General features: G+C 45.1%; 3 protein-coding genes across 4 annotated transcripts; 1 reads left to right on the plus strand and 2 right to left on the minus strand.

The window, feature by feature from the left end:
- Window positions 1–3,953: 3,953 nt before the first annotated feature.
- ECPAS (Ecm29 proteasome adaptor and scaffold) lies at window positions 3,954–94,867 on the minus strand. 2 transcript variants are annotated; one of them, XM_074953513.1, is made up of 49 exons: window positions 94,743–94,867; window positions 82,107–82,237; window positions 75,037–75,153; window positions 71,076–71,194; window positions 69,607–69,756; window positions 66,203–66,374; window positions 65,460–65,599; window positions 63,550–63,631; window positions 63,167–63,286; window positions 62,899–62,984; window positions 62,546–62,624; window positions 59,740–59,789; window positions 59,096–59,162; window positions 58,881–59,003; window positions 56,890–56,993; window positions 55,956–56,079; window positions 52,654–52,734; window positions 51,683–51,914; window positions 50,756–50,847; window positions 47,979–48,113; window positions 46,047–46,212; window positions 45,395–45,567; window positions 44,610–44,711; window positions 42,800–42,923; window positions 41,550–41,695; window positions 40,341–40,395; window positions 39,588–39,702; window positions 38,432–38,497; window positions 37,995–38,112; window positions 35,722–35,889; window positions 34,539–34,618; window positions 32,350–32,455; window positions 31,179–31,226; window positions 30,229–30,350; window positions 27,756–27,906; window positions 27,042–27,107; window positions 24,733–24,822; window positions 24,435–24,501; window positions 23,376–23,467; window positions 23,205–23,271; window positions 22,711–22,902; window positions 15,199–15,407; window positions 14,341–14,384; window positions 13,184–13,376; window positions 12,258–12,399; window positions 11,429–11,534; window positions 11,152–11,240; window positions 7,845–7,916; window positions 3,954–6,804 (listed from the first exon to the last, which is right to left on the minus strand). In XM_074953513.1, the coding sequence occupies exons 1-49, from the start codon at window positions 94,762–94,764 to the stop codon at window positions 6,665–6,667; spliced, it is 5,535 nt and encodes a 1,844-aa protein (XP_074809614.1). In that variant the 5' UTR covers window positions 94,765–94,867; the 3' UTR covers window positions 3,954–6,664. The 2 variants fall into 2 exon arrangements, with proteins under 2 accessions (XP_074809614.1, XP_074809613.1); XM_074953512.1 differs by lacking the exon at window positions 94,743–94,867 and adding an exon at window positions 94,203–94,340.
- A 19,124-nt stretch (window positions 94,868–113,991) lies between these two features.
- Window positions 113,992–128,137, minus strand: DNAJC25 (DnaJ heat shock protein family (Hsp40) member C25). Its single transcript, XM_074952114.1, has 4 exons — window positions 127,808–128,137; window positions 120,160–120,312; window positions 116,928–117,398; window positions 113,992–114,873 (listed from the first exon to the last, which is right to left on the minus strand). The coding sequence occupies exons 1-4, from the start codon at window positions 128,129–128,131 to the stop codon at window positions 114,751–114,753; spliced, it is 1,071 nt and encodes a 356-aa protein (XP_074808215.1). The 5' UTR covers window positions 128,132–128,137; the 3' UTR covers window positions 113,992–114,750.
- Window positions 128,138–133,868: 5,731 nt separating this feature from the next.
- On the plus strand, window positions 133,869–143,044 carry GNG10 (G protein subunit gamma 10). Its single transcript, XM_074952116.1, has 3 exons — window positions 133,869–134,069; window positions 139,233–139,364; window positions 142,054–143,044. Exons 1-2 carry the CDS (start codon window positions 133,989–133,991, stop codon window positions 139,356–139,358), a joined length of 207 nt encoding a protein of 68 aa, XP_074808217.1. The 5' UTR covers window positions 133,869–133,988; the 3' UTR covers window positions 139,359–139,364; window positions 142,054–143,044.
- The last annotated feature ends 1,135 nt before the right edge of the window (window positions 143,045–144,179 follow it).

A 144,179-nucleotide genomic window follows, 5' to 3' on the forward strand; every position in this document is an offset into this window, starting at 1 on the left:
AAGAGGTGTTCCCTCCATCAAAACTTACCTGGAGCTTTGCCAGGGAGGCATAAGACCTTGTGGCACCTTAGAGACTAACATTCATTTGATCATAAGTACTCCTGTTCTTTTTGTGGATACAGACTAACACGGCTGCTACTCTGAAATCTGGTTTTCTTCTAAGTCCCTTAAAGTTGTTTCTGGAGCTTTTTGTGTATAGATGCTGGATCTGGAAAGGAGATCAGTAGATTTGTTCCCTTGCAGTGGACAAATTCTCTTGTTACCTCAGAAACAGAACAGCAAAAAACCAGATGCTTCATTGTATCAGTCCCAGCAGTGATTCCTTTTAATTGGATATGCTGTCAATGCATCTTCAACAGTGCAGTACCTAGCTGGAACAAGTTTTGAACTTTTTTCATTTGCTCTTCCTGAAATCCCAGTCCACCTCTTGTTGGGCCCTAATCTGGTTTTCCAATAGTTCCATTTTACTGATCATTGTGCTTAGTGAGTGGAGTTTTAGAAATCCATTGTGGCTCGGGTGGGGAAAAACAATGCAAGTCTGCCTATGATTTGCTTCCTTGTCATAGTAGCTGTCTCAGCTCATAACAGTGTGTCCTAGTTGACTGTCTGGAACACCTATGGGCAAAGGGTACTTCCAGCGGCAATTTGGCTGTGCGTTTACCAAGTTACTGATGGAACTTAGTCATCTCGTATTATGACCTGAAAAATGATCTGTTCCTCAATGAGTAGCTCCCAGTTACATGCATATAGAAAAGGACCCTCACCTGCATCTATTAGGCCTGTTTCTGGCCAGGTCAGTGTGCACTAGCTCAGTTCTACAGCAGGGCCTTCTTAATTTTTTTTTGTATGGTACAAACCATTGCTATCCTCATCTCCCTTAAACCAATCCTTCATTTGCTGTAATACAGATTTCCTCCCACTCTTTAATGCTTTTGATGTTAGGTGCAGTGTGGAGGGTAACAAGTAAGGGATACAGAGTTCTCACTGAAAGGAATGGTTTGTAATGCTTAAAGAGCTAGAACTAGAAGTTGATTGACATTGCCATGCTAGTAGACGGGGGTGATCTTTGTTCAAACGAAGCAGGTGCTGGTATCATTGAAGACAATAAGCAGCCCCCTGGAGCGAGTAATTCTGCGTGAGCTGACACAGTAAAAAGACCTGTCATCTTGTTTCTTTGAAAGTTAGAAATCTGAGAACCAGCTACCAAGCAGCAATTTAGGTGCTGTGATACTTCACATTGCAACACCTAACGTTTTAGGAACCTAGGAAAGCACAGGAACAACGCTGTGATCCACGTAGCTGCGTCAATGGACAAGGTTCCCTATACAGTGAACTGTGACAGAGAGGTGCCTTAGAACGCAGGGAGCTGCCAAAGCTACCTCATGTGAGATGCTGATGATGGGGTGTGTCCTAAATCAATCCAGGTTGCAGGAAGTTGTCTAGCTCTGTTTAGTGAGCCACAACCCACCCTCTGAAATCAGGTCGATGAGGTGCTGCTGCTGCTGTTGGCTTGAGTTTTAGCCCAGGGGTTAGAGCACTTGCTGGAGATGTGGGAGACCCAGGTTCAATTCCCCCTTCTCTGCCAAAGTGGGAGAACGTATTTGAAGAGGTGGCTCTCACCTTACAGCAGCGTGGGCCAACCCCTGAGCTATGGGACGATTGGATGTAGAGCTCCCTCACCCTCTCCTGTTGAAGCAGTGTCATTCTGGGTCCCTTTTTAAGACAGACTGAACTAAATACCAGTTCAGTTTGCCATGTTGGTTTTTCAAGCAGTATAGCCCTTTAGAACTTGTCACACACAAACTGTATGTTACTGTAATGAGTGATATAATTACTAGGGCTGTCAAGCGATTAAAAAAATTTATTGCAATTAATCAAGTGATTAAATCATGATTAATTGCACTATTAAACCATAATACAATTTATTAAAATATTTTTGATATTTTCTATGTTTTCAAATATTGATTTCAATTAAATACAGAACACAAAGTGTAATCAAAAATAAAGTGAGCACTGTAAATGTATTTACTGTAAAAAAACAAGATAGTTAAAGTACTGTAGTGCAATCTCTTTATTGTGAAAGTTGAACTTGAAAATGTAGAATTATGTACAAAAAACCTTGCATTTAAAAATAATACAATGTAAAATTTTATAGCCTGCAAGTCCAATCAGTCCTACTTCTTGTTCAGTCACTCAGACAAACAAGTTTGTTCACATTTGCAGGAGATAATGCTGCCTGCTTCTTGTTTACAGTGTCACCTGAAAGTGAGAACAGGCATTCACATGGCACTGTTGTAGCTGGCGTCGCAAGATATTTATGTGCCAGATGCACTAAAGATTCATATGTCCATTCATGCTTCAACCACTGTTCCAGGAGACATGCGCCCATGCTGATGATGAAAATGAACATGCGTCAGTCTGCACTGCTTTGGATCATTATCTGAGTCATGCCACCAGGAGAAGGTTGATTTTCCTTTTTGGTGGTTCAGGTTCTGTAGTTTCCACATCAGAGTGTTTAAAGACTCCCAAAAGCATGCGCCACACTTCATCCCTCTCAGATTTTGGAAGGCGCTTCAGATTCTTAAACTGTGAGTCGAGTGCTGTCGCTATCTTTAGAAATCTCACACTGCTACCTTCTTTGTGTTTTGTCAACTCTGCAGTGAAAGTGTTCTTAAAATGAACATGTGGTAGGTCATCATCCAAGACTGCTAAAACAGGAAATATATGGCAGAGCAGGGGACATACAATTTTCCCCCAAGGAGTTCAGTCAGAAATTCAATTAACACATTTTTTTTTTTTTAAATGAGTGTCATCAGCATGGAAGCATGTCAGGGGCCTATGAATGTTTATCATCTCTGGCATGTAAATACCTTGCAATGCTAGCTACAAAAGTGCCATGCAAATACCTGGTCTAATGTTCAGGTGACATTGTAAACAAGAAGCCGGCAGCATTATCTCCAGTCAATGTAAACAAATGTATTTGTCTCAGCGAATGGCTGAACATGAAGTAGGACTGAGTGGACTTGTAGGCTCTGAAGTTTTACATTGTTTTGTTTTTGAGTGCAGTTATGTAACAAAAAAAATCTACATTTGTAAGTTGCACTTTCACGATAAAGAGATTGTACCACAGTACCTGTATGAGGTGAATAGAAAAATACTATTTCTTATTTTTACTGTGCAAATATTTGTAAGCAAAAATACATGCTGATTTTAGTTACAACACAGAATACAATACATATGAAAATGTAGAACAGCCAACATATTTAATAAATTTCGATCAGTAGTCTTATTTAACTGCAATGGTGATTAATCAGGATTCATTTTTTTTGAGTAATTGTGAGTTAACTGTGATTGACAGCCCTAATCATTACTGCAACACCACACTTAGTGTGCATGTAGGTATTGATATAGCTTATTTGTACAAGGTGCAGTTGTGTGTGCAGTGTACTTTATTTCAGAAGAAAAAAAAAAACCCCCCAACATGGCCTTAGTGAACTCTTGCTATTCCTTATGGTTTCTGCACTTTACCAAAGCTCGGGCAGTGAGCTGCCCAGCATTGTACACTGGGAGGGTTTCCTGTGCACTTTGGTGGCTTTGATAAATAGCTCAAAAAGGTAAGACACTGCTTATTATGTAACTTTCAGCCTCACAGCCCAGTCCTGCCTTTGCTGACATTCATGCAACTCTGCTGACCCCAGCAGGCCAGAAATGGCCATCAGTGCAGTCTATACTAACTGGCAGTAACCCAGCTCGAGGGGGTAGCTGAAAGATGAGACAGTGGCTTCAACTGCTCCGTTGGGTTGGGGATGGAGCAAGGACACCAGTCATATATGACTCATGCATAACATTAATGCCAGCTTTGAAGGTTGGAAAGTGCTGGATAGTTGAAATTTTGACACAGCAATAGGGAAAAAATTACCAGTTGCTTCCAAGAACAGGTCATGCACCTTTATTTAATGTTACCTTTTTGGTAAGTGGGAGGGTTTTCTTTCAATCAGTCCATTTACATACGTCAACATCCAAGTACCGATCGCAATGAATTCGATGGAGACCTTGCAACATTAGAAAACTTTTCTTAATATACATCCATTTAAGCAAGAGCTTGCAGGTTAGAACGAGTGCTAGTGTCAGCCTTGCCTACCTCACTCTTGGTATACAAAGCAGCATTGCAGCAGCACAAGAAATGCCCACCTTGGGCAAAGTACAGTGTGGTTTACATAGTGCAATCACTTTCAGAGGAAAAACTCTAGGAAGGCCACATCTGTCTGTCTGTTTTTTTTTCCTGTCAAGTTTATAAATGAAAAGGGGGGTGGACCTCAGACCTTGGTTTAAATTCGTATCAACTTCTGTGCAGGTAGGTTCTGTGTATAGGCACATGCTTTAGAAGAATTCTGAATCTGTACTTTTGATCATTAAAAACATATTGCTTTATGAGTCAGAGATTCAAATACTCCATCTCCAGCTTCCCAATAATCCTGGCCCCAGCTGTCAATAGAATTTCTAGAACCTGTTCTTCTATGAACTATGCACCCCTAGCAGAATATGGCAGCTAGCCCAGTTGCTCTACCTATAGCTACATAACAATCTTAGGTACTGCCTCACAATACACGTCCCTGCTGAAATCAAGAGACTGCGAGTGCTTGGTTTACCGTAACCGTCTGTTACTTTGAACTATATGAAAAAGAACAAGTCAGACAAACAACGGTGACGGCAAAGCAACAAGGGGAATTCTCATTCCTACAAAAATGAGCTCTTGTGAAAAGATTTCATGGAAGGCCAGTTGTTTAAATGGTACCATCTTATGCAAGTGATTTGCCCAATAAGCTTTTAAAATTTACAGATGTAAACAAACAGCAGCTCCCTGCCACTAAGTCGTAGATCAAATGTTTTAGCACCAGCTCCGAGGGATTGCCTAGTGTGTGCTAATACAAGATGCGGTAGCGCTGGCTGAGGTCTCAGATACAGAAGTGCCATAAGAGGCTTACCCCACCGTTGGCTGAAATTTTCTGATCAGATGAGTATGGACTGCACTGCCCCTTCCCCTAGGTACCACATCAGACTATTAAGCTAATACAGTAGCAAAACCATTGAACGTGAACTAGCACAGACCTGAGGGAAAGGCAGGTACTGAACACTCAATCCTGACTGTGCCAGCAACCCGGAGCAATGACTGTTGGCAAGGTTATTTGCAAGATTCTCTCCCCCTGTAGGTTAAGTCAGAAAGGGATGGGAAGGAGTCCTTAAGAAAACAACAAGACTTTCTCTGCTGAAATCCATGGCTGTGAGGTTGCCAACACTCATGATTTTATTTCATAATCAGCACCGCGGTGCCCTACCCACGCTAAGGTTACAAGGGTCATTTTACATTTCTAAAGCCTGTCGTCACAGCATCCAGATTTCCGCCTTTTGTCTGAGAAGAGAAAGAGCGGGGACAGGGTAGCGTGGCCATTTAATCAAATAGAATTTTTACTCCATGTTAATGCAGATATGGTCTTTCTTATTAAGTGCAAATTAAAAGTATTTTCTAGAAACCAGTGTGAGCTGGCGACTGATAGATTATTCAGTTTGTTACAAACATTGAGAAGTCTACATTGTTACAGCTTTCCAAAGCAAGAACAGAGTTACAAACATGAAAAAAAAAAAAAAAAACAACCTACTACTATAAAAATTTCCACCATGGCAAACTGAACACTCTGGAAAAACATTTTCTAGAAAAAGTTTGGGGGTGGGGAGAGTGTCATTTTTTGCTGCAGTTAAGGAGTGTCATGCAAAACAACTTTGAGAAGAGCAGTGTTCCCTACCTGTCCTGCCTTACAGATCCAAACCACCTCAGCCCCAGACAGCTCATTAAAGTGCTCTTTCACGTGCATACTTTTGGAGAAAATCATTGTTGTTTAAAATGTGGGAGGCAGAGATCCATTAGCTGTGAAGGGGGGCATGGATTTGCTAAATCCACTCTGAAGTCAGAGATGGAGGAAATAAGTCAACAATATTCTGCCTTTCACATTTCACAAAGGGTGGGAGCGTGTGCCAGGGAGGACCAGACTGGGCTAGCCGTGAGATGGGAATTCTGGGATGAAATTTTGCCCTCAGTGAAGTCAACGGGGGTTCAACCCTTGTTAATGGAGGCAGGATTTCAACCCTTGTTAATACAAATATTAGTTGCCCCCGATCTCCTGGAGAGACTTAAAGAATCACTATTTGGGCACCAAGTATTAAACCTCCACATGCAAGGTACGGTGAAAAGAAAATAAGCGTTTAAACTTTCCAGAGCTGTTGGTTCTTCAGCTACCTTCAACAATTCTTTATAGGGGCATTTGGGATCCAGAGTAAATTAAGTTACATCCTTTGCCTATTTTAAGAATCAGATGCTTCTTGCCCTTAATACTTCTTTTAGGTTACACACCTATAAGTCTTTTAGGGCACATCATTAGAGGTATTTACTGATCCAACTATTTTTTTCCACAACTTAAAAGTTGTTTACTAACCAGCTGCTTAAAACAGTAAAAATACAGTTAATGGGGAACAGAATTTAAGGCATTTTTTTATTTTGGCCAAGGAATGATGCATGCTACAGATTAATCTTCATTTCCCCACTTGGTTTTCAGATCACACTGCACTTGTTTTTGTTTTACATGGCACTTTGCTGTTGGTGTTTTACAATTTAGTCAAGGTTTTCAAGTGTTTTCTTCAAAAAAGATGCTTTCTCTTGCAGCTCAGGTCTGCTGTCCAATACCATGGTAGTAAGGGAGCCAATGAGGAGCTCTCTGCTTTCCAGCGGCAGGCTGTCCCATTGTTTAGACTCTGCGTGGATAAAAGGAGACAAGCAGCTGCATTTTCAAATGAATACCCAAATGATGCAAAGTAACTAGGCCCCCGGACATCGTAAAACAGGAACCGCTTCGAGTTCTACGCATGATCCAAATCGCTATTCAGGGAGGAGATCCTGCAGGATTATCAACCATATGGGGAAAGTTCAGCCTGCCTTACACAGATGCAAGTCCCATGGACTTCAACAGGAGCTGTGCCCTCCAAGGCCTGGCTAAATGTGGTTCACAGGGCTCAGCATGAGGGAAAGAAGGGCTTGGGGGGCATTTCTCTCTCACTTCATGGTTGCTCCAGGTGAATCACGGAGAAGCCAGAAGAGCAGCAGGAAAAAGGAATACACAGCCCTCTTCCACTAAAGGAGACACATGGAGCTAGAGCAGGAACCTAAAGGCTCAACAGGAGAAAGTTCACTAAATAAAGAGCAACTGCAGCCATGTAGGAACACACCTGTTTAGGCCTTAAAGGGGATGGAACCCCAAACTGAGAGGCTAAATTCAGCACAGGTGTTACAAGAAGAGGAGAAGCACTTCCTGCACAGCAAAGCCTCCTCCAGCCCTCCAGGGGGCAGGCAGCATTTCCACCAATGCCAGCCATGGAGCAGCACAGAAGGGACAGAGCACAATGCAAAATCTGGCACCTTGAGTCTGAGACAGAGCTGGAGAAAGAACCTCAAAATCCTGACTCCCAGGCCTGTGCTTTCTCCACCTAACTCTCCGTCTTGAAGGGTTCTCACACCAAGGGGGGCATACCTAGGATTCATCCACAGCTTCTCCAACCATAACTCAGAATTTCTCCCTCCCACTTTTCCCGCCTCCACCCCATGTCAGTGCTGCGCGGTCCTTCCAGGTGAGAAGGGCTACATGCAGCAGGTCGACGTTGCTCCTAAATCACCCAGCAGAGTAAATGCAGAGCAAGAAAAGGCATCGCCTTCTCCGCCCTTCCAGGCCTTGGGGCCACACGCTGAGCTGGATCTCAGACTCGGATCTTCCGCATGATAAGCAGACAAAGAACCTCACCTTTAAGTCTGGTGAGCAGCAGTTCTATCACAGACAACGCTTCTGTTCTGATGGAGGTGTAGCTCCTATTTTCTATGGAGAAAGAATGCAGCCAACTTTCAAAGCTGAGTATACATCAGTGGCACAAATACAGCTTTAGCCATTTGTTGCCACAAAGTACTTTAGCTTTTGTAGCTCCGAACACTTCTGTCCATCATATGGCCAGCTCAGAAATCCCCACGGATAGTCAGGTGTATTAACAGCAGAGAGTCTGCAAATACACAGACTCCCCCACCATGTTAGAAAAGCATCATGCATCGCCTTCTGGTACAGTGCCCACAGTGCAACCATTCCACATGTTAAAGAGCAATTGGAGGCTAACAAACGCCGGTGAAATTTTAATACAGTCATATTCCTACATCGGAGCCCTTGAGAAACAACTCGTTATGTAGAGGAGTCTCCTTTCAATAAACTTGTGGCTTGGTAATGCTTAAAATAACCATCCGGGTATTTCCTAAATCAATAGGGTATTAGGTTATATGGGCTTTCACCCAACGTCACCAGAGACCAAGTTGTTTTCCTGTGACCATAACTCGCACAAGCACTTCCATGGTCCTCAGCCCCTGGGGTGACATCCTTATCCCCACACTGGCCCCTTTGAGCCACATAAAAGGACGGAAGTGGCATAAAGGGGCCCTAAGAGCCCTATATCTGCCCAGGGGTCGATTCCCCAACACAGACACTGCAGACAGCCTTAGGGCGCCTTCCGTGGCCATGGGGTTGGGTGCAGGAGAGGCGTGTTGGGAGCATAGCAGGACTGGGAGGGCACAAACATGGCCTCTCTTAAAAGGTGCACCACAGACTCGCATCTCTGGTTTCTTTTTGCAGCCCATCATCTCCCACCATTCTGAGAGGTCTGGGAAGGGGCTGCTCCCCTTCACTCTGCAGGTCCTGGAGGTGCTTCACGGCTGGCCATGCCCCCTCCTCCCACTTGCTGCCAGATCTCCTACCTCTGCAGCAGTGAAGTGACAGTTCATTTGCGCCAATCTCTTTATTGTTTCCTGCCCTTTCCGGGCAGCAGTGGGCCTTTTCTCTGATCTCAAGCCTCCCTCCTTCTTCCTTGGTGGGGGTCTGTGCAGCTCCAGCCCCTGGAGCCTCCACTGCAATGCCTTTCTGCTGAGCTCCTTTGCCCCCTTACTGGCATGGCACAGCAGCTGCATGAAGGCCAGGGGAGATCCAAACAGTGCTCTGCCCATGAGGGAGCCTTCCCAGGATCAGCAGAGGGTGAATTATGCCCAGCCTCCTCCCATGCAACCAACCCTAGCGCCCGCATGGGCGTGAGGCTCTGAGTCAGACAGACAAGCTAGGATCCCTCCCCACGACTCCACCCCGAGAAGCCTGACCAGGAGACCCAGGGCAGAACAGGGAGAGGCTCTTAGGAGGACTTCATCCAGATGACCCAGGGATAAATCTGGGAATGGGCCTTGAGCACCCTCAGGGCTTATATCCAGCCTTCCCGCCACCCCCAGTTCGAGTCAGAAAACGGTGATAATGAGATCCCATCTCCTGCTCAAGAAGAATGGGATCCTGAAGGAGCACACAGCTAGGGAGAAATTTCTCCGGGCTCTGCACAAAGCAAGCCACGTCTGGGTTGCACTCTGGTCACCATCTCCAGCAAATCTCGCCAGAAAGTCAAAAAAGTCCACAAGGAATAAAAAGTGGGAGGAAAAAGAACAAAATAATCCAGAAGAGACACCTCCAAGTCAGCCTATTCCTCCTCTGCCGAGGAAGGAGAGCTTCCGGGCTCCAAATCTGCGCAAGACTTGGGAAAAAATGCAAAAATTTTTTTTCCCTCTGAGAAGTTTGAGGCCATGTGCAAAAAGGTTGTGGCCACAGTCCAGATCAAACTTCAGCAGGCTTCCGAGGATGAGCCTAAAAGCAAATACCTTCCCTCCAAATCCTCCCCCGAGGCAGCAAGTCCCCTGCGCTCCTTCTTCAAAGACATAATCAGGGACAAGTCTGACACAGGTTAAATGTAGCAGCGATCACGACCTTTGGTTCTATTAGCTGCAAGAACCAGAGAATGCTCTCACTGAAGCCCAAAAGACCAATGCCACAGAAACCTCCCTAGCTAGGGACATGGTTATTCCTTAAGAAGGGGAATTGTTCCCTAAGGACCTAACGGACAGGAGAGTGGAAGCCATGATTTTTAGTGCTTGATTTTTAAGCTTAACTTCATAACTTTAACATGAAAAATCCCAAACTGAATAAACACAGTGGATTTATGGCTTATTACAACAATCTATAACCCACTAAACTATCCTACCCTCTAGCTTCTTCCCTGCCCCCTTATGACCGGAGAAGTGTGTTAATGGGCCACTTTTCCTTGAATCGTCCCTTGAAATATGTATTAACTCCTGCTAAACAATCTGTTCCGCCTTGTATTTAGCTGTGATATTTCCCAGACCCGAAAAAGAGCTCCGTGTAAGCTCGAATGCTTGTCTCTCGCCAACAGAAGTTGGTCCAATAAAAGATCTTACCTCATCCACCTTGGCTCTCTAATATCCTGGGACCAACGTGGCTAAAACAACACTGCATATGACTTTTTATACAGCTTTGAAATGACTCATCTGATGGCCAGCACACATTGCTCTGCAGCTTTGAACTGCCTCCAGAAACTGCAGAGTGCAGAGGAGCAACCCAGACATATTAGAATTATGGGAGACGCTGCTAGCAGAAAGGAAATTCTTGGGTAAGAAAATTTCCATCCTAGACAATGATCATGGATATATAGGGCCAAAATAGTCTGTGGTACAACTCCATTGACTTTGAGGGGACTACACCAGAGATAAATATGGGCTGTTGTTTCAGGTGTGAACTTGACCAAGCTATAAAAAGTCTGAATGAAGAGACTGGGAAAATTATGTTTCATTCAGTTCTCCAGTCCTACGTGACTCATCTTCTGCAAGGAGAACTCTTAAGGGGGAAGTTATGGATTTGTAGAAAGTACAGTCCTGGAAGGAGCCACACAGCAATCTACCACCTCCAAAATCAAGGTATTTACTATTGGAGAGGAAGGGGTGTGCCTGCTCTAAAGGAGTCTGACACTTCTGGTCAAAGCGTCCTGGGCAATACTGTCTTCAACAGCCAACCCAAGGGAGGGAGATTAAAGGGAACTCAAGGTTGTGGGCGATAACGTTATAGATTACACTTCACTGAACGTGTCCCAAGAGAGAGAGGTTCAAATACATCCACCAGCCAGCTCCCAGAAGACAAGCATTTAAACAAGCTGTTCATCACCAGCCACCTGCTGGGAAAATATATTTACCTAATGAGTGTGTGATAGATGAGCAGGTTTCCAACAGGATTTCTGTCAAAGCCTCGGGGTCTGAGTGCGCCTCTTCAAAAAGCATTAACCTAGCAAATTTAAAAGCAGTGTGAGACTCATTGTGCCGAAGGAAACAAGCCACTCTACAGATCTGCTTGGCTGACTCTGAGGAATCATTACAGCCAACGTAATAGTGCATTTGTCACAATTTCATGAAAAGGACGAAATGCCTGAGTGAAGGCAGGAAATAAAAGTGAAGTACAAGCAGGAAAATTACCCTTGAAAATAGGCGTTCATGGCCTGTAGCACTCCAAGCTGCACTTTCCACGTACTGAGTTTCAGACGCTCACACATTAATTTGCACACCTCTTGCCAATAGCAGCCTGAAAACAACAAATTAGGGTGGCATTACATTAATAAGGGGAAGGCAGATGTGTACTTTCCCTACTTCACACTAATATCGCTGTCTATGCCCATGCTCCAAATTAGATCAGTCACTGCAAGGAGCTCAAAACATCCTCCTCCCACAAAGGACCCTGAAACCCTGGTTGATCCTGATGGGGCAACACTTCCATACATGGAGGCCTAATCACAGGCAACCAAATCCACATTCTGTCATCTCAGTAAAAAGGGGCCTGATCATTCAGAGATGCTGAGCCCCTGAAGTTCCTGTTGACATGAGTGGAAACAGTGGGTGCTCAGCATCTGGGAAAACCAGACCACTTATTTAGGTGTCTTGCTTCAGACACCCCCAGTTAGGAAACATTGGCCTACACGTCCCATCACATCACTCTACACCTTCGAAACAGCCTGGTATATGGCACTGAGTGCACTTGTAAGGACTCTTCAGGGGTTGGCCTGGGCAAAGACAGACTGTGCAGTGTACATTTGTTGGAGTGCAAAAGACAGAGCATCTTCCCCAGTTACTGTAAATTACTGCCAGGATTGCAGCAACCGACCCCACTGCTCAAGCAAATGGCTCTTGAAAGCCCTGGACAGTCCTCCGCATCCCTCAGCGTGCTTTCTGGTTGAGTCCCTTTTTAAAGCAAATACTCTTTGATCCACACACTGCCAGCTTTGCTCATTATTTGTCTGATCCAACTTACGCTGCGTCTCCAGATTCCTAGGCCAGGCCTTGCCCAAACTCTCAAAGGCACAGAGCAGAGATTCCATCTGAAGCTCCTTTTCTTTTTCGTTTTCGTCATCATCATTCTTTGGTGAACCGGCTCCTACGCTCTCATGAGAATTCTGGAGAGGTACCAGTAACGGGGGGAAGGATATTATGCTTTGTTTATTCCACAGGACGCTTTCCTAACAAACAGCCCTTGTATCTAGTCATTATATAATCCACCCACACCACACAGTTAGAGAACCTCAATTCACTGACGTTCTGTTGCCATCAGGAAAAGCTACAGAAATGTTACTAATTTCTATGCTGTCTTTCATCCGGAAGGACCCCAAAGCGCTTTAACAACACAGGGCCGAATTTTCACAGGGGCAGCATGTTTGTAGTTCCCATTGACTTCAGCCCAACCTGCAGATGCTCAGCACTTGAAAAAAATCACACTCTTCAGGATTCAGATGGGGGGGCTGCAACCAGCAGACATCGCACTGCGCAATTGTGGGTTTGGAGGAGAAATGCTATGAAAACACAGTGGGCAAATCCCTGTGGTTTGAGACAGTGTCATAGGATCTTTAGTTTCCAGCAGAGCAGCCAGGGACTTGGGTTTTAATGTTTTTCTGGAGAAGCACCGCACCACACGCCGGAAACCACACACAACTCCAGTTTAGCCCCTCATCCTTCCAGTGAAACTAAGTCTAGACAAATCAAAAAAGTGGGGACAAGGAAAACCTTGTGAGATTACAAGTGGGAGACGTTCACACCTGTACTGGACCAGTCTGAATGGGGAGAGCTTTTCAAACCATCAGCCCTGAGGAGAAAAAGAGCCCCATGGACATGACTTCACCCGGGCAGGCCTACCACCGCCAGCTGGTTTTAAAAACGAAGTAAATCAAAAAGCTGAAGCGTCACCTTCTTTATCATCGGAAAGACGATGTCCGCCAGCTCCTGGAACCGGTCTTCCTTTGTCGCTTTCAGCACGTCTGCCGTACATCTGAGAGCTACCATCTTGTACTTGAGGTTCTCTTTGCGACACTCTTTCAGGACAGCCTGGACAACATCATTGACGCTGGGCTGATTAGGCACAGACATCTGCAACTCTGCACTGAAACACCAGAAGCACATGGAAGGTCAAACACAAGTTACACCCCTCTGAGGCTGTTTGTTAAGTAAGCAGCTCCGACACCTTGAACCCAGGACCCCACACCCTTTACTGCCACAATTCACAGACTTTCCATCCTTTTTATTTTAATACAGGTTAAATAAAATGGGTTATTCCAAACACACAGAGTCTTACTGGTGCCAGTGAAGAGCTCAGAGCCTGACTGGGCCCTTTTCTAGGCCTAAGGGGCATGGCTGGTTCACAGTGCTCTAGACAAGATCTTCCGGCCATCCCCAAAAACATCCAGTAATTTGCCTGGAGAAGATGCAGCCCTTGGAGGTGCGTTCTAATGGCACTCTCCTCTGGGAAGTTTTTCTTGGAAGAGGGAGGAGTTCCTTGTCATTTGGTGGAGTCTAGGGCATTTGCAAATGGGAAAAATGCTGTCCAGGAGAATCTCAATGAACGAAAGTAAGCCTGTTAGCTCCAGAGTGTGCAAATCTCCATCAGAGGCAGGGAAATCCTTCTCCCAGCATTCACCAGCGTACATACACGCACCTTCCGTTCTAAGGGCAATGTTTCACTCTCTGTGGCTTCATTCGCTCTCCCTTCCTTCCCATAAGTACATTTCTGTACCTGAGCTCTTCCTCAGTCTTGCAGTATCTGTTCCTTCTTCTTCCTCACACTTTTCCCACTTCCTCTGTTCTTCCTCCTCACACTTTCAATACAACCCTCATGTCATTTCCTCCTCCATCCCCCATCCCTCTGTCTTTCCCACCCCTGTAATCCACTCGCCCATCCATTCACCACCGTCACCATCCCACTTCTCCCATCCTGTCCCTACATCCACTGAGGAGCTCTGCTGCCAACTCCGGCTTCTGCCCAACAGCCCCAGCCCGAGATCAGAGGGGAGAGGAGATAAAGGGTCTATGTCCAGGGGGAGATTAGGGTGGCATCCAGTTCCGGTTACCTGCATGCAGAGACAACGCTGGCGATCGCTTTCAGCAGCTCCTCCTGTGAGCATTAAAACAAAAGTGAGATGTGCTCATGAGAACAACTTCATGGTGAGACAGTGCTTTCCTCCTGCACGGTTTTCACTGGTATCCCTAACTCTGTGGCTCAGACTCAGATGCTGGAGAAGCATCCAAATGCCACTCACCTCTACAAGGGGCACATTCTTTCCATCACGCCACTATAAACTGCACTGTTTTAATCTCATCCTCCCCACTCACTCATTCTTCCCGCGGAAAACTAGCTGACTAGATGCCTACATTCCAAAAACATGACACAGCCGGGTTCTCACTCACACTGTCCTGGCTGCGAAACTGGGCCTTAAAGTGTGTCTAAATGCGTGCTGCCAGAGGAATAGAAAGTAGTCTGAAGAACCAGATTCTCATTTACATGAAGGTTTTTTTGTTTTGTTTTTTTTAACTCCATGTGCTTACGTATGCTACTTGGTGCACTTATTTCCATTACCGACTGGGCATAGCCAGAGTTTTCCCATTTCCACCACCTGTAGTTACTCTGGTTCCATGCCTTGTCATTTAAAAACATGCACAAGTCCCACTCGCTCTAAATCAAACAGGAACAAAGCAGTTTGGGTATCTGATCTATTAAACAGCCACATGCTCAGGCCAGAAAACCTCAGTGCCCCTCTTTGTATCATAGGAACACACAGGACAGGAAGGGTCCATCAACCAAAGCAAGATACATTTGGAATAACACTCCCTACAGGGATGGGAATGTTTATGGCTCGCTATGTTCCATTTCTGGGCTAAGGGACTGAACACCTGAGCCTCTCTCAATCCACTTGGCCCCACTTGTTTACCTTTCCTGTCCACGTTCTTCCAGACAGACCTTGCAACAATGCACCAACCACCATTCCCAGATGGGGCGGCACCAGGGAACCAGTTTGTTTGGCAATAGATGCCATGGCAGCCGCTCCCTGGGCTTTCATCTTCCAAGACGGGGACTGCAGAGCCTTCTGGGTAATGGCGATCAACTCCTGCATATACAACCTAATGCCACCATAAGTGCCTGTGTATCAAACACAGAGAAAAGCTGTAATTTTAGGACATCAAAGGGAAAAAAAGCTGATCCTCAAGCAGTAAAAGGATTCTCCTCTTCTGGCTGTGAGCTGAGTCACCACAGTAACCTCCAGATGACTCATCGTAGGGCCAAGTAACTGGGAGTCATTCCAGCTCCTCCTCACCATGTTTGCTAAATCCTTCAGAACTGATTTAAGAGGGTCTTTAATACACAATTGAACAGGAGAGCCAATCCCCATCCCTTGATCTTGTGAGGACTGGGGTATTTCTCTTGTCAATTTCCAGGGACATTTTATTTTACTTCAAAAACCATATCCCTTACTAAATTTGATGGCTGCAGTTCCTCAGGTCCTGGGGAAGAGGTCTGCAACAGTAACCTACTGACTGGTTGGGACTTTTGAAACCAGATCACTAAACAGCAGAGAAAGAGCACGCAAGTCACTCACAAGGGGCAAATTACACAGCTGCATCGTCCTTCATCCCAGGACATAAAGCTGTTGAAACTGGTATCCAGAGCCCTCCTATTGGGTAACACCCACTCTTTGGAGTTAATACTATGAGCACCACCTACTAGACCCCAAACCAAAAGAGATCTCCAATTTCAATCAGGCTAGCACAGGCACTGGGCATCAGCCTTAATACCGCTCCCTACATCAGTACCTGCAGAGAGAGCAAATTTCATTCCATGAAGCTTTTGAATGCTGGGGCTGAGATTTTCAAAAATATCTAAGGTATCCCCCATTACAATAGCATCCAGCGCCTCACAACCTGTAATTCATGTATATCCATCACGTGTTGTCCCCACTTTGCATATGGGAAACTGAGGCACAAAGAGGCTAAGTGACTTGCCCAAGGTCACACAGGTTTTGTGTGGGAGAGCAGGGAACTAAACAGGCGTCTCCCAGACCCGAGGCTACAGCTGTAATCATTGGGTCATCCTTCTTGATAAAAAGGCGGCCAAAAGATAGTAGCCTACACCCTGATTTAAGCACCTAAATAAGCGGATTTTTTTTTTTTTTTTTTTTTTTTTTTTTTTACAAGCATTGGCACCTAGCAACTCCCGCTGAAGCCATCTTGTCACCCAACCCTCCCTACGATATCTGGAAAGTTCAAAAGGTGGGCAGGGTCTCTGGTAGGAAAGGAAGGTTTGGTTGGTTTGGTTTTAAAATAAAAAAAAACTAAATTAAAAAAGCATAGTTAGGGTGAGCAGCAAGTCCTATTAAAAACTGGTCCCTAAAGATACAATATTAGTGTTTTCATGTGTTTGATATCAATAGGTTAAAAATAACCCTGCAAATTTTCCCACACTTTTCAAAAATTTTCTGCAGAAAAGACAGTTACCTTTTTCCAAAACTGGTGTTCTTAGAGATGTGTTGCTGATGTCCATTCCACATGAGGTGTGTGTGCTTGCCATGTACACTGGTGCCGGAAGTTTTTCCCTCAGTGGTATCCGCGGTGGACGGCTCTGGCACCCCCTGGAACGGCGCACACATGCCGTGGTATAAGGGGCGCCGCCAGCTCCCCCAACTCTCAGTTCCTTCTTGCCGGAAACTCCAACAGTGGGAAAAGAGGGCGGGTTGTGGAATGGACACGAGCAACACATCTCGAAGAACACCAGTTACAGAAAACGTAACTGTCTTTTCTTCTTCGAGTGCTTGCTCAGGTCCATTCCACGTTAGGCGACTCCCAAGCAGTGCAAACAGAGGCACCGGGTAGGACGAGTAGATTGCAACACAGCCCTGCCGAACCAAGCGTCGTCCCTGGCCTGCTGAGTGATGGCATAATGCGCCGTGAACGTGTGAACCAAGGACCACATCACAGCCCTGGAAACGTCCTGGATGGGAACGTGTGCCAGGAAGGCTGCTGAGGACGCCTGAGCTCTGGTCAAGTGGGTCCTCACAATCAGCAGCAGCAGTGGGACCTGTGCCAGCTCGTAACAGTCTGGATGCAAGAGGTGATCCAGCTGGAAATCCTCTGCGAGGACACCAGAAGGCCCTTTACCCTGTCCGCTGTCGTGATGAAGAGCTGCGTCAACCTGCGGAAAAGCTTGGTACGCTCCAGGTAAAACGCCAGGGAACGTCTGATGTCCAGGGCGTGCAGCCTCCTTTTCTCGCTAACAGTGTGTGGCTTGGGATAAAACACAGGGAGGAAGATGTCTGCCTTCCATGTTAATCAGGACACCACCTTTGGCAGAAAGGCTGGATGGGGTTGCAGTTGGACTTTGTCCTTGTAGGATACCGTATATGGTGGCTCCAATATCAGGGTTTTAAGCTCTGACACTTGCCTCGTGGATGTTATGGCCACAAGGAATGCGTCCTTCCATGACTGGTGGGAGAGGGAGCAGGAGCCGATAGGTTCAAAGGGCTGGCCCATGAGCCTAGAAAGAACCAAGTTAAGGTTCCACTGTGGGACAGGCGCCCGCGTCGGTGGGAAGAGTCTCTCGAGGCCTCTCAGGAATTGGACAGACATGTCTTGTGAGAACACCATCTGACACTGGATCAGCGGATGAAAAGCGGAGATAGCAGCAAGATGCACCCTGATGGAAGAGAGGGCCAGCCCCTGGTTCTTAAAATGGAGCAGGTAATCTAAGACAGATTGTAAGAAGGAGCACGACGGAGAGATGCTACGCTCAGACGCCCAGTGGGAGAACCTCATCCACTTAGCCGGGTAGGTTGCTCTAGAGGAAGACTTCCTGCTTTCCAGGAGGACGCGCTGGACCACGTTAGAGCAGGTCCACTCCTCCGAGTTCAACCACGCAACATCCACGCTGTGAGGTGGAGGGGGGCGAGGTTGGGGTGAAGGAGATGCCCGTGATCCTGGGACAGCAGATCTGGTCAGTCGGGAAGGGGCCAGGGAGTGGCCACCGCCAGGTCCAACAGTGTGCCGAACCAATGTTGGCCACGCTGGGGTGACCATGACGACTTCGGCCTTGTCTCTCTTGACCTTTGACAGGACTCTGCTGATGAGTGGGATTGGAGGGAACGCATACATCAGTTTCCTCCGACCATGACAGGAGGAAGATGTCGGAGAGGGGGCACTTGCCCAGGCCCTGCAGGGAACAGAAGAGATGACATTTCCTGTTCTGTCTGGTGGCGAACAGGTCCACTCGGGGAGTTCCCCACCTCTGGAAGAGTGTCTGGGCTACCTCTGGATCAAGCAACCACTCATGGTGAAAGAAAAGACCCGCTGAGGCAATCTGCCAGCGTGTTCCTGACACTGGGGAGGTGACAGGATTCCAGGTGGATCGTGTGGTCGATGCAGAAATCCCACAATCTGAGAGCCTCTTGGCAGAGCGCCGAAGAGCGTGCTCCCCCCTGCCTGTTGATGTACAACATCAAGGCTGTACTGTCCATCAACACTCTCACCACCTTGCCCGCCAGATGCGGTAGAAAGACTCCGCAGGCCAAGTGTACTGCTCTGAGCTCTTTGACGATTATATGCAACGTCCTCTGGGGACCACATGCCCTGGATCTGGAGGCCACCAAGATGCACTCCCCAGCCGAAGTCCAAGGCGTCCGATATCAACTCAATTATGTGACAAGGGTTGTCAAATGGAACTCCTTCCAGGACCGCCCTGGGGTTACTTCACCATTGTAGTGAGGTAAGTATTGTCAGTGGGATGGTAATGACCTTTTCGAAGTGATCTCTAGACTGAGAATAGACCGTTGCCAGTCACTGCCGCATCCGGAGCCTGGCATGGGGGACAACGTATGTGCACGCTGCCATGTGGCCCAACCAGCTCAGGCAAACCCTGGCCGTGGTCAGGGGAACGCGGAGACTCCCACGATGAGGTTCACCGACGCTTGGAACCTCTCCTGCGGCAGGAACACTCTGGCACAGATAGAGTTGAGCACCGCTCCAATGAATTCTATCCTCTGCACCGGAACTAACATCGGCTTTTTGTCGTTTACCAGCAGGCCCAGGGATCGGCACGCGGCCTGCAGCACCGCAACATCCCTTTGGACTTGGGACTTTGAGTGGCCTTTGACGAGCCAGTCGTTGAGGTACAGGTAGATCTGGACACCTCAACGTCTGAGGTAAGCGGCTATTACCAACATGCACTTGGAGAACACCCTCGGTGCTGACGCGAGACTGAATGGGAGGAGTGCGTACTGATAGTGGTCGGGTCCCACTGTGAAACGTAGGAAGCTTCTGTGACCTCGAAAGATCGCTATGTGGAAATATGCGTCCTTCAATTTGAGGGCGGCATACCAGTCTCACAGATCCAGGGACAGGATGATTGAGGCCAGGGACACCAAGCGGAACTTCAGAGTCTTCAAGTATTTGTTGAGGTTTTGCAGGTTCAGGATGGGCCACAGACCACCCTTGGCCTTCGGGATTAAAAAGTACCGGGAATAGAACCCTTTGTTCCTGTACTCGTGAGGAACCTTTTCCACTGCACCCAACTGCGGCAACCCTTCTACCTCCCGTGCAAGAAGACTCTTGTGAGAGGTGTCCCTGAAGAGGGATGGGGAAGGGGGGCTAGAAAGAAACTGGAGGATATAACCCTGTACCACAGTATTGAGGATCCAGCAGTTCGAAGTTATAGAGGTCCATGTGGGGAGGAAAAAAAGAAAAGGCGATTGGAGAACAGCAGGAAAGACAGATCTGGGCTATAGTCTGGTAGGTCGCCCTCGGACGCACCCTCAAAATGCCCACTTGCCCCCCTGCTTATTGCGGGTCGAGCCCAATTGGGCAAAGGGGGGAGGTGGGTGGCTCGGGCAGCACTTGTAGCCCCTGCTCTTTTTGTGGGGTGGTTCCTGCCGGGGTGGGCTCCCTTGACCCTGAGATGGCTGTGGTTTGAGCCACTTACGGGCTGGACCAGGGACGTACAGCCCTGGAGTTTTCAGGGTGGTGCTTTCGGTCCATGCAGCTTTGGTCCATCTGCTCTGCAAACAGGGCCTGGCCGTCGAAGGGGAGGTCCTGCATCAACTGCTGAGCCTCAGTCAACAGACCTGAGGAGCAGCCAGGATGCCCTCTGCATGGAGATGGCAGAGGCCATAGTGCAAGCCATGGAGTCCGCTGCATCCGAAGCTGCCTGGAGGGCTGCCCTGGCCACAGCCATGCCCTCCTCGAGGATCACCCGGAATTCCTTCCTGGGCCCTTCGGGCAGCGAGACCTTGAATTTGGCCATGGCCTGCCACATGTTGTAGTCGCAGCGGCTAAGGAGGGCTTGGTGGTTGGCCACTCTCAACTGAAGACTGGAAGACGAATCAAGTTTTCGCACAAACAGACCCAGTCTCTTCAAGTCTTTATTCTTGGGCATAGCCCTGGGTTGACCCTGCCTCTCCCTCTGGTTAACTGCCTCAACTACGACGGAGTTTGTGGCTGGGTGAGTATAGAGATACTCGTGGCCTTTAGCTGGCACAAAATATTTGTGCTCAGCTCTTTTTGAAATGAGTGCCAGGGAGGAGGGGGTTTGCCATAGGGTATTAATAATTTTCAATACCTCCTCATGTGGGGTAAAGCCACCCTGGCAGCAGTGTGCCCTCTAATTTTTCCCACCCATGTGCGGAATGAATTTTGTTATGTGCACCAATGTGGAGGCGATGTGTGACACTCTGGCTGGGAGTGTGCGCTCTAGGGTGGGGCTGGGGATGAGAAGCTCGGGGCTGGGATGCAGGGTGAAGATGGGGGGGTGAGGGTTCTGGCTGGGGGTGGGGTGTGGCCGGGAATGAGGGGTTTGGGGTACAGGACTTCCCCCAACTCTTTCTCCCCACAGCAGCACCTGGGCTGTGGGGCCTGGGGGAGAGGCGCTTCTCCCCAGTCCTGGCAGGTCAGGGGACAGCCCCGAACCGAGCCACCCCGCTCAACCAATCGGTCACGTGATCGGTGCCAAGGCATTGGAGACATGAAGGGTCAGTCTTGACTGTCACGCCACGGAGTGCGTGCCTCTGAAGGTCTGTGCCAGGTCACTGGCAAGCTACGCCTTGAATCCTGCTGTCGGTGCCCAGGCTCCGGAGACCGAAGAGGGCTTCTCTGAGCCTGCCTCCCTACTTCCGAGGCATGATGGCTCCGTGCGGGCGAGTGCTGGCGGGATGTCTCCCACGATGGGGAGTGGAGCCGCTGAGGCGGGGACATGCAGAATGGTCCCAAAGTCGGTTTAGCCCTGGGCTTGGGTACTGCCAGAGCCAGTGTGGGCGGCACCGGTAGCGTCAGGATCTCCTGCGCTGCCTGCAGGTCCTTGGGCGTCGACGGGACTTCGAGTTGACAAAGGCCCTCATCACTGTCTGGTGTGGCAGGCATAGTACGGGATGGGCTAGACCGCTCGAATGGAGCTGGGGACTGACTCCCTGATGGAGGCGTTGAGCTGCCCAGCATGAGTCTTGGCTCTCCTCTGGCCCTCTCCTTTCCCTTACGGGAAGTGGGAGATGTTTCCCTCACGATCCTCTTGGGCTTCTTGGCCGGGGACAGGGATCGGTGCCAGCTTGTAGATGGCACCAGCGGGGCGCTCCGCACCAACGCTGCAGTTCTTGGGGCTAAGTCAGACCTGTGCTCCGGTGCCAAGGTCAGCACCGACTCCATCAGGAGTGTCCTGAGATGGATGTCTCTCCCCTTTTTTGTTCAGGGTTTAAATGATTTACAGATGCGACACTTGTTGCTTATGTGTCTTTCACCTAGACACCTTAAACAATTACCATGTGGGTCGCTGATGGGCATAGGCTGCTTACAATGATCGCATGGCTTAAAGCCTGGGGACCGGGGCAGGGACCAGGGCATGCCCCGGCCCTAGGCTGAGTCCTGTCTGGGACCAACTAACTAACTAGAACTAACACTGGGGTAACCAGACAGCAAGTGTGAAAAATTGGGACGGGGGTAGGGGGTAATAGGAGCCGATATAAGAAAAAGACCCAAAAATGGGGACTGTCCCTATAAAATCGGGTCACCCTAACTAACACTAAGGCTAACTATTAACTATATACAACTGTTTTACAGGAAAAAACGTTCGTGAGACACACTGAACAAAGCGAAAAGCTAACCAAAGCAGCAGACATTTCAGCACCATCACTGGTGGCAAGAAGGAACTGAGGATGGGGGGAGCATACCGCGGCATGTGCTCACCGCTCCAGGGGGCACCAGAGCTGGTCCACTACGGATACCACGGAGGGAAAAACTTCTGGCACTGGTGCATGTGGCGAGCACACACACACCTAACATGGAATGGACATGAGCAGGTACTTGAATTAGAATTAAAGGTTAAATTTTTCGCATATTTTATGGATGATGTTTCCTCTAGATTCCCAGCAACCCCAGCAATAAGCAAGTGTCTACCGATCTCCCGGTCAACTTACCAGGTACATTTTCCTGCCACACTTCGGTCCACAGATTAGAATCATCCTTCTCTCCTTTCTCTTCATCTGGGACCTCATGCATGCCCAGAAATGCCAGAGGCAAGACCTGTTTGGCATGGTTCTTCAACACATCCGGGCTGTAGCGCCCGATGGCATGAACAGTTAAAGCACAGCCTATCCTATAGATCGGTTCTGAAGGACAAGGGGAGAAAACAATGACACAGTTTGGTCATTTGGAGCCAGAGACTTCTCTCCCTCGCTGGTGAGAATCCAGAGTGACTCCCCGGAAGCAGGGGAGGGAGTCACACGGGTGTATAGGAGAGGAGCAGCATTATGTTTTCCATTAGTTATTCGTCTAGTAAATTTACACATTAGTGCACTGCATGAATGGGGATGAAAAATACTAGAACACGCCTTGACCAGCATCTCCCACACCCAGGAGCTGGTTCCCTGCATCGTATGGTAAGCCTGAAATACCACCAAAAACCACATACCTTCCTTCTCCATGTACCAGCTGTTGAGCTTCTGCAGTAGTTTCTCAGTGCTACTATCCCGGGAGGTCTTTAAAAAAAGTCAGAGAGACACTCAAATCATTTAAATACACGTAACCATCCCCCTCCCCAAAAAAACAATATAATAAATACAATTAAAAGACACCAGCTCACCCGAACTAGATGCCCCATAGCAAATGCAAAAGACTTCTGCACCACGCTGTTGCGATCAGTCAGCCCACTGAGTAAAGCACTCATGAGTTTGCCTGTTTGAAAAGAGACAGGATTGATTCTGCTAACGCAAACTTGGACTTGTACTGCTATGGGTTAGAGTGCCTGTATTTTATTACATCATTTCTGTTTCTGCATCAGTCACCTTCTTTGGTTTGTTAATTATGCATGAAAAAGTGTCCTTTAACAGGATGATAAAACTCCATCTGGCCCCATGTAAACACACAAAATTGAAACCGGTTAGAACAGCTGTCACGGGAGCGTAGCCAGGAGGACAATACTGCTGTTCTGCAGCTAGTGACATACATAGCCATAGCTGATCTACAAGGGCATCTGGTTTCAGCACCATTGTCCCCCAACCCATTCAACTATATTTCCTTCTCGTAACGTAGACGAGACCTGCCCAAGGCTCCCAAATCGTGATAAAGCCTTGGATGCTCCAACAGTAGCTGTGTCCCTCATTAGGTGGCCAGTCGGGGCTGAACACAAGGCTTTCAGGTCTAACAGCATGAGCCCCTACTTCCTGAGCTGAAGAAGCAACTCCATCAGCTTGAAGGCAGTAGCAGACTTATAAGCATGAGCGAGTCCCTACAGCAGAACAAAGACACTGCTGGCCAGTGCATTAAACAAGATTTTCGCACAGCTGGGCAGCACTGCTGAAGTCCCATTCCAGAGCGGAAACGTGCTCTAGCTGTGTCAGGGGGACAGCCCTGTTATACCCTTAATCCCTGGTCATGCTGGTGAAGGAAAATGTGCTCGCAACTGCAGTTAAAACACAGCTATCGCTAGTCTGCGTCAGACGTGGCAGGGAGAGGCCCTAGCCCATTGCTGAGCCACACCCTTAACCCCTTTTAGGGCTTAACCTACAACCCTCTTCTGCGTGAAGCAGCTCCGAGGGAGGGCCAGGGAAGACAAAGAGCACTCTGTGCTGGCAGCAAATAGCGACAGTGGAAACCAGGCTATTCAGAAAAGAGTCTAAACGCATCTGAAAGCAAACCTTACCTGAGTACGGCGTTAAGTCCTGGGGACACTGAGTGGTTAGTGACACAATGACACTAGCACAGCCTCCCTGAAAGGTTGCAAGAGAAAAATCAAGGTTATTAGCTTATCCTACAGAATCCACCAGCTGCACAACAAAGGTGAGTTTATTAGCACACATGTAGAGAAACAAGTAACGTGGGTGGACAGGAATCCCGATCGGAAAGCTGCAGTTTTCAGCTATTACAAGCACATCATAAGGTTGCCATTGCAGCATTTTGCCTCCCCCACTGCCCAAGTCTTAGTAATGCTGCACACATACCTTAGTGCCCAGGCCTATTCCACTTCTGATCAGCTCACACAGCCTAGGAACCAGCTCACCCAGGACAGACACATCCAGATACTGCAAGCACTATGGAAAGGGAAGGGATGAAAGAGTAAACCTTGAGGCGAAGACACTGAAGCCAGGTCTGTGCCATAAACAGAAAAGATGCAATCTGCTTGTTCTTCACTGCACTTGGGAGCTTACTGTAGCGTACAGCACTCATTTTAAAGGGACACTGTCAGGCCCCAAATACAGATTAGCAGCCTGATTCATCACGCAGTTACACCCGTTGTACACTGGGGTGACCCCACTTAAACCAACGGTTGCCCCGTTGTAGAGCTGGTGCATCAAAGTGCTGAATTGGGCCCTTGGTAGCAGTTTTATTTTATATAGTCTTAAAAATACAAAGTAAATAAATTTGTGGGTGTAAATTTTAGTGGGGACATAAACATTCCCCAGCAGCCATGTGAAACCTCAATACCGCAGCACTAATGCATCAGAACCAGACAATGCTGAGATTATTTCCAACCTCAATCATCTAAGATGTTAATAGCAAATGGAAGGAAATTTCTCTTCTAAAAACCATGATTTTTTAAACAATCATGTCTCTGGAACACCAGAAACCCCAACAAAAGCATAGCACTTTCCTCCGCTTCCTTCCTAGGGTTTCTATAGATTTAAGTCAGTAATAAAAAAAGAAGCATTCCCATTCCAAGTTACATTGCTCATGGAGTTATGCTGACAGTACAGAAACCCTCAGATTATTAGGACGTTTGGCAACATTGTCACCAAAGGTAAGACTGAGCCATAAGGTGGAGCCCAAGCATGGTGCGTCAGCTGGAGGCCTTGTGTCTCACGGACAGCCCTCCAAGGCCAATACATCCTGTGAGCAATTTGCTATTGCCCTTTACCAGGGAGTCTGCTTCTCCGAGCCACATGAAATTGCGTCCACATGAGCAGGGGATGCACAGAAGACAAGATGGCTTCATTTCCCTTTACACCAGATGGCTGTGCTGTGAGCAGAGCCTGTCTTTGTGGGGCCTGTGCCTGACTACTGCAGGGAGTACTGCGGTCTCGGTGAGACCCAGAGAGCACCCACGGCAGGGGGCAGCACAGTCACACAGCTGGGAGGAGGTGGGAAGACACCAGCAGCAGCCGCCTCTTCTCTCCCAGCCGGGGGAGATAGCAGCAGCCGCTGAAGTCTTTAGGGCACCAGCACATACACTGTCACATACAGCCTTTTATCCACAGGTGCTTTAGAGACCACATCACCGAGCCCACAATGGCACGGAACAGCCACAGCACCTCGCACAACGGAGGTTTTATTAAGAACAACTGGGACAGCCGCCAGCACCGGTGTTTATATTCCTGTCTGCCTTCATGTCACAGGCTGGGTAAAGAGTGGCGGTCACAGCCCTATCCCTTCTGAAGACAGCCATAGAGTTCAAACCGAAGAAGAGGCCACAGCTGTACTTTTCACTCAGACGGCAGCTCCTCCAGCAGAACAGCATCCCATGACAGCGTGCCTGGGCACCAGTGAAGGGGAAAAACAGGTGTGGAATACTGAATAACCTACACCATTTCAACAGCAGCTGGATTTTCCCCAAAGGTTTCCCACTGAAGTACTGTCCTGACCCAGATCTAAATGTCTAAAGCACTAAAAACCACTGGTAGGACAGAAGAAAGGGAAAAACAACAGAGCTCTGAGCCAGTGTCCAAGAGCAATTCCTTCACACTGCCTCCTGTGGACCCAAGCTGGGAACAAATTAGGAGTGCAGATCCTCGGGCAAATGGAGACAAGGCTAACTACAGAGGAGAAGCATTTCGACTCTTAAAGAAGTGGAGGAGTCCCTCCATGCTAGCATTCAGCATCCCCCTGAAATTGTTGGGTCTCCCACGGAGCAGCATTAGTTGTCACCCTTAAGAACAAAACAAACACTCCTATGCTCTTCACCACATCATGGGCAGCTCCTCAGCTGGTGCCAACTGTCGCAGCTCTACTGACCTCAATGGAACCATGACAATGGACACCAGATGAGGATCTCCCCATGTGTCCGCATGGCAGCTGCTGTGATGCAGAAGGAAGGCCAGCAGCCTCCTGTATGAGGTATTGGGGGGGAGGGGGGAGAGAAGGCATTAACCAAATGAAGAGGTGGACAAGAGCCCATACCTGTGGAACTCTGACAATCAAATGAATGGTTGTCTGATAAAAGCCTGAAGAGAAGTTCCCCACCATGTTACCACTTTGATCATTATCCACCCTCCCACAAGTCTACTTTAGGACCTTTCCTAAATCAAATACCTACCATATTAATTGTTTCCATCATGGGAGACGATTTAGCAGCACTAAGTCTTGCACTATCCATTGCAGCCTAAAGGAAACCGAACAAACAAAACAGACTTAATCTGAAGGCAGTGGAAAAAGCCACCAAATCTGAGCATCAAATGGAACGTGATTCCCCACAAACTCTGACTCGGGCATGTTTTCAGATAAATAGCAGATGTCAGCAATGGGGCCTTGGGAGATCACAGTAGTCTAATACCCCTCTCCATTAGGAAAGCCCAGGGTTTAATGACAGTGCTGAAAACACCCCAATCTGATCTACACTGGAGTTTACACTATAACTAGCAACAGTGCTTCAGAGGTAGCATTTCTGGGAAACAGGTGCCAGGTTTGTTAGTGTAGATGCAGCCTACATACTTACAGAGGTCTCTGGCTGTTCCAGAACTTTTTACTCAGGGCTGAAGTCAGATTTACTAACAGTTATTGTCAGGACTGCTTTTTTCCCTTTATGAAAGATTGGGGGCACACAAGGCATTTAAAAAAATCCTCCAGTAACTCCATGGTTCTCTGTGTCATATACAAACAGTTCAGTAGATACATTAGCTAATTCCCTTAACACCCTGGGATGCCTCTCATGGAGAGTTGCTGCTTTGTTTTGTTATGTCTGTGGGAGCCTTGAAGCTCTAAATCCTTGTGAAACAGCTGTGAAAACGTCCTCCATGGTTGTTACACTTACTTTCTCCTGATCCGTAGCACGGAGACTCAAATAATTGAGAACCTGGGGTTCCAACACGCTTAATGACTCCAACAAAGCTGGAATGAGCTTTGGTGCATGAGGCTTCAGCATAACACCAGCACTTTTACTGATCTTCACAAGAGTGTTAATGCTGGAAAAAAATTGAAGCTCATGTCATCACAGAGCCTGTACAACTTAATCATTTACAAAAGCCTTTTCCCCAAGGGTAGCTGGTATCCGTGGTAACTCTGTTCTGACACACCACCAGATTCAGATCTGCTGCCTCCGTAGGAATCTGGAGTATGTCTGTGAATGTAATTTTCCTGTGTCTTTTCTATTTAACGGAGACCAGAATCTTGCCTAGAGTCTCTACTGATACTCACACATTGTTCAGGCTATTTTATCCTCTTGTCCAGATTGCCTGGCATATCCAGTGTGTTGCAAAGATAATATTATTTAGACACATTTGAACACCGAAACAGGAAGCAGCTAAATTATTAGATTAAGAGACACTATGTAAAATCAGCTCAGGGACTTCAGTCATCTCTGCACAAGTGAAACCCCCACCGTTTAAAACAATATGTTCAACCGCATCACTCCATTCCACACAGGCTGCTTCTCTCACACACATTCCATTTGTTATACCCTCCCTCAAACAATTATTGGCTCAAGACGTGTGCTCATGGACTGTCACTTGAAAATCAGGAAGGCAACAAAGTACTTTCAGACTCTCACAAGGAAGAAAACAATTCGTGAGAGATTTGTTACGGTTTGTTGTTTTTTAATCTTGCTGGATAATAACTGTGACAGACCCATGCCAGTTGGGTACAGCAGAGTAGTAGAAGGCAGATATACTGGCCACTGGAGAAGCAGTTTTCCGTTCCCTGACTGACCAGAGTAGGGGCTGCTCCGGGCTAGGGTGGACATATGACTCCAATTAGCCTGCAAAAAGTCAGTTGAAGCCGTTAGGCTAATGAGAACACCTGACTCCAATTAACCTGCACAGAGTCAGGTGAGGCCGTTAAGCTAATTTGAACACCTGACTCTAATTAAGGCCCTTCTGATAGTATAAAAGGGCTCACTCCAGTCAGGCCGAAGAGAGGAAGTGCGGCTGAAGGGCTGGATAATGAAGACATCCTCAAACCACTGGAAAGGGAGCCCCAAGGTAAGGGTGAAGAAGGCGTTAAGAGAGAGAAGTGGGGGAGCTGTGGGGAAGTGGCCCAGGGAAATGTAGCAACTCTGGCGGTGAAAGGTCAGCTGCCAACAGCTACTGCCATTAGGGTCCCTGGGCCGGAACCCGGAGTAGAGGGCAGGCCCAGGTTCCACTCAACCCGCCACTACAGAAACACCTTCTGGGAGGAGAAGACAGACCCCTGTCAGGACAGGAGGCTAAACTGTTCTTCAATAATCCGTAGGGACAACAGAGACTGTGGGAGTTCTCTCACCAACCTCCTTGCTGGCTTATGATGAAAAGAGCTCAGTAGACTGTACCCTGGCCCTAGAGAGAGAAGGGCTACGTGGAGGGTCGCAGTGAGCCTCTGAGGCTAGCATAAACCACCTGGAAGCGCGAGACCCATGGGGACAAGGTCAGAGCTCTGCAACATAATGTTAATGGGTTCATATTACTTCAGACCGCTTCACTTCAGCTTTTAGCTAACTTCAGAACCTTGGTTACTGCATCATTTACTTCACTAGCAAAAGGATTACAAAATAATAATCAACGGCAATATGTGCCATTCTTTCATCTCAAAGGATCCTAAAGGGATACAGAAAGTAAAATATAGGTATTTAGTACCACTGAAATGCAGCCACCTCTGGAGTTTGCACAACCAGCACAAAGAATGCTGAAAAAGGGCGATGAAGAGGGAGCAGTGGAGAAATGTTGGCCAAGGAGACACAAGGGTAAATACCTTTTCATGAGCACTTTACATGTGCACACAGAGCAGACACATCATCAGCTTGTGAAGACCCATAGAAGAGTCTCACATACTACAAACTGCATGGGGGTCAGTTTACTTGCTGCAGAAATATGGAAAGCTGTATTGACTCCTGCTGAGATGTGAACCTGTGCAACCCCAGAGAGTCTTTAATTTGTTGTCCCCAGATTTTACTTGAGCCCTGGACTCAGTAGCTCCTCTCCTTAGACCAAAGGAGAGGGGGCCTTTGGATGCCCCCAGGAACTCAATAGGTGCAGAGAGGCTAGATATTCTGAATTTGATACTTACACCATTGCACCAGCCCTCTGTTTAGTTAAAGAAATTGCACTCTAGGAAACAACTAGAATTCTCTGAGCTGCTGTTTTAACTGGATGAAAGCAGGGGGAGGTGAGAGGGTTGTTTTTTCTGGGGATGGGGAGAAGAGATTAAAATGGGAACTGATTATTGGACACGCTGCAGTTCAGGTGAATAAAGCGAATCCCCTTGGAACAAACACAAGCCCAATCCCAAGGGAATTCACAGGATGTAAAACAAACCTCAGAGCCCGAACTTCAGTCACTGTGCTCATCATCCCTTTGTCCAGCAGGCAGGGGAGCAACACTGCTATAGTTCTCTGGCCCGCTGCGCCTTTGGAGGGGTCGCACATCTTCACACACACCTAAGGATAAATAGAGTCGACGTCACAAACTGCTAAATCTTTCCTCAGATTTAACCCAGAGCCTTCCCGCATGCAACAGGAAAAGTTACAGAGGAACCAGAGCCAGGAGACTGGGTCACATTCAGACTTGGTGTACGTAGGTGCAGCCCACTGAAGTCAACGCAGTTGTGCCTGATCATGTCAGGTCTGGGTTTGCCCGTTATATCACCATTATTTTTGTATGGGGGATTACACGCTCAGCCAAATTCCAGTGCTATCCCGATATTTGCTCCTGAACGGGGACATGGAGACACGAACCGTGCCGTCCTCCAAACCCAGGCATGGCATCGCCCTGGCCCTCAACAATTGGATCTAGTAACGGTCAGAATGGAAACATGGCTGCTGTGCAGGTTATTTCAGCCAGATTGGCCCAAATGGTCAATGGCCGCAACAGTAGGTGCCAAATTAGGAGAGTCTCAAACGCCAGGAAGGGCAGCTAAACCCTGTTTAGTCAGCTCCATTTCTATGTGCACTATATACTGTACATACCACCACTCTAACCCTCTAGAAAAAGAAGGGCACACAGGGAAGCAGATTTCAGATGTCTTCCTCCGACGTGTCACATTGATTTCAACAGGGGTTATCAGTGTGTACGGGATGCAGGATCACACCTATATTTATCTCCACTGGGCTATAACGTAACATTGCACCTTAGTACCAGGGTAGTTTATATGACAATAATTTATAATCAAAGGCCATTCTTGGACAGGTGGAAATGAACTATTATACACCACCACATACAACACACCCACCGCATACACAGTCTGCAATGAAGAAGTTCAATTTTACCTTACTTAAAGTTTTCAAGGCTAGTTCTGCTGCTTTTCGTACAGACTCCTACAGAAGAAGTTAAAATTCCATTAATATTTTATTTAAACTTTTTACTTTATCATTACTGACCTGTCTGGAAAGTCCAAACAAATATTGACTAATCTGATTCATAACCTGTAGGTTACGTTTAAAAGATCTGTTTGTGTATGGTCAACCTCTTATCACTATTTGTGTATTTACTTTGTTCAGATTCCAAAAAATGGGAACCATGCGCTATGAAATCAATTTGATCCTGATTTATGGCTGGCTGTCATTTTTCCATTTAAAGGAGTTCCCATGCTTTGTTCCTCCATGCCACTAATGTTGGAGGATCTGTCCTTTTCCAAAAGGAAGCATAAAATCTCTCCTGTATGCTTTATTCTCTACTCAGAAGCATTGCTGAGGAATTCGGTTATATACTGTTTTTACCAACATCATATTTAGGACTGGTTTTATTTGGCCTTTCACTACACAGCAAAAATGATGCAGTTCCAGCTGAGTTTGTGAAAGTGACAAGGCCTAACCTCCACAGCTTCAATCACAGCACAATTTCAGATGCAAAGAAGCTTTAGCCGTGCTTGAACAGGCAAAGCTGGATGTTAGGAAATATAAGGATTGATCCTGTAGGATGCTGAACACACTGGCCTGCAGAAACACTTAAGCGTGTACTTCACTTTCACACGTGAGCGATCCCAGTTGGACTACTCATGTGCTTGAAGTTAAGCATTCGCTTAAGTGTTGTGCTGGGTCAGGGTCAGACAGCTCAGCACTTTGCAAGATTGAGTATAAGAGAAATGGAAAACAGTGTGTGCAGTATCTGCACCCCCAAACCTACTTGCTCTCCCAGAACTGCACAAGGTGCTCTGGATAAGCCGAGTGGAAAAGCTCTCAGAAGGAATCCCAACACTATAAGGAAACCATATGAAGAATTTCCCAAGCATTTTACTCACTGGGACCTGAACAGTGGTGAGCACCTATGACTTCCATTGGCTTCAGTGGGAGCTGGGGATGCTCTCAGGACCAGCCCCTAGCTAGTAACTGATACTTCGCAGAGATACTTTTCTCAACTTGCAGCAGATGGGATATTCCCTCCAGATTTGACAATTACACTTTTTGTAAGAGCTGACAATTTAACAGAAAGCTCTATTACCTTAATATCATCTTGCACTCGGAATAGGGTTTCCCAGATTTCTGGAAGTTTGTCAATAATGTCATCCAGTGGTCGACCTCTTAATAAGTCATTCAGTGCTAGGCAGCTGCAAACACAGTTTTGTTTCAGACAGGGATACAATACAATACAGGAATAAAATACTAAAAGCCAAAACACCACAAAAAGCCCCACCACACATTATTCTCATCTAAACTTATTTCCAAAGGCAGGCCGTCCTTGGCAGGAAAGACCTCTGGGTCTGACTCTCATTTACATTAAAGCCACTTTGCATCATTTTGGCAGTGTAAAGGGGCCTGAGAGTCAATGAAAATGTCACACACACCTACTAAAAAGCCCCTTTACACTGTCAGAAAGATGCAACATGACCTTTGTGTAGATGAGAATCAGGCCCCTCTGTCTCCAGAATAAAGCAGTAGGCTCATGAAGCTCTATCTCCTTCAACAGATACCTTCATTATATTTCCCGGCCCATATTCACCACTGCTTTCCTCCAGCTTGACTACATTTGATTTTGGAGGAGTGACACTGGCATAAAACTAGATTAAGGAAGTGGTGAATCACACCCAACAACTGCTACTCACCACCTTCTCCGACAAGCCGGCTTCCTCATTCAGTATGGATCTGCTTCATTGCACATTTAAAAAAATGTGTATATACCAAAGTACAACACAAAAGCCCACACATTGCAACCTGCTTCCCTTTACAACACAGGCAGATGGTAATTAAAGAAACTACCATAAATGCAATTTGGTTTCAAATCCTTGTAACTCACCTGGATCAAAACCAGTTTTCACCCAGACGCCAACAGTACATTATATGCTGCAATAAAAGACCCCACAGCACCGAGTCTCAGAATCTGGGTCAGCTGATTCAGGCTTCATACTCCTCGCGGGGTGTCAGAGCCCAGGCTTCAGGCCAAGCCTGAATGTCTAACCTGCTGTTTTATAGCCTGAACCCCAGAGCCTGAGTCAGTTGACCCAGACCCGTCACTGAACTTTCACTGCAGGGGAGACACCGCTCCTTATGAGGAGTCTGAGTGTCCACATGAGGCAGCACTAACGCTCTTCACATAAAGACGGCAATCTTTTTTCCTTAAACAATGAGGACAGCATTTTATTCTCCCCACTCCTGTATTTCTCCAGAACTGCTGAACTAGTTTGGGTCCAACTTTTAACAACAATAAGAATGCAGACTTTGGCAGAGACCAGCCCTGGAAAACTTCAGCCAGAAAAGTGAAAACTGGAGAAAGTTATGAGCAACTGAAAAAGATTGTTTATAACGGAAATGCTTAAGCAACCTTAATTACAGCTGCTGTAATCCAGCTCTAGGTTTATTTTCTAGCCAGAGTATGATATTCTAATGAGTCCCTCTAAGTCTGGGTGGGGAGGTGGAATGGAGGCATTCGATGGATCAGGCTTGGAGCACAGATTCGATATTTATGCTGGTTTACTGATGAGCTATATCAAAAAATGTTTAACTAACAGCAGCTCATGTATCTAACTGCACTCTCCTATCACCAAGTCCTTATACTACACACTGATAAATGGATTGTCCATAGACTCTGACCGTGACACAGGATACATCCACACTTCAAAACCCCTCCCAAAACCCAACCAAGCACACCACACACAGAGTGTGCCTCAGAGCCCAGGTCAACCGACTCGGGCTCATGCTACGGAGCTAAAAAAAAAAGCAGCGCAGACATTTCTGCTTGGGCTGGAGCCTGGGCTCGGAGTTGCTCCCCGCTCGCCAAGTTTCAGAGCCTGGGCTCCAGCCAGAGCATGTACATGGCTGTTTTTAGGCCTGCAGCACAAGCCCGAGTCAGCTGACCCCAGTTCTGAGCCTCACTGCTGCAGGTTTTAATTTGCAGTGTAGACATACCCTGAAACTTTTCAGGCTCTGGGACCCCCAAGAACTTTGCAATCAGAAGACCCTTTTCTTCAGAGCCTTTAGCCCAGTATCGCAGCAGGGCTGAATGGGATCCAACACTGAAACACAAGGCGTTGCGGTACATCCTACCGCAGCACGACTCTATTCTGGTGGTGGGTTCCATTCTGCCCCCGTCCTCCTCCCCACCCCTCTGCCCTTTTCCTTTCTAAATTCACTAAAATTTCTAAAGACTTGCTGGCAGTTTTGTTTAAAGAGGAAGAGGTCACTGTTCAACTATACCTGGATTCTCTGATCCTCCACATGTTGCTGGTCAGATTGTTGATCAGATCATCCAGAATCTCCTTCATGTATTTATCAACCTGGAGGAAGAAAAGAAAAAAATCATAGACAAGGAGCAGCCTGCAGCTTCCCACCAAGGCTCTGGCCTTGCAACTGGATCCACATACACGGGTGTGACTGCATGATTGGGACAGTAGCAAGCAAAAGTCCAGGTCTTTAGCTAGTACCGGCCAAGATTTTCCACCTTTCTAAGAAAGGTCTTTGTGGACGAGAGACAGTGCCCCCAGAGATACCAGCCAAAGTACAGCAAATCCTGATCAACTGGGAAAGGTCAGAGCTGACCTTGCATGAGCCTGTTCTGCTCGGGCTGGCTCTCTTGTTCCAGTTTGGAAGGGACTTCCCCTCTGCTGGTTCAGAGCCCAAGGCTGAGGGGAGCCACATTAGCCACGTGGAGGAGGGAAAGGCTAGAGCCCTCCAGCCCTTTTGTTATGGAGAGGTTTGGAAGCAGAAATAAACAGGTCTCTAGAGCCTCTGAATCTGCTTATGGAGTTTCTTATGGGGAGAGATAGGATTGGGGCTAAGAAGAAAACTCACTAATCTATTCCAGAGTTTCAGGAGCCTAGTACTGAGCTCTCCTACCTCCTGTAGCTTGGGGACAGCTTCTTCCACTGAGTCAGCATCTGCCTCTTCCAGTGAGCCACCTCCTCGCCACTTCAGGGAAGCTGATCAGCTGATCTTTGGCTGCCACAACCCCAGAACCCTCTTCAGCCACTGACGGGTGAACTGTACCCTCACAAAGCAGCAGGGGCCCCTAGGAGCTTCTCATAAGAAAGGCAGGAAGTGCTGCAACCCCCTAATTTATGGGGCATCAGAGCTTGAATGTGGCCCTTGCAGATGAGCTCAGGAAGGTCCTTCCATGCATAACAGGGAGCGTGGAGACATCTGTGCATCTTCCATTTCTCCCAATAAATTCCACATCCCCAGTTCTATTTGGCTATGTTAGGACCTACTCTACATAGTGACAGGTTTCCTCCTCCTCATACAGCACAGATCATCAGTGCCTTTCACAAAATGCTCCTCAGCTACTTCTTGCAGAGAATCCCGTTGAGATGCTCAAGCACGTAGCTTTACACTCCAACACCCTACAGACCCAAACAGAACACGAGAACTCATGCTCACTCACCGCAGATTTGTCGGTGACAAGCGCGTTCCAAATGCTGGTCATAGCCTGTCGAATGCCCATGTTGGGATCAAACTGGTAACGATAGAGACGGGGGACCAGCTGGGGCAAAAACGGAGCTAGCTGCTCGCCAGCCTTTGTAGCGATCACATTGAAACCGAACGCTGCTCCCTAAAAGGAGGAAGAATGGATGTATTTGATTCATTTCAGCGGACAAGTGCATCTATATTACTTGTTTAGGGCCCAATCCTGAGCCCACTGAAGTCAACGGCAAAGCTTCCACAGAGATAAGCAATGTAGGATCAGATCCCTGATTGCACCCCTGATTTGTCATTGCTCAGTTACATTCCCTATGTTATCTGGTTAGTATAAAAGTGAAGCCAAATATTGACCTTAAGGACCAATCCCACAGCTTTGAGCCACACTGTCAGCCTCCCAACAGGTAATGCAGTACATGTGCAGCGAAGGGAGGATAACTTAATGACATATCACATATTCTCTCTCCCTCACTCTTCATTTTGAGGCATCTCCTCAGCCCTCTGATCTAGAGATGGCGAGTGAGGGGGATACACATCTGTGCAGCAGTGAGCATTACAATAAGCAGCAGATTTTCCAAAGAAAACGTGTTCCCAAAAGGAATTGGCCAGGTCGGAGTTTTCCCTGCACACACACTGTGTTGCATTTATAAAAACAGGGACTTTAAAAAAAATTAAAAAAAAAAAATCTCAGGTTATAAGAAGAGAGAGAGAGCGCGCGCAAGCGAGCACTTCTCTGCATTTCTTTAAGATGCTTGGGATTACTGCTTTGTATTCATCAGGGTTTAGAGGAACTCAGATGGCACTACTTCATCAGCCCTACTGCAGTCGGAAAGCGGGACTGTCAGTCACTAGGCTGACATGTAGCTATTCACCCAAGTAGTCCCAGTAACATCGGTGTAACCAAGCAAAGTAACGGCTCAGCAGTTGAAGTAAGAGGTTCAGAGTCTAGCCCACAGTGACGATTGTTTGCATTGCTACAGTCCGTACTGTATCATAGCTGGCATTTAGCTACAGAGAGAATCTTGTGTCACAATTTTTTTTGAAAAGCATGGCAAGTAAATACAAAGAAACTCAGTCTTCATTTCCCCTACTGTGGCAGGGATCTAAGATTCGGTGGCAAATCATAACGCTACTGTAACAGGGTGGCAGAATCTACGACCCCACTGAGGACGGAGTGCTCTTCTGTTAGCAGACATTAGAATCCAGCATAAAGTTGCTGTGTAAATTCTGCTGACTCATTACAGCAGGCGCAGTTTGTTAACTCCACCAGGCTACAAGAGAAAGGTGTGAACCTCTGGTTATAGGAATCGAAGGCCAGAGATAGGGAGGTCCTGCAGGAAACACCGTGACTAGTCAAGCTTTGGAAGAAAGCTTAGGCAGAGGCTTACGGTCTGCTTAAAGTGGAGTTTCCAATAAAGCCAAATCACAGCAAGGGAGCAAGTGGTGAACCTGTGCAGAGCAGACAGGGTATTTGAAGCATACAGGAGCACTGCCTGCTTGGTTATTAAAACAGCTTATTTTGTATTTCAAATGGGCTAATGAAAAAGGATATCACATTAATAAAATCTTAATTTAAAAATGTTAAAATAAACAAAAATATTTTTTTAAATTAGTTAGAATGAATAGGAATTATGGTTATTTGACTTCAGGAAACATGACAAGTCACATTTTGGCTTCGATAAAGGGTATAATGGCTGAAGAATGTGAGTAGTTGATCTTTTGGTAAATAAAATTAAGAGCATTATTTCAAGGACAGTGATTAAAACAGCTGGTGTGCTGTGACCCGTGCTTATCACAATCGTCTCACTGCTACCTTGTGCTCCACTTCCTTTTTGTCAAATCCACCTGTTTTTTGCCTTAAATTTAGGATTTGAGCTCTTCTTGTTAAATATTTGTACAGAAGCTACCACACTGGGCCCCAGCCCCTATTTGTTACCACAGTACAAATAATACATAACAACAACAACTATAATTAATTACACAGTGGAATGTGGATTCAAGCAATACAAATAGTATTAAGATTTGTTGCAATAATTTGAAGAAATCTGTAATTCACCACTTCACATGCTGGTAGAGTCACACTAGAACACAGTATCTATGGCCAGAAATTGCACAACAATTGTTAGAAGAGGAATAATGCAATTATTGTTTTTGTTTTGTTTGTTTTTTTGTTTTTTTTGGGGGGGGGGGGGTCGGTTTACAACTCACATAGGTATTTGCATTGTTGTATCAAGTTACCTTGCGCGAGTTCCACATGGCATGGTGGTTGGCCAGATTCATGAATTTGTACACCAGGTCTGGTTGGCTGAGGTCACTAGCCAGTGAACAAAGCTCCTTGTAGGTAGAGAGACCCTGACTTGGGAAGGCAGGAAGGAAAAATTAGTGTAGCTTTTCAGTCACAGACAGTGCCATGATACCTATAACTCCCACCGAATCAAGTCATACCCTGGAGCAGAATTTAGTAAGTAATTCAGCGAAGATATAAACATGTGTCCAATCAGTACCCCAGAGAAAGAGCTACAGTAACCATTAGAGAGGTAATGAGTAACACAATCAAAATTCTAGACAAATAAAATCCCAGAAAGGGAGGATTTACAAGAGGAGTATATAGCTCTGTAACAGCAGTTCGCCACAGAATTGCACCTGTCTCATGGAAAAGTCATCACTAAACCTACCCATCTGGGGTTTTGCCAAGGGCTCCCTGGAACACCACTGTTTCTCCAGTCACTTCGTGTTTGACCCTGGTGGTAAAACAGGCCCAGCATTAGCTTTTCCGTGCATTGTCTGGGAACAGGCTATCGTTCACACGCTGTACATTCAAATACCAATGAATTTGTTTTGTTGTATTTGCCTGGTAAATTCTTGTTCGTTGGGTCCCGATCATGCAGACTTCTGTGCATGCTTAACCTCATACACTGCAAGGAGTCCCGCTGACTCCAGCGAGGCAGAACATTACACACATGTTTAAATCTTTGAAAGGTCAGGGTCTTACTGTTCAAGTCCAAGTTAAAAGATGCAATGTATATAAACAGCTGCTTTTTACTTCTAACTGTATCTGTTCCCATTCACCGGGGCCAAGGATCCAAACACATATTTAGACAAGGTCTCTATCCCATTCCAAAGGGCAAAATACAATTTCCATCTGCCTCTTAGTCCCAGCTACCACTGGAATTTTCCCTATATTGCCCCACTCTCCTAATTTATGGTCCTCTGAAGTTAGTGGCAACACTCCCATTGATTTCTGTGGGAGTTTTTCTAACCTTTGTCTAACCTAACTGCTTCCTCCTCTCAGCAGGAAAGCTATCCACTCTACCACAGAACCATCAATACTTGCTATGTGGTCATTTTAGCTATAATCAAACATTTTTTAAAATATCAAAAATATTAGAAATATAACAGCAAAATTTAATTTCCAGCCATTATTCCTAGCACCAAGCAAGCAAGGGAACTCCCCTGCAGAGAGCTGCTGGGACTGTAAATAACCCAAAGCAGAAAGGACTTTGGACTCTTTTGCACAAAAAAGAAATAATTCTTCGTTAAAACTTGATCAGCACAAGATGCATTTGACCCAAAAGGCAAACCCCAAAACACCTTTTTAACATTTCAACCATTCAGCACAGCTCAATAGGCTAGAGTTCGTTGTACTTAGTTATCACACACGGTCAGACACGTGGGGAGTAGGTGAAAGTTGACTTCCACCATTCTGATCCTAAGAAACCTCTCTCCACAGATCTGTCTCTCTCTCTCTCTCTCTCTCTCACACACACACACACACACACACACTTACTTTCAAAGTGGTTACACACACTGCAAGTTCTGTGCTCAACGTACCTTTTCCCAGTCATAAGCGTATCAACAAGCGTGGTGACCAGCTCCTGTTGATCTTGTTCACTACCTAGTTCATACACTAGCCCAAGGCCTTTTGAAGCAACATCTTGGCTAAGTTCTGCAACAGATTTCATACAATAAAAGCCAAGTGTGTAAGTAGTAAGAAAAATACCAATGAAGAGAGACAATTAAAATAGGAGCTAAAAAAATGGGATCTATGACATAGTTAAATGACATCAAAGGTGCTGGGGCCTAATCCAAAGCCCAGGGAAATCAACAGAAAGACTCCCCCTACTGATTTCCTTGGGCTTTCGTTTAGCCCCCTAGGCACCATATCTTCAACTGGACCTATGCAGGTGGACCCCTGTAAGGATTTAAATGGGGCACAGCCAAAGGTCTTGCCCATGTGGATCCAACTGCAGGGTTGGAGCCCTGGTACACAAACCAAACAGGGGAGCCCCATTGGTCTCCACGACACTATAATCCCAGGAGATGGGGAAAGCCTGCCTTCCAATGGAAATGTTGATGCAAACAGGTTAAGGGAGAGAAAAATGTTTCATTTGACATTTCTGCAAACAACAGCATGCAAATGTGTCCATTTTCCAGTAAAAATTATATTTCTACAAACATCTCGCAGGGCTGAACAATAAAGGTTTAAATGGTTTTATGTAACTACACTGAATAGCAAAAATTCTCTCCCCTCTGTTAAGAAACTGTTTGTTCAAAGACAAAGCACATAGATATGGTATTACTTACCATCATTATCAGACAGAACTGAAACAAATGCACTTTGAATCTCCTTGAGATGAGACTGAAAGATGAAAGAAGAACATGTCTTTTTTTATTCTGGGTTTTTACCTCCATTCAATTTCATCTAACAGGGTTTAGCAGATACATTCAGACTATTTTACTGCTGTCACAATCGTAGTTCAAACAGACATTACAAGAACTGCACTCATTTCCTGAGAAATTAGAAACAGGCCATCTGAAGTTCTGAGATTATAATACTTTGCATTCATCCAACATCTTGCCTCCAACCTCAAAGCAATTTACTAAGTAACATAAGTGTTACTCCCTTTTTTTTAGATGCGGAAAGAAAGGATTTTTTGCAGGGGGCAGGGAGAGGGGGAGTGTCAAGTAACTTGTCCAAGGCTACAAACTGAGTAAGTCAGAAAGAGAACCCATATCTCCAAACTCCTAGCCCCTGTCCTCATCAGAAGATCGTACTGCCTCCTTGAAGACCCATTATTTAGATGAGAACTCTGCAAAAATAACCTGATGTGGGGCAACTGTGCGAGTTTGAAATTTAGTAATAGTTTAAACCTATGTAGCATCTTTCATCCCAAAGCATTTTGTCAACTATGTACAGGCACATTGCTGCTGAAATTCATCCACCTTGGGTTGGAAGGTGGCAGCCAACTGGATCATCATTGCCTATTGCATCAGAGTGGTGGGGAGAGGAAATTTTGGCCAAAACCACTGGGGTAAACTCCTGTACTTAGGCAGAGGACCAGGGGATCTTTAGCGGTCATACAGAGTGGACAGGCCCTCAGTTTTAAGGTCTCATCCAAAAGATCCCAAACACAATATCAGCTTATCTGCCTTTGCAGGCAGAACTGACCCTGCGGTTCCAAGTAGTCTGGAAAATCCAAACCTGATTTATTCTTAGAGATTTAGCGTTCTGCAAAGAGAAATCCTTTAAAATGCCAGTGACACCAACCCCCTTCGCCTAAGGGAACATGTCTTTGGGGCCGTATCCTGCAGTCCTTATGGAAACAAAACCCACACTGACTTCAGTGGAAGTTAAGAAGCCTATTAAGGCTGTAGGACTGTAGGAGCAGTGTCATCCCATGGGGCATGCAGGGGTCACGTGAAGATCTCAGCGAGTCCATAAGGAAGGAAAGAGGCAAGAGCGGCGAGGAGAGAGAAAGAAGGCAGCAAAGCAAGGCAGAGGCAGGTTTTCACCTTAATTTCTTTGTGCGTACTCAGCTTCTTCACCAGCGACAAAAGCCAGATGCAGGCTGCCTGCCTGACGTGGGGGTTAGGGCTGACAATGTGCTTATTCAAAACGAGGTCCAAAACCCAGGGGACCACGTCGTTCACTTTCACGTCTGTTTGGATGGAAGAAGAAGATAAGGACCATTACATCGACACTGAAACACACACATGCTTATCGTCACTTAATGCAGTCAATCAACTCATTGATAGCTCTTCACTATGGTGTAAGCACTCACCCTTCACCGTCAAACTGCTTACTCAGGAAAAGCCCTGCGGGAGTCAATGGGAGTTTTGAATGAGTAAGGAGTGTTGAATAGGCACCTCTTGGCCAGTCTTAAAATATCCTTGGCCAAGACTCTGAACATCCGGTACAGGTTTGAAAAACCCACAACAGTCCTTGGACTAATAGGAATGGTGCAGACTCTGACTGAACGTTTTAGGGTTTTCTTAGTACCAAATTCGCGAGAGAGACTCAAGCTAGCTTCTACCTGATCCTGCAAACACATATACATGTGCTTAACACTAGGCACAATTGAGATCAACAGGACTACTCATGCCTATAAAGTTAAGCATGACTGTGAGCGTTTGCAGGAATGGGGCCTAAGATTGAACCTATGGTTTTTGTAGGCAGCATTTTTCATGCTCACTTTCTTCCATATCCAAAAATCCGACTAGCAAACAAAATGTGCACTTGGGTGCATAAAATCGGGTAGATATCCAAGTCCATGCACACGCAAATGCAGTTTGTTCATAGCAATCCAAGCGTTTGTGTACAAAACCTCTGGCAAGAAAAACCGAAGATTCCGTTTTAAAGTCTGCTTTGGGAAATTTGGCTCTAACTGTTTTAAAGGACTTATACATATTAGATATGAAATGAGCATGGGAGAGCATAATAAATGATCAAAGCAAAAAGCAGTTAATTGTATATTAGTAAGAAGCCGATTTAAACAGCACACACTTCGAAAATCTTTTTATTGTCTCTCGATATTTTTCAGATTGGTCAAACGGGGGGGGAAAGCCACTAAATACTAAAAAACAGGCAAACTGATTGGTGAAGGGACCAAACCTGCAAGGTACTGAGCACCACCTGGGAACTGCTAAGAGCCTCTAACTCCCACTAATTAGAATCAGTGTCCCAGAAGTGCTCAGCTCCATGCAGGACAGGGCCCTCAGGTTCTTCATTCCACCTCCAAATCTCCCACATCAACAATGTATACCTGCAGGAGGAGTATACTCTTCCTCAGTGACCATCCAAGCATCACGGGCAGCCACTGAGCTGGTTCCTATTGCAGCACTGGTAATGGCTTCACCAACGGTGAACTGAAGTTCTATTTGCTTGGCCTGAAAAATACAATAGGTCCTTGCTAAATAATCACCTTGTTACTGACCGACCCCAACAATTCTCACCACAGTTCCGAGTAGAGCGGCACAGTCAAGTGGCATTTTGCAGAGATTTTCAAAGCTCCCTAGTTTGGATGCTCAGCCACCATTAAAATTGATGGCAATTAGGGTAGAAACCCCCAGGGCAACTTTGAAAACCTCAGGCCTTTACTTTTACAAAATGCTTTATGGACTATTTGACAGCCTGCTATAAAGTATTCCTGGAAGTCATTACAACTGTTCTGCGTTTGTCCAAACCAGGGAACAAAGGTGATGCAGCGTCCTTGACTGAACAACAAAAGGTTTATTCCCTTTATTCAGCTCTCACAGTCATTCATGTGAAACACTGAGGTTTTATTGTATTAGGCAGAAGTAAAATAAAAGATTCCCCTACCCACCACTTCAGGGAACAAACTGCTGTTAAATGTTCTACCCAGACACACTGAAAAGCTGAGCAGCACATTCTAACTTCAAGAGATGGAAAGAAATTCTTTTCCCCTCACAAGGGACACGCAAGTAAGATTTAGCTTTGTTCTGTGTCCCTCTACCACTTCCTCTCTATTCCTTTTACCTGCATCAGGAGCGGAGCAGGCACTGAACTTTGCTACTAGTTTAATTTATACATACATAATTTTTTACTATTACCTGTAGCCCTAAGGCCTAATTTTCAAAGCTGCTGAGCACCTACAGTTCCCACTGACTTCAATTAGAGCAACAGCGTCTCAGTTCTTAGCAGAATCAGTCCCTCAGCTTACAGTCTTTCAAAATTAGTTTCCTGCAAGCTCAGATAAATCCTTGTGCTCAAGTAAACATTTTATACAGGAAGCTCTCCAGTCCTCGGAGAAGTTCTAGGAAGAGAAGCGCTGCCTTTTGAAAGACCCACTTTGAAGATACAAATGTCATTTTTGTTGCTTTTATGATCATGTCATATTACAGGGCTTGGCCACGGCAGCAGATCTGATATTCACTAGTCACCTCTGAATTTGCTAACTGAGAAAGGGAAAGCCAATCTGCAAATGTAGAACACTACCCTAATGTGGAAGGAGTTTTTCATTCTTCCTTCCAGCATCTCATTCAATAAATTAGCAACTCTGAAATACTGCACAGGATGGAACAAAATACATTTCCAACACAGAGCAGAGTTCCGGGATTAACAAAAAAAAATATTGCTGATTTTTTCTAAAATGATTAATTTAACCGAGCTACACCACTCAACGTCTTTCCAATACAATTTCTGTCCTTTGTTTAAAATTTGTCACAGGACCAAGATATTTTGACATTCAATGTGTATATTTAGTACATTTTAAAAGACCAGATTTTCAGAAGTGGCCTCTAAAAGGGCCCGTTAACACAAGCACTTACACCTGCGCTTAACTTTACAGACGTAAGCAATCCCATGGGCAATATGTATGTAAGTGTGTACAAGCCTGGGAGCTAAAACTGAGGCCACAGGTTTTACATGCACAAAACTTCTCCTCACCCTCTACCAGCCTGCTTTGCAAACAGAAAGAACAGATCTGAAAAATGGAATGAGTCACTTCAAAGAGCAGCTCCCTTTTCCCTTTGTAAATGTGGCCCAAAGTATTCAGAAGGCTAATACAAATTGGAACACTCACTGAAGTGTAAGGGATAACGTTACTGCCTTACCTCCACAGAATCCATTAGTCCTTGCAGCAGTAGTTTCTGGTGGGGAAAGTCTCCATCTCCCACTGGAAAGTAACCCAGCGTTTGTATTGCTCGCTCTTTCATCTTAAAAATAGAATCACAAGATTTTACTCATAAACCCAGCAGGCACTTTTTCCAACATAGATGCCTCCTAATTTGAAACCCAGAGCTTTTATTATTACTCTTTCACACCTTCCCACTGAGTTTAATCACCAGCAGTCATAGATTCCTAGAAATCAGAGATGGGGAAAACCTACTAGGTCATGCAGTACATCCTCCTGTCAGTGCATAACTTTTCCCTACAGCACAGCAGTAGCTGGACAAAAAACCCACTGGAAAATGTCTCAAGTGGTGGCGTTTCCCCTCATTCCATTTGAGGTCCAGTCCAGGGCCTAGTCCCTTTCACGCAGTACTGTTAGAGAAGTTCTTCCTGATTCTCAGCCACAATATCCTATTTTTTTAGTTTCATCCCAAGAAGATAAAAACCACAACAAATATTATTTATTCAAGGGATTTTCTAATCCCTTAGCCTTTGGCCTAACTCTCCTACACTGAAGCCAAGGGTAAAACTCCTATTGACTTCAGTGGGAGCAGAGTTAAACCAAGGCTGAGTGCTTTTTGAAAATGTCATCACCAAGGCTGTAAGGGTGATGTCTCTCTTAGCTTGATAGGTAATCACGTTAGCCTCAGTTTAACCCGAAACAAACAAGAACAAACACGGAGAGAAAATATGCCAGGAACAAAATTAACAAACCAACAAATCTTACCTTATTTGTTTCCTTGCCAGAAGGGATTCTGGTCAATAAACTTTCAACAAGATGCAGCTTTGTAAACCCGGTGCCTTCGCTGGGAATTGGCAAGGGGCCGTTCCTGCCAATTTCCCCCAGTGCTGTACAAGCAGCAACTGCCAGGAGCGGAGAGGTGCTGTCCAAAAAGGAACCTACAGAGAACCAACAGGATGACTTGGTTTTTGTCCCTACAACCTGAGTGCAGTCAGAAGTATAAATTTTTTTTTTTTTTTTTAAAAAGAGGCCAGGTTTTGCTCTCCTGTATAACAGAGAGAATCAGGAATGAAGTCAGAGTTACAATGGAGTAAAACCAATTTAAATGAGAGAAGAATATACCACAAAGGTACATCTGTGTGCATCTGCTCGTCTCTCACATGGGAGTCTATTTCTTAATTAATATTGGAGTAGTGAACATTGTTTACATCTGATCAGACAACAGTGATGGAGACATTCTTAAAGACCGGCAAATCCATCAGACAGGTGTTATTCAGCATCAAGGGCACTATCAGTAGATGCAGCCAACCTGAGACACATCCTGAACCAGTTGTGACTGGAAACTATGCTTACATAAATTCTCATGTCAAGAACCAACAGTGCCAAGGTGCAATATAATAGCCAAGAGCAAAGTTACCTATTGTTTCTGTTGTGGTCTTTATGAGCTGGTCTTGTTCTGGCATGACAACAATATTTGGCTCTTCAATGTCATGCATCTCCATCATCCTGGTTTTCCTTTTGGCCAGGTACCTTCCTACAGTGAATCCCAAAGCCAACAAGGATCCATGTTGGATCTCCGGGTTCTACAGACAATACCAACATGGTAGGAAATCTACATAGACACAATCATGTGTTTTACATAAAGCGTACATGAAAAGACAGATGTATAGGTAGGCCCGCTGGAAAGGTACAGCATGAAAATTCTGAGCTACTGCCAAGCCTATGGGGCTCTCCATAGGTTGTCGATACTGTCAATGTTTTCTGCACAATTTAGGCTTCCAGGGGAGATTTTCAATAGCTAAGGGATTTAGGAGCAGAAGACCCACAGAAGGTCACAGAAGGTCACTCTGCTCCTAAATTGCTTAGGATTTTTTGAAAGCCTCCCCCTCAAGTTACCAGGAGAAAAAAGCCATCTGTAATCCTTTAGTTTATAAATATATCCTTCTGCATGTGAGCAGTGCGCTGTCTTCCCCAGTTTACACACACAAGAGACTGAAACAAGGGGACAAGTTCTGCTCTTGCTTACTCCAGATAAAATCCCTTCAATTCAGTTACTCAGAATTCACAAGCAAGTGCACAATCTGGTCCAGTCATTCTAGATGACGTTAAAGCAAGAACGTTAATTACTTCAGTGTTGATCTTTGAATTAGAAATGTCTAGTTAATGTGTTTATCCAGTAGTCTGGATTCATTTGAAAAGGATACTCTGCAGGAATAAGGCTTCAGGATTTAAAAGATGCAAACAACAGAATTGCTTTTTTTTCGTTTTTTCTTTTTTTTTTAATGTTTTTGTTTGATCCTCAACATATTACTCTAAGAAGGAAGGGAAAAAGAGTAGATCTAGGGGGGACTCAAAGATCTCAAAGAGGGAATGAAAGTTCTCGCAAAAAGTATTTCTTTTAAGAGAAGACTGAGTAAAATAAAGAGTATTTTGTTTCTCATGGCTCAGCTTAGCTTTAAACATGGGAGTAGTCCCATTTGACTTCAAAAAGAACATGGTGTTAAGGTACTAGTAAAATAGCAGATTACTGAGATCTATGTAAGGATTAAAATCAAATTAGTTCTTTGGGGAAACATATCTTAGGGAGCTAACTTTTTCCTTAGACTGCGGTAGGTGAGTCGCATCAAGAAAATTATTTGCCTGGTTTCTTTAAGGAGGGGAGGGAGGGTTTGAATTCCTCATTGTTTGCAATCCTATTAGTCAAGGAACTCAGGTAAGCTCCAGAGATATGAATAATGAGAGGAGGAGAGGGGCTCAGAGGGAGGGAAGGAAGCCCCATCCAGTTGTGATAACAGTCATAGGAGGTGAAGGCTGTGGACCCTTAAAACCATGCCCTACCTAGCAAAGGCTCCTGGGTAGGAGAAAGCTTTCACTGGCCTGCGGTGAAGGGAGGGAGCTATGGCTTAGCCAGGGGAAGGGCAATGGGTGACCAGCTAAATACCTTCTAAAATCTGTGCTTACCTTTAATTGCTCATCAATAAAAACAAAAACTTATAACTGCCTGAGGTAGCTGGTGCAACCCATTATCATGCAATAGGATGACGACTATTTAACTGACTAAACTTCTTAATAATGGTTCCTAACAGTCCTGGTTGTGCTTAGGAGAAATGTCAAATACTGACTGAGTACAGTTTCAATTATGTATTTACTTAGAAAAGTTGTTCTACTCAAATATAGCAACGTTTTTTCCTACCTCCAACAAGTAACTGACTAATTCAATGGTGCTTTTCCATATTTAAAAAAAAAAACCACTAAGTAATAAATTCTGGACTGCTATAAGATTAACATCTTCAATTAAAATGTTGCAATTAAAAATAATACAAGAAATGGATAAAGAGAATGTAATTACATGATTGTCTTTTGCTGTCTTGATCAGTTGCTGTACAGAGGACTTCAGTTCATTTCCAGACATTGTAGACAACACTACAGAATACAACAGTGCTGCCAGCTCACGCATCTCTTCCTTGTTTGTATTCATCAGACTCTGTACGTTTAAAAAAAAAAAACAAAAACAAAAACAAAGATGGAACATCACTGATGGTCTAGCTTTAATACATTAGCACACCGTTCAGATGCAACTACCCACCTACACTCCATATTTTACTCTAACCTCTTTTTTACCCTTGGAATATAATTATCATCACTAAGTAACTTGCTTAGGACCCAGCTCAGCAAAGCACTCATGCTTAGGTTTAAGCATGAATAGTCCTGTTGCCCTCAAGGGGGCTACTCACATGTTTACAGTTAGCATGATACTTAAATGCTTTGCTGAATCGGGTATTTAAAAAAGAAATTTCATGTTCCCCAGCCACGGGGAGCTAAAAACTCCATGGAATTGTACGAGACAAAATTCCTGTCTTGTACTATTCCATAGTGCCACAGAGTACATTTTCCTTTCGTTTGCTCTTTCCTCCTCACATGATAAAGGAAAAAAAGCTGAAGAGATTAAACCTACTTTAATGTGAAGGCTGCAAATGTAACAGACACAGAAGTCAAGAAATGGAAAAGTCACAGTTCTCTCAGCAACATTAATTCACCCATGTTATTTGTATGGAGTATTTTTTATTACCTAGACTGTTAAAAAGGTCTGGTTATTATGGCAGTGTTAGCATAACAAACATAATATAAACATTTGTTTCCTAACTTGTGTTTTTAAGTTTATAACCTTACTCTTTGCATTTAACTCTACACACACACACACGCGCGCGCTTGTGTGTGTGTGTAGAGAGCGATAAATGCAAAAAGTAGGGTTATAAACTTAAACAACATTCTCAGGTCACCAGAACCCTTCAGTTCGAATTGTGTGTGTGTGTAAATGGACACACATACACACTTCAGACTGAAGGATTCAGGTGACCTGAGATCAGGAAAAAAAAAAAAAAAAAAAAAAAAGGAGGTTTATCACCACCAGAATACTGCCAATGGAGTTATATAGCTTGATTCAAAACTTACATCAGTACATTAGACTGCCCTCCACCCACCCACCTCAAGAGAGCTGCCAGAGCAGCTCCTCTCACTGGTAGATTCTTAGAGAGGGAAGTCCTCCTACCCGTGAACTACCAAAGAATGGAACTGCTCTGATTGATACAAGTGAAAGTTCTGGCCCTCAGGGTATGTCTATACTGCACTAAGACACCGGCAGCTGGCCCATGTCAGGTGACTTGGGCTTGCGGGGCTCTGGCTATGGGGCTGTTTAATTGCAGTGTAGATGTCTGGCTTGGGCTTTAGGCTGGGATTTGGAACCCATGAGTGGGGAGGGTCCCAGAGCCTGGGCTCCGGTGCAAGCATAAAATGTCTACACTGCAGTTAAACAGCCCTGTAGCCCAAGCCTGAGTCAGTTGTCACAGGCGAGCCATAGCTGTTTAACTGCTGTGTAGACATACCCCTCAGAGTCTACCAATGTGAGGGAATATAGAGTATGTCTACACTGCAGCTGGGAACATGGTCCCTGTTGTAGGGGCAGCAGTGATCTGTATGCTCTGTATAACCTGTATGTTCAAGAGGTTCCCCCCCCCCCCTTTTTTTTCTCCTCTCCCTCTTTGAATACCTGTGAAGTGGCTTTCCCCTTCCCCCTCCCTCCTGGAATGCTTGCAGGATGAATGGGCTGGTTGAACAGCTGGAAGATCAGAAGAGCTCCCAGGTAGACAAGGTGTCTGGGACTCTGATTAGGCAGCAATCGCACGCCCAATGCATGGACAGTGCCCGAGGTGGAGTGTGACCAACCACACGCAGCCAAGTCATCTCTAGTTGGGGGCCATGAGGAGCAGGTCCTTAAAAGGGGAAGGGGCCATGTGCACAGGAGTGCACTCACAAGCTTGTACCTCCCATGAAGGCCCTTCGCCCGGACCACCTGGCCAGTGGTTCGCCGCATTGCATTCCACTGTGCCCCAGGAAGACTTACCTTCATTGCACCATCCATCGCTGCGCTGTAGGACACTTACCTTGAAGGATCCTGACATCGCCAGTGCCGTGCCTGTCCTGGGAGCGTGAGTATGCGAGTGTGACCCCCACCCTTCTTTTGAGCTTAGCTATCAGTATAATAAACATGCTGCTTTCTGCCAAACTCTGGTGGGTCATTAGTCTTCCCTACGCTTACTAGCTGGCCCAATTTTGGGTAACACTCCCCAGCACAAGCAGACAGACAGGCGCTACCTCTGCTTGGGCTAGCATACTAAAAATAGCCACGTAGCTGGGGCTAGCATGGGCATCAGCTTGGGCTAGCTCCCTGGGTATGTACTTGAGTGGCTAGCCTGAGCCACCACCAGTGCTATCCCCAGCTACAATGCTAATTTTACCACGTTAGCTCAAGCAGAGCGACCACGAGACTATCAGCCCACGCAGGGAAGCACACTCCCAGCTGCAGTGCAGATGTACTCTTAGTAGCATCAGTCTAAAACTATGATCTAACAAACATATACCAGATCACACAGAGTAATGAACTGAAAGAGAGAGAACCGTGCGAACTAAACCCGCAACAGACTTAGAAAATAAAAATGCTGCAAAAAAGAATCTTTCACTCCTCAAGATTACTGATCAGCTAATCAGCTACCTGGAAAATTATTAGGTCTTGAAATGTCAGATTTTGCAAAGATGAACAGAAAAAAAATCCACGTGTGCGCAATGTACCTTTATCCAATCTATTTTGTCTGCAAATCTGGTAGCTAGTTTTTCTGGATACACCGAAACAACTTCTAGAAGACAGTACATAACTGGCAAACCTAAAGAGTAATTAAAGAATCAAGTTAAGGAAAATGAAATGCAATTTTTTCTATTTACAACTAATAGTAAAAACAGGCAAATGATGCCACATCAAGCAGTTTAACGCAAATTTAAAGATCCCAGATAAAGTTATGACTTTGACTTTCCGTATTATTTCTGAGTACTCTCTCTCTTATGGATGTCAGACAGGCAAATATGCGTATTTCTAGTAAACTGTTTTAAAGGTACACAAGCAGTTTGTGATGAAACTTTAAATTGCCTCAGATATCTGATGAAGAGTGTCATTCCACAAGGGCACAGGCATAGACTTTTGTTTTTGCCAGTGGGTGTTGGCTCCTCTCCCTTCCCATGTGAGTGGGGCCTCAGAGGGAAGAGGCGGGGCAGGGGCAAGGGCAGGGCCTCAGGGGGCCGGGCCACAGTCCAGGCACTGGGGCAAACAAAAGATGAATCCGGCCCTGTGGGTGATGAGCACCCTCTACTTTTTTCAGTGGGTGCTTGAGCCCCAGAGCACCCACGGAGTTGGCGTCTATGTACACGGGAACTGTTCAGGTGTGCGAAGACTGTAATAAACACTGACAATGGCCTGAAAATTCTGACACCCCAATCTAACAGATAATGTTGTGGCGCTCTCTCTCCTTAATCCCTTTCACAATTGTGTGCGAGGGAATAACTCTAAACCACAAACTGGCCTAAGACAGTTTGGGTTAGTTCTCGTTACAACCTATGGTCACTGAAGCAAAGTTCAGAGTATTGAGTATGCTTGGCCAATGCTCATTAGAAGTTCTAGAAAGAGCTTTTCTTCTTTCCTCAGCACCATGGCCTACGGTTCCTCACCTCCAACACCAGACAACAGCTGCTGAAGAAGGCCAATATAGATTTGCACTGGGTTGGTTTCTCCACTTTTTGAGGAAGATGAAGAGGACGAGGAAGATATGAAGTTGCCAGACAGGAGGTTCCTGATATAACGGCCAATTGCCGGCGCATGGTCTTGCATGTCAGCTAAGCTCTGAGAGGCTGGCACCACACCTGCACTATGAGCAAGACACATTCGCAGGTACAAGACTATCTAAACAGAGAAGAGAACAAGACAGGGTTAAGGTATCTCACAGGGAAACAGGAGTCAGATCCAGCAGGCGCCCCAGTCGTCAGTCCTCTGGGCGGGGGTGCAACCAAAAATTGTAACTCAAAGGGTGTGCTCAGCTCAAAAAAGTTTGAAAACTGCTGGATTAAGTCATATGGGTCAAATAAAAAGGTGATTCTAAACAGGTGTAACTTGCATCTTTTCTCAGCATGTAAGTTACACCAATTTAGCATCCCTTAGCCCACATTGTGTAAGTAACACATCACCTCTGAATTTGGTTCATGGAGTCTAAGGCTCATCATTGACATCAGGACCACCCTACCTGCTACCAAGCTACAAGAGCAATGTCTTGGGGGTGCGGCGTCTTCGGTCTTTGATTTCCCACAGTTGGTGGAGACCATCAGTGCCTTCTCTTGAGAGGTTAGGATGCTAGGTGTGTTCAAGGAGGCACTGTCAATATATCCTCCTCAGAAAACCATCCCTTGCCAGTGACATACCAACTACCGAGCTAACTCAAATCTCCCTTTTTAGGGAAGATTATGGAGGAGGTTGTGGCAAAGTCAGTCAGGTAAAGTCCCCAGAATTCCTTAAAGAACTGAACCTAGATTGCCCGAGTCCCAGGTTAGTGCCTTACATCCTATCACCACTGTTCTCCCAGTGTCCCATAGGTTAAATAACGACATGTAAGAATGTGTCGCTATTGCCATGAGACAGACACAATTACCTCTCCAAATGTAGCAGGATTGAAAGGCAGGACTGCAGTTCCGGTCATGTATTTAGCAGGAGTTTTCATTCGGTGAGAGGCCTAAATAACAAACACATAGATTTAGCAGGGGTACACTCCAGACTGTAAATGGTATATACTTAGTAATAATATTTTCTGCTGCAACTAATTGTACCACTATCTTCCATTCAGCAAATGTAATTATAAACAAAACACTGTGCATTTGCATAATGTATTTAACCAGAAGATCTCAAAAGTGCTTCAGAATAATTAAATTAAGCCTCACAACTGGAGCTGGAATTTTCTTCCTAGAAATTTCAAACCAAATTATTCAAAAAACACCATTTAATTTCAAAAATTTCAAACCAAATTCCAAAAAGTCTTCCAAGACTGCCAGCTCAGGCTGGCAAGAAGCCAGGAAGCTTAGGAGCCAGCAGGAAACCTGCCTGGTTTCCCATGGAAACTCATCAAAATCAACACGTTCCCACAGAATGTTTCAATTCAACATCTTCCAAGAGTAAAAGGTTCCGTCAGACAGCTTCCAACCAGCCCTACTTTCAACACCCCAGTAAGGTAGGCAGATATTAATTTATCAGCATGTACGATGGCTCTAGGCCTGGATTCAACAATTGTGGAGTCAATTATGTCCTCAAATTCTTTGCTTAATTGGGGCCCTAATGAGGCACAGACAGCTTAAGCAAGCGTCCAAAGTCAAATGAGTGAATGAGTGAAAGACTTTGGATCAGAGTCCACGACTCAAGACTCTCGAAACACTGGATCTTACTCCTCCTTTAAATTTAGTTCTCTAGATTTTGAGGACAAGAGTTAAATTAAGTCATTTTGCACACTGATCCTGGCCGTAAAGTGTTCCTTACATGGACCAGCTCCAGCACACATTTATTATTCACCACTTGCCTATGAGAAACAAAAGTAAAGGTGTCTCAGCAAAGGGGAAAAATTGGTCTTGATGCTTCTGTTAAAGACAGACCTGAATAATGATGGGGGTGTGAACAGGGGGTTCTCCTGTTTGTTTTTCACACTAGAAACTCAGGTTGTGTCTAAGCTGAAGGACTCTGCGATCCTGAGTGAACTAGTGACATCACAAGAGCCACGAGAACAAAAAAGTGAACTGAAAGGGATTTTTAGTCACATTGATGAAAATTCTGGGTTTTTTTTAAACACCTATTTAACTGGAACGACTCCTATTTTGAATAAAGGAAGTCCTTGCTAGAAATTCAACACCATCTCCCCTCAGTTCAATGACATTTGCTGAGGACGCAAAGTTGGGGGGTATTATCCATACACAGGCGGATCGTAATATTATACAGCAGGATCTTGAAGACTGGAGAAACAGAAATGGGATGAAATTCAATAGCACAAAGTGCTTAGTGTCTAATATGAACCACCAGTTTGTAGCAGAAATTCTTCAGTGGAAGTGACAGAGGAGGAGAGTGACCTAGGTGTACTGGTCAATTACAGGATGACTATGTGCAACCAATGTGATGCAGTTATGAAAAAGGCAAACGGGATTCTAGGATGTATCAGGAGAGACATTTCCAGTGGGGATAGGGAAGCATTAATGCCATTGTACAAGGCACTGGTAGGACCACATTTGGAATACAGGGTACAATTTTGTTCACCCATGTTCAAGAAAGATGAATTCAAACTGGAGCAGGTGCAGAGAAGAGCAAGTAGAATGATCAAGGCCAATGATGGATCTAACTTATGAGATGAGACTGGAAGAGTTTGGCTTGTTTAGCTTAGCAAACAGTGCTGAGAGGGGATATGACTGCTCTCTAAAAATACATCAGGGAGAGTGAAGAGCTATTTAAGTTAAAGGACAATGCTGATACAAGAACAAATATAAGATAAATTCATGGCTATGAATTTATACACGTGCCTAAATCTCATGCTTCAGGACTTCTGCCAGGCACCTGCAGGGGGTCAGGAAGGAATTTTCCCTCAATGCATTCTGGATTTATTTTAATCTCCCTCCTCTGAAGCATCAGAGTTGGCCAGGGTTGGAGATGGGCCACTGGACAGGATGGGCCAGGGCTCTAAGGTGGCACCAAGCATTCTCTCTTTCAGCTACTTGGCTAACTGGTTCTTGTTTACATGCTCAGGATCTGATCACCATCTGTGGTGTCAGGAAGGAATTTCCCCCAGGTTGAACTGGCAGTGACCTTAGGGGTTTTTGCCTTCTTCTGCAGTGGGTCATTTGCAGGGATTATCTGGATACATCTCAATCGTTTCCCTGCCATTACAGGGACCTTGGGCACTAGCACATCTCAGTCCCTCCCATGCTTTGCCTGGGGCACATAATATAGATTAGTTTCCTGTGGGCTACAATACTTTTGTCTAATTCCATTCGTTGGGTTTAGCGTGCTGGTGTTGGTAACCAGTGGTATACAGAAGCTCAGACTAGATGACCTGGTGATCCCTTCTGGCCTTAAACTCTATGACTATGACATTGAAGTATCAGCTATCACAACAAACATCCCTGAGACCTCCCAGAGGTCCTGCTAGAAAGGCAGTTAAGTTCCAGTTTGACATCCCTGATATTCCTAAGGAAGAAAAAAAAACATGCAGAAAAAAACCCTTTTAAAACAAGTCATTTCAGACTTTATACTTCATAAGAAAAGCAAAGAAGGGCACAAGCCCATTATTTAAATCCGTCCAGGTCACCTTTAAGTGCACACGGAGGGGAACAAACTGCTAGAGCAGTATGTCACGTCAGGCCCTGGGGCATCTCACACTGTAGGACTCACACAATGTCATTTTCATTTTTCCACTGAGTTAGTATGAAGATGAGTAATTAATCCTTTGAGTTAATAACAACCTCCTTCATTTGTTCCATTTTCTCTCTCCATATATTGTAATGCTTTTACATGCTATACAATATATTCCTCCCTTTCTCTGGGCCAGACAATACATGGTCTTTGTTCCTTTAAGAATTGTGTGTGTGTGAAGTAACTGCTTGTGTAAGGTGCTGGATGACCGGCCCCGGACATTGAACTCTCCCCACATAACTGATTCAGCACAAGCCGCAGCAGTTCAAGCTTTCCCCGCTGACCTAAAGCAGTTATTTCAAAGGATCAGTTTCCATAGCCCTGTTTAACCTTTAGTTTCTTTGCCAAGGTGGCCAGTAATGGTGCCTATTAGGACCAACTGAGAGGGAGGTTCTTGCAATCTCAAATCTGCTCTTTATTCAAACTTCAGCTAACACCACTGCCTTGGGGGTAAAAAAGCCTGCAATCATTACAAGCCCTGCCGCCGTAATCACCCGTGCTGCGGTAATGTACCTTGTCTTGAATGTAATGGACCATTTCTGGGAAGGAAGGCATCTGTTTACCAGCACTTTCCTTTTCATTTTTACCAGGAAACATTCTCAGTACACGCTGGGCTTCTCCATGCACCTCCTCCCGTCTTTCAAGGGGAAAAATGAGAAAGGAAGGTCATTTGCACACAAGCACAGAACGAATGTTATTTAACAAACAAGTAGTGAATTTCTTGGGGAGAGAGAGGGCTTTTAAGGAAAGAAGCTTTTTTAAACACTGCAGAGAACCAGCTCCAGGTTACAGAATATAAACAGCCTTTTGATTCTGGAAGAAAGGAGACTGGATGATAAAAGACTTTCTTGGCTTACATATCACAGTGTTCTCAAGCTTACCAGGCTAGCATCTTAACCAACCTATACAAACTGCCTTCAGTTTCCAGTCTTTCTACTCCCCCACCACAGAAGTTTTGTTTTCCCTCTCTTCACCTCTTCTTTTTCCCCATTTTATGCCCTGCCCTTAGCTGACCCATTGCTAGTCCTCTCACGAAGTACTTATCTGAACCAGCAGTTCCCCAGGCATCACTAACCCAATGCCGTGCAAGACATGCTAGCTGCAACGGAATTACTTAGCTTGATTTAATTATATGATGGGTTGGTAAATCAAAGCTTGAGCACTTCAAGTTTTGACATTGTCAGTCCATCCTTACCCATGGTTAAAGTGTTGTTTTCCCATCCTTCACCCCACATTGTTTTTCTGGTTTAAACTAAAAGACAAAAGTACCCCGTGAAAGATTTTGATTTCTCTTCTTCCTCCCTAGTTTCCCAAGATAAGACAGAGCTACAGGTCTCTGCAAGTCTGCCATTACAATGGCAACACAATGGCCAATTTCCAAGCAACTGCATTGAATTTATTTATTTATTTTAACCCAGATGCAAAGTTAACACCTCCTGAAACTTACGGATCTCCTGCAGCTAAAAGCAGTAAGTATCTGGAAGGAATGTGATCTGAAGGGAACACTGTGCTTGCAAATTTCACGGCCACCTGACGTACTTGGACTTCAGGCTTTAAAAAATAAAATAAATAAAAATCATTAGCCCATCACAACAGAAAGCTTTTTAAATCAAGGCAATTGCATGAAAGAAAAACCTTAAGGTGAACCTAAATAGTTGTTTCAACAATAAAAAAAAGTTTACTTTAGTTGGAAAAGGAAATAATTGTTTTGCCCCTATAAGTTTCAGATCCAGACAAATTAGACGTATGTGCCTGTACAGTACCTGCCACAGTAGGTCTTGATCTTGGTTGGGACCTCTAGTTTCTACTATAATGCAAACAATAATTTGCAGCCAAAAACAAAGGATTTCTATGTGGTATGCATGCAAACAGATATCTAAACCATCTTCACTTTAGATCTGATCCAATTAAGCCAAAAGTAATTATGGAGGTGCAAGGAAACATGGAAGTGCATTTGGAAACTTATCTAGTCACAGCATCCACCATAAATGCTTTTAGCAACATCCTTTTTCATAGACATTTTGTGACAATTCCTATGGAACACAGTGGCTGTGCTGGGGATTTAAACATTTTCTTCAAGATCAGAAGAGGTCATAATTCTTCCTTCTATTATGTTACACACCATTCTGTGTTACTTCTGCCCCAGAGGAACAAACACGGTCCTGTGAAGGTTCCAATCCTAAACTGTTACTGAAGTGAAAAGAACACAACACTGAAGTAGCTACTCAAATTAACACTGAAAAGGTTATTGTACTTGAAATTGACCAGCATTAACAGTGTTCTTATCTGGCACACTACTGTGTCTCAACCCCTACTTCGACAATTCAAGGCCACCTCTCTAAACCAATTCTTGGTGCAGCAAGACACAGAAAAAACACCACCAGTTTTTGCAGTAAGCACAGTGTGAATAGTTAAATGTGTAATTACGCACACACACTCTCACTCTCTTACTATTAGGAATCATGGGCCACGATCTCAAACCCTTAATCATCTAAGCAGTTAAAAAACAAGAACTTGCAGGATTAGACCATAACAAATAGAACCGCAAATAGGATCACAGTAGCCAGAGATGAAAAAAAGAACTATTAGCTCAGTGAGTCCCAGCTTCTCTACAAGGTCTGGATAGCATCTCCAGATGTAGGACAGGTTCTTTCTTAAAAGAATACTCTCTTAAGGCTCAGATATCTAGAATTTCAAGGGCAAAACTGTCACGTATTTGTACACCTAGTTTTGCACAGGTAAATGTGTATATCACAGGAAATGCACGCACAACTATCCATACCATTGCAGAACCTTCGGGTACACATTAGCTGCACAGCTACAAGCAATTCTGAAAAGACAGGCCTGGACAGGGACTTTTTTTTTTTTTTGGGGGGGGGGGGGGGAGGAAAGGTGCACTGATATCATGATTCCAGTCGCTAGAACATTTTCAGGATTGTTTTACTTCATTACATGGAAAGCTTCTGCATAGATGTAACAGCACAAGGAAAATGGAAGAGCGAACCTCTCTAACAAGACACAGCGGAGACAGTGTTAGAGGTTAGAGCTGAGTGAATCACTGGGTTTTTTTTGGTTAGTTTCAAGCCGAAAACAGAATTTGGGTGGGGAGGGCGAGAGGGGGGGTGTAGAAGGTTTCCTTGAAGAAATTTAAAAAAAAAAAAAAAAGTATTTGGATCAAATGAAATGTTTCAAATGTCAACTTGAAATGACCACATTTTCTAAACAAAATGTTTCAACGCTTCTGGGGAAAAAAAAAAAAAAACACACAACTTTTTTTCTGGCCAAAACTATTCCCTGACTCACAAATGGATTCAGAGCCCTGAAAAATGCATTTTTAGTGAAAATGTCTATTAACTGAAAAATATTTTCTTCGCTCTACAAGAGATACCACACAGATCTCTCTTCTTTAAAAAATGATAGTTATCCCTAATAAAATACCTTTATTAGGTATGAAGCCACAAGAGCCTCCATAAGTGTACGCTGTGCTCCTTCCAAACTACTGTATGCTCCAACCATCATAGACAAGGCCTCCTGAATAGCCAGCCTGGTATCGGGCTCTTCCTGCAACATGAAAACCAGAGGATTCATTACTCTCCAGCGTGTCCCCCAAACATTAAATAATAACCTTCTCCCAAACCCACGTGATCACCTACCTTGCACAAAGCTTCAAAAAACTGCTGGACAAGAGCTATGTCCTTGGTAAACAGCTGAGGCATTCGACTGAAATAGAATCATTTGAGAAGGTTTTTTAAAAAGAATTTGAGAGCAAAGCCATATCCACACTCTGCATTTCACTTCCCTCATCTCTTTACAACTCACCTCTACCTCCAAGCATCATCTCATGTTCTAAATTATCCACCTCCACCACTGGGCAATTATTCCCATTAACAACCACTCAGCATGGCTCAGAAATCAAGACATTCTATGAAACAGTCAATTTGACAGCCAGTGTGGAGGTCCACTTTTGAACACGCAGCTCACAGAGTTCATGCGTGCTAACCTCCGCTAAAAGTCATAAATGAACGAACCTGCAGCAATCTAGAGAAGCGAACCATTTTTAGATCCTCTCTGCATGCTTCCACGAACTACCATCAGTCATTCCTAGCATAACGATCAAGCACCAACATGCTTCATTTTACAGATGCAGAGATAACACAAGACAGTGCTTCTCCACACGCTGTGCTCTGTTGCAAATGGCCATGTGGCACGACACTAACGCGCCGGCCTGCTGACAGAGTTACAAATTGCTTTGGAAAAAATATCCGATATCCCGTTACTTAAAATACACTTTAGTTACCTGGAGAGTTTTCCAACAGCTGAATAGGCCATTGACAGCAGTTTGGGGTCCTTGAATTATAAAACAATAAAAAGCCCAGTCAGCAGAAAGCCAGGAGAGAGAGAAACACAGATACCTATCCCTTACAATTATGCCTTTACTTTACATTCTGTCTCCTAACCTTTGAAACACGTTCCAGAGACATCGAGAACAAAGAAAATAATCAAATCCCAGAGCTAAGCACCTTGTAAATGAACAGATGTGTTACATTCTTCCCACAGAAACAAAAAAGCTGCCTTGATCTTTCAAGAAAGAAAAGCTGCTGGGATTTGATAGGTCTGTGAAATGGCTAGCAAGTGACAGACACCTTTCACTGAGCCCAACCACCTTGCCACAGAGCCTCTACCCGTCACACAACAGGTTCAGGGTCCCCGGGCAAACAATTATTTAAACGCTTGGCTCCAGTAGCACCCATCCAACCATTTCTTAAATGCATACCCACCACACCCTTCGTAAGGAAAGGAAAGGCCCATCCCTCCTCCTCTTGGTACACCTTGCCTGACAGCCTTATTGGAGTCACTGGGACTAGGAAGGGGTTTGCATGATCAGGCACTGGTAACGTGCTTTAGAAAAACCACAAGTTTGCTTTATGAAATAACACTGGGAAAACCTGCATTGTGTTTTGGGCCAGAGTACGACACCCTTAGTTATGGCTGGTAGTACCTGTTGAAATGATACCATCCCTACCCCGCCTTGGGTCCCATTGACTTCACATGGAGGAAGGCATTACTCAGGGAAGGTCTAGAGGAACATCTAGTGCATGGCAAGCTGGGGTGTCAATCAAACTCGCCTGCTCCACAGTAACTGGCCGCGTAGACCCTGCCGCTGAGCACAAAGGAACTTTTAGCATGCGGCAGCAGGACCCATGCGGCCAGTTAGCATGCAGCAGGCTAGTGTGGGGTAGATTTGCACCCGTCTGCCGCGCACTGAGTGTTCACCTACATAAGCCCTCAGCCTGAGTTAGGGTATCACAATCAGGCCCGTGCAGCGCCTAGCAAGAAGGAGTCTAGGTCCATGACTTCGGCTCCCAGGTCCTTTCACAATACCAGGAGTGAATAACAATCGCTGCAAGGTTACCCTGGCCCATCACCACTGATTGGAACTGCAGCACTATGGTCCACTAAAGACTCTACGAACACTATCAATGCACCTTACACAAGGGAGAGAGATTTTAATTATACACCCAGCATTTACTAGCACCCTTCTCACCCTGTTTCCTCCTTGCTTTCTTTACGTAACGTGCATCTAATGCTGTTTTCCTTTGTTTACCAAACTCCCTCATGTCTCAGCAACATTTACATTCCTACATCCCCTCACCTACTCCTCTCACTGCCTCTCTGCCCAACTCCCTTGTTATTTTCCTGTCCTCACCACCACCACCCCTGCCTCCATCTGTGAGGCTTTTGGCGTTTAAATTGGTAGTTAACAAAAACACCCCGAATCAGAAGGTTATTAAACGTGTCTGGTTCAACTTCGCTTGTTACAGCCTCAGCTTTCCCTTTGCAAGCTCAACCCAGAGAGGAGTGACATGTTGCTGATGCACAAGGGAGAAGCATCCAGAGGACCTGATAAAAGTGGTTTCCGCTCCCACCGTTGGCAAGAGATGGACATACCCTTGCAACATGGTCTACAATCTAAGTTTGGCCCATTAGCTGCTCCTGGGAGGTAAAAGCTACAATTGTGGCTACATGCAGTCTTCTGCCTTTGTTAGGGTAGAAAGTTGGACCTTATCCCCTCCGATGCAGATTGCACACACTAACCAATGCTTTGTATTAAGCGATGGTATACTTCTGTATTAAACAACTGCAGTGCACTCTGCTTGGGACTACACCTGAAGACCACTACATGGAAGTTTCATCAGGCAGTAAGTGACACCAAGGTCATACTTAAAGTTATACATGGGCTTAAGTACCTCCCTGGATCTGGGCATGAGAGAATAAAGTCCCAGTCCTGCAAACAGTTACGCATGTGCTAACTTCAAGTACATGAATGGTCCCATTGAAGTCTTGCAATCAACGTGACTACTCACATGCATGTGCATAAGTGTTTGCAAGACTGGGAGCCAAATGACTTGACAAAGGGTCATACAGGAAATTTATGGAAGAGTGGGGAATGTAGTCCAGGCCTCTTGGGTCACAGTTCAGTACCACGAGATCACCTTTCCTCTCTCTGACCTATCTGCTGAAAATATTTCTTTATACTTTCTTTTAAAATAAAGATCATGCAAGAGTAATGAGGTATAAGAATCAGATCAGTTCAAATCAGACCAATCATTTTTTTCTTTTTTATAAATCTAAACAAATCAACCCTTGCAGTGTTGCTGTAGCCATGATGGTCCCAGGATATTAGAGAGACATGGTGGGTGAGGTAAGAGCCATCCCTTGGGTAGGGTGAATCAGGGCCACCGCCCCGGGGCCCGTGCTTCAAGGGTCCCAGCGCTTCGATAAAATCGGGACTGTCACGATATTTAGCCTGTGTCCCGACCAATTTAAGATCGGGATGCCATTTGTCCCGATAGTCAGGTGAGGAGGCAAACAGCAGGAAGGAGGGTGGGGGATGAGGAGGCGAGCGGTAGCCGAGTGGGCGGGCAGACTGCGAGGAGACTAGCAGGGAGGCTGATTTGTCCCGGGACCCGCACCACCCTAGGGACGGCCCTGGGTGAGGTAATACCTTCAGCAAAAGTTGGTCCAATAAAAGGTATTTTCTCACCACCTTGTCTCTCTAAATAAATAAATGTGATTCTACAACAAAGAACCTTTCAACTCACCTCTTTGTATTCATTAATCAGTTTCGTAAGTCCATTTAAAAGCATTGGGCCTAGTGGCTTTATTTTACTTTCTGGACAACTGGAATTTAAAAGAAAACATGTTAAAATATATTCTTTGCACCTCCTACTACCAAAAACCAATTGCTTTCTATAACTGCCATCATCATCTCTATTCTGCCAATATTATAGTTTAGCATACAAAAAGTTATACAACATTTTAAAAAACCCCATGTGCAATAGAATTAAATATTCTTTGCCTTCAGCACAACAGCATATTTACCATACAAAGTTGTCTCCGTAAATTGCTTGAAATAGTTTTGCATCTATTACCATAAACCGTGTAAGCTGCTTACCTTATACAAATATGATGTACAAACTGCAGGGACAGAGTTCTCAGTTTCGTGTTCGTATTTGCACCAAAGAGCCCATCATACACCACCTGGTGGGAAGCATGAGACGATTGGATACAGTGACTGGTTTAATTTTTGAATATTATTTGCACTCCCTTCCTTCCCTAGCTATCACATGCAGTAGTTAAGTTTCAGCATTTTCCTAGGCACTGGAGGAATGATACAAATAGTAGATGTGTTACGAAGAGCTGCTGTGGAGTGAAGACGTTACCTGAATATTAGCTGGGAATGTTTCTGCAGCTTGTCTGGAACGCAGAAGATGAGGAACAATCTTTAATTTAACCCGGGTGCTGACTGGATCTCGTTTCAGTTCTGGCTTCAGAACAACTCCCTGTCAGGAACAAGGTGAAAGATTTTTCTTTGGATGTGGCTACTACTACTTGACTGCTAACTACTGTTAATAATTCACGAAAGTGTGTATTTTTTTTCAAAAAAGAAAAAAAATATTTACTCAACAGCAACTGTCTGGCAAAAACACAGATCAAAGGAAGTGACAAACTGAAAATGGATGCTTTGTCCAGCAAACAAACCAAGGCAAATAAAATAAGATCCTCATGAATAAAGCAGGAACACAGCACTGGACGCAAGTCTTACCTCTTTAGTTTTCAGTGGTATATCCCCGAGGTACACTTTGTACATTTTGTTGACGATAATAGGATTATTCCAGTCAATTAAGCTAAAGAATTGTAAAAGCAACATGTTAAAATTATGCCTTAATTATTTACAAATATATTTTACAGCACTGTGTAATGTTGTGGAAAAAAAAAATCTAAATCTAATTAGCTTCAAGTGCAGCCTAATTTCACCCTCACCCCACGTATAATCTGCAGTCATGAGATAAAGAATTACAAAAAATTACAAGCAAGTCCTCACATCCAGGTACTCCACAGATGAATTTTTACTTCCTAAATAAGCAGTGAAAAAACCCACAGTTGTTTCCTTCTCTTCCTTTCCCATTGAAGTGGGGGATGTGAATTTAGTGTGGGGGAAATCACTTTCAGCCCAAGTGACTGCCCTGGAAAACAAAGACCTCTACTTATCCACAAAACTGGTCAGGCATGGGCACCAGGGACCACAAGCTTCTTACCATTGCACCTTGACTCTGACCTGGATGGGACACTCCTACAGGGGAGAAGATATTTCAAGCTCCAGGCCCATACATCCTTGGCTTCTCTGATGAGACTGTCAACCAGGAGGGCAATCACTATGGTGGTTTTAGCAATAGGGACCCTTGTAAGCTGGGAAATGGATTTAGTCCAAACCCATTTAACACAGGCCAACAAACAGCCAGCTGATCAGAGCAACCTGGTCACTGTAGACCTGAGCTGGGCTTGAATCACTAACCTAGGACACTGGGGTGAAAGGTCCTATGTTGTCCTTTGAACAGTAGTGTCCACAGCCAAGTGAGCCAAAAAAATAATAGGGGGGGGCATGGAGTAATCAAGAAGGAGGGCACAAACATTTTTGCCTGTAACAACTGAGCCCTAAACATGGGGTTAACATATGGGACATCTAGCAGCTGCATACATAATGTAAGATGTGTTTAAACAAACATGTTTTATGCCGAGGTAGTTCTTAGGGCTCACAATACAACCAAAAGGGGAGTGAACAACCAGGCTCTAAAGAGCAGAGAGTCATTTCCTCCACCAAATTATTCCAGTGAATTAAAATAATCTCTCTGGCCGTGACTGAGGTGCACTGGAGAAGGCGTCAGGTTACTTGCTTATGCTCTGCTTGGCTCAAACCAATACTATTTAGCCCCACACTATCAGCAGTACAGAATTCACCCACACATTCAAAAGACTGGCTAATCCAGCTCCAATAATAAGGAAGTCAGTTTGTGTATGCTCCAACCACAAGCTGCGTGAACACCAGGCCGCCTCCTGTGTGAATGGAGTAGCCTCTGCTTAGCAAGTGACTCAGCAAATAGCAATAGCAACTATATCTGCTAGCCTGAGGCAAAAATCGCAGATTTTCCTCCAGGAGGAGCATTATTTCCACCCAGCACTGGCTGGGGAGGAGACAGTCATCCTGCAAGAAACCTTGCTGCTGCTGTTGTGGAAGAGGACAGCGCAGGGCAATGTTGAAGTGATTAACCAGCAGGATAAATATGCATTGTCAGAGAGCGGTGTGGCTTTCCCATCTGATAAACTACGCTGGGTCCCACTAAAAAAGTATTCATAGAATATCAGGGTTGGAAGGGACCTCAGGAGATCATCTAGTCCAACCCCCTGCTCAAAGCAGGACCAAATCCCCAATTTTTGCCCCAGATCCCTAAATGGCCCCCTCAAGCATTGAACTCACAACCCTGGATTTAGCAGGCCAATACTCAAACTACTGAGCTATCCCTCCCCCCATATGAATGAGCTAAGAGGACAGCAGCACAACCACTCTGAGAGGAGTTGCTGTCCCCTCTCAGCGTGTAACCTTTCTGGATCACTACATCAATTGCAACTATTATTATTAGACATGCCAGTGCCCAGTTCTTAAACAGAAGCCATTACCTTTGTTTGCTTTTCAGTTCCAGGTCTGCTGCAGTTGCTACACTGTGTCGCGTGTCACTGGAGGCTATTACCAGGTGTATGACAGCTTCAAGCTCTGGTACCTGCTCAGCTTCAATGAACTTTACTATTCCCAGTTTACACTGCTCAGCAACGTAGAAGAGAAAGTAAAAATTACTGACCAGACGACGTGCTACACTAAATGTCAAGGTTTAGCAGACTGAAATCTGGGCCTTTTGTAATCCTAAAGAGGGAAACTCTCACTCTTTCCATCTCCTCAACTGAGAAGCTAAGCTTTCTAGGTGGCAAAAAGTTCATTTGCCGTGGAGGTTTAACATAACTGAGAGAAGAGTTCAGAAACTCTATTACATCAAAGAGAAAGACACAGGCAAGGACAGAGCTCAGCTGTGCATTTACTAGCAAGTTCTGAAAATATGTTTTAAAGTTAGATGGAAAAATTGTTGACAGATCAACAGTGGCAGCCTTAGACCTCTGTCTCACTCTAATCATTTGTAGGTGCTTTAATGCATGAAGTGCAGGTTTCAAAATAACGTGCACATAGACTACAGAGACCTACTCAGGCATCGTGTGCTTTACATACAAGCTGGGCAAGCCATTTTTTGGAGTGAATTCTTCATTTACTTCCACATTGTGCATTCCTTGCATGTTGCAGCCATTGTACCCACCAAGTCATTTTACTGAAGTTCCCATTTCATACCCTGCATAGCCCAAGTGATTTGCATTACCTGTTCCAGCTGTTCAGGTGTCCATGGGCTATCTCCAATTACCCGTTTGGCTGCATAAAAGCTCATCCCTGGAGGAGGTTGAGGGATCCCCGAACTTCCAGCACTACTAGATGCAGAAGAGCCCTGTGCCGATGGCACATTTTGGCGACTCTGGGATTCATTCAGTACATATCTGGAAGGGAAAAAGGAACTACCCTATGAACTGAAGTCAATTCCTCATTACAGGCACTGAAGAGATCAAAATAAATATCACTCCTCCCTCCCCCTCAAATATTTTTTGACCACATTGTGATGGGTTCAGTCACAGAGACTCCCTTGGGACTGACACCTGATGTGCTGAAACTACCTCTGAGCCCGTCTTCCCTGCCAGCTTGGGACTTCAGAGTAATACTTCATATTTCTAGCTTCAAATACAAGAATGATACATTCATACAAATAGGATGACCACACTCAGTATATTATAAGCTTTGTAATGATACTTTACAAGAGACCTTTTGCATGAAGCATATTCCAGTTACATCATATTCACACTTAAACATATTTCCATAAAACATATGGAGTGCAACATCACATATATACATAAGACAGACTATTTAAACACACTGCAGAGCCTTGCCAAGTTGCATTGCTGACAGGGAGACCCATTGCAAGTTAGCCTGTAAGCGAAGACAACAGTGCGTCACAAAATGTAGTTCGTTTATTGAGTGAGTAGCTCAGATGATACTTCTCAGTATAACAGTCGGTCTGCTACCGTAAAGGCTACAAAAGGAACAAAGGCCCAGTAACTCCAGGCTTCCCAATAACGCTCTGCTATTAAATGTTTGTTGAGAGAGGAGAGGGATGGCAGGGCTTTTTGGTGAGCGTCAGCAGGTTAGTGGGTCAGTAAATTAAGAATTAATGAGGTTCTGCTGTGTTAGAAATCAACACACATTAAACACTGTATTCGATAAACTCTTATACAAGTACTAACTGGAGCCTGTATGAGGGGTGCTGGACTAGATGACCTCCTCAGGTCTCTTCCAACCCTGATCTTCTATGATTCTGTGATTCCCTCAGTCTCAAAGAGGAGGCTGGGATGCATGAAAATACAGAGAAGGCAGCAAAGCAGGCCCCTTTCTGCTCAGGGGGCAACCCCGGGATGTGAAGGGAGGGGAGTGCTGTGGTAAAAAAAACAAATACCCCTTGGAAACAGCCCATCTCTGCAGTGTTGATAGTGGAGACAGGCAACAGAATTCAAATTCTCAGGCACTCGGCATCTGGGGGCTCAGGCGCCGGTCTTCATAGGGTACATCGATACTGGAACCGGAGGTTTCGTTTCCAGCGTGGGTAGGTGTACTGACGCTAGCTCGGGTAAACCTTCCTGCACTAGCTCTGATGGAGCTTGTATGCTAACAATAGCAGCGTAGCTGGCCACCGAGTACACTCACACCCAGGACCTAGGTACTCACTCGTGCGGCTAGCCCATCCCACCACCTGCGCTGCCATGGCTGCACTGCTATTTGTATCATGCTAGCGCCATCAGTTAGCACACGTACGTCTACCTGCCCTGGAAGTTACAGCTCCAGTGTTCACGTATCCTCAGAAAGTGACCAGTCAAGCTTTTCTGCGAGCACCCACATGCATGCCTAGGGTCCAGAGTAACAGCCACTCTCCCGTGTGCTGCGGAGCCAGCTAAACCCATCAGAAGATGAGAACTGTGGCACAGAGACCAATCTGAGCAATTTGCTCTTGCTCTGAACAATGTGTGTTCAGCATACAGACCACAGAGGCAGAAAACAATCTCAGGAATGCAAGCGAATGCTCAACCCTACTCTAGAGAATAATCTTTCACACACAGAGTTTAAACAACTGTGTGATTTGGGCTTTTAAACCCTCCTTTAAAATCTTTCTTGGAGGCTCCAGCTTACAGTAAGATTTAGCACTAAAATTTAAGGAGACAAAACAATCAAGCAACTATGCAGTAGGCTACTGGGAACGGAGATCAGACCTGGTAATTCACTCCAAGGTTCAGTTCCAGCAGAAGTTCAGATCAGAACATAATAAAGAAAACAGCTTGTAACAAAATATCACCTACAGAACAGGAACACAGATCCTTCTACTGTCTGATCAACAGCCATAGCCTTATACCAGGATACTCCTTCCCCCTCCAGGCTGTACCACTAAATACAGCAGAACGTAATAAGGGTCTATTTAGAGAGCACTTATTCCTGATAGATTTACCAGCATCACGGCTTCAGTACACGTGGACCAAATCCAACCCCTGAAGCATAATCACAGAGCAAGTTCCACCGAGCAATTTTATGTCAAGAAGGGTAAATCAAAGTTACAACAGATTATGCATAGTTTCCACACAGAGACCAAGGTTTTCAAAGATGGCCAGTGATTCTGGATGCTCATACTGAGATACCCTCTTAGCACTTTCCAAAAATCAGGCCTCTTAAAGATGTCTCAAGTCAGGCACCCAAAATCACTGGTCACTTTTGAAAATCTTGGCCTGAGCTCTTTGGCGCTTTTGAAAATCCTACCCAAAGTGCACCAAGAGCACTAGTCTCACTGTAATACAAAAGGGCGTGTCCTCCTAACTCACGCAGGTGCATCAGAATATCCCAGCTTTCACCTGCAGCCAAGTGACAGTCACAGGGGACAGTGGGGGAGGAGTCCTGCTTTTAAAATAATTTCTAATGTCCTTCCAAGTGAATGCTTCCAGAACAATATAAAGGAGTGGAAAACACAGAGTCAGATGGGAAATGGCTTTTGAAAAGTATTGATTAAATATGCAAAAGGGCAAAATCAGTAAAACCCAACGGCACTATAAATAATGAGTGTACACAAACTTGCTCTGGGAGCTGATGCACACACCGACACCAGCTGTTAATCAAGATTACGACATCTGTAATGAGCAGAAAGTCACAACATAAATCTCATGTCACTACAGGGCCGATCCTGTGAGATATGAGCCCTCATTGCCCATTTCGATCTAGTGCAGTTGAGAGTGCTCAGAACCTTGGGTGATTGGGCCCAAACAGACCAAGCACAGAAATGGGGAGGTGCAGGGGGGAGATGATAAAGCAATTTGATGTTTATTTTATTATAAATGCATGAGTATTTAAAACCACAGTTTACCTCTCTAAGGGCTTGATCCTGCTCCCAACGGAAGTTAATGAGAGATTTGTAAGACATAGATTCAATAAAGCACTTAAACCCTTTGCTGAATAGGGATGGGATTACTCACAAGCTTAAAATAAGGTTCCTGTTTAAGTACCTAGGGCCTCATCAACTTTATTGGGAAAAAGACGAAAGGAGCACACTTTAAAGAAGTCTCTTTTGTGCACACTTCTGATCATCCATCACACACAAGATACTCCAAGTGTTACAGGATTTTGCTGCAGCTCGCCCTCACTTACCCATAAGGCATGAGGAGCACATCCAACATAAAGTCCAAGAGCAGCTGTACAGTCTTTGGTTTTTCAGCAAGATTAAATGGAGAAGCTGCTTTCGATGGTTCCACAGGATATTTCATGTGAAAAAGGGCTGGTATTAGAAGATGCATTAGGCTGAAAAACAATTACATTTAGTGCAACTATTTACAAAAACACCTTTTGATTCTTAGCATTCCACACACAAACTGTACAGCAGAGATTTAGGCAAGGTTTTTTTGGTTTTGTTTTGTTTTTTACGTTAAAATCCACCGAATCTTATTCAGGCAGCTTTCATTTGATACCCAACATGCCTAACAATGGGAGGCAGGAAGCAAATTGGGGGGTTGTGTTTAAACAAAACAAAATACAATACAAACCCACAACCAAGGATAAGAATTAATTATCTATGTCCACATTTTTAAGAACATTACTACGTTGTACTTATGTGAATTCATTTTTACACACACACACACACACACACACACAGAAAATCTAGCTTCAGAAACTGCAACCAAAGAGAGACTCACAGAGAACACCTCTTGTTCAAAACTTGGCTCTGCTCCTGCACAGGGCTGAGCATCCTCAAAGTCCCATTGAAATTAACTGGAGTAGAGGGAGATTAGCACCTCATGGGATCAGACCCAGAGTTATGAAGCATACATACACCATGTCTATTTTCTGTACATGTACAGCCAGATTTCCAAAATGCCTCAGCACCCAATAGTTCCCACTTACACACCTATATTGAAATCCTGGCCCCACTGTAGTTAACCAGAATTTTGCCATGGACTTCAACAAGGCCAAGATTTTACCCTGATTCTCGTTGATAATTAAACCACTTTGTGCCACTCTGGTAGCATAAAGGCACCTTCAAGTAAGTGGAAATGTCATTTATACTCATTTTAGGGCCCCTTTACACTGCCAGAAATGCTTGGCACACAGCAGCTCCTATACCTGTAATTATACAATGTATACAATGTAATTGTCAGTATCTTAACTATTATGATACATTTCCAAATGTGACATGAGTTTGGATGCCTCAATTTTTGGGTGCCCAATGTGACACTTTAAAAGGGCCCAGTTCTCAGAGGGCCAGTGCTCTGCACTCTGTGAAGGTCAGGTTTCTTTAAGGTGTCTCAAGCCGGGCACCCCAAATCACCAGCTGCTTTTGAAAGTTTAGACATAGCTGTACTGTAGTACCATCTAGAGACTCCGCACCCCCATCAAATTGAGGCCCTGCTGTGCTGGGTATTATGTAGATTCAACATATGAGACAATCCCTGCTCTGATGCGTCCTCCATGCTAACTAATGGTCAGGAAGCGAAGCTGGATTTCTGCATATATAATCCAACGTGCAAGTCTTGCTAGGTAATCAAATGATCACCAAGAAAAAGTGCATTTCATTTTATTCTTACAATATAAGCTTCTTTCATTCCAACTGTACATAGTCATACCTGTCTTGCTGTGGTTGCGGTTTCCCTTCCATTGCAGTGAGGAGAGTAGGTGCCAACTCACACTGTTTTTCCACAGGCAAACGAGGGTAACCCATCTTAACATAAATTATAGTAAAATTCTGCAAGGGTAAAAAAAAATATATGTAGCATCAATACAAAAGAAAAATCAATTTTGTTAAACTAGCCCTATATGGTATGTTTCTGACGTTGTATATAACAACTGAGGGTCTGAAAGACCAAGCAATTATTTCCAGGGCTAACGATGATTAACTGACAGTTTTCTACTGGCAGGTTCAGCACCTATTCCGCTCTTATTCACTGCTGACTTCAATGGGAGTAAGGCACTGTGATGGAGTGTACTCCCCACAATGGCCCTAAGAGAGTAAATTAGGCACAATTAACCCATAGGTGGCACTCGGAGGAGGAGCCAGGGAGCAGGGATTGATTAATCAGACATGAAGCTCAGCTGGACAAGAACAGGAGGGTCCTGCATAAAGTCGGATAGCTGGCAATAGAAGGGGGCTGCAGGGAAGAAGGCTGCAGTTATTCCCTGGGAGGAGAGAGGTTATGTTCAGGACTATAGAGGGTAGTCCATGGTCACTCCCTGGAAGGAGGGAGTTGGGAGGCTGGCAAACCAGGGGACAGGAAGGTAGGAGAAGGCTCAGGGGAAGAGCAGCAAGGAATAGGAGACCAGACTTGGTTGCTGAAGAGAGGGCCCCTGGGCTGGAACCCAAAGTAGAGGGCGGGCCCGGGTTCCCCTACCAGCCATTGGGGACACGGCACATACCAGGCAGAGGACAGTGGACCACCTGGAACTATTTGTTCCAGGACAGACTTTACTCCACCCCCAAGAAGGGGAACCATGTAGTGACCCAGCCAGAGGGCCAAGTCACAAAGACGACGCTGCAGTTCCTGGGTCCACAGGATGAGAGGATGACGAGAGAGACAGCACCAGAGGATGGCGTAATGCCTCGCCAGAGCTAATCTCCAGCGTAACCAAGGAGAGGCGGCACCTGCGGTGAGTGCACCTCAGGACAGGCACTTAGGAGGATGCCTCTCTCTCTCTCTCACTTTCTCAGGTCCCTATTTCTGAAAGGAAATAAAACTGAACTATCGGGTAACTATGGAGTTCTGCAACATAAGCAAGAGGTCCTTTGAAAACATTTCTAAATGCTCCTTGTTAAAAGCTGCAAATAAAATTAAAAATACAGAGCTGTGGGATAGGACAGCATAAGAGGCTGATAACGGGAGAGGAACCCCTTACACTGCTAAAGTGCTGGTTCAAATCCAGCTCAGGTTTGTAGTGATGTAGAATGGTTACCTGCTGGCTGTTCAGTAACTTAATGGTTAAAATTTTTATGTTCGGGGGCAGGAGTCAATCCAATTCCCAGTGCACAAGTGCCCAAAGAGCCAGGCATGGCATGGCCTGGCCCCCAGCCCCATCCGACCCCCCGCTTCTCACCCCCTGACGGCCCCCCTGCAACTCCTGCCCCATCCAACCCTCCTGCTTTCAGTCCCCTGACCGCCCCCGGACCCTCCGCCACCTCATCCAACCCCCCTCCTTTCTGACTGCCGCCCCGGGACCCCTGCCCCATCCAACCACCTCTTCTCCCTCACTGCCCCTGGACCCCTCGCCCCTAACTGCCCCCCACCACCCCATCCAACCCCCCCTCTCCTTCCTGACTGTCCCCCCCGGGACCCCTGCCCCATCCACCTCCCCGCTCCCTGTCCCCTTACCGCCCCTGGAACTCCCATCCCTGACTGCCCCCCGCCACCCCATCCAACCCCTCCTCTCCTTCCTGACTGCCCCCCCGGGACCCCTGCCCCCATTCAACCCCCCTGTTCCCCGCCCTCTGACCACCTCAACCCCTATCCACGCCCCTGACCACCCCCTGAACTCCCCTGCCCTCTATCCAACCACCCCCAGCTCCCTGCCCCCTTACTGCGCTACCTGGAGCGCCAGTGGCTGGGGGGCAGCTGCACCAGGACAGCAGCTGTGCCGCGCAGCACAGCTCCAAGGACCGGGTCAGGCCGGGCTCTGCCGCTGCGCTGCCCCAGGAGCTCACAGCCCCGCCACCCAGAGCATTGTGCTGGCGGCGCAGCGAAGTGAGGCTGCGGGGGAGGGGCCAGGGGTGAGCCTCCCGGGCCAGGAGCTCAGGGGCTGGGCAGGACGGTCCCGCGGGCTGGATGTGGCCCGTAGTTTGCCCACCTCTGCTCTAGCGTGTAGAGGTAGTCATTCAAAGTCAAAGCTTAGTTGTAACGGCTGGGTAATGTGTGATCAGTACATTTGATCTTTGGATAAATAAGGACTGCGTGAACAGGAATTTTGAGCCCTGGCTGAAGATTTGTTGAGCCAAGTATGGTTTTTATGACAAAGTGTAGCTAAAAACTAAGTCCAGGTGTCTGATAAAAATTTGAAGGCTTTGTTATGTGTATCAACAATTATCTAACCATGTTACTCCAACTGGATTAAGTTAAGCACAGACCTACTAAATTACTATCATCTTCTGAAATGATTACAGTTTTCAAACTTGCACGCCCACATGACCGTGATTAGTTTAATCTGATTAATAATTTTTTTAAAAGATCAAACCATTGTGTGAAGTTAGCAAAAGACCATTCTGAGGTGACCTCTGTGGTATTTATTGCAAATTTTCAGTAACTAAATATAAGCAGTGATTCGCAATGGAAAGGAAGTAGCACTGTGAAACAGACCAACACAATGCAGAGGTGAGCTGTGCTATGTTTCTTTGTAGGCAGGGTATTTATTAAAACATTGTGAAACTGCCTACACTACGAGAAACAGCATATATCACTTCAGTATAGGATGGTCAGCAGAGTTTTGCCATACACAACAACGATGGCACACAAAGCTGCTTTTCAAGTTTACCTTCACACAAGATGTTTTTCTCAGTGTTCTACAAAATATGAACATCTTGTAAATCCTTGGCCTCATCCAAGGGAAAGCTCGTGTACAATCTCTCGCATTGTTAGCTCTTGCTTTTGGACAATCAGCTGGTTCCAGGGCTCCAGCGGAAGTGAATTCTACTTAATGAGTTTAACTGTCACTCTAAACATTTCCATCTCTGCTCCCACGGTGTTATTTTCCATTAAGAACATGCATGAGTTAGCAGCAGAGCAATGAGAGGGAAGACAGGTCTTTTCCAATGTTCTGAAGTCTTTTCCATGAAACCGGTATCGGTATTTGTAATACACACACTACAGTTCAGCTAAGAATTGCCTTCACTAGTTTCACAAAGCGGTTAGTAGTTTTTGGTCTTTTTAAAAAAAAAAACAAAAAAACACCAAATGAATTAATCTGATAAAGTTTCCCTTCTGAAAAATGGGGATATTATTCCCTTTCTCCTGCTTTGTCTCATCTATTAAGGCCCTGATCCTGAAAACACTTACACATACTACTCATACACATAAAGGCAAACACATGTTTATATATTTGCAGGATCAGGGCTCTAAACTGTAACCTCTTCAGGGCAGGGACTCACTCAGTAGGTGCTGGTTCTGCACCTGGCACAATGGGGCCTATATGTGCGACTAATACAAACAACAAATCTGTCAATTCAAGTATTCATGAAAGTTGGAGAATAATTGAAGTGGTCTCACAAAAAGTTGTCAGTAATTTAGCAATGAAGTGAGCTGTAGCTCACGAAAGCTTATGCTCAAATAAATTGGTTAGTCTCTAAGGTGTCACAAGTCCTCCTTTTCTTTTTGCGAATACAGGCTAACACGGCTGCTACTCTGAAACCTGTCATAAAACTACTACTTTCACCCATGCTGGTGGCATATAGTTGTTTATTTTTAAGTCACTTTAAAGCATCTCTCTCATCACAATAATATGTTTCTGAAGGGAACTGACAGATAAGCACCACAAGGAGCCTCTAAAGAATAGAAAGAGCTCACCTTTATACAAATCAGGTAATGTTCTTGGAAGAACAGTACTTACGGTGACAAAGGAAACTGCAGCAGGATCTTGGTATTGGACTAGTAAAGTCTCTACTGGAAGTTGAATTTTTGGACGACTTTTGATGCGTTTATTCAAGTGAACTAGGAGCTCCATGACCTGGGAGGGAGAAAAAACCATTAACTTCAGCCTTGGGTTCAATATGTTCCCAACATACAATATGGTCCATTAAACACAGAACAGGCCAAAGAGTTCTGCAGGACTTAGTTCCCAACTCTTTGACAAAATGGCTGCCATCATTTATCATATTATCCATTAGCTTGCATGAAATGCGTTGGTGGTCTCCAGACACTTTCTAGCGGACTGTCATCCTCATCACAAAACCATCCACCACAAGCGGTGCTCTTGTTAGCCGTATTGGAAGAGATGTCAAGGAAGGAATGATTATGGAGAGTTAACTTGTCTCTCTATATAGTTGGCTGCTGCATCTCAAGATGGAGGAATGCTGACAGACTGTTGTGGGGAAGGTGGCAATGCGCTATCAATGCTGTGCCCTGTGAACAGAGGATGATTCTAGTACTGAAAATCTAGCATTTGTGCGAGTTGCCAAATCAGTCTGAGAAAAGAAAAAGGGTCCACATTAAAAGAGACAGTAATTAAATTGAGCTAGAACATTTGTATTCAGGGATGTCCCTAGGAGGGTGCGGGGCCTGGGGTGGAAGTGACTGATTCCTCTCTTCCGGGATCGACTGCACCAGCAAATTGTGTGGGGCCCGGGGCGGAAGTGACGGATGTGTCTCTTCCAGGACCAACTGCGCCAGCCAATCGCACCGGCCCACAGGGCCCCCCAAAGCGCGGGGCTCGGAGCGGTCACCCCAATTCGTCCTACCCAAGAGACGGCTGTTTGTATATCACCTCCTCCCCTGCCAAGTGCCTCATCTGGTCCAGCACGGTCAAACACTCCAGACTGCACACAGCCAACTCCGTTCCTGAAGCACCTGGGCACAATCTACACAATATACACTATGAGTCTTCCTGGTGTCTAGCTGAGACTGGGCTTTGGATGAGAGTTAGGTAGCTGAAGCTCAGCATGGAGAACACAGAGCCAGTGACAGCCAGCTAGGGGAAAACAACTGGAGGAAATAGCAGAGATGACCTGTGTTATCTCAGCTGGGAGAGCCTGCACATCTTTTGTTACCCAAGTTAGCAACTTGGATAACTCGTTAAAATCTCTGCTACATCTGGAGCCGCAGATAGCAGCAGTGGCCACGAGTGCATTTTCTCCCATCTAGCCTGGCATGAAAGTTGCAACCCTTTTCTTTTTGATGTGGAGCTCACCTTGGTTACCCGCACCTTTGTTACCACCAGAGGGGATTACTACAATGTGCTGTATTTGGGGCTACTCCTGAAGACGTAACAGATGTTTCAGCTGGTGCAGAAAGCAGTTGTCTGCCTGTATGCTTTCTGTGAGATATATATATAATATACCTATGCTCTAGAGACTGCACTGGCTAGCTGAGTACCCCCAAAGATCCACAGAAGTCAGCTGGAGCTGAGGACAATTAGCACTTCAGTTTATTGCAATTCCAGCTGCTGATTTTGATCTAACTTAGCCTCTCATTGTATGGGCTTGTAGGGATAAAAATCTAGGCCGCAATTCAGGAAGCACTTAGGCATGTGCTTAAAGTTAAGCTTGTGCTTAGCTCCCATTGACTTCAAATGTGTTTAAGTGCTTCGCTGAACAGGGAGGCCAATGTTCTTTGCTGAATCAGAGCCAACGTTAGCATGCCATTCGGTATATTTTGAAAAGTTGTCAGTGTCTGAAAACATGCCATATTTCTCAGTCTCTTGTGGTAGTTTAGGAGTGAGACTAAAGTGAGGCAGCAGAATGAAAAGCAAGGCTTTGAAGTAAATAATGTATCAAAAGCAGAGCTTGTGTTGAACAGGTTTCTCTGCACAAATGCATAGTGCATATTAGATCTTTGCTGAGGTTTACGAGAGGTCAATTAATTTTTAATCACCTTTAATTGGCTGCTAAACACTTAATTTAGAATAATTTTCCCGTATGTATGTTTAAGATTAGAACTGTAAACATAATTAAAAACCAACAACAGAATAATCTGTAAATCGGGATTTAAAATTTTCAAAACAAAAATACTGGGAGAGTCAATTCCTCCCCCACCACCTTTTGTCAAAAAGAACATTTAGGATTCTGTATTTCCCTGCTGAGAGCTGACCTTACAAACACTTGGGAGCACAGGAAAATGATAGATTATGTTCATGATAGCTTTTGAATGGAAAATATCAAACTTTGGTCTAGACAGGAAAGTAAAGCGAGTAAGATTTTTTGGTTTACAATTTAATGTTAAGCCCACACCGAAATAAAAATATTCACTTGTCATTTTAAAAGGTTTCTTCCTTAAATTACATAAGATTTTTAAAAATTGCAGTTTTTGGCCTTTTCCTACCAAGATTCAGATGAATCTGGTTAACAAATTCCAACTTGAAAGAAGAAAACACATCACATACCCAGACCAGCTAGCCGGATGCTTTCTCTCACAACACTAAGTGTACCAGAGCTGTGTGTATTTGACACTATACACCCTGTTGTGTCAAATGTTTGTCCTTCAGCATGTTGACAACAATACACATCTAGCGCCAGATTTTCAAGTGTTGAGCACCCACAATTGGGACCAGGTTTTGGTACTTAAATGGGAGCTGAGCTCTTTTGAAAATCTGGCCCCGACTGTAGGTGTTGAGCTTTTTAGAAAACTTGGGCCATAGTGGCACAATAGTTTCCCCACTTGTACAAGATTTATAACATTGGGGGTAGGGATGGGGGAGGTTGGCAGATTAAAAAATAACCTTTGAAATTCCACAATAGCAACTGAGAGATGGGCTATTCCCAGATTTCTAGTGCACCCTGTAACAGATATGGCAGTTTCCTGCAGTATCTTTGGGAGATATTGAATTAAATTTAAGTATCTTTGGAGTCCATTGTATTAAATGCAAAGATTAAGTATTATTGGGGGCCTTGACGATCAACAGACTATAACGCACAATGTGGTAGATAAGTATCAACTCTTGGGACAATACACGTGAAGTGGATTTCCCAGAAAATATCTAAGAGGGAGATGAATGCAAATTCCCCATCCCCAATTATGCAAAAAACCAGCCCTTTGCCCTGAAGGGGGGGTGACTGTCCCCCAAGATCAAAGGCCCAAACTATATAAAGGAGTGACTTTATACAGATATTTGGGGGAGCCTATTCTGAGCTACCAGCTGTTAGGAACTTGTAACCACAGAAGAATCCCTCACCTTAAGTGATCACTCTCGTTACAGTGTGTATGGTAACACCCATTGTTTCATGTTCTCTATGTATATAAATCGCCGCACTGTATTTTCCACTGAATGCATCCGATGAAGTGAGCTGTAGCTCACAAAAGCTTATGCTCAAATAAATTGGTTAGTCTCTAAGGTGCCACAAGTCCTCCTTTTCTTTTTGTGAATACAGACTAACACGGCTGCTACTCTGAAACCTGTCATTATGCAAGGCACTGCATTTAGCCGCATGAAGTAGAAATCTATCAGTTTCATGAAAAAACTCATACAGATACAGACAGACATCATCTTCCTTTCCAAATGCAAACAGATGGACATCGTACCAAAATGACTGAAGGTAAAAAATCCATTACAATCTACATACCACACAGACTATGCTGACAGATTGTGCGACATGCTCTCAAAGAAACTGCGGAACCACCTGATCAACATCCTCTACAGCAAACAGGGAAAGATTAAGAATGAGCTCTCAAAACTGGATACTCTCATAAAAAACCAACCTTCCACACAAACTTCCTCATGGTTGGACTTTACAAAAACACACACTTTGCTTCTCTACAAAAGAAAAAGGACACTAAACTATCTAAACTACTACATGCCACAAGGGGCCACAACAGTGGTTCCCTTAACCCACCCAGAAATATTGTTAATCTATCCAACTATACTCTTAGCCCAGCAGAAGAATCTGTCCTATCTCGGGGCCTCTCCTTCTGCCCCTCCACCCCCACGAACATGACACAGTTCTGTGGTGACCTAGAATCCTATTTTTGACGTCTCCGACTCAAGGAATATTTCCAACATACCTCTGAACAACATACTAACCCACAGAGACCTTCCTACCAAGACTACAAAAAGAAGGATTCTGGGTGGACTCCTCCTGAAGGTCGAAACAACAGTCTGGGCTTCTACATAGAGTGCTTCCGCCGACGTGCACGGGCTGAAATTGTGGAAAAGCAGCATCACTTGCCCCATAACCTCAGCCGTGCAGAACACAATACCATCCACAGCCTCAGAAACAACTTCTGACATCATAATCAAAAAGGCTGAGAAAGGAGGTGCTGTCGTCATGAATAGGTCAGAATATGAACAAGAGGCTGCTAGGCAGCTCTCCAACACCACTTTCTACAAGCCACTACCCTCTGATCCCACTGAGGGTTACCAAAAGAAACTACAGCATTTGCTCAAGAAACTCCCTGAAAAAGCACAAGAACAAATCGGCACAGACACAACCCTGGAACCCCGACCTGGGATATTCTATCTACTACCCAAGATCCATAAACCTGGAAATCCTGGGCGCCCCATCATCTCAGGCATTGGCACCCTGACAGCAGGATTGTCTGACTATGTAGACTCCCTCCTCAGGCCCTACGCTACCAGCACTCCCAGCTATCTTTGAGACACCACTGACTTCCTGAGGAAACTATAATCCATCGGTGATCTTCCTGAAAACACCATCCTGGCCACTATGGATGTAGAAGCCCTCTACACCAACATTCCACACAAAGATGGACTACAAGCCTTCAGGAACAGTATCCCTGATAATGTCACAGCAAACCTGGTGGCTGAACTTTGTGACTTTGTCCTCACCCATAACTATTTCACATTTGGGGATAATGTATACCTTCAAATCAGCGGCACTGCTATGGGTACCCGCATGGCCCCACAGTATGCCAACATTTTTATGGCTGACTTAGAACAATGCTTCCTCAGCTCTCGTCCCCTAATGCCCTACTCTACTTGTGCTACATTGATGACATCTTCATCATCTGGACCCATGGAAAAGAAGCCCTTGAGGAATTCCACCATGATTTCAACAATTTCCATCCCACCATCAACCTCAGCCTGGACCAGTCCACACAAGAGATCCACTTCCTGGACACTACCGTGCTAATAAGCGATGGTCCACATAAACACCACCCTATACCGGAAACCTATTGACCGCTATTCCTACCTACATGCCTCCAGCTTTCATCCAGACCACACCACACGATCCATTGTCTACAGCCAAGCTCTACGATACAACAGCATTTGTTCCAACCCCTCAGACAGAGACAAAGATCTCTATCAAGCATTCTTACAACTACAATACCCACCTGCGGAAGTGAAGAAACAGACTGACAGAGCCAGTAGAGTACCCAGAAGTCACCTACTACAGGACAGGCCCAACAAAGAAAATAACAGAACGCCACTAGCCATCACCTTCAGCCCCCAACTAAAACCTCTCCAACGCATCATCAAGGATCTACAACCTATCCTGAAGGACGACCCATCACTCTCAAAGATCTTGGGAGACAGGCCAGTCCTTGCTTACAGACAACCCTCCAACCTGAAGCAAATGCTCACCAGCAACCACACACCACACAACAAAAACACTAAACCAGGAACTTATCCTTGCAACAAAGCCCGTTGCCAACTGTGCCCACATATCTATTCAGGGGACACCATTATAGGGCCTAATCATATCAGCCACACTATCAGAGGCTCGTTCACTTGCACATCTACCAATGTGATATATGCCATCATGTGCCAGCAATGCCCCTCTGCCATGTACATTGGCCAAACTGGACAGTCTCTACATAAAAGAATAAATGGACACAAATCAGATGTCAAGAATTATAACATTCAAAAACCAGTCGGAGAACACTTCAATCTCTTTGGTCACTCGATTAGACCTAAAAGTGGCAATTCTTCAACAAAAAAAACTTCAAAAACAGACTCCAACGAGAGACAGCTGAATTGGAATTAATTTGCCAACTGGATACAATTAACTTAGGCTTGAATAAAGACTGGGAGTGGATGGGTCATTACACAAAGTAAAACTATTTCCCTATGTTTATTCCCCCCCTCCCCACTGTTCCTCAGACGTTCTTGTCAACTGCTGGAAATGGCCCACCTTGATCATCACTACAAAAGGTACCCCCCCAGCTCTCCTGCTGGTAATAGCTCACCTTAAGTGATCACTCTTGTTACAGTGTATATGGTAACACCCATTGTTTTATGTTCTCTATGTATATAAATCTCTGCACTGTATTTTCCACTGAATGCATCTGATGAAGTGAGCTGTAGCTCACGAAAGCTTATGCTCAAATAAATTTGTTAGTCTCTAAGGTGCCACTAGTACTCCTTTTCTTTTTGAGTCCTACCAGTGCCCTTGCTGGAGTTGGGGGTGATTTCCAGTAAGCTTATTAGCATAGGTGTAGCTTCTTTTGTTTTTAATGTTTTCTCGGTATTGCTTTCATCCAAAGAACAAACGTGCTTACTTAGAAAGGGCTGTGTGGTATAACTGGGGGCAATTACACTAGGTATAGCCTCCAAGGAGAAAGCAAAGTGCAGGCGCAGGCCATTAAGGCCATCGGACTTACTGGGAAACTCACAGTGTAAGGCAGGGAGTTGTGCAGCCTGGAAAAACTCCAGTCAGGAGGGGAGAGACGTGGGTCTCTGCCTATGAGACGTGACAGCTGAGGAGCTGGGAGCCTATGAGTGGGGGCCCTTGCTGGACCACCAAGGGGGGAAATACAGGTGCAGTTGCCCTGAACTGACATACAACCAGTTAAGTGAATGATAGCAATGACTACTGCAAGTACCCTAGTCTGACAGCAAAGAGGAGTGACTCTATACATCACGGTAACATCGCATGAACATTCTATACATCACATTAACATTTCACAGAATATTTTCTCTTGTGGAAAGCAGCTAGTAACACCAAATCATTGATACATCATGGATGTCTACATCTCCAGTGACTGGAAAGTCTACAACTGCACCCTTACCTTTTTACGCACTCCTTCCTGCGTGCTGGACAGTTTGAGCAGGACAGGGGGTAGGAATTTGGATATAATATTCTGTAACTGCTCATCTGTTTCTGCATGGCCAAGACGTAAGAATACACGTTCAAGTTGATCTGTAGTTTAAAAAAAATAAATAGTTAATTTGGAGTTAGAAACCCAAACAGCAGACAAATCTTTTCCTACCCGTATGGGTTTGTACTACAGCAGCTGGGATGAAAGTATGGTAAGGACTGAGCATCTTCAATCAAAGCTCTCAACAAAGCATGTTCTTCTATTTTTAAAACTGCATGCACACTTTCCATTGCTGAAAGATGCTGGATTGATGGCCTTCAACCCTCTATTATCCACAGATCAGGTTCAGCATGGACAGAAGTAGCACAAACCTCCACACACTGCCCCACTTATGGGCCTCAGCCCTAATCTGGAACACCATGGCTGAGACAGTACTTCAGCCTCCGTATCTAGTAATCCTTTGGCCTCGCTGCTCTGACTGCCAAATGAAGTGTCAATTGTGGTGGTCGTTTTTGAGATACAGACATTGTCTGCTGGACTCTGGACTAAGACCATAACAAAGGCCTCTAGACAGCCACTGAATGGCAACAACTTTTGGTCTATTATTATTTATACTGTTGTCATGAACTAGGACCCCCTTGTGCTATACATGGCACAAACAGAAGGTCTCCGCACCAAGAGCTTACAGTGTAACGAGGGATGGATTTGATCCAGCAACCTAGAGAGGAAAGGCACTATGCTCTGTTACCAATCCACTGAGCCACCATCAGAAAAGCATTTATGAAGCTGAACGAACTATCTGGATTTGCTATTATTTGTTAACCCGATTTTCAAGCGAGACTGTCATCACCAATAGGAATTAAATGGGGGTGTCAGAAAAGTAACAATATTTTGACATAACTTAAAATGCAAAAGACTGTGAAGGTCCTATCACCCACATGAATGTGTTGGAGTGTTCTGACAATCTCATTTCTCTATCCCTCTCACCACCTCTCAGTACCACCCAACCCAGGAAGGAGTATAAAACAACAGTATGAATGTCAGTAAGGACATAGGAGTTGCAAATGATACAAGATCAGGATGGGAGGAAGAGATAAAAAACATGCATCTGTTCCCTGTATGAACTAGGAAAGGATCCTTTTAGGAATATCAACAAGACCAAAATCCTCTGTCGACAACGCAAGCAATTGGCTTGAAGACCACCTATCTTTAGGCTAGTAAATGGAGAAGTCACTGTTTTAATCACTAGGATCTAGCTGACCTGATGGCTAAACTGGAAGAAAAGCAGACTGCCACATGGGTGGCAAGACACCTCAACAGCACTTTCACAGCTTGGGATGGGGGCAGGATGGTTCTGATACACAAGGGCAGGAGTGTTCCCTTCTCTTCTCCGCAGCTTCACTATGCACACCTGATCTACAATGGATTGCTAACAGGGTCAATCCAATTGGGAGATTACAAACAAAAAGGCAGCCTAAAACAAGGGGAAGCTAAAACCCTTACAGATCCAACATGTACTGCCCCACAATGCTTTGCTCTTAACTTAAATGGAGGGAAAATGTCCTTTGCCCTGTCCCTAATCTGTGATGCTTGTGGGACAAAAGTATGATGGTGGGGGCTCCAGGACGCTCCGATACAAGAGAAGAAAAATCCCTTGTTAGATGACCCATACTACACATTAAAGGATGTGACAGAGTGTACTCCCTGGAGACACAGGTAGAGCCAAGAGCCAGTCCTCCATCAGCTCTACAGAGTTATGGTCCACATGCAGTTGGTCTTGACAATCTATCAGGCCCTGCTGCTACATATCAGAGGAAGCAGCAACAAAGAGGGCCAGTCTAATACAGTCAAAAAGGAGGAAGCAGTACTCTTCTGCTTGAAACACCCAAAAGGAGAGAATGTTTCTTTTAACTTTGGTTATACCCTAAAAGAAGAGGAGGACTTTGATGGGCTGCTCAGACTTTGGAGGGGGAGAGGCCCTCCTGTCACAAAGGTTTAACCCTGTATTCCTTGGGAACCCAAAGCTCCCACGGAAGTCAATGGGTTTTGGATGGATATACAAGGGATGGAGGGAATCAGTCCCTCAACGGGCAACACGGACGTTTAAGTACAAATACTGTACCTGCAGATTTCAAGTGACTTCTGAACACTCACTATTCAGATAGGAAGGCCTTTGGAAACGATGCTCTGTTGTCTCAACTTTTCCCATCCCGTTGTTAAAAAAGCCCTCACAGGGCTTGTCTATGCTTGCAGCGCTGCAGCAGCACAGCTGTGCCACTTTAGCACTTAGTGAAGATGCCGACGGGAGAAGGTCTCCTGTCGGCATAGGTACTCCACCACCCTGGAGTGACGTAGGCATACTGACATAAGGTGGTAGTGTAGACCTCTTAGCCACAGTATCATCTCTCTGCAGGCAGCAGACCAAGCGTACACACCTCCCTCCCAACATTTTGTTTCCGGTTGAACTAAACAGGGTAAGCAGTTGAAAAGACAAAATGACTATAAAATTTTAATGCCAGCTGAATTACAAGTCAAAATTCAGCAGCTCCTCCAATGCATATTGTACTTGTCAGTGAATCTCTTGTCTTACGGGGATTTTTCTTGCTTTCTCATGCTATCAGCTGCCTCAGGGAACCAAGATACATTCTTCCCACCTAATTTTTAAAAAGCTTCTCTCATGTCCTGCCTTTTTCTGTCATATTTCATTTCCCTAAAGTATCTGCCTTCTGAGAACTCTCCAATGCTTCACGAATTGAGCAGCATGTGGTAATGAGAGCCTGATCCTGAGAGCCACTGGGCACGCACAACTCTGTCGGCATTCTGTAACCTTAACAGAGCCGTCAACAATGCCTGCAGTGTCTGTGCTCACCACTGGCTGCAGTGCACCCAAACTCCACATCTGGGAGACCTTCCCAGTGTCATTGTGGTAGAGAATAGGACTTGATTGCAGTGAATGCAAAGAAGATAAGTTTATTTATTGTATCCTTCAGCTAAAGACATATATTTTCAAAAGCACAGATATAGAGTAGAAGCCACAGGAAATATAGCAATTCTGCGAAGCAGCAGTCAAGCAAAAGGTATGTTAAAGGGGAAGGGTCAACAACAAAAAAAGTATACTGCTTTTCCAATTTTTGCCTCTGCTAATGGTATAAGTAGCACCCAAGACTACTATGATAAGATGAAAGAGAGTGGAGAAAGAACGATTTCCTCTCTGTCCAATGGATTTACATTGTGTGTTTGGCATGTACATTATTTTCACAGGTTTCCTCTGTATGGTCAGTGAAGTTCCAGTCTCGCAAATGCTGACTCAGTTGCTTAACTTTAAACCTGGAGTAATCCCACTGATTGCAATGGAACTACTCACATGCTTGAAGTTAAGCACATAGGTTTTTACAGGATTATGGCTTGAGTCAGTTTCCTCTGTTGTTGGTGTGGGCTTGTCACATGGCAACAGGGAAGACTAAAAACATTTTAATAAAAATAAGTGTCATTGTAAAGCCACAAACCCTGATAGCTGTATCACCTGAAACTACTTTTAATTATCTAAATTGACCACTTCTCAAGTTGTTTGCTGAGTTGGTGTAGCCATGTTGGTCCCAAGGTATTAGACAGACACCATGGTGAGGTAATATCTTTTGTTGGACCAACCGCTGTTGGTGAAACCAATTCCACACTCAAGCCAAGTCTAAAACACTCAGCCCACTGATTTCTCCCATGGATCAGGATCACAGTTCCTCCAGCTGGGTTATACATCATGTTGTTATTAATTCATCAAGGTTATTTGAAAACCAGTTTCGTAATATCTCAGGAGATGCAGCAACAAGACAAGAAAACACTCCCTTAACATTTTATACTATTTCTTTTGTTTTTTTACAGTGCAAATACTTGTAATCAAAAATAAATATAAAGTGAGCACTGTACACTTTGTATTCTGTGTTGTAACTGAAATCAATATATTTGAAAATGTAGAAAACATCCAAAATATTTAAATAAATGGTAGTCTGTTAAGTGTGATTAATCGCAATTTTTTTAATCACGTGATTAATCATGATTAATTTTTTTAATCGTTTGACAGCCCTAGTAATCGGATCCATTTTGGATTAGCCCTGGCAGTTCCATACTGCTGTGATCTGCTCCACAAAGTGTCTTCTCACAACTGGACCGTAAGATATATAAATTAAAACAAAAAGCCCACCAGCCAAAAATAAAAATAAATAAATAAAAAGTAAACACCTTTGACGTGCAATCTGTGCCCCTGCTAACCAAGACTAAAGCTTTTAATTCAATCTATTGACATATATCCTTTCTGTAAACTGTTATTTTGATGGGTCGGTTAACTCAGTGTTTTATTAGTATTAATTTGTAAAGCATTTTGCAATCCTTGGATGAAGATTACAATGGTGGTATGGAAGTTAATTAAGCATCATTTCATCCGTCACTGAAATGCAAGTTACATGTGGAGAACTGTTCTGAGATTCTACACCTGACTATTTCCGAGATCTCAAATCCAGGCTCACATTCCAGATTTAGGATCATAAAATATGCTGCTCCCTTAGCCCCATGTTTGCAACTATAACACACATTATACTAGCTGGTTAACATAAAGGACCGACTTGTGTACTCAGTATGTCTAATGTCTCCAATTCTTTGGTACACATAGTGACACTGGAAAGAGAACGTTGATCGAGGTCTGGGATTAAATTTAACTCAACCAAATGACTAAAATGAACTGTCCTTTTCAAGAGGGTAATATGGTCTTTAAAAAAAAAAAAAAAAAAAGGAGGGGGTGGGTGGGGAGGAAACAAAAGAGGGATTCATAGGAGATGCAGCTAGAATTGCTTAATGGAGCCAGATCATGTATTAAGTCAGTCCGAGAAATAACTTTTCTCTTCTATAGCTTTTAACCATCCTCTCAAATATAAGTCTGCCCAGACTATTAACTAAGTTACTCCAGGTCCCTAGGTTCACTCCATGGCCATGACCCACACTGTGGCCATGACCCCTGTTTGGAGTGAAGTGGCAAGAGATCTCCTGCACAACAGCGGTCTGTTTGGCTGGCAGGGGACTCCACCACCACTCCTCTTTGATAAGGCTGGGCCTTCCCTCTCCATGGGCCATCTCTTCCCTGTCTTCAGGTGGGCTGGAGTCCATCCTAGAGAAGGGATGTCTCAGCCCCACCCTTCCTGAGCAAAGGAGAGAGAGAGAGTGTGTGTGTGTCTGCCAACACCACCGTGGCACAGCCACAATGATGTCATGGCAATGAGGGGACACACACAATCCTCTGCTGGGGTGGTATCAGCTGGGCCTCTCCCAGCAGTTGGTTTCAGAATTAACAGCCCTCTAGGATTAATGACGCAGTCCACCAATCAGAGTTATTGTTTAGGATGTTCGGCAGACATCACGGCATTAGTTACCCTTGGGACACTTTTTTCAAGCTTTTCTTCCCAACCATGAGGACTAGAAACAGTTCGTTTTTTCAAATGAAATCTAGTCACTATGTAACCCAGAAGTTGGGCCCAATGTGTGTAACCTTTTCCAATTGTGCTCCAGTTAACGATAACCACTGGCTATTTATCAAGAATAAATTAAAAACACAAGCATAAACAGTAGCATCACAAGATTAAAACAGGCTTGATTATTTTAAAGCAGTAAAAACCAGAATCATTACGTGAACTGTTAGTTTTCAAAAAAATCAGTCTGCAAATGTTTTACCTATTACTATAAGAAACTGTGTGTACAATTCTCTCTCTTATTGCAGTTTGTATACTGTGTGCAATTAACATAGCTTTTTATAGTCAGTTCTACTCTGTCCCCCAGTATAGTAAGTTAGGACTCAATGCCGTAAACACTCACGCATAACTCAATGGAGCTACTGATGTGTGTAGGTGTTTGCAAGATTGCGGCTTTGCTTTTTTCCTACTGCTGTAGGATCTTTTGCTCAGTAACTGGGGGAGAGTTTTAAGAAAACGTGTTTGTAAAACCACAAAGATTGGGTGGGAGACTCAGGAGCAGGTACAATATCTGAAACTACTTTAGAACTAATTTTACAAAATTGATCAGATTTCAGGTGTGTCCTTTCATATTCATTCATTTTGCACTAAGGAATCAAGAAAGTAGAGAAGCCGAAGAAATCTTTAGACCGTTGCTTACAGCACCAGGGTCAATTTGTGTAGATAGCTAGATGGTATTTTTAGAAGAAGAAATAATTTCTCGCAAGTAGGTAACAGTATTTCCATGGTAACTTAAGGATTTCTAATGCCATTTCTAACCCCTTCTGGTTCTTTTCCAATCTATACGATAAAAGTATGTGAAAGAATATTGGTTTCAGAACTGATGTAAATACTACATCTCGCCAGGAGAAAGAACAACATCTTTTAAATTGCAGATACTACATATTGTATAAAACCACAAGTATTGTCTTTCTTTTTAAGCCATCGAGCGAGTATAAACATTTTTTATAGCAAAGCCAGATTAATGGCAAGGCCCTGAACCACAAACTGTAAGTGACTAGGGAAGTTATGGGAGCTCCTTCACTGGAGGTTTTCAAAAGCAGGCTGGATAGCCATCTGTCTTGGATAGTTTAGACACAACAAATCTTGGCAGGGAGTTAGACTAGAGGACCCTTGCAGTTCCTTCTAACCCTATGATTCTATGACCCCCAGTCTCCCATATGTACTACAGTGATCTCTGATCAGACTTTACATCATGCTGTTTAGTAGCCCCCTAAATCTCTGTAGCCTTAGAGATGGACCCTGCAGCCACTGAAGTTAATAGCAAAATCCAATAGGAGATTGATTGGGCCTTTGCTCTGGTTCTCTTATATGGTCATTTGCCATAAGAAATAGTGGAAAGGAAGGGGCAGGGAAGATTTTTTAAACGTTTACTATACTGCACCTTTTAAAAGACAGTTTTGCCACCAATCTCTTATTTCTTCAATTAAAATAACAAAATAAACCCTTCTGGATGTTCAGCCTCATCATTGTAGCTCATTGTTTATCCATCTGTTCAAAGAAGTCAGCTCTCAGTTCAAATGCTATTTTTTGTGTGTCCAGTTTCTCCTCCCTTCCTCTTATACTAAAGAATTAGCTCCCAGTGGTATTTATAGCCATTGTAAACAGCATGTCAGCTGTTCTTTACAGAACTCTGTGATGTGTATTCGTGTAAGAAGAGAATATCAAGCATGAAGTGCATACTTCTATTTATGAAAGTGGATTTGAGGGACTATTAAGGCTGGGACATGTCAAACCAGATGTACTTCACAACAGATCTAGTTAGCACAACAGTATCCTAGGGAACCCAGCCATACAGTCTGAGCCTGGAACACAACAGAACTCCAGGAGTTGTGACAGTAACTTTCTGTGAGAGGATGCAGGCAGCTACCTTCTTCATCTTTCCCAACCTAAACTCCATTTTATGGCAAGAGCACTATGATCTCAATATTAAAGCCATTCTAGAGGACGTACACATCCTTAAAAACAGCCTACTGTTACTGCACTAAGACCATTTTATAGAAGTTATTTTGTGCACATATCCTGGAATTTTCCTCCAGAAGGCCCCATGTCAAATAAGTGCTTACTTCTACCTGGATACAGTCAGTCAACTTCATTCCCGGGATGATTCAGGGGAAAGAAGGGGAGACTGAGGCAAACATTAAAAGAACAGAAAGCAAAATGAGGCATTCATTTCTCCAGAAGCTAAACAACTGATTCTGCACCAGTCTGCACTGGAGGAGCAAGATACCCAGTTTGGGAGTCCAACTCTGATCTACTTGAATTATGCTTCCATTAAAACACCAGGCAAATTCTTGCTGGAATTGTATTAGGACTTGGGGAACATACATCTAGAGTGGTTATAGCAGCAGACTGGGAGTCAGGGTTTGGAGGTACTCTTCATGGCTCTACCGCAATCTCAAATGACTTTAAGGGAGCACCACAAGGGACCTGTCCTAGTCACTACTCAAGTTTATAAAAAATGGTCTTTTACCGTGGGACTGTATTTTTGTGTTTTCATCATATTCCTCCATACCAGAGAAAAGTTTAGATACAGATTTGAAATGCCAAAATTTGGATTTCCATGTGCAGTGTGTCAGGTTTAGACTCCCTTCAGATTACTACCTGTTCTCTTTGAAAATGGCTTTTCTTTCTTTCTGAACACACACCGCTCTAAGCCCAATGTACTGATTTTAAATTAGGAGTCAAGCTATCACTGTTTAAATTATTCATCCACCAAATCATAAGCATCCTCATAAAAAGTTTAAGCAAGCACTCTTTTTTCAACAACAACAAAAAGGAGTAACAGCTCATCTATTTGAATGCTGCTACAGATCAAAGTTTCTTATCACTACATGCTTACAAAACAGAGACAAATTGGTTTTCTGATCTAAAAGAAAATTTTGGTTACTCCTTCAGGAGGCTCATTATCCTACAGATCAGGTTCCTTTCAAAATACAATTTGATGCATTTAATTTTAGTCTCTCGCACACTTCTACCTGAGAAGTCTGCCCAATTTTCCCACTCTGAATTTCTTATGCTTCCTGTTAAAGTTCACCTTTGACTGTACAGCTCTTCCATTTATTCATAGAGGTGGCATTGGAAAAATCACCATCCTCCCTCTCCACAAAAAAACCCACCACCCTCAAGTCAGAAGGGTGGTACTATACACTCTCTAGTGGTACAGCTGACCGGTAAGTCATAGTTTACATAGTTTGAGACATCTGATGAGGGTGACATCAAACTGCTAAACTGGACTGTACCCTGTAAGACATTCTTCTTTCCCCTCTTCCAAGCTTGGATTAAATGCAAATGTGACTGCAAACCCAGTGACAATATAGCCACAGGACACCTTGCCAAAAACAGGCAACAGTTATATTCAGTTTGTAGGTGGGGGAAACTAGCACTCCATAGATTGAATAAAGCTGTGTCTGCAAGCAGGAACTCTTCCACTGAGGGCATGTCTACGCTAGACTTAAATCGACCTATGTTAGGTCAACTTACAGCCACTGCAGTAATTACTGCAGTGGCTGACGTCCACACTACCTGCCTTCTGTCGGTGGTGCACGTCCTCACCAGGAGCGCTTCTGACGACTGGAGAGGGGCAGTGTGGGGGACTGAGAGCCTAGGCTCTCAGCTCTGCTCCCCATTCCCTGCTGGGGCCAGACACCCGAGGTTCTCACCTCCCTGAGCAGGGATCCAGGCAGGGGCAGCCCAGCTGGGAACAGGGAGCCAGGTGGACGCAGCCTGGCTGGGATTGGGGACCCAGTGGCAGCCAGGCTCTGGCTGCCCAACTTTCTTGTCAATTTCAGAGCTCCAGAATGGAGCCCTGAAATTGACAAGACAACCAACAGCTGATGTAAGTAATACAGTGTCTGAGACTGCATCACCCTAACTACATTAACATAAGCCCTAAGCCTCTCATGGAGGTGGAGTTATTATGTGTATGCATACGATGAAGTGGGTATTCACCCACAAAAGCTTATGCTCCAATACATCTGTTAGTCTATAAGGTGCCACAGGACTCTTTGCCGCTTATGTGTAGTAGGGCACTTACATTAGCGGGACAAGGCTATACTGTGTACACTGATATAATTAGGTCTACATAAGCTGCCTTACGTCAACCTAACTATGTAGTTTAGACCAGGCCTGAGTAGTTTTACAAGGTCTGCAAGTGAAGGGAACACTGGTGATGTACAGTTGACTGTACAGGAAGAATTTCATGGCTGATGGTGATCATGGAGTCTGATCAATTTTTCTAGACTACAGTGGTCATGACAATGATTCATCCCAACTGTCACTGGAATAAGTATGTTGAGATTTGTCTCCGACCTTAGAATCAGTGAATTCTGTAGGTTTTTCTGATTCCTACATGAAATTATGGTTCTTTGGTGGCATCAGGGTCACCACCAGTATTTCAGTGTTCTGCAGTCTATTCACCTCATCAGTAGTTCAGCGGTTCTCAAACTGTGGGTCAGGACCCCATTAAAATGGGGTCGCCAAGGCTGGTTTAGACTTGCTGGGGCCCGGGGCCGAAGTCAAAGCCCGAGGACTTCAGTCCTGGGCAGCAAGGCTCAGGTTGGGCTTTGACTTTAGTTCCCTTGCCTGAGGAGGTAGGGCTTGGGCTTTGGCTCCCCCACCTGGGGCAGCCAGGCTTCGGCGGGCTCAGGCTTCGGTCCCTCCTCCTGGGGTTGTGTAGTAATTTTTATTGTCAGAAGGGGGTCACAGTCCAATGAAGTTTGAGAACTGCTGCAATAGTTTGTAGAAACTAAGCAGGCTAAAGGGGTCTTCTCCAAAGAGAGGACAGAAGAATCAAGTTAAACAGCAAGCAGTAATGCATGGTTTAAATCTGACAGCCTGGAGCTTGAAAGTCTGCATTAAAACCTTTCTTCCTTCTGCTGAGTTTCTGGTGGTGAAATCAATTCCACAGTCAAGCCAAGTCTAAAACACCACTTTCCTCAGCCCACTGATTTCTCCCATGGATCAGGATCACAGTTCCTCCAGCTGGGTTATACATCATGTTGTTATTAATTCATCAAGGTTGTCTGAAAACTAGTTTTGTCATATCTCAGGAGATGCAGCAACAAGACAAGAAAACACTCCCTTAACATTTTATACTTCTTCAGAGACAGATCTATTATGTACTGCACCAGATTCAGCAATAGATTTGAAGTTTAAAAAACACCCACAACTGGGCATCCTTTCCCTCCAAATAAGAAATATCTAAATTTGAACTCCGTCACTCAGATTCTGACTACCATCCTGATCAGCACTGAGAAGTGCACGGGCACAGGATCTGCCATGAAGTTCTTAATGCTGGATCAGGGGCATCATTTGCAGAACAGAAGAAATGGATAAAATGTATTTTCCAACATATTTTATTCTTATACTAGATTCCGACTTTAAATTCAAACAAAACATATCAAGCTCGGGAAGGGGAGAGCTTGTATATATGCACTTATTATTACAAGAAAAAATACGAAATGAGCGAAGGATTATTCATATATATCAGACGCTACTCTGGAGATGGAATATAAATGACCAGAACTTTAAAATACTTTGCACCTCTGCAGCACTTCTGATCCAAGCATCTCCACACGCTCTGCAATCATTAAGCTTCACAATACCCTCGTCTGATAAGGGAGCATAACGAATCGCAGTTCACAGGTGGAGAAACTGAGTCACGGAGCCAGGAAGGGACTTGCCCAAGGTCACACAGCGAGCAGGTTGGCGAGATGAGCCAGACACCCCCCTGTAACCTGGCTGAGCAGGGGCGGCATCTGCTCTCACCACGGAGCCAGCCTCGGCTGACGCCCACCAGCCACTTGCTAGGCCTGAGAACTACATTTCCCAGCCGGCACCCGGGTCACGGGCTGCGGACAGTTCCTGCTCCGGGCCCCGGGCCCAGAAACTCACCCCGCCCGCAGCAGGGCCCAGGCCCCGTGCAGGGACAGCCACCCCGGTGGGGGCATTAAACGGGGTGGGGGGTGGGCAGGGGCACCCCACAGCGGGGGCCCGCCCTGCTCAGCCAGCCCCACCCTCCCCGCGGGGCCAAGCGCCCAGGGCCGGCCCTGCCGCGGCTGGGGGCTCCCCCCGTCTCCAGTGGGGGCTGGAAAGCAGAGTCACTGCGGCCTGCCCGGCTTGGGGCCCATCCCCGGGGACATTCAGCCCCTGCCCCCAGGCGCCGCTGGCTGAGGCGGGTGTCCCCAGCAGGCCCAGCCTGGCAGAGCCCCCCCCAGGGGGACCCTGCCCCGGGGGGCTGCGGGCGGAGACTGGCGGGGAACCCCCGGCCCCAGGCTGTGGTTTCCATGTCACACCGTGACTGCGCACAGCCGAGGCCTAGCCCCGGCCCCCTCCCGCCCGGGGCGCCCCGGGACACACGGGGCGAAGAAACCAGCCTCACCCCCCACACACACACCCACCCCCTTTCCCAGCTCCCCGCCCCCTCAGACAGAGGGGACCCGGCCCCGCCCCAAGGACAGACCCACACCCGGGGGGAGGGGTCCTGTCAACCCAGAGCCCCCCCCTCAATAAACTCCCCCCTCCACGCCCCGGGGCCTGTGTCGGTATCACTTACTCAGCTCATCCTGGGCAGCCGAGGCGGCCGCAGCCATGTTGCCAGCCGCCGCCGCCGCCGCGGGGGAGGGAGGAGGAGGAGGAGCAGCGGCGGTGGCGGAGCAATCCCGTCACCCGGGGTGGGGTCCCTCCCCTGCTCTCCGCGCGCCCCCTTGGCCCGGCCGCGGGGCCGCTCCCCAGCGCCGGCCGCCGTGCGAGCGCCGCAGCTTCCCCCCCGCAGCCCCGGCGCCCGCCCCCAGCCCAGCCTCCCTGGCTTGGCTTCGGTGTTATATTTAGAAAGAGCTGAGCCATCGCCCCAGCCCCGCGCTCCCTCGCCTATTGCTCCCCCCCACCCCCGCCTGGGCCCAGCCCCACCGCGGCCTGCTCCTGAGAAACCCCCTGCCCCGGGGGCTCCCCGCCCCGCCGGGCTTCAAGGGGCGAGCCCCGAGCCAGCAGCCCTCGCCGGCTGCCCATGTGCTCAGCGTCCGCGGGCTCCTTCCCTGCCGCCTGCCCCCCTCTTTCTGCCGCTGCACCCAGCCTGCCCCCGGGCAGGGCGACTGACCTGAGTCTAGGCTGACCTCCATGGCTGAGGAGGCGCTTCCTTCCCTTCGCTTCGCTTAGAAGGGGGTCGGGGCGGGGGAGGGAAACGGGTCCCTCAGCCGCAAAACGGCTGCCTTTCTCCCCCTATCTGTGGTAGGTGCTTGTAGCAGGCTGGAGGGTTTCCGACTGGGAAAGGTGCTGCCGGGGATTTGGAGCCAATGCTGGCCAGGTACAGATTTAGAGGAAGTGTGAAACACCCCCGGAGGGGGTGCCACTTCCTCCCATCTGTCCTTCCACTGCTACCAGGCTCCTGTCCATACCCTCAAACAGCTCCGGGAGGGATTTCCCTCCCTTACTTCAGTGTTTCTTTACAATCTAATTTAGGGCTTGTTTACATGGGGGAAAAGAAAAGGAGTATTTGTGGCACCTTAGAGACTAACAAATGTATTTGATAGCTTTCAGAGTAGCAGCGTGTTAGTCTGTATTGCAAAAAGAAAAGGAGTACTAGTGGCACCTTAGAGACTAATCAATTTATTTGAGCATAAGCTTTCCTGAGCTACAGCTCACTTCATCGGATGCAAACACGAAAGCTTATGCTCAAATAAATTGGTTAGTCTCTAAGGTGCCACGAGTACTCCTGTTCTTTTTATGGATACAGACTAACACGGCTGCTACTCTGAAACCTGTTTACATGGGGAGTTATTCCCTAATAGCTAATCCTGAAAACTCCATGTGTAAATGTTCTTATTCCAGAATAAGAGTGCTTTATTCTGAATTAGCTTAATCCACTGGAATACACTCATCTGGCCTATGCTGGAATAAAAGTGTCCACACAGGGATTTAATCAGGAATAGTTAGGCAACTTTAAATTCACATCTTACCATATTCCAGATTACTTTTCAGGTGTGGACACTCGTATTCCAGAATAAGAATACCTTATTCCAAATTAGTGTATTCCAGTGTGATAAACTATAGGGAATAAAGCACTCTCCATAAGGCTTCCACTCCTCTCAGTGCTTCTAATTTATAAATACTCCTTTAAAGAAAGACATTATCACCACTCCTTATTTAGTGCTTTGGCCCCGAATGGGTATCAGCATCATGGCGTGTCAGGTATAACTGACATCCTCCAAGGAATAACTCTGTCTCCAACCCTCCTGCGGCCATATTTTAAAAAAACTGCAAATAAATATTTGGGAAGGAATTGAAGTTTCATAATGAAAGCTTTTTTTTAGCATGAGGTTATTCTCACTGAGATATTATTTTCAAACCCTGTTAACAGAGGAGGCAAATGTTAATTCTAAGAAAATTTAAATGTAAGGTTGAATTGCTGTAATAGAAAACCAAAGACCTAGCAAAAATATTAGCCTTCCATGCTTCTCCAAACACCCTTCCCCCACCTAACTTAGTCATCTGACAGGATGGTATTGACCAAGGAGTCCAAAAAATTTGGGCAATACCCTTTGTATCTCTCTCCATAGCATAATTTACAGCAGTGCCCAATTGTCAGCTTTTTTTTTAATAATAATTGCTGCAGCTTGTCTGATTCTTGAAAGTTGGGTCAGCTGTTTCCTTACTGACCGAGGAACAAATGGTTTGGAAATATCCTGGCATTGACCCATTACCTATCAATTTGTTCTGCTTTTCTTTGTCAGGGTTGCCAGTGTTAGCAGAAGTTGCAGTTTGCTCTACGTGAGTCCAGCTGGGAGTGGAGAGTAGGTGGCTGGAACACCAAATACTGATCCCATACCAGGAGGAGTCGGGTGGGTTAGTGAGTGTGTATGCACGATCAGTTGGCCTGCTGCCACCAAGAAGACAACATGGACACCATACTGCTTCAAGCCCTAATCGGAATGGCTATAGGACAGGAGTTAAAATTGAGATTAGGTGAAACCCATTCACAATGCCAACAGTGATTTCCTCCTGCACAAAGTGACTAAAGGCGGTAAAGAAGTGAAAGAGAAGATTCCAGCTCGGACTGGAAAAGCCGAATGACAAGCGAGCTCTTTTGTTTTTGTCGCGAGGTGCAACAAACCAAACAAGTGAAACGTCATCACCCTGCAGTGAGAGTCAAGTCTATCAAAGAATGGGCTGAAAAGAGCTGGTTGTGTTCATCTACCAAGAAAAGGATTTAAGGATATGGGAAGAAGCAAGCAAGAGTATCTGCTAATGCAGAAAGGAGACAAAGAAATCTGTAGGAAGCCTAAGTGAGAAAAACCATGGTGGGACTACAGTTTCAGTGGACGAAAGCATCACAGCTCAAATGAATATGGAGGGTATTTTTATGACATAATTTCCTGCACAGGGTGATTAGATCCCAATTTACTGGAAATGACCTGATTTTGAGAAAAAGCCCCTGCCGATTCTACCAAAATCAAGGGTTAGTCTCTGTATCAATTTAAATCTACTTGGTGGCAAACCCCTTTGCTCTAATACACAGTGGATTGTAAAGGGCTATAAATCCCACAAGACCAGGTGTATATCAGATTCCAGGACATATGCAGGGATAATTTAAAGAGGCCTTATGTTGCAAAGTAGTGAATAGATGGAATAGAATTACTGAGGAGAAGGCACAGGCAAAAAGTATTCCTGCATTACATATTTATCAGAAATTCAAGAAGATAAAGGAATATTAACCAGTTTAATGCTTGGAAGCAGCTGCCTACCCTTTCTGGGGCTCAGGAGGACATTTTTCACTGATCAGGGTTTTTTTTAATTCCAGATCAACACTAGTTTGTGGAATTCGGAGGGGTTTTTTTTTTTTAAAGTTTTAAATGATTTTTTTCCCACCAGTGTTTTGGCCGTGTTCTGACACCACAAGGTTTATAAAGGTTTCAGAGTAACAGCCATGTTACTCTCAAAAAGAAAAGGAGGACTTGTGGCACCTTAGAGACTAACCAATTTATTTGAGCATAAGCTTTCTTGAGCTACAGCTCACTTCATCGGATGCATCCGATGAAGTGAGCTGTAGCTCATGAAAGCTTATGCTCAAATAAATTGGTTAGTCTCTAAGCTTTATAAAAAGTTTTGAGAGTTCAGAGCTTTAAGGAATCAGAAAAGCAGACTGGAAATGAAAGGATGTGCTCTAGCCCTGCCTCAGTTTCATTAGCAAACGAAACACGTAAACCACACAACTGAAAGTGACAGGAAAGTTTACCTAAGTGACTGGACAGTGAAAGTACAAAGAAAGCAAGCCTAAGGGTGGAGTCTCTCTCCATCCTAGTCAATTAGGTGAGCATGTGCGGCAGAGGTGCTTCTACCCCTAGTGGAGACTAGAGAAAATAGCAGGGGAGTGAAAACTGACAAGATCCTAGGGAGCCAAGCTGCAAAAACGGAAAAGGAGGGGTGGGAGGGAATAGCAGATTTGTTGGCTGGGGCTGATGTGCAAGTAGCTGGAATTGGGAGATTAAGGACTGCAGCAAAGAAAAAAAGTGGAAAGCCAGCTGTCACTATTCCTGAGGCCTCCATGGCCTCCTCGAGGCACCCTCCTTCAGGCCTCTTAGCTATCATCTTTCTTGGGGCAGTAACCTGTGTTCTTCCCCTTCTACACCAAGGATTTTAGGCTGCAATTTCTTCCTGAAACTCATTGTGATCACCTTAGCAAGTCTGTTTTTAGTTCAGCACTTGTCATACTGTTCTCTCCCAGGGGCTATGACAGGGTTTACCAGTGACCACCCAGCCTTCATAAGGCAAAGTATTTATTTAGAACAAAACCATTGCAGAGATAACATACCTTGAAAACAATAAACAGTTTATATGCATGACTGTCTTGCCAGGTGTCACCCATCTTCCACATGGAGACCCTGGTAGGGTTCAAAGTCCTTCAAACCCTTTCTGCAGGCTCTGGCTCTCTCAGTCACGGTGTCATTTCAGTTCTTGCATCTAGTGAGAGTGACACGCCCTCACACCGTATTTATATCAGGCTGGACTCTTTAAGTAATTCTTATGTCATTGTTTGCTGGGCTTCTTGAACCCTGTCAAAACCAGTACACACAATTTCCCCCAAGGAAGTGATACTTCTACAGATTTGAATATCTGTCTAGGGAATTGCATCAATTCCTCCCTCACCTCCCCCCCCCCAGTGATTTTAGGTTTTTATTGTTCATTCACACTTAGCAACTCCCCCCCCCCATCACTTCATTGCTTGCTCTGCTCCAAGAAAGAAATTAACCTCTTTACACCCAGCAGGTATCCACAATACCAGGTGAGAGGGGAAACTGAGTCACACATATACTCTTTCATTAAAAAAGTCAGAAGTTTCCGAGTTCTCCACACCAGGTTAATCCCAATCAAGGAAGTGTGGTCTTCAGATCTCTAGTATGGAAAATGAGTGTGGGGGTTAGCATTACCCCCCACACAACCACTAGATCAGAATCATGAGGATTTTAAATCATAACAGATTTTAAAGTGAAATTTCCATTGCTTAGAATTCAGAAAGGGTACAAAGGACTGAAAATTAGTTTCTGGTTTCAGACCCCTAAAGAAACCCAACAATTGAAACAACAGGCCAGCAAGGTCCTTGCTGTCATGAGGAATGAAATAAACCATCTTCTTAATCAGGAGGTGTTTATTAAAGAAAACAACTATTATTACAAAGAAACAATGGGTTTCTACGCAGTTTGAGCACCTGCTTTGTTACCCTTGTATACAAGGGACCATACCCTGGCTGGAACTCTATATAACATATGAGACATCTAGTGGCTGAATAATATATTTCAACCAAAGATGTTGTAATTCCTGCCTTTCCCTCCCATCATGACTGTTAGGTTGGGCACAAAGGCTCTACAGACATCTAAGAACTACAGTTCAATTTGGTTTTCCTTTATCATGCTCTATTCCACTCGGTATATCACATTTCTTAAAGGCAGGGAGGAGGGACTACTTGCTGCCATCTTTCAATAAGAAGCTTTCTTATCAATTCTGCTGCGTCTTGCATCTAATTGTGGCTGTGGCTGTCTCTAAAGGATGCCCTTGTAATTTGCTCCTTATCTCTGTGCATTCCAACTTCCTGATTTATGGTTCCAAGTGTCTCAACATAATCCTAATCCAACAGCAATGCCAATCAACGACAGACTGCCCCAGGCAAGGTTAACATAGTATGGTAGTAAAGACTTCCTCTCAGTCCTCTCCCTGGGGACTAGTGCTTCTGAACCCTCCTCCCAGAAATTAAACTCTCCCACACAACACCAATGACAAGCTTTCCAGCCCTGACAGCTCTCCCAACTCCTAACCCCCTCAGGCAATCCCCAGCTGCCAAATAAAAAGGTCCTGCACACTATCAGAAGCCCCTCTTGCTTTCAAGTCCTGCCCCAGCAACAATATTAAAAATGGTTCCCTGTATTTTTTCTTTTTTAAATATTTTTGTTACTAAAAGAGTTGTCAAGCGATTAAAAAAATTAATCGCGATTAATCGCACTGTTAATAATAGAATACCATTTATTTAAATATTTTTGGGTGTTTTCTACATTTTCAAATATATTGATTTCAATTACAACACAGAATACAAAGTGTACAGTACTCACTTTATATTTATTTTTTATTACAAGTATTTGCACTGTAAAAAAACCAAAAGAAATAGTATTTTTCAATTCACCTAATACAAGTACTGTAGTGCAATCTCTTTATCATGAAAGTTGAACTTACAAATGTAGAATGATGTAGAAAAAAACTGGATTCAAAAATAAAACAATGTAAAATTTTAGAGCCTGCAAGTCCACTCAGTCCTACTTCTTGTTCAGCCAATCGCTCAGACAAACAAGTTTGTTTACATTTGCAGGAGATAATGCTGCCTGCTTCTTATTTACAATGTCACCTGAAAGTGAGAACAGGTGTTCGCATGGCACTGTTGTAGCCGGCGTCACAAGATATTTACGTGCCAAATGTGCTAAAGATTTATATGTCCCTTCATGCTTCAACCACCATTCCAGGGGACATGCGTCCATGCTGACGACAGGCTCTAATAGATAACAATCCAAAGCGGTGTGGACCAGCACATGTTCATTTTCATCATCTGAGTCAGATCCCACCAGCAGAAGGTTGATTTTCTTTTTTGGTGGTTCTGGTTCTGTAGTTCCTGCACTTAACACTTAAAAGTGTTGCTCTTTTAAGATTTCTGAAAGTATGCTCCACACCTCATCCCTCTCAGATTTTGGAAGGCACTTTAGATTCTTAAACCTTGGATCAGTTAAGAAATCTCACATTGATTCCTTCTTTGCATTTTGTGAAATCTACAGCAAAAGTGTCCTTAAAATTAACAACATGTGCTGGGTCATCATCTGAGACTGCTATAACATGAAATATATGGCAGAGTGCGGGTAAAACAGATCAGGGGACATACTACTCTCCCCAAGGAATTTAAATTTAATGCGTATCATCAGCATGGAAGCACGTCCTCTGGAATGGTGGCCAAAGCATGAAGGGACATACGAATGTTTAGCATATCTAGCACGTAAATACCTTGCAATGCCAGCTACAAAACTGCCATGCAAATGCCTGTTCTCACTTTCTGGTGACAGTGTAAATAAGAAGAGGGCACCATTATCTCCTGTAAATGTAAACAAACTTGTTTGTCTTAGCGATTGGCTGAACAAGAAGTAGGACTGAGTGGCCTTGTAGGCTCTGAAGTTTTGCATTGTTTTGTTTTTGAGTGCAGTTATGTAACAACAAAAAAATCTAAATTTGTAAGTTGCACTTTCATGACAAAGAGATTGCACCACAGTACCTCTATGAGGTGAATTGAAAAATACTATTTTTTTATCATTTTTACAGAGCAAATATTAGTAATCAAAAATAACATACACTTTGATTTAAATTACAACACAGAATACAATTAATATGAAAATGTAGAAAAACATCCAAAATATTTAATAAATTTCAATTGGTATTCTATTGTTTAAAAGTGCAATTAAAACTGCGATTAATCATGATTAGTTTTTTCAATTGTGATTTTTTTTTGAGTTAATCGTGTAAGTTAACTGCGATTAATTGACAGCCCTAGTTACTAATTTTCCAACACCAGTATAGAATAAGGGCAAAAATCAAACCAGACCATCCTTTTGTTGGGTTTGTACAACACCTAGAATGATGGTGTCTTAGTCCAGGGGTTCTGAACCTTTTTCCCCTTGAGGCCCCCCTCAACATGCTATAGAAACTCCAGGACCCAGTGGGGTGAGGGAGTGGGGGACTCAGGGCTCTGGGCCAGTGAGGTGGGGTCACTGGGCATAGGCATAGTTTGACTTTTATTTGGGAGGAGGGGGGCAAGGGCTGGTGGGGCTCATGCCAGCTCCACACAGTGGGGTCCAGGGAGGGAGCACCACCTCCACCCCCTGACTCACCTCAACAGGCCACCCAGGGGGGACGCAACCAAAAATTATAACTCAAAGCGGGGGCTCGGTTCAAAAGGTTTGAAAACTGCTCAGTGCAGGGCGGGGGGTAGCTAAGGGTTGTGTGCAGGCAGGAGGTAACTCAGGGTGCGGGGAGGGGGTTGCTAGGGGCTGTGTGTGGGCAGGGGGTAGCTCAGGGTGCAGGGAGGGGGTAGCTAGGGGCTGTGTGTGGGCAGGGGGTAGCTCGGGGCTGTGTGTGAGCAGGGGGTAGCTCAGGGTGCGGGAAGGGGGTTGCTAGGGGCTGTGTGCGGGCAGGGGGTAACTCGGTGCAGGCAGAGGGTAGCTCAGGGTGCAGACACAGGTTAGCTAGGGGCTGTGTGCGGGCAGGGAGGTAGCTCAGGGTGCGGGAAGGGCGTTGCTAGGGGCTGTGTGCAGGCAGGGGGTAGCTCAGGGTGCAGAGAGGGGGTAGCTCGGGGCTGTGCGTGGGCAGGGGGTAGCTCAGGGTGCGGGAAGGGGGTAGGTAGGGGCTGTGTGTGGGCAGGGGGTAGCTCAGGGTGCGGGAAGGGGGTTGCTAGGGGCTGTGTGCAGGCAGGGGGTAGCTCGGGGCTCTGTGTGGGCAGGGGGTTGCTAGGGGCTGTGTGTGGGCAGGGAGTAGCTCAGGGTGTGGGAAGGGCGTTGCTAGGGGCTGTGTGCAGGCAGGGGGTAGCTCAGGGTGCAGAGAGGGGGTAGCTAGGGGCTGTGTGTGGGCAGGGGGTAGCTCAGGGTGCAGGCAGGGGGTAGCTAGTGGATGTGTGTGGGAAGGGCATTGCTAGGGGCTGTGTGTGGGCAGGGGGTAGCTCAGGGTGCAGAGAGGGGGTAGCTCGGGGCTGTGCGTGGGCAGGGGGTTGCTAGGGGCTGTGTGTGGGCATGGGGATAGCTCAGAATGCAAGGAGGGTATGTCTATGGGCTGTGTTCAGGCAGGGGGGTAGCTCAGGGTGCAGACACAGGTTAGCTAGGGGCTGTGTGTGGGCAGGGGGTATCTCGGGTTGCGGGAAGGGCGTAGCTAGGGACTGTGTGTGGGCAGGGGGTAGCTCAGGGTGCAGGCAGGAGGTGGCTAGGGGCTGTGCACAGGCAGGGGGTAGCTAGGGGCTGTGTGCGGGCAGGGGGTAGCTCAGGGTGCAGGCAGGAGGTGGCTAGGGGCTGTGTGTGGGCAGGGGATAGCTCAGGGTGCAGGCAGGAGGTGGCTAGGTGCTGTGTGCGGGCAGGGGGTAACTTGGTGCAGGCAGAGGGTAGCTCAGGGTGCAGACACAGGTTAGCTAGGGGCTGTATGCAGGCAGGGGGATCTCAGGGTGCAGGCAGGGGGTGGTTAGGGGCTGTGTGCGGGCAGGGGGTAGCTCAGGGTGCAGGCAGGAGGTGGCTAGGGGCTGTGCACAGGCAGGGGGTAGCTAGGGGCTGTGTGCGGGCAGGGGGTAGCTCAGGGTGCAGGCAGGAGGTGGCTAGGGGCTGTGTGTGGGCAGGGGATAGCTCAGGGTGCAGGCAGGAGGTGGCTAGGTGCTGTGTGCGGGCAGGGGGTAGCTAGGGGCTGTGTGTGGGCAGGGGGTAGCTCAGGGTGCAGGCAGGAGGTGGCTAGGTGCTGTGTGCGGGCAGGGGGTAACTTGGTGCAGGCAGAGGGTAGCTCAGGGTGCAGACACAGGTTAGCTAGGGGCTGTATGCAGGCAGGGGGATCTCAGGGTGCAGGCAGGGGGTGGTTAGGGGCTGTGTGCGGGCAGGGGGTAGCTCAGGGTGCAGGCAGGAGGTGGCTAGGGGCTGTGTGTGGGCAGGGGGTAGCTCAGGGTGCAGGGAGGGGGTAGCTAGGGGCTGTGTGCGGGCAGGGGGTAGCTCAGGGTGCGGGAAGGGGGTAGATAGGGGCTGTGTGTGGGCAGGGGGTAGCTCAGGGTGCAGGCAGGAGGTAGCGCAGGGTGCGGGAAGGGGGTTGCTAGGGGCTGTGTGTGGGCAGGGGGTAGCTCAGGGTGCAGGCAGGAGGTAGCGCAGGGTGCGGGAAGGGGGTTGCTAGGGGCTGTGTGCGGGCGGGCAAGGGGGTAGCTCAGAATGCAGGGAGGGGGTGGCTAGGGGCAGTGTGCCGGGAGGGCTCCCCTTGCGGTGGCTGCTCTGCGCAGGCTCTGCAGCCCCGGAGCTGGGTCCCCCTACCCAGGCGGCCTTTACCAGCTACATGAGCAGTCAAAGGGGGCTGGGAGCTGAGGAGCAGCCGCAACCCTGGGCATCAGCCGCAGATGTGGGGAAAGCCACAGCTGTCCTCTCCATGGCACCAGCAGCCAAAGAGCAGCTGTCCCACACTGCCTGGCTCCGGCTTCCCACCTACAACCTGGCCAAAGGGAGGGGCCTGAGGGGAACTGGTGGAGATGAGCGGGGTAGAGGGGCTGGAACTGCCCCCAGGGCTGCCCCACTCTGGGTAAGGCACTGCCGTTTGTGGGGGCAACACATTTGTGCTCCCCTCAACTCTGCCCATGGGCTCAGGTCTTCTGCCTGCGCAGAGCACCGGGACTCGGGGCTTCAGACCTGCACTGCTTCTGGCTTCAGCCCAGGGGGAGCACCCTGAGCGGGGGGGCACCAGGGCTCCCAGCTTCTGCCCTACACCACTGCCGGCTTCATACCTGGCGGGGGGTGGAGGGGGCACCAGGGATCACGGCTTCTGCCCCATGCCACTGCTGGCTTCAGACCGGGGCAGGGGGGCACACGCTGCTCCCGGCTTCAGACCTCGCTGGGGGTGAGGGGGTGCACCAGGGCTCCAGGCTTCTGTGCTGTGCCCCTGCCAACTTCGGGGGGGGGCACCAGGGCTCGGGGCACTGGGTTTCCTGTGACCCCCCTGAAAGGTCTCACAGATCCCCAGGGGGCCACAGACCCTGGTTGAGAAGAGCTGTCTTAGTCCACGTCCAGGCTTTGTAGGTGCTACAGTAATACAAGTAATGGAGGTGTCTGTAGAGCTTTAGATCTAGGTGAGTGATACTCAGACTTCAGTGGTTCAGGAGCCAAATTAGCGATCAACATAACCTGAAAGAGCAGGGGTGAAAGTAAAACTGAAAACTTACCGGTACGGGGCCGGCTCCGGCTCCCCCAGAAGGGGCGGGGCCTCAGGCAGAAGGGGCGGGGTTGGGGGGGGTCAGCGTCCCACACTGTAGCAGCGGCCGGAGCCCCGGGCCCTTTTAAATCGCAGGCCCCGGGGGCAGCTGCTCCTTTTGCCCACCGCCTCCCTGTTGGCAGCCTGGGGGGGCAAAAGGGGCAGGGTACTTAAAGAGCTGCCATGGCAGCACTTTAAAGTAAGGCAGCAGGGGCCGGTATTGGTGGCCACTTTTTACCGGTACACCGTACCAGCCCGTACTGCCCTACTTTCACCCCTGTGAAAGAGCCACAGTAGTGTGAACTCATTGCTTCATTTACTACATAGATAGAGATATATTATTCTCGCAACAAAATGACTAATTGATAATTGATCATTTAGAATCATAGAATCATAGAATATCAGGGTTGGAAGGGACCCCAGAAGGTCATCTAGTCCAACCCCCTGCTCGAAGCAGGACCAATTCCCAGTTAAATCATCCCAGCCAGGGCTTTGTCAAGCCTGACCTTAAAAACCTCTAAGGAAGGAGATTCTACCACCTCCCTAGGTAACGCATTCCAGTGTTTCACCACCCTCTTAGTGAAAAAGTTTTTCCTAATATCCAATCTAAACCTCCCCCATTGCAACTTGAGACCATTACTCCTCGTTCTGTCATCTGCTACCATTGAGAACAGTCTAGAGCCATCCTCTTTGGAACCCCCTTTCAGGTAGTTGAAAGCAGCTATCAAATCCCCCCTCATTCTTCTCTTCCGCAGACTAAACAATCCCAGCTCCCTCAGCCTCTCTTCATAAGTCATGTGCTCTAGACCCCTAATCATTTTTGTTGCCCTTCGCTGGACTCTCTCCAATTTATCCACATCCTTCTTGTAGTGTGGGGCCCAAAACTGGACACAGTACTCCAGATGAGGCCTCACCAGTGTCGAATAGAGGGGAACGATCACGTCCCTCGATCTGCTCGCTATGCCCCTACTTATACATCCCAAAATGCCATTGGCCTTCTTGGCAACAAGGGCACACTGTTGACTCATATCCAGCTTCTCGTCCACTGTCACCCCTAGGTCCTTTTCCGCAGAACTGCTGCCTAGCCATTCGGTCCCTAGTCTGTAGCGGTGCATTGGATTCTTCCATCCTAAGTGCAGGACCCTGCACTTATCCTTATTGAACCTCATCAGATTTCTTTTGGCCCAATCCTCCAATTTGTCTAGGTCCTTCTGTATCCTATCCCTCCCCTCCAGCGTATCTACCACTCCTCCCAGTTTAGTATCATCCGCAAATTTGCTGAGAGTGCAATCCACACCATCCTCCAGATCATTTATGAAGATATTGAACAAAACCGGCCCCAGGACCGACCCCTGGGGCACACCACTTGACACCGGCTGCCAACTAGACATGGAGCCATTGATCACTACCCGTTGAGCCCGACAATCTAGCCAGCTTTCTACCCACCTTATGGTGCATTCATCCAGCCCATACTTTCTTAACTTGCTGACAAGAATACTGTGGGAGACCGTGTCAAAAGCTTTGCTAAAGTCAAGAAACAATACATCCACTGCTTTCCCTTCATCCACAGAACCAGTAATCTCATCATAAAAGGCGATTAGATTAGTCAGGCATGACCTTCCCTTGGTGAACCCATGCTGACTGTTCCTGATCACTTTCCTCTCATGTAAGTGCTTCAGGATTGATTCTTTGAGGACCTGCTCCATGATTTTTCCAGGGACTGAGGTGAGGCTGACTGGCCTGTAGTTCCCAGGATCCTCCTTCTTCCCTTTTTTAAAGATTGGCACTACATTAGCCTTTTTCCAGTCATCCGGGACTTCCCCCGTTCGCCACGAGTTTTCAAAGATAATGGCCAAGGGCTCTGCAATCACAGCCGCCAATTCCTTCAGCACTCTCGGATGCAACTCGTCCGGCCCCATGGACTTGTGCACGTCCAGCTTTTCTAAATAGTCCCTAACCACCTCTATCTCCACAGAGGGCTGGCCATCTCTTCCCCATTCTGTGATGCCCAGCGCAGCAGTCTGGGAGCTGACCTTGTTAGTGAAAACAGAGGCAAAAAAAGCATTGAGTACATTAGCTTTTTCCACATCCTCTGTCACTAGGTTGCCTCCCTCATTCAGTAAGGGGCCCACACTTTCCTTGGCTTTCTTCTTGTTGCCAACATACCTGAAGAAACCCTTCTTGTTACTCTTGACATCTCTTGCTAGCTGCAGCTCCAGGTGCGATTTGGCCCTCCTGATCTCTTTCCTACATGCCCGAGCAATATTTTTATACTCTTCCCTGGTCATATGTCCAACCTTCCACTTCTTGTAAGCTTCTTTTTTATGTTTAAGATCCGCTAGGATTTCACCATTAAGCCAAGCTGGTCGCCTGCCATATTTACTATTCTTTCGACTCATCGGGATGGTTTGTCCCTGTAACCTCAACAGGGATTCCTTGAAATACAGCCAGCTCTCCTGGACTCCCTTCCCCTTCATGTTAGTTCCCCAGGGGATCCTGGCCATCTGTTCCCTGAGGGAGTCGAAGTCTGCTTTCCTGAAGTCCAGGGTCCGTATCCTGCTGCTTACCTTTCTTCCCTGCGTCAGGATCCTGAACTCAACTTTAGATTGGTTAAAAACTAAATCACAGTGTTTTAATATCATATGCTGCAAAGAGCCTCTTGAGGTTCCCAAGCTTCCGTCTGATGAGTATCGCTGATCTAGATATATATAAAATATAATCAATAAATACTAAAATTTTATAATACATATGTAAATCTTCAAAATCATGAACAGTAACTCTAATCAATGTTCAACAGGATGTTTCAACCTCCCTTTAAATGTAATAGGAGCAGTAAATTGTGAAACGACCCCTGCACCTGTGGGGAGTTGCATTGACTTTAATGGCTCATGCTTGACCACACTGATAACATAGGCCCCAGTTCTGCAAACGCTTACACACATACTTATCTCTAAGTAGGCAACAGGATTACTCACACACTTCAAATTAAGCATGTGTGTGTTTGCAGAAACAAGGCCTAGGGCCCCAATTCAGGAATATACTTAAGCAAGTTCCTAACTCTGAACATGCACCATGTGCTAAAAGTTAGGAGGAAGTTTAAATATCTTCCTGAATTGAGGGGTAGGTGAGTAATATTTCTCCTGGCATCAAGAAAGGCTCAAGCGGTGTATGGTGAATACCAGGGGTTGGAAGCAGACAGAAACTGTAACCTGCCCAAGGCCACACAAGAAGTTTGTGGCAGAGCCTGGTCACATTAACAACTTTGAATTTCTCCCAAACTGTCATATTGATGTGAGTTACACCTTTCTAATTAAAAGCAGAATTGTAGCATTACAGCGGAATTCATTCCTCTGCTGGTACAGAGATCACACAGGGACCAAGAGGGGAGGTTTTGCACCTACCTAATGCTGGGGCTGCATGAGCCCTCAGAGCAGGTTGGGGAAACTGGAGAGCTGTGCCCGCTCCGGCCATAATTCATTTGGGCATTGCACTAGCAGGGATTCACTGGGGCATAGTGATGTCCATTGCACCCAGGGCTGCTGCTGCAGAAGAGCAAAGCTCATATACTTGGTACTACGCCTGCCTTGTGCCTGGACAAATTCACCATGGGGGACCCTGTAGTTGCTTTGTTGCTACTTTATGCCAACAGAGCACTTGTCCAAGGACAATCAACATGTGGTCAGCAGACATCAGGCTAGTCACATAGTGCTAACTCTGCTCTTTGTTTCCACCTATTTAAGACAGCTAAAATATTTAATATTTCATGTAAATAGTTACTGTAGCTGTGTCAGGAATGTTATATGGCTATGAACAGAAGGAGAGATGGTCTGTATGGTTGTGAATTGGAGAGAAGGCCACCCACAAAACCCTCTCTCTTCACTGAGATGCAGTCCACACTAGGAAAAAAGTTTGAGAAGTTTTGAGCCAGGGGAGGTGCAGGAAACTGTAACATTGTTCTGATTGTAAATTGTGTAAGTATTGTAGCTATATATTATTTGGATGACTGCTGAAATAATTTTATCATGCAGAGGTTTGGAGGATGGAGTTTAATAGCAGGACCTTTTTGGTACAATATGTTTGGTCAATGTAATATCCTAAAGCTCTGGTTCTTCAAAACACTGAATGCGTGCCAAGTCCGCATTTGCACACAGACGTACACATATATTGTAGCTCATCACTATTTTTTGCAAGCACATAATTGAGTATTATTGCTTTATACCATACTTACACATTCAAACTGATCCAAAGCTCACAGAAGTCAACGGAGACTCCCATTGACCTCAGTAGCCATTGGATCAGACCCCAGCATTGAAAAATCTTGGGAGATATCTTACTTGTAAGTCAAGACGATATTTCTACATATTTTTTATTTCTTTGAAAAATTCCATAGGAGCGTGAAATGCTGATGCAGGGAATTTTTCTTTTCAAAGCAGAGGCTGCTGATCCTGTGATAATTTTCTATTTCAACTGGTAGACTTGTTATCAAGTGTGCTTATGAACAAGGGGGAGAAATAACTGATCCCAACTCTGTAAGGATCTCTTTCTGTAACGTAAAAATATGTTCTTACTTGAATTCCAAGGCCAGATCCAGCTTACATTGACTTCAACAGAAGTTGGTATTTTCCTTTTATGCCCAGACCCCCCCTTGCCTGCTACCAGTCTCTCATCAAATCATCCCACCCTCTCCCTCACCCCAAGAATATTTTTTTTTTAAATGTGTGGTGGTGACATTTTGTGAACTTAAAATAGGATGTTAGGTTGGAAATGCTCAGGCAACCTTAGCTACTGGGGATGCTACTACTATACACAGTAGAAAACTGCAAATTCCCATGGGGCTGTTTCTGGCTTTTATTCCCAAGACATGGTCAAGGGCAGCAGGGCCCTGTAGATCCTCGCTGAAGCCCACTCCCTCCACAGGAAAGGAAAATGGAAACTCTAGGTTCAGCCAGTAGGGGGGGATCTGAGCACAGCTAACTTGTTTCCACCGAGAGGGTGTCTACACTGCAAATAAAAACCAGTGGCTGGCCTATGCCAGTTGACTCAAGTTCACAAGGCTTGGGCTAAGGGGCTGTTCAATTGCAGTACAGATGTTCAGACTCATAGTGCAGTCTGGTCTCTGGGACCCTCAAGGTGGGAGGGTCTCAAAGCATTTACACTGCAATTAAACAGGCCCTTAGCCTGAGCCCCTCAAGCCTGAATCAGCTGGCACAGGCCAGCCACAGGTGTCTAACTGCAGCATAGATATACCCTGATTGTAAAAGCACCTGTAGCTCCCCCTGCTGTTTGTCTCCAGTCTCGCCCATTCATCAGATGAGGCACCATTGCTCTTTAGAATTTGCTGCTTCTTCCTCCCATCTCTTCCTCACTCACCAGGGTGGATAAAAATCAATGTTTTTTTTAAAAAAAATCAAAAAAATCAGATTGTTTTGATAAAATGCTTTTTGAGGAAAAAACCTATCTAAAGATAGCTTTAATTAAGATACATAATAGCTCAAAGATATTGCATCATGGAAAAGGGATTATAAATTCTAATTCTATAGTATTAGAGAATATAGTCATGTAATGTTTAAGAAAAAGTTTGTAAATGAGTTCCAATAGTTCATGGATTCGGGACCCAATGTTATGGGGTTCCAGGGGCTTCTGTATAGATTTAGGTTAATCTTTCTATCTACCCAACGGAACTCAGTGCTCAGTCTAGAAGATACCATCAGAGATGCTTAGTTTTGCAGTTCTCCAGAGATAACATGCTTGTTAACAGCAAAAATGTTTGTTTTTAAATATATAGAGGTGAGAAATAACAGACCTCAACACTACTGTCCCTCTGCAAATTTGGGTACACGGAGTCATCCCTTATTTCCCTCTAAAAGTGCAAAGTTTCAAAAAGTTCAAACATAGAAGATTGTTGGGGGCGGAATAAATCTGGACAAGGAGAAGTCTAGAGATGGGAGAAGAGAGGGACAGGCAGTAGAAACAAAAATGAAACTGTTTGAGCAGCATATTCCAGAAGTCTTGAGGTCTTTCTGAGTGTAGCCTTCATTGATTTGAGTTCTACCATACCATTCTCTCACTAGAAGGGAAAACCTATAAAGGCAGCAGGCCGTAAAAGAGACCCAGTTTGGGAATAAGAACCATTCAAGAAATACATATTTGCCGATGATGTTTTAAAGAAAATCACACCAGTGAACTGGTGGAAGTCACTTAAGCACCTGGATTCAGTTGAAGTAATAATCTCACTTTTAACAGCAGTAGCTTCTTCTGCTGGTGTAGAAAGAATATTTTCATCCTTTGGACTAATTCATTCCAAATTGAGAAATCGTTTGGGACCTGAAAAAGCAGGAAAGCTGGTTTTTCTTTTCCAGATTATGAACAAGCAGGAAAATGAAGGTGAAGACGACTGAGTTAACTGCAGAAGCCAATATTTTAAGTTTCTCATGTTGACCTGGCTGACATAGTTGATTTAATTTTTTTTTAAACATATATTTCATTTAACTATTTTAGTTAACAATTTTAACAAAAACAAACCTGACTTTAAAAAACTTGAATGTTTAACTAAATTCAAAAATTCATATGCTTGTTTTGTTAAAATAAAATGTTTGCAGTTGAAGAAAAAATCCAGAATACATAATGTTGTTGTTTTAGTTAAATAAAACAATTTCAATGTCTCTCTGGTGATGTTCTCCTCCTAATACAGCATGGCAAGAAAACCCTCCAAATATTAATGATCAACCTGTTGAATCGGAGATAGTTCATCTCCCAATGACATCATAAACATCTGTTTCAATTACCTTTGGTAAATGAAATAACCAATCATTCATTTTCTGATATAGCTATAAAACTAATCTGAAAAATTTTCAAAATAAATCACTTAAAAATATATAGTGTATACCTTCTAAAAATGAAACCTACATCTATTTCTGAGTTGTGAAGAACATGTATTAAGGTTATAACCGACAAGAATGCACTTTTATGTAGAAATCCGTGATTAAATCGAGTCTTCCTGACTAGTGGTTTAAATCAATTTGATTTAAATCAAATCCACCCTGCTACTCCCACTGCTTCCTGAGCAAGGAAGGTAGAAGCTTCACTTTTCCTGCCTCTGTTCCATCTCCCTCACAGCAGCTATAGCTCTTTTTTCGCAGGAAGAGAGGTTGCGCTGTCTCCTGCAAACTCCTGTCTTGTATCCTGCCTCCCTGCCCTGCTCCCTGGAGTTCTGGACTCCTGGAGCTGCTCCTCCCATCCCCATATTTGAACAGCTTTACTCGGCAGTCATCCCGGTCCCTGCTAGGATCTCTAAAAAATGATGTCTCCAGCGTTCCCTCATAGAAGCACAGAACAGCTCACTCTGGGGCCCCCAAGATTTTATGTTAAAAGGTTCCTGAGAAAGTGAGGGTCAGGTTTATAGCAGCACTGTCCAGTGGCAAAGCAATTCTTTTGAAGTTAACATATGCAAATTAAATTGTTAATGGGGTAGCATAAGAGTCCAAATTTACACTCATTAACAAGTTTACACTTCACAGGATGGACTTTTAAAAGTGGTCTTCAATGGATTTTAAATAACCATTTTATTATTTTATGATGTGTAAAGGCAAAAAAAAAATCAAGTTGTTCCCCTTTACTCCACACCATTTTTTAACCTTTGAAATATCAAGCGTGATCTTCCCTGGTTCTCCTGGCAAGACCTGCTACATGTCTTAGCCACAGTTGCATCATAATTGAAGTTTGGATGATGCTAAAGCTGGAACAAAGTTCAATTCTCCAAAATACTGGACAGCTATTGGAGTTAAATAGCTATTAGCAGAATTTACCAGTTTGACTCCCCACCCCCCAATTGTTCAGCTTTCACTCCTGCCCTCAGTCTGTCATTTCACTAGCTCTCCAGCCATCCAAAGCCTCAACTGCATGAGAAAATTTTAAAGAAGTCCCCAACAGATGCCACCAGCTGTTCTGCTGAACAGACACTGGTGTAAGTGGGAGCCATAGCATACACGTGACTAACATCAGCTGTTTTGTGCACTGTATTAAATGGTGGAAGCAACCTGAGCCTTGACTACACTAGGTCTTTCCACAAGTAAGGTTCCTTAATGGAGATATGGCCACAGAACCTTCCCAAGCAGATAAGAGATGAAAAATTCTCCCATGCCTTCTTCATAAGTGAGAAGTAAGAGGGAAACATACCCCATTTTTTCCCTTCACAGAATACTTGTGAAGTAGCTACGTTCAAAAGACTCAGACAAGAGCTAAAGAGAATATTTTATTTATAAATTTGAATTTGGTTTTAGAATTTGAAACAGATTGGGTTGTAATATAATAAACTATTTTTTATGTAAAACTTATTTACATAAGGCATCAAATTGCCCCTTTTAAACAAAAGGATTAGTTTCCCTTATACCAACACTATGGTGCAAGTAACGTGTCACATTTAATAGAATACTGGTACACTTCTTCCAAACAAGTATCTATAGTTCAGTGTACAAAGATTAAAACCCAAACCTAAGATTCTAGCAAAATCTGCTTAATGTATCATTCTGCAGAACAAAGACAAAAATTAAGGCCTGTTTGTGTCACATTGCTGAACAATCATGCACCAGAATGAATAAAGACTACGATTTCAACTGGAGAGGGCATGGACAAAAGCATATATAAGCTCAGGGTGGCCAACCTGACCCTGAGAAGGAGCAAGAATTTACCAATGTACATTGCCAAAAGCCACATAATATGACAGCAGTCCCCCAACATCAGCTCCCCACACCCACTGCCTCCCAGCCACCAGCAGCCCCGCCAATCAGCGCCTCCCCCTCCCTCCCCACACCTCCTGATCAGCTGTTTTGTGGCATGCAGGAGGCTCAGGAGGGGGAGGAGGAGTGAGGGCATGGCAGGTTCAGGGGAGGGGACAGGAAGGGGTGGAGTGGGGTGAGGGCCTGTGGCAGAGCCGGGGTTGAGCAGTGAGCACCCCCCAGCACACTGGAAAGTTGGCGCCTGTAGTTCCAGCCGTAGGAATCGGTGCCTATACAAGGAGCCGCATATTAACTTCTGAAGAGCCGCATGTGGCTCTGACACCACAGGGTTGGCCACCCCTGTATAAGCCCATTATGCTTAGTCTGCATCAAATATACTATTTGGCAAGATCACCCAGATTTTGGAAGCTTTTGGGTGAGGTTAGAGAGGAAAAATAGACAGATAAAGAGCCATAAAATTGCCCTGCCTATAGAATTTTACATGAGTGTTTACACACCCCTAATGACCAAATGTACAAACCTTATGGTTTTAAAAAGGGGACAAAACAAGAATACAGTTAGTCTTCATCAAGAAATTTTTGGAAGGGTGTAAGGTATAGTTGGGTTGGTATTTGTTCTTACAGATTTCATGTGAAACTTCTTTAAACAGTGAACTCCAGCTTCACAAGCAAGTAGAACATAAACAATGAACTAAGTCTCTGTTTAACAGATTCACTTTTATTTATAAAAAATGGTAAACTTGTACTAATTTCCTGCCTGATGAAATTATTCCTGAGTTTTAGATGACTGCTGAGGCACAGCAAATAAAACTCTGAAAATTTAGTTACGAAAATTTTTTGCAAGTCAGGTTTATCAGTACTGTACATTGTTCAGCAGCCTTCAGTCATCAATAAACGTTAATCTTCCAGGTCCTTCATTCCTCATCCACCGCCTATATCTCTTCCATCGGGGGTCCATAGCCATTTTCTTCTTTAGCTCTTCCTCTTGTTCTTGCCTGTAGATCTGGATAGGAGGAAGAAAAAGTGACTTTAAATAAAGCCCAAGAAAAAGTCAGCCCTCAAGGAGAGCCTCATACTAGAGGCAAGAGCTATTTCAGCTATTACAATGAATCAAACTGCTGACTTTTTTTTTTTTAAACCACACTCCAGGTTTCTACACAAGAGTCAGGTCAGTCTCAGATTGCTGGTGGGATGCAGAATTTGGCCCATAGCTCCATTAACTTCAGTTGAGTTACTTTGGATTTAGGGTCTATGGTGGTGTAAGAGCAGAATTTGGCTTTATCTCGAATTTATTAAGCAATTACAAGAATGCATTGTAAAACACACAGGAACTTCAGCTAAAAGATGCCTGCTTGTGCAGGAGACAGTACTATTCACAGCAACAAAGATAGGCAATACTCAGGACACTAAGCAAACCCTTTACTATGTAGGAAATATTAAATGTAGTAGCTAGATTCACCGGCTTAACTGTTTCCTCCAGTTGTTTTCATACTTGTGTCCTTCTGTAGTCAAGACTAATTAGACAAATTTTGGAATGTGGTTAAATCTGATGATTTTTTTATTTTTTATCTGTCTAGCTGTGGAAGTAAATGCTTTTATCACCACATTTGATGCATTAGGATTAGAATTATAACTGGATATTTTAATTGCCAGGAAATTCTAAGCAAATGCTGATAGCTATTTTTGGGGGGGTGGGAAGCACTAGTTCAACACTCTAATCTTTAAAATATAATATCCTCAAGGGATACAACAGTACTAAAACACACAAGTTTCAAAGGACCAGTAAATGTTGGCTCTAGACTACAAATTTCCCCTCCATTACTTTATGAGAAAGCCACCATGCCATGTGGAAGTCACCTGTACAGTTAATTTCCCCATTATCAAGACTTCACAAACTTTTTCAAGCCTTATCTAGGTTTGAAATTTGGCACCACTGTTACTGTGATTCTTTCAGTTCCTAGCCTCTTTCTAGTAATACAGTCAATAGGGCTGATCAACAGTGGATAATTGCAGGGTGTCTCAATGGTAACTGAAGTTTTTCTGCACAAGAGATATGAAGAACTCTGCACCCTAGACTGGCTAACTGTAGACACTATGTGGCACACAATATTACAAAATATGAAGTACTGCTCTCAATAGTCATAAGATCATCACAGCAACACAGTAAGGCAGAAAACTTTTAAATACAGATTTACTGTGCTAAAGAACTATAAGGGCTCCTAATGTGTTCTCACTTACAAATTTCTTGGGACAAGGATAATCCTTCACTTGCGTCTTGTACAACAAGGAGAGTCAGTACTTAAATCAAAGTAATAGGCTCTGGAACATCCCCAGGACCAGAGCACAGAACTTGTGTATTCTGTGGAGTCTCTGATCTGGAGCAATGGAGCACCATACTTGAATAAAACAGCCACTGCCCAGCAAGAAGTATGTCAGACCCTGGATTACCAAAAGTCAGAGGAACTACTGAAGGGTAAAGAGGGCAGAGTCAGGAACTAGCTGAATTGGTAGAGTGATAAAAAAACAAAAAAAACCACCCCACAATCTCAAACAGTTACTTTGGAGCAGGGGTTCTCAAACTGGGGATTGGGACCCCTCAGTGGGTTGCGAGGTTATTACATGGGGAGTTGCAAACTGTCAGCCTCCACCCCAATCCCCGATTTGCCTCCAGCATTTATAATGGTGGTGTTAAAAAAGTGTTTTTAATTTATAAGTGGGGGTTGCTTGCCTTGTGAAACGAGTCATCAGTACAAAAGTTTACGAACCACTGCTTTGGAGGGTTTATGGGAGCATTCCCAAGTGCACTGTTTGAAAGATCCAATCTCACCACTCTGCTGTGCTATTCTAGCACATTAATAGATGAGCAAAGACTGTCTTTGGTCAGAAAACCTGAATCTCATTGCCAAAAATCTCCATCTTAATGAGTGATATCTAGAAATGAATCATAGCCTTACATGCAGTACAACCACAATAGATACCATGGGAGAACACCAGATTTTTAGGCTGGGTAAATTGGGCATTTAACGTTAATTTTCACAACATGCCACAACTACTCACCTCATAGTTCTCTCTTATCCATAGCTGCCGTTCCAGAAAAGTCTCTTTCTGATTATCTTCCAGACTGTCAAACTGAGACTGTGACATTTTCATGTATCTGCGTATGATATACAGCTTCTCTTCCTCACCATATTCTTGCCCTTTAATATTAAAACAGTAAATCCACCAACAATACCAAGCTATATACTTGCACAAGTAAAAAGGAGCTAAGAGGATTTGAAATAGAAGGATATCGTATATTTTAGGCTTCTGATAGCCGCCTTTTATATCTATTTTATTTTTGATAATGTCTTTGATTATTTCTTCCTCTTCCTCACGGATTTCTTCCTTAGACCGTCTGTTTTTGCCTTTTTCTTTAGCCCTGTTCAGTAGGCCTTGTTGCCTGGCAATCTCAGATGCTTGTATACGATATTTTGGCACTGTAGCTAGGTAGTTGATGGCCTCGTTGTAGCTACTCCACCAGCTGAAGAACTAGAATATAAAATAGTAATAGCTTGTTAGTTCCAGCAGTAGCTTTAACAAAGAAAACAGAACATAAGAAAATCCACTACCTCTGTTATATAATAATCATATTTAGTAAAAGAGGTAGTATCCCCAGTTTATAGATGCAGAGGGGTGAACTGACTTGCCCAAGGTCTTACAGCAAGTCAGTAGCAACATCCGTGTAAAAACATCCCTACCCTGAAAGGGTCGTCTGTGGGGATTGAAAAGACTTAAGTGTGATTTTCCTGCCTAAACTAAAGGACCAGGTCCCCTTGGCTTAACACCAGTTGCAGACACAAACCTTTTTGTGGGCCAGCTACTGGATGGGGAACAAATGCCACAATGTGTTAGCATTGTTAAACCCAGGATTAGAACTCTGTACTTCTTGGGCTCCAACCCTGTGCTCATTCTGCTAAAGAAAACATATTTCACAATCTAGAATGTACAAGGAAAAGAAGAATCTGATAACATTTCATTTCATTCTTTTTAAAGAGACAGAGTGAGTTTACGACAGTTCTAAGATAGTGCAGGATTAATTTTCATAATCATGTATTATATCAGATGGAAGTTATTTTCATACTGAAGGATTATCCTGTGGATTACATTAGCAACCTTTCCTGCTGATTTTCTCTGTCTCAGTGACAGGTTTTTAACCCCACATTATTAATGAAACCCAGTATACTAGCAACTGTTATGTTTATTCTTACAGAGATACAAAGAAATGACAGAGCAATGGGGGAAAGCTTGTAGGACATATTCTAGAAACTAATTTACCAGAAGCATCATGTCTTGCTACAGAATGACAATAGTTAAGAAAAATGCTTCTCTTCCTTACTTAAGCACTGTGGGGCTCAGCTGCTTATACACTTGTTCGATTAATGTGCAGAATTTCTTTACTCATTAAATACTGCCACAAGCAATGATGGCACAATAGGGAATATATTTTGAGTTTGCTGCTTGACAGAAATTCTATACTTGTCCAGTACAACAGAACTCTATTATGGTGAGATCATTGCTCCCACATACGAACATCACTATCAGCAGAAGTTTGATACAAATGGAATTATGGTTTTCAAACTTCAATGCATTAAATAATTTGGGACCTTAATTCTAATTCTCCAGCTCAGTATCAGGAGATTTCCCCACAGTAGCTAGTCCACATTATGGTATTACAGGACTATAAGTCACTGTTTAGATTGGCACACAATATATCTTAGCTTAAAATGTCACGTTAAACTTTTTCAGTGTTTTGTACTGGACAAAAATGTTCTTAAAGATTTTTAATTATCTTGGATTTGCAACTAAAGCAGTAGTACAGTACATCATAAGTGGCATTAACCCTTTAAAATGGTTAATTAAACAGTTTATGTAGGGCAATCTTATTAGCTTGACAGGATTTGCTTTATGAGACTCAATCCCCTTCCATCTCTTGCTTCATTCTGGAGTTAGGCGGGGACAACAGAAAAAACAAGGATAGCAAGATGAGAAAAAACAGCCTTTTCTTTGCCTAATTTACCCAAATAGTTACCAAAGTCTTACTGGGGCAACACTTCCTTAGTGAAAGATGTGAAGTGCAACTTATGGAAAGATCAACTCTTGCATTAAGGCAATAGCTATAGCAGAGGCAGTAGAGAGCCAAAGAAAGCCAAATGGATTTAGACTTCAGATTTTACTATTTGCAGTTTAGAAAATTTCAGGCAAAAACTAATCTCCCCATTTATACCCAAGGAAAAGAAGGAGAGACAGGTGCAACTTTGCCATCAGAACCAAGTGGACTTGAGGAGAAGTAGAATATGCATAAGCCTTTAGGGATCTACCAGTTCAAGTGAACACGGCTTGGAGGGCAAGAACTCTAGGACAGCTACTGATCTGCAGATGGTGCCATAAGCATTAAGGAATCAAAAGCTCCTAGTTGGGTTATTTGGGGGAAAATGCTTTGACACACATCTGGACCATTAGATAGCAAGGTTCAATAATTTCTTCAGCTACAGCATATTAACTATCGGACATTTTATCTTTTATAAAAGTCTTGAACAAGTAACTCCAATATATGTAATGTTAAGTGTTAACTCTTTTCTTTAAGAAATTTATTCTATTTAAACAATTGTTCAAAGATGTATACAAAGTTATTACCTTATCCAAAACACAATATTTACAAATTTCCATACAGCAAAATACATGCATTTTAAGAGCAAGACTTCATTGATCAATGCTAATTCTTATTTTAATGGCTAATATGAAATCAGGAGCATGATGATTGTTTTAAATACATCAGTCATTATGAACATTCTTTCAAGAAGAATTTCAAAATTAGCTTCTTAAAACACTGATATAAAAACGAGAAATTGACTCAGTCTAACACTGACAAATAATCTAGCTCCTAATGTGGGGATGGACTGTTCAGCCTTTAATTTTCTGAACCACGGAACTTGATTATTTCTCTAGCAGTACAAGATTCTTATCCTTTAAATATATAGTACCAAAAAATCCCTGAACAAACAAGTTAGTACCACTAACTGCCCGGCCATGGTCCAGGATATAGATTTATATGACTGGGCGAATACCTGTCTAGTACACCAACGACAGTAGACAACACTTAAATAGAAACAGTGGAGCCTTCTAATTGTACAATTAAAGAAAAAAAACTCAGTAACTGACTAATGGTAAAGAAATCTAGATTTCAGATTTTACTATTCTCCAGTTTAGAAATTCAATATAAGAATAGTCATAATAAGCATAAATATTTTACCTGAAACATGGAGATAGCACATACAGTGACTAGAATCACTATTCTGACGTCCACTTTAGGTGCCAATCTCCTGCTGTAATAGTGATAATAATGGCTGTAATACTCTTCAGGATGATCCAACATATAGTCATAATCTTTACGTGTTTCTTCATCCTGGCAAGAAAACAGTTAAAATAAAATTTTGTAGGTTCGTATCCTTAAGCTTTTAATCAGTGTCACAGAACATTTCATAAGATGGCTTGGTAGTGAAGTGATTTTTATTTACCAAAATTACTTTAGTGTTACATCATTAACCATAAAACTGCTGTCAAATCTGTGTTAGCCCGATTTCTATATGGAAGATAGAGAACTTTTTTTAAAAATTCAATTTTTAATATTCAGTAGTAAGCTTCTGCTTTCCAGGCATTATGAAAATTCTTCAGATCTTTTCCTGTACTCTGGTAACCTAAACAGATTTATTCTAAAACATATATGTAGCCCTGACTGAATAATGCATACTTGCCCTTGTCTGAAGAAATTTCATTTTGAAACAGTTAAGCATTTGACAGTCACATACTAAGCACACAGTATCAGACAGATGGTATTCATTGGTTCTAATCCATGTCATAGTAAATGTAAGGTGAGGTTTTTTGTTTTGTTTTGAAATACACACTCTTAAAATACAGAGTATGTTTTCCAGTTTTTTGGGGGCAGTCTAATATTAAATGCATCAAGTGACTGGGCTGCTACCATTTCCTTTGGGAGATTTCCATGGCCCAACGGATCTCACTTTTAGCCTAAGCATCTCATCTCTTAATTACATTTAGTCTTAGTTATACCCTTTGTGCCATCCCGCATAATTCTCTTCTTTCTCCCGTAAAATATCTGTAGATTACACTCCTTATCCCTTAGCTGAGGCTAAGCTCAGCTACACCTATTTGGCCATTATAATCTTTCCTCACAAATCCCTTCAACCATTCTGATCCTGCATTCATTACTTTGCTCACTGTTTTAAAGAAATATGCTTAACTTGAAAAGTCTGGAACATTACTTTTAAAAGTTGTTGGGTCATTTCACATACTAGGCTTGTCCTCCCCAATTCCCGCTGCTAATTTATGAATGATTACATTTTACCCTTTTTTTAAAACTATCTTCCTCTTCCCTACTGCTGGGTAATAAAGCCAAACGGGGAAGCAGTGCTGATTCTGCAGTGTTTCCAAAAGCACAAAGTAAACAAACTGTAAAAGTAGATTTTTTCTCTCATCTTTCTTCCAGTTATAAGAATCTCAGACACTACTTGTAACGTTAGTATTAAAAAAAATTCAGAACTGTGATTTTTAAATTGAGAGGATACCTGGATGAACATACCAAATGCAACGATCTAAGCTTCTGGAAGTTGGGCACAGGGGATTAATTTAATTGACTCCAGTGAATATAGTTTGCTACAATTGGAGATGGGGACTACTTCCAGATAAAATACAAGATGTTTATATACCCTTTAGAGCTCTTACACATTTTACTCTACATTATTCATATTTCTTTTCCTTCAGCAGCAACGTTTTACCTTGCCACCCAGTTAGTAGCTTAAAAACTTTAAAGCTAATGATATATAACTCAAATATTGATATAGCAAATGTGTCCACAATAGATCTAGGGATTAGTACATTACAGGAGTTACTGGAAGCTTCAACTGAAAGACAGTACAGTAGAACCTCAGTTATGGACACCTCAGGAATAGAGGTTGTCCGCAACTCTGAAGAGGTTACAGACTTCAGGCACACAGGGGGTTGGGGCTGCATCTGCAGGGAGGGGGTTATCAGGGTTCCAGGCAGGGGAGGGAGGGCTTCTGACCCTCAGGGCTTCAGCCCAGCAGCTCTGCTCCTGGCTTCAGCAGGGGGTGGGGGAGGTAGGTGGCACCAGTGCTTGGGGCTTAAGCTACAGGGGGAGCGCCAGTGCTGAAACCAGCGCTCCCCTCGTTGATAAAGGCCAGTGCCCCAGCACCCCCTGCAGGGCTGAAGACCTGAGCCCCTGCCCCCCCCCCCAGTCTAAAGCCCTGAGTCCTGGTGCTCCTGAGGGTCAGAAGCCTCAAGCGCGCGTGAGAGCACGCACACACACACCCCCCTCTGCCCGGAGCCCTGACACACCCTCCCCCACAGCTGCAGCCCCAACCCCCTGTGTGGCTGAAGCCCTGAGCCTCAGGGCTACAGTCCCGAGGCAGTACAGTATTTGCTGTTTATTTGGTTTTTTGGTCTACGCTGCTGCAGAATTGATGACTTCTGGTTCCACAGGGTGTCCGGTTGATCGGTAAATCCGTAACTCTGGTGTTTGTATCTTAAAGGTTCTACTGTAGTTTATTTGCAAAACCAGAACTACCAGTCTGAATATGCCTCATTTTATTGGTAATGGAATGAAGAAGCCTTCCAAAGGGGGAAAAAAAGGTGTGGAAGAGACTGTACAGTTTGCATGCAGGCCTCAAGTAGCACTATTTTTGAGAGAGAAAACATTGCTTTTGAGCTTAATAGGTAGCCCTATTTGCTTTTGCAAGCAAAGATCCTTGAATTTCTCTCAGCAATGGACTCTTCACAAATAAATAATCCATCTGATGCTTGCTTATTTGGATACCCTTCTGTAGTCTGCAGTGATATTGGCAGGAATAAACAAAACAAAAATTACCAAGTACAGTTTCAGTTACAATTGAAAGGGCACTTCCATTCTACCCTCCTGTTTCTGGTTTGTTTCATTTTTGGAACACTTCCCCTTTGGATTGAAATTTTTCATAGTCAATTTCTTAAAAAATATTTCATTAAGTATTCTGTAAGTGTATAGAACAAGGAAATGAAGTTAAACTACATTGATTTTCCTGATGCTTGTTCAAAGAGTTATGGTAATATCACAATTTTAACTCTGTACTGCTGAATGCTAGCATTATATGAGTATTATTATATGGTCACATAGCATATGGCAAAGTGACATAATCTGGAAAATACAATGGAAACAAAGGGCATTTTTACAGAAGAATGGCCATACTGGGTCAGACCAATGCTTCAGCTACCTCGGTATCCTGTCTTCCAACAGTGGCCAGTGCCAGATGCTTCAGAACAGAACAGAACAGAGCAGTTTATCAAGCGATCCATTCCTCATCGTCTAGTCCCTGCTTCTAGCAGCCAGAGGTTTAGCGACACTCAGAACACAGGGTTGCATCCCTGACTGTCTTGGATAATAGCCATATCGTCTATGAATTAATCTAATTTTTTTTTTAACCCAGTTCTACTTTTGGCCTTCACAACATCCTCTGGCAACAAGTCCCACAGATTCACTGTGAGTTGTGTGTGTAGTACTTCCTTATGTTTTAAATCCGCTGCCTATTAATTTCACTGGGTGACCCGTGGGTCTTCTATTATGTGAAGGGGTAAACAACACTTCCTTATTCACTTTCTCAACACCATTTATGATTTTATAGACCTCTATCTTATCCCCCCCAGCCCCCAATTTGTCTCTTTTCCAAGATGAACAGTCCCAGTCTCTTTAATCTCTCCTCATACAGAAGCTGTTCCATACCCCGAATAATGTACTTTTTCCAATTCTAATATATATTTTTTGAGATGGAGCAACCAAAACTGCACGCAGTATTCGAGGGGTAGCCATACCATGGATTTATATAGTGGCATTATGATGTTTTCTGTCTTATCTATCCCTTTTCCTAATTGTTAGATTTTTTTTTTTTTTTTACTGCTGCTGCATATTTAGCAGAGAACTAGCCACAATCACATCACTTTCTTGAGTAGTAACAGCTAATTTAGACCCCATCATTTTGATATATAGTTGGAATTATGTTTTCCAATATGCATTACTTTGCATTTATCAACATTCAATTTCATCTTCTACTTTGTCACCCAGTTTTGTGAGGTCCTTTTTAACTCTTCACAGACTTAGCTGTCTTGAGTAATTTTGTATCATCTCCAAATTTTGCCACCTCACTGTTTACCCTTTTTCCAGATCATTTATGAATATGAATAACAGCACTGGTCCCAGTACAGATCCTTGAGGAACCCCACTGTTCACCTCTCTCCTCTGTGAAAACTGACCATTTGCTCCAACCCTTTGTTTTCTATCTTTTAACCAGTTACTGATCCATGAGAGGACCTTCACTCTTATCCTATGACTCCTTATTTTGCTTAAGAACCTTTGGTGAGGGACCCTGTCAAAGGCTTTCTGAAAGTCCAAGTATACTACATCCACCGGATTACTCTCGTGCATACATTTGTTGAACCCTCGAAGAATTCTAATAGATTGGTGATGCAGGATTTCCCTTTTACAAAAAGCAGTGTTGACTCTTCCCCAACATATTGTGTTCATCTGTGTGTCTGATATTCTATTCTTTGCTAGAGTTCAGGGATCCGCAACCTTTGGCATGTGACCCATCAGGGTAAGCCCCTGGCAGGCCGGGACGGTTTGTTTACCTGCTGCGTCCGCAGGTTCGGCCAATCGCAGCTCCCACTGGCTGCAGTACACCGCTCCAGGCCAAATGGGGACTGTGGGAAGCGGCGCGGGCCAAGGGATGTGCTGGCTGCCTTTCCTGCAGCCCCCATTGGCCTGGAGCAGCAAACTGTGGCCAGTGAGAGCTGCGATCGGCTGAACCTGCAGATGCAGCAGGTAAACAAACCGGCCCAGCCTGCCAGGGGCTTACCCTGACAGGCCACGTGCCAAAGGTTAGCAATCCCTGCTATAGTTTCAACCAATTTGCCTGGTACTGCAGTTAGGTTTAGCGTCTTTTGCCCAGCATTGCCTCTGGAGCCTTTTAAAAAAAAAAATTGGATCACATTAGCTATCTGCTAGTCATCTGGTACAGAGGCTGATTCAAGTGATAGGTTACATACCACAGTTAGTAGTTCTGCATTTTCATATCAGCTCCTTCAGAAATCTTGGGTGAATTTCATCTGGTCTTGGGGACTTACTGTTTAATCTATCCATTTGTTACAAAACCTCCTCTTATTGTCACCTCAAACTGGGACAGTTCCTCAGATGTGTTACCTAAAAAGAATGTCTCAGCCATGGGAATCTCCCTCACATCCTCTGCAGTGAAGACCAAAGCAATCATTTAGCTTCTCCCCAATGATCTTGTCTTCTCTGAGTGCTCCTTTAGCGCCTTGATCATCCAGTGGCCCACCGATTGTTTGGCAGACTAGCTGCTTCCAATGTATTTAAAAAATTGTTACTGTCAGGTTTTGTCTTTCACTAGCTGCTCTTCAAATTCTTTTTTGGACTGCCTAATTATACTTTTACACTTCACTTGTCAGAGTTTATATTCCGTTCTATTTTCCTCAGTTGGATTTGACTTCCAATTTTTAAAGCATGTCTTTTGTCTCTAACTACCTCTTTTACTCTCTTTAGCAATGCTGGCATTTTTTTGGTGGTCTTCCTTTTTTTTCCCCTTCCCTATTTGTGGTACATATATAGCTTGAACATCCATTATGGTATTTTTAAAAAGTTTCCATGCAACTTGCAGGTATTTCACTCCTGACTGATCCTTTTAATTTCTATTTAACTAGCCTCCTCATTTTTGTTTAGTTGCCCTTTTTGAAGTTAAATGCTACTGTGGCAGGTTCCTTTGGCATTTCTCTCCCACTCCACACACAAGGATGTTAAATTTAATTTTTCTCTCCGGTGTTCCTCCAGTAAGATTATAAAATGACAGCTATATTGGAATGTCTAAAATGCACCTTTTTCTATAGCCTTCAGATACAAAATGTTATACTTTGCACTGTAGCGCAACGCCATTTATCCAAAGTGTTTAGGGGTCATCCAAATAGATTGTTACTTATTTGGTCTTTTGTGGTGAATTTATATGGGCAGGGGGGAAAGAGAAAATGGAGAGTCTTCATTCCCAGCTGCACAGATTAATCATTTATTGAGAAAGCAAAGAATGTACAAATACTTATGATGAATCTCCTATTACAAGAAATTATATTAATAGGCTGCTGCAAATAAGATCCAGACAAATCAGCACAAATCATACCCTAAGACAAAAATACCACAATGCATTCTTCACACATGTACCCTTTCATCCACTAGGTGAGAATATCCTGCCCAGGAAAGAGGAAAAGCATAACTTCTGTAGGAGCTGTACTTCTAGGGATTTCTTCTACTATAGCTGTCACACAGGCAAAAAGAAAAGGAGTACTTGTGGCACCTTTAGAGACTAACAAATTTATTTGAGCATAAGCTTTCGTGAGTGAGCTGTAGCTCACGAAAGCTTATGCTCAAATAAATTTGTTAGTCTCTAAAGTGCCACAAGTACTCCTTTTCTTTTTGCGGATACAGACTAACACGGCTGCTACTCTGACACAGGTAAAAGACAGTCATGTATGCAGTTTTCTTCTGTAGATTTTTTTGGGGGGGGCGGAAGGAGTGATATCTGGATTAATGGAGCTGGCTCCCTCCCCCTAACTCCTCATACTCTGCAGAAGCCAAAATGGGGAACCCTACAGAGTGGGGAGGCAGAAGTAGCACTCATCTTGTATCTACCCATCCTGAAGGCTCTTATCAGCCCAGAGATGTGGAGCAGAGCACGAGGCTTTAAACGTACCCTACAACTAGAAACTAGCCTCCTATGAGACCATGTCATCTAGGAGCTAATATCTGCACCAAACATGCACCTGCCTCCTTATTTTACACCCAAGTTTAACTGTACCCCACAAAGTTGTGGGTCCCACTTTTTCATCACTGTAAGTTAGTTATGTATGAAATGCAGAATTGTAAGATACATGTTTTGAAAAGGGTTAGGATGCAAGTAATCTTTACTTTACACAGTTGTGATGTGGTCCCCATGCTAACAGCTATTTCAAAAGTGCGATTAATATTAACAAAATGATTCTTCTTTTATTTTACTTTACCTACACTTACTTTTCTCATGTTTCCTCCCAACCCAACCCCATCCTTTACATCAATTTACTCTAGTGGAGCCCTAGTCTTCTAGCCACAAAACAGGGCAGCTGCTCTGTCTGCTTCCACCATGTTGCCCCACCAGTTTCTCAACCCCGACCACAGCTAGTGGACAGTGACTCAGCCCCTCTCTGCTGAGGATGCCAACAAAGATGTGAGTTACTGCCAATTGCAGAGGCTGGATTTTGATACCTGGCCACTGCCCCATGACCAGACAGGCCTGCTGATGGGAACAGGATCCCCACCGCAACCAACCGGGGCTGGACCCCAGCTGTGAGCCAAGTCCCAGAGCCACCCGGTCACCATCCCCATACACCTCACTGCGACCCCTGGCATCACCCCGGCCCCTGACCTGGGGCGCTCCCCTCCGGCCTGGGACACACCCCACCTCCTGCACCACCATCTGCTGCCTCCCTCTTATTGCCCTCCTCTCCCCCAGCCCAGCCCAGCCCCTACTCCCTCAGTCTGGGGAACCCCGCAGCCCTTCTCCCCCGCCCCCCAGCAAGTGTCACCCCTGCCCCCACTCTACCCCCCAGGTCCACCCCTTCCCACCACCTACTCCTTCTCCCTCAGCTTTCCCCAGCCTGACCCCTCGGCTGGCGGCCCCCCCAGGGAGCCCCCGGCCCCCACGCCCGCTCCCCCCGCCCGAGGACTCCCCTCCCGCTCGCCCCCCGCGGTGTCTCTTACCGGAGCGGCTCCGGCCGGGGCAGCGGTCCCGCTCTCTCACCTTGAGGGTCTCGTAGGCGGTGGCGATGAGCAGGAACTTCTCGTGCGCCGTCTGCAGGGTCTCGCCGCCGGGCCCGGCCGGCTCCCCGCGGTGCCGGTCCGGATGGTACTGGCGGGCGAGCTGCCGGTAGGCGCGGGCGATCTCGGCCTTGCCCGCGGCCCGGCTGACGCCCAGCACGTCGTAGCACACCTGCCGCCCGCAGTACAGGCCCTCGATCAGGGCCTGGGCCGGCCGCGGGGCCAGCGCCGCCGCCGCCAGCAGCCACCACAGCAGCCAGCGCCGGCCCCGCGCGCCGCCCCACAGCGCCAGCGCCGCCGCCGCCATGTCCGCCCGAGCAAACCGCCGCGGGCCAGCGCCGCGCATGCGCACTGCCCCTGGGCGGGGCCAAGCCAATGAACGTGGCCACAGGGAGGAGCCGCAGCCCGGAGGAGCTGGCGCGGGGGCGGGGCGGCGCCAGAGGGGAGGAGCCAGGGAAGTAAAGGGGCGGGGTTTGGTGACGAGGGCGGACCGGGCCTGAGGTATGGGGAAGGCGGAACAAAGGGAGGGTTGAGGGCGGAGCCAGATAGGGGCGGGGCTATCAGAGGGAGGCCCTATTGGGTACTGGGAAGTGGGCGGGCGGAAGCGTGCGCCGTGGGCAGAACCAAGCGAGGGGGTGGAGCCAGGGGGAATCACAACGTGGCTTCCCGGTGTGGAGACACGCCCCGCCTCTTCTCCGACGCCTTAGCCTCGGCCAGGTGCCCAGGTGGGCAAAATTCTTCCTCCAGCCCCACTGGGAACTAGGAAGCCCGGTGCCATTCAAGGATCGTCAGGGGCTGCCCACAAAGCAGGCGACACATTTTGGGGTGATTTGCAAGATCCAGCCAGCCACCCCTTGTAACACTTCCTAAAAGTGAAAGAAAACACACAAAATTAGGGACCCGCACAGATACTGCCTTATGTAATTTATGGGCAGCCCCGAAGAGAATTTTTGGGGAAATAGGGGACAGCGCCCCCCAATGCACTAGTTCTGTACAGGTTTCAGAGTAGCAGCCGTGTTAGTCTGTATTCGCAAAAAGAAAAGGAGTACTTGTGGCACCTTAGAGACTAACCAATTTATTTGAGCATGACCTTTCGTGAGCTACAGCTCACTTCATCGGATGCATACTGTGGAAAATACAGAAGATGTTTTTATACACACAAACCATGAAAAAATGGGTGTTTATCACTACAAAAGGTTTTCTCTCCCCGCACCCTACTCTCCTGCTGGTAATAGCTTATGTGAAGCGATCACTCTCCTTACAATGTGTATGATAATCAAGGTGGGCCATTTCCAGCACAAATCCAGGTTTTCTCCCCCACCCCCACCCCACTCTCCTGTTGGTAATAGCTTATCTAAAGTGATCACTGTGTATTGTAAGGAAAGTGAAACATTTTCTGTATTTTCCACAGTATGCATCCGATGAAGTGAGCTGTAGCTCATGAAAGCTTATGCTCAAATAAATTGGTTAGTCTCTAAGGTGCCACAAGTACTCCTTTAGTTCTGTACAGTCATACATTTTTATTACAGCATAGGAGCCCTTTCAGCATTATTGCCTGAAAATAATGTTTTTAAGCAGAACAGATGCTTCTTAATACCCCTATATTGTATATATATGAGACATTAGGTACTTCATAAAGGAAACAGGAGGAGTGTTTACCCTCCTGGACAATTTTATTAAAGTGACAGTGTCTTACAGCATGTTCTCTAGTGAAAGGAAAGTAAATCTCTGACAAATGGAACATCCCTTCACTGGAGTCAGCACAGGAAAAATGGACACAAGCAGTTTCAGAAGTTGTGCCCAAATCCAAACACATCCACCAAACCTGAATTCTTTCTAGTACATGGTATTTTGCTGGTGAACGGTTCTGTCATCCTGGATGTATCTGCCCTGCAGAGTTAGCTTGAGTCAGAGCAGCCACACTGCAAAATTACACTCAAGTTGCACAGAGTGAGCTGATCAGCAGCACCAAGTGGCTGCATTTCCACTTAATTATTAGCTTGACTGTCCGCAGCAGTCAAGCTTTCACCCACACCCCCTGATGGGCCTGCTAGCTGGAGTTTAAAGCACTAACTAACTTAAGCTAGAGACTTTTATGTGTGGACAGGAGTCAGGGTAAGGGCCACACTCAAATTATACCTCCAGCTAACACTGCAGTGAAAGTGAGCCCTAAGACTATGTCTACACTTCCACGGTAAATTGACCTAAGCTACGCAACTCCAGCTATGCTATTCACATAGCCAGAGTCGACGTAGCTTAGGTCGACTTACCGCGGGGTCCACACTATGCTGGGTCGACGGGAGATACTCTCCTGTCGACTTACCTTACTCTTCTCGTTTGGGGAGCAATCTGCGGTCAATTTGGCAGGTCTTCACTAGTCCCGCTAAATCAACCCTGGTGCACCGATCCCTGGAGCATCGATCCAGGGGGTAGAGTAGACATAGCCTAAGAGTTAGCAAGATGGTTATTGTGCAAGGTGCTTTCCATACACAGAGGAAAACAGTCATTGGCCGAAAGAGCAGACAACCTTAGGCTATGTCTACGCTACAGAGTTTTGTCGACAAAAGTTATTCCACTTTAATTAAATTGCTTTATTTAAACCGCTGTTGGTTGTCCACGCTATTCTCCTTGTGTTGGCAGACCACATCCACACTAACAGCTCTTGCATCAACACAGAGAGCAGTGCACTGTGGGTAGCTATCCCACTGTGCAACTGGCTGCAGGGTGCTTGGGAAGGGTTTGCAATGCCTCATGGGGCAGGTACAGCATCACATGATGCAGGTTTCTCAATCCCGTATTCCATGGGCATTATACTAGATTGCCAGCTGCTTTTCAATTGAAGAGGGTGGGGGAGGCAAGAGTGTGTGACAGGGAGTGTGTGGGGGGGGGGAGTGAGACAAAGACTAGTGTGTGTTGGGGGAGTGTGTGTATGTGAGAGAGAGTGTGTGTTGGGGAAGAGTGAGTGTGTCAGCAGCATGCTGTCTCTTTAAGTTCAGACAGTGGCCAGAAGCAACCAGTCTTGAGGCAGGGGGACACCCCCCTATCAGCCATCGCCTCCCTCCCTGACTATAACGGGGTTCAAAAGGGAGCTAGATAGATTCATGGAAGATAGATCCATCAATGGCTATTAGCCAGGATGGGCAGGAAAGGTGTCCCTAGCCTCTGTTTGTCAGAAGCTGGGATTGGGTGACAGGGGATGGATCACTTGATGATTACCTGTCTGTTCATTCCCTCTGGGGCACCTGGCATTGGCCACTGTCAGAGGACAGGATACTGGGCTTGATGGATCTTTGGTCTGACCCAGTATGGCCGTTCTTATGGCTCTCCACGGAACAGCAGTCCTTCCGCATCCCCCCCACCCCCCACACCCCAGCAGCAGCCTGCCTGCTGCTGTGTTCCTATTGCCCTGGGAGAGCAGGATTTCAGGTTAATGATTTGCTGTTTTGCAACCACATGCTCAGCTGTCAGAATTTCCTGGAGCTTTGAAAGGGGAGGGGTGCATGCATAGCTGTATGCAGTGCAGCCAAGTTCAAAGCAGTGAGCAGTCACGGTGGACACTGTGGGATACTGGGGGAGGCCAGTTATGGCAACATAACGAAATGGCAGTGTCTACACCGACGCTTTGTTGCTTTAACTTCGCCGCAAAAAGCTCTATGCCTCTCATCAAAGTGGTTTTATTTTGTCGGCAAAACAGGAGAGTTTTGGTGACAAAAGTAGCATTATAGTGTGTACACCTCCACTATTTTGTCAGCAAAAGTTGCCTTTTTCCAACAAAACGGTGTGGTGCAGGCCAGGCTTTAGGCTGGGTCTACACTAGAAACACTACAGCAGCACCCCTGCTGCTGGGCCACTGTAGTGTAGACACTCACCACAGCAATAGAAGGGTTTCTTCTGTCACTGTGGTAAATCCACCTCTGTGAGAGGCGGTACCTAGTTTGATGGAACATCAGCCACACTATCAGAGGCTCGTTCACCTGCACATCTACCAACGTGATACATGCCATCATGTGCCAGCAATGCCCCTCTGCCATGTACATTGGTCAAACTGGACAGTCTCTACGTAAAAGAATAAATGGACACAAATCAGACGTCAAGAATTATAACATTCATAAACCAGTCGGAGAACACTTCAATCTCTGGTCACTCAACTTCTGATCTAAAAGTGACTATTCTTCAACAAAAAAACTTCAAAAACAGACTCCAACGAGAGACTGCTGAATTGGAATTAATTTGCAAATTGGATACAATTAACTTAGGCTTGAATAGAGACTGGGAGTGGTTGAGTCATTATACAAAGTAAAACTATTTCCCCTTGTTTATTCCTCTCTCCCCCCACTGGTCCTCAGACGTTCTTGTTGACTCCTGGAAACGGCCCACCTTGATTATCACTTCAAAAGGTTTTCTCTCCCCCCACCCCACTCTCCTGCTGGTAATAGCTCATCTTAAGTGATCACTCTCCTTACAATGCGTATGATAAACACCCATTTTTTCATGGTCTGTGTGTATATAAATCTCCTCACTGTATTTTCCACTTTATGCATCCGATGAAGTGAGCTGTAGCTCATGAAAGCTTATGCTCAAATAAATTGGTTAGTCTCTAAGGTGCCACAAGTACTCCTTTTCTTTTTGCGAATACAGACTAACACGGCTGTTGCTCTGAAAATTGTCCTAGTGGTGTCTCCACTGCACCAGAGTTTAGTTTGACTTAATTACATTATACAGGGCATGACATTTTTCTGTGCTGAGCAATGTAGTTAAGCTGGCCTAATTTTCTTGTGTAGACCAGGTGTAAGTCTCTGATCCTGCATTTGGATCAGTGTAGACAGATGCTTTCACTTGACTTCAATGGGGTTCTGTACAGACACCGGTGTCTACGTATGTAGATCCAAGCCTAAACATGGATAGTAGTGCGGAATTGGATGCCTTTCAGGGGGTTGATTTTTCTTATATGTTGGGTCTATTTAGCCTCAGGATAGTTTGTAACTTTTGAGCACTGGTACCTGCAAGAACTTTCAAGTTCTATCTGCAGGTGACAATTTCTAACTGCTGTGTGGCTGGGGTTTTTTATGATGTTTATTAATCTTAAGACTCTGCAGGTTTGGCCACTGAGTAGGGCCAATATTTATATTTTTGTTTAGCTGTTATCTGGAGAATTTAGCTAAGTCTACTGGTTGCAGTACAACTGTTCTACACCCAACGTACATATTTAAGCCCAGATCCTGAAAAGATCCACGTGAGCAAACCTCTGTGAGGTCAGTGCTACACAGTCAAAAAAGTCTAATCCAAAACCCTGAAGCTAACTCAAAGACTCCTATTGACTTTAAACAGCTTTCAGTCAATGCCAAAGATTCACATAAACAACAAGGCGCCCAGTGGCACCTTAAAGACTAAAGATTCACATGTATGACTGGGTCCCTTGACAGGCCTAAGGATTGAAGCTGTAAGATCTTCAGGCCAGGGACGCTGTTTTCCTGTTTTTATTTTAAACAGTTCCATGAACACTACCGGTGCCTAGCAAATAAGGAGAATGTTTACACTCATGTTAACGAAAACATCCAAGTGCAACGGCAGCACACGTGTGCAAAAGGAATCTTGCAACACTTCCACCCAGCCAGGGCGACATGGTTCTTCGGAGAGATCCATGTAAGGCAGGGCCATTGTCCTCCCGCGTTCGCCGGCAGCTAGAACAAAGAGGCGCCTCCCATGATCGGGGCACTGATTAATTAAGGAAGCCTTTTCTTTTCCTGCCTCACGAGCGGCCAGCATGCAAGGATCAGGCGTCTGGCCCTTTGCAAGGCGGGCGGCCCAATCAGTGCAATCTTGAAGCCGTGTGGCAACTTCAAGAGCACGGCCCCAAACCCTCCCCGCTGCGTTCCCCCCCCGGGGGAGGGCAGTTACCAGCCGAACTGCGGGGCGAGCGCTGACGCCGCGGGTGGCCACGCACGAGCAGGGGCACGCGTGGCTCCGCAGGATCGGGCCCTGCCCTTGCACCCCCGGCCCCGGCGCCGGGCCGCGTCGCGGCGGCCTCTAGATGGTGCTCGGGGCCCCGCCTGCTGCTCGGCAGCTCGGAGCGGGGCTGCCTCCTCCCCCTCTGAGCTCAGTTCCTGCTGCCCTGCGTCTCTGGGGGCTGCTGGGCTCGCCTGGGTGCCGAGCTCGCCGCCAGCATGTCTTCCAACGCCAGCCTGAGCAGCATGCAGCGGCTGGTGGAGCAGCTCAAGCTGGAGGCTGGGGTGGAGAGGATCAAGGTGAGAGCCCCCGGCCAGGGGGCGGCTTGCCCGCAAAGCGGGTGGGGAGGGCTGGGCTCTGGTGGCCCGCTGCGAAACCGGAGGCCAGTGGCAAGGAAAGTGGGCGAGCAACGTGGCTCTGGTTTGGGGGCTCAGTCCCCTTTTGGGACTTGGCTGGGGGGTCCCGCCACCACTCTACTAGCTCCCACCACCCAGCCTAGGGTGGCCAGAGGTCCCCACATCAGGGGCTTTGTCTGATATAAGGATCTGTACCCTCCCCCTCCCAGAAAAGAAGTGTCCCGATTTTTTTCACACTGGCTCTCTGGTCACCCTATGCCAATCTCCGACAGCAGCGGCCCATGCACCCAGAGGCGAGGAAAGGGCGATGACGACTAACTCTGCAGAGATCTGGGGGGGGGAGCGAGCCACTGATGGACGCAGCTGTGAGGGGTGGGAACCCAGGGATGCTGTTGGCCTCGGCCTATGGCTCTAGGTTCTCTTCTGTAACAGGCTCGGCTCCTTTGGGCAGCACAAACTCAGCAGCTCCTCTGTTCAGCTGACAGGGGCATGTAGGGAAAGAGATCCCTGCTCCCCAGCCTTGCTGCACTGCAAGGATCAGTTGGTGGGACAGGGCTGGAGTTTTGTGATCAGGCTTTCATTACCTGGCCGGGTCAAAAAAGGGCCTTCTTACAGCGATTGTAGGTTCGACAAGGCCGCCGAGGGGCTAGCTGCTTCTGGGCACAACTTGGTTTCCAGGCGGGTGGGCTCATCTGGGGTGGGGGCCTTCTGATCTGGGATCCGGAGAAATACCTTCAGGTCTGGTGGCTTCTGTTTATGTTACAAGGAGAACGTCACCAACAACTGGCATGGAAGTCTCATCAAACCAATGGCCCTGTTGCCCCCCCCCCTCCAGATCTGTGGTGGTTTGCAAGGGAAAAAAGCCATCAGTTGATTGCGGTTTTTAACATGGGCTTATTTTCTGTTGTTCCGTAGGGTTTGGTGTTAAATAAAATGAGCTGCCCCTTCCTGAGCTAGCTCAGTAGGACAGAAGTAGGCAAGGACTTGGCCAAGCCCCAGGCTGGTGGGAAGAGCAAACTTGGAGAAAGCTATGGGGCGGAGAGGTCCTTCAGCGGTCTGTGCCAGCTTACCTTTGTGTATCTGCATGGGGTAGAGGGAGTTAATTTTCTTCAGTTTGCGGTATTTTGATAAACGACTGGGAGAGAGTGACTGAATGATGTACTGCTGGGGACAGGTTCTGAGCCTTGGATGCAGCATGCGGGGTGTCTGCCAATCCAGCTCATCAGTGTGGCAGGAGAGCATTTCCCAGGAAAAAAGGCTCTAATGAATAATATAGCAGAACCTCATTAATTCTTGTTGCTGATCCACAAACATGATAATCTAGACCCCAAACCTGATGATCTCGCCCACTTCCAATTAGACTTGAATAGAGAGGCTGTAATGATGCCTGCCAATTCCTAGATGTGTGTATGTTTGTTTTTATAATTATTTCTTTTACAAAATCCTGCCGACAAAAAGCCTTGTTTTATAGCTGGTGATCATTTTAGAATTCCATGTTCCACAGTAGCTTTGATAAAGGAACTCTTTCGAGCTATGTGCAGTGTCCAACTCTGTTTCAGGCTGTAAAACAATGAAAGTCAAATTAATTTGCATCCAGGATTTTCCTCCTCTCTCATCACCCCAAGTGTGCACACAACCTTACTCTGCCCAGTTCATAAAACACAGGCTTATCTTGAAATCAGATTTGAATACAGCTTCAATACTTTAAACGGTAGCTGTTTAGCCAGCTATTTTATAAATAAGAAACAGCTGAGACTAGATTTTTCTAATTTATGCTCATCTGCTTCGCAAGTGGCAAGCGCATAACTCCCTGACCTGTACAATTACATGATGAAAGTAAGATGGTATTTTAACATCAATGCACCATTCTCTCTAATACATTTACTCATATAACCAAGAAGGCTTATCAGTAATTAAAACTAAACAATAGTAGTTAAAATGACAAAGTACATGTGGACTGATTCAGTAACAGGGATCATAGTTTATCATTTGTTTGCTTGCATGTTCATTCATTACGTTTGGGAATCTGCAATGAATAGCCTGGTCAATAGTACAGATGTGCCCAGTTCTTCTGTATTGTAGCAGTGCAGTATTGTCTGTTACTGTTGAGGGTGCCTAAGCATTTCCATTCCAATGTTCTGTTTTCAACTCTCGATAACATTAACCCACCAGGCAGAAATTTCCAGCCTTGTTCTTTGCTGGAAGGTGTTTGGTTTGTTTATTGGGCTCTCTGGTTTTATTTGTTGGACTTCTTTAAAAAAAAAAAAATTCAGATTAATTTTCTCTTAGCAAGATAATTTGATCACAGAGCAGTAAAATAGGCACAAAAAGAGGAAACACCAAGGAAGAGAATATAATGATGAAGCAACGTGCAGGGGGATTTTAAAAGATGCTGAGCTGGATGCTGTGTGGGAGAAAAGAGAGCTCTCTTTTGGCTGTTCAGAGTATGTGATGAATTATCAGAGGGAAATCCACCCCCACGATTGCATGCTCTGGTAAGGTTTTTGCCCCCCTCTCCAGATGAGTGCCCAGGGAGCAAGACTTTCTCAAAGGAGGAGCCTGGTCAGAAAGAGATACCTACGCACAGGGACGCGCACAAGGGGGGCGGCTGGGCTGAGCACACTTATTGCCATCTGCTGAAATGCGATAGATTAGGGAGTGAGGGGGGAAAATGTACATTTGGCTTGCATTGAGAACGCACAAGCCATAGTGACAGGTGGCCCTGCTACTGAACACTACTAACCTGTGTCACAGAGACTGCTGCTGCACTGTTGCCACACGCAAGGTGTGCGCCTCCTTCAGACATAGTTATCAACAGCAGTAGGAGATACATGGCTCCCTGCTCATCGGCTGTCTGCAAAGTTTGCCTGTGTCAGCAAAGGTAGGCAGAAGAGGGCTGCAGAGTGGTGCTGAGCACTGTACAACATGGCATATGCAGGACGCGCTCTGCTGATTACTCCATAGTAGAGCACTGTGTAGCCCTGCCCTTATCTTCTGCACTTTGGTATTGACATAGGGCACTTAAATAGGCCAATTAGTTCTTTGGGTGCATGGTGCCACAACAGGAAAGGGTCCAGTTTTCAGGCTTCTCAGTAGCGACTGGTGCTGCAGTCCAGAGAATGGCATGGCTCGGAAATGATGGGGCCGGTCCCAGGAAGGGACTGAGAAAGAATAAGAAACCCTTCAGGCATTCCAGAAGGGGAGTCTCCACGATCAGGGAGAATGGCAATCGGTCAGAGTCACTTCTCCCTTGCCTCTTGGGTGAGGCGGCCTCAAGCATCTCTGAGGCTCTGAACACAGCGTGGTGGGAGGAGATACTCAGAAAAATTAATATTGTAGGGGAGTGGTGGCTGGCAATGAATAGAACAGACCCCAAAAAGGGAACTGAGTAAGAGGGAAGAGAAAAACCACACCATATGCTTGGGAATGCTGCTGGATCTGACAGTCTGAGAATGGCAGCAAGCTCACCAGGCCCTAGGGATGGACGGTCAGGGCCGTCCTTAGGCATACGCAGCGTACGCGGGTGCGTAGGCACCTGTGGGTCTTAGTGTCCACCCCCCCGCAACTTCCTATCCCTGTTCTGACCCTTCCTGCAGGCACCCACCACGGCTGGCTGCTGCAGCCTGGTGAATCTTCCTCTGGAGGGGATCTAGTTGTTAAAAATGAAAAAGCCTCCAGCCTGCCAGACCTATTAGCTCAACATTGAAACTGTTAAAGAGCCATTCAAGCAGTAATGAAGCCATTTAACAGGCATTTGCCAACCCCCAGGTATATACTGTCCCTTTCTGAATTTCCTGACCAAAACAGTTGTGCATTACCATTATATTTACTCAGAACATGTTAGTCTACAGGACCTTAGTTTAAAATTTGCTTTAAAAATATTTCATTAGTGTGTTGCTGAAGATTATGAAATCACATCTCTTAAAAAATCCTTACCTAGACTTTTAGATGCACAATCTGAGTATTCATCTTTAGCCTTAAATGCTTGGATCTTTAGAATATAGTTTTTTAAATAAATCCTTCAAAAGACCACCTGCATCTAAAATACACATGCGAGCCCAAGCTGCCATTGGGCATAGGGGCACCAGTTTAATAATACTGCATAGAGCCCACTAAATCCTAAGGATGGCCCTGTGGATGTGGGTCACTGTCCCAATCCTGCAAGTAAACCCCTCAAATCCCCTCTTCTGGGAGCACTGGGGCGCCGCACAGGGAGCGAGAGCTATATTCCCTGAGCTCAGAAAAAGGCCTTGTGTGTAGCTTCAAGTGAGGACGTCGCACTTGGTGACTGGGGACTCCAGTTAGTGTTCTCCAATACTGCCCTTTGGCGGACTAAAATCCTACTAGGCTGGCTGGCAGACAGACACCCTGTCCTTAAACATTTCCTGGATCCACGCTGCTGTCTGCATCCTTGCCATCTGATTTGATTGAATCTCTCTCTGTCCAGCTCCAAAAGTTGCACAGGCTAACCAGCCTGTCGTCTAAGAGGGCAGCATGGATGCCTCAGGCTCCTCAGTACCTTCTGTCTCGTGAGCTTGCTTCAGACCTATCAGGCCACTCCTCTTCAGGTGCCTTTTAGGCACCCAAGCTTGATAATTTTGACCTAAATAACATTTTTTTTAAGGGAGGTTCAAATTTTAAGCCCTTCACTCTGCCCCTGCTGCTATCCTATGTCTTGCCTGATTTGTCTTCTCTTATTTAGCGTGTAAGCTCTTTGGGATGGGAACGATGTTTTCCATGGTGGGAAGTGCTGTGTACGTTGCTATGGGACTATTTTGTAATAAAGTACACCGGAAAATTGAATTGCTCTGTGTGGCACAATGGAACTTGAATTCTGTGGCACCAACACCTACGTTCCACACGCTGCTGTGGCTCAGAATTGAAAATACTCATTGATGTAAAACGTAGTGTCTGTCTTGCCAGAGCTTTGCGCGTTGGAATCTGCGTTATTTTAATCGGCACTTTTCGCTTTGGGAGCTGGCTTGGCTGCTTTCCCACTCTCTGTGATGGTTACCAATGGTTACTAAAAAGAGGAACTATGTAGTAGATGTCAGGGAATGAACTGGCTTCTCCTCTGTATGAGGGTATTTCTTTTTCCTTGTACAGGTCTCTCAGGCAGCCGCAGAACTTCAGCAGTATTGTATGCAGAACGCCTGCAAAGATGCCCTGCTCATAGGAGTTCCTGCTGGGAGCAATCCTTTCCGGGAGCCTAGATCCTGTGCTTTACTCTGAAGTCAGGTATGGTAGCAACAACAGAAGTCGTATATGCTATCTGCTGTAAACCCAAAGCCCTAGAAATGACAAGTTTCCATTAGCTTCTCTTCCTGTCTCTTACATACATACCAATATTACCTCTTCTCTAGCAGAGTGCTTACTTTTTTTCTACTCTGGCCCACTGGGCACTAGAGTTAAAACATGTTTCTCCCTCTGGACGTTCCTCCTCTCTTCTTTTGCTTGTTGGCAGATACGGTGTCTGTCGCTATTTTTAAAACGAGCCTTCAGCAACAGCAGGATGTTGGGTGCATAATCGATTTGATTCTCTGCACTTCAGATAAGACCTTCCTTCATTTTGGAGTCTGGGAAGGGTTTAGAGATCAAAGGCAGCAGGCATCGATGGCACACTTCCAAGTTAGTTTTTATCTTCTCCCGCTGTAACTCTAGATTGTTTCTACTCAGCGGTGCTCACAATCCCCATTCTTCCATTGGCAGTGACCAGGGAAAAGGCAGCTACCACCACTTGAGGGTAGGAAACTGTCCCTCCAGAGGAGCATGGGGTACTACCAAAATGGCCAGTAAGGGACCCAGTTCCCCTTCCCCCCAAAGTTGAGTCATCTCCCTATGGGAGGTGGCCTTCACATTACATTCACAGTCGTTTAGGAATGAATATTGTCTAGGAAGTGATTTCAGGGGGTGCTTTCTTCCAGCAGATATTGCATTGATGATGAGGTACCATTTTAGCAGATCAGTTATCTGGGGATAGGAAGGAAATTTAGAGGAAGGATTGACTGTGCAGTAAACTTAAGCATATGTGGTTGATTCTGTTGACCCAATAATAGATCATCCAGTTTCTAATTAACTTAAGCACGGCATTTAACATGTTCCATGCCATTTGCAGTCTTTCTTACAACGCGTTTCAAACATACCGTTTTCCCTGTTACTTCACACCCTTTAACTCTCTTCAGCTTTTGATGATGGACCTGGTAGTGCATCAAATGGAACTGCGTTCTTGGTTAGTTTCTTTGTTAACTAACACAGTCCCAAAAGAGGCTGTACGCGGCTTGAAAGAAACAAATGAGGCTGCAGCATCTGCACTGATTTAAATAACTCTCCGCGTGTTATAACACTTTTCAACTTAAAAAGAAAAGGAGGACTTGTGGCACCTTAGAGACTAACCAATTTATTTGAGCATGTTGTATTGCAGTTCACTTAGGCTTTGTCTACACTAGGCTTTTTCCCACCATTGTGACAGCTGGCGCAGCTCCATGAGAGATGGCGGCAACGGAGGGCCTAGTGCAGACTGGTAACCACTGCCATCGTTGCCCTGCTCTGAGCAAGTCCAAACAATTTGGTTCACTCACCAGCAGCCACCTGAACGCAGTCTACACTAGTGCTCCCTGCACTGCCGGCCCTGCTGGTAGTAACAGTGGGAATAGTAAGAAAAAAACTGAGTGCAGACAAATCATTAGGGTCCAATCCTGCAAAGGTATTCTCACCTATGTGTTTATTCCCATCCGTAGTCATATGGACAGCCCTGGTACTACAAGGGTGCGAGTAATTCTTTGTAGGATCAATCCCTGTGTCTTGCCTAAAAATCTTACATAGCACGGTCATCATGTTTAATGTAAGAGCAGCCATCCTCATAATTCTTTAAAAGTGACAAATAAGGTGGTAACTCCTAGTAGGGAGGGTAAATAAATTACCACGACAGGAGGACTGATGAGAGTCCCATTTACTTGCTCTTTGTTAGAGGACACTGGCAACTTGAAATCTATTTGGTTTAATTGGTACTTTTGTCACGCTGCCAAATTTTGTGCTTTTAAAAATCACATTTTCCTATTTTTTTTAAAATGTTTGTTTTCTCCGCTGGAGCTGTGTCAAAGTAAAAGCTCCTGGAGCCAATGGGTCATCGGGCTGACATGGTTAAGGCACATCCGTTTCATAGCCAGTGGCACACAAGGGAGTGGTGTGGTCAGCATCATGTCTGACTATCTTTGGCTACTCTAACCCTATGGATCAGACACTATTTTGCAGGTGGGTGAACTAGAGGTGGCCTTTCATTGTGAGATTGAGAGAGACTCAAACCTGCGACCTTCACCATTCAGCCAACCCACCTCTGTGGATCTGGGTGAAAGAGGGGAAATTGACTGGGGAAGAAGTGCAACTGATGGCTCAAAATGCTATCAAATACACAAACAGAAAAATATTTTTTCGTTTCTCTCTTTGTTACAATAATCTTAGGTGTCCCTGCAAATGTGATATTTAGGATGACAGTGATTCTTCTATTTCCTATTCCTTTTATGAGGCTGCCATTCTACTTGTGTATATGTGTTCCTAGGACTTGACTCCATCTGAGTTAAGAAATAAAGTATCATTGGCCTGTCAAGATACAGGATTTTTCTCCTGTTTGAGGAATAAGAGCCCAGTATATGATTTATTGCAAGCATTCCAGAAGTACATAAATGGGTACTGGGTTTTATGTCTTTCTTCTTTTGCTAATAGACCAATATTTCATAGCACTTTTGTTACTGCTTCATGAGGATAAAATGGCAGGGACAAATTTTACAGTATTCCAGGAAGCTAGCACCCAACAGTGGCTCATTTAACCTAACCCACAGTGAAGAGGGTTCTGTGTTACAGCTTGTGAGAAGAATTTATTAAAGAAGAAAAGCAAAGACAGCCTTTAATAAAACTCTTTTTCCTTTTGTAGGGAACGTCGGTGGAGAGTTTTCTTCAAGCATGAAATGAATAACAGCTGCCTTTCCTTCTCAAGAAAACACTATCTCTGTGCCCTACTTTTTCTGTGGCCAAAACAATCTCCTAGATATTTATCAATCTATTCTGGTGTATCAGTAGTTCACTAGATCTTTTGCTAATATGTGTAAAGTATTTTATATGAGAAAGCACTCTTAATAACTGAGTTAACATTGTTTCCATAGTTACTACACAAGGTTATTTAATGATGAGGTTGTTTACATTTTAGAAAGAAAAAATATTTAAAAAATTTTACCAAATAACCCCCCCCCCCCCTTAATAATTGTGATGCCTGGATTAAGGATTTTTCTACACACTTAAATTAAATTGCCTCTTCCTCTTACCCAGGCTTGGTATTTACATTTTCTAAACAGACACCCACAAAGTGCACGTTGAAATACACAAGAACCCGGTTTTAGTAAGAGAACAGTGTTGCCAAATGGAAAGGGTTTTTTTTTTTTGTTTTTTTGTTTTTTTTTAAATTTTTAAGACTTGGGAGCTAACTCAGACTGCTCTCCAGCTGCCTTTAAATCAGTATGTGATGTCTTTTATAGAAATTGCCTGACAGTATGTAGCACAGATTTGATTCTTATGACACATTCACTACAGAATGTCCAACCTGTTTACTCTCTTTCTTATTTGTGCTTCTCAAGATATTGCTTTGTTGGAATTTTCTTAACAGATGTTTAAAATATGATTAACAATATTCACAGAACACTAGAAAAACAAGAATGCAAATTGAGTTCACACTCAGAATTATCAAGGCTTGAAATACACAACTCATTAAGCCTCTATGAGTGTATAATGTTGTTGGTTGTGTGCCTTTGGTTTTTTACAGAGCACTTTTACAAGACCCTGCTTATTTTTTTTAATAGTTTTTCATTTTGTTTACTCTCCAGTGTTTGTATTAATCTTTTAGAAGCTTGGAAATAAAATTCTTTTCCCTACTGCCTTTGACCTTTGTTTTATTATAAGGAAGAGGAGACCTGTTTCTTCATCAGAGGATTTTCTGATTTAGATATGGGAAGGAGGGCTCATGAATTACGCGGCATTTAGGGCTGCATAGGTTAGTGCAGGAATCCAGAAAAGTTTGTCTCCTGTTAATAGAAAAGCAGTAGTTATAGATGTTTAACTTCTTTGTGTGAATAAGGGAAGGCATCATAACCCAACTTACAAGAAGAAATGTGCACAGAGTATTTCATATGAAAGGTGCGTATGATTCCTTAGAGTGAATTTTCAAAGGGGACTAAGGGATTTGAACACTCACTTCCAATTAATGTCACTGGGAACTGAGCATCCAAATCCCATAGGATCTCACCATGAATCTTTCACAAATACCTTCATTCTGGTGAGGTACGGAAGAGGAGTGTACTAGTTTAGTGCCTATGTATATGCCCTGCCAATGTGAACTCTGCGTCCTTCCACAGGAAAGAATTTATGGACTTCTTTCCACTGCCAGCCACGACGCTCCATTCTGTTCTTATCTATCTTAGGTCACCTGAACATCTCGCAGTTGTTAGTGTCTATACCTCACAATGCTGCTACAATGCAGGGAAATTCTATGATCCCCATTGTGCAGATGGATATCTGAGGCCCAGAGGGACAAAGTGACTTCCTCAAATTTAGGTAGTTTGTGACGGAGCAGGATCCTCACAAGACCATTCTTCCTCATCAGTGTGATATACCAAAAAAATAAAAACCAGCAGGATCTTATTAAAGGGAATAAGGCAAAATGCCACATTTATTATGAATACAGAAAGAATCATAGTAAGCAGTTAGTTATAGCTATAACATGCCATTCAATTTCATATTTATTCACACATTCATTCATACACACACACAGAGGTTCTTCAAGGTTGTTATCATTGTTACCAGCCTTAGAGTTGCTCATGCCAAGCCACTGGCCAGGTGGCCTGCACACGAGGAGAGAGCAGGGCCTTCTCAGATGCACATCTGATGCTCCTGGAAGTTGGTTTGCAGAATCAGACCCCAAAGTTCTCAGTTTCTAGAGTCCATTTTTATAGGAATTTCTTCCTATGCCAGTCTATGGGAATTGCTTCATCATGCTGTTGCTGAATCAAT

This window comes from Natator depressus, chromosome 5, assembly GCF_965152275.1.
Source record: "Natator depressus isolate rNatDep1 chromosome 5, rNatDep2.hap1, whole genome shotgun sequence".
NCBI classification, from domain to species: domain Eukaryota; kingdom Metazoa; phylum Chordata; order Testudines; family Cheloniidae; genus Natator; species Natator depressus.

Bases quoted from the DNA above. Each gene is read 5' to 3' on its own strand.
- ECPAS (XM_074953512.1), bottom strand. From the start codon at position 94,239: ATGGCTGCGGCCGCCTCGGCTGCCCAGGATGAGCTGA. The intron at 59,790-62,545 runs GTGAGTTGAAAG...TTATAATTCAAG, and splicing joins TGATTAATGAATACAAAGAG to GACCCCAAACTGCTGTCAAT. The intron at 24,823-27,041 runs GTAGGTATTTGA...CCCTTTCCATAG, and splicing joins TGATGGAAACAATTAATATG to TGCTTGCAGTATCTGGATGT.
- DNAJC25 (XM_074952114.1), bottom strand. From the start codon at position 128,131: ATGGCGGCGGCGGCGCTGGCGCTGTGGGGCGGCGCGCGGGGCCGGCGC. The intron at 120,313-127,807 runs GTGAGAGAGCGG...TTTTCTTGCCAG, and splicing joins CCGCCTACGAGACCCTCAAG to GATGAAGAAACACGTAAAGA. The intron at 114,874-116,927 runs GTGAGTAGTTGT...CCTCCTATCCAG, and splicing joins GGATAAGAGAGAACTATGAG to ATCTACAGGCAAGAACAAGA.
- GNG10 (XM_074952116.1), top strand. From the start codon at position 133,989: ATGTCTTCCAACGCCAGCCTGAGCAGCATGCAGCGGCTGGTGGAGCAG. The intron at 134,070-139,232 runs GTGAGAGCCCCC...TTCCTTGTACAG, and splicing joins CTGGGGTGGAGAGGATCAAG to GTCTCTCAGGCAGCCGCAGA.